General features: G+C 41.4%; 2 protein-coding genes across 5 annotated transcripts; one reads left to right on the top strand and one right to left on the bottom strand.

Annotated features, from left to right (window-relative positions):
• Positions 1–1,330: 1,330 nt before the first annotated feature.
• ZFAND5 (zinc finger AN1-type containing 5) lies at positions 1,331–14,431 on the top strand. Of its 4 annotated transcripts, none has more exons than XM_059656904.1 (6): positions 1,331–1,846; positions 5,999–6,155; positions 6,575–6,686; positions 7,317–7,420; positions 9,973–10,098; positions 10,863–14,431. In XM_059656904.1, the coding sequence occupies exons 2-6, from the start codon at positions 6,005–6,007 to the stop codon at positions 11,009–11,011; spliced, it is 642 nt and encodes a 213-aa protein (XP_059512887.1). In that variant the 5' UTR covers positions 1,331–1,846; positions 5,999–6,004; the 3' UTR covers positions 11,012–14,431. The 4 variants fall into 4 exon arrangements, with proteins under 4 accessions (XP_059512887.1, XP_059512886.1, XP_059512885.1 ...); XM_059656903.1 differs by having other exon boundaries at positions 1,332–1,846; positions 5,996–6,155; XM_059656902.1 differs by lacking the exon at positions 1,331–1,846 and adding an exon at positions 3,902–3,955 and having other exon boundaries at positions 5,996–6,155.
• Positions 14,432–69,905: 55,474 nt separating this feature from the next.
• On the bottom strand, positions 69,906–143,318 carry GDA (guanine deaminase). The gene is made up of 14 exons (XM_059656901.1): positions 142,983–143,318; positions 110,008–110,096; positions 106,686–106,857; positions 98,844–98,931; positions 96,860–96,965; positions 95,206–95,233; positions 93,929–94,036; positions 91,228–91,335; positions 89,403–89,500; positions 86,995–87,062; positions 81,170–81,316; positions 76,630–76,751; positions 75,476–75,503; positions 69,906–74,282 (listed from the first exon to the last, which is right to left on the bottom strand). The coding sequence occupies exons 1-14, from the start codon at positions 143,103–143,105 to the stop codon at positions 74,212–74,214; spliced, it is 1,356 nt and encodes a 451-aa protein (XP_059512884.1). The 5' UTR covers positions 143,106–143,318; the 3' UTR covers positions 69,906–74,211.
• Between the last annotated feature and the right edge of the window lie 861 nt (positions 143,319–144,179).

Genomic DNA, 144,179 nt, shown 5'->3' with positions numbered 1-144,179 from the left:
GACGGGCTGTCACTCCAATCTTTTTGTTGTTGCTGTTAATCCTCGCCCGAGGATATCCCATTGATTTTTTTTATAGAGTGGAGAGGAGGAGAGACTGAGAGAAACACAGAAAGGAGGAGGAGAGGCACAGAGGAACATCGATCTCACACCGACAGCATCCCGCGTGCAGTGCACCGAGATGCAACCGGTAAGTTCCCTTGACCAGAATCCAACCCGCGAGGCCGATGCTCTTATCCACAGAGCATCTCAATGGGGGCTAATAGAAGCCCTACACCTCATTCCTGTTCCTTCATTACGCTCTCGGTTACTAGACAACATCACAAGTCCTATCTGTCGTAGTCATTTGGTCGCTTGGAGGGGTCAGCTGGAAGTGGGAGTCTTTTGTTGGTGGTGGTGGTGCTTTGCACAGGTTCTAGCGCTCGGAGTTAACTCGCCCTTTCAAATTCGCTGGGCCCTGTGCCTCATCGGGGAACTGCCTGCTTCACGCCTCTCCCCTCCTGAACTTCCTCCTGCAGCGTTTCCTCCTTTCTGGTCTCTGCCCCGGGTCTAGCTTGTTTGTCCCTTCACTCCATTCCTTGGGCAGAACATTCGGTGCCTTCCCCAGTTCGCGGCGCTCTGCTGGAACAGCCCATTTCCAGGGATTTTACAGGCTGGCCCAAACAGTTTGTTCAGAACAGAGGCGCGGGCGGCGGGCTGGCACCGCGCTAGATGGCGGAGCGTTCCCTGACTCTGCACAACCACCTTGACCTTGAGCGAGCGCCGCCGGCCCAGCTCCTTGCCGGCGGCGTCGGGGCCAGGATCAGGCTGGAGCCGCTGGACTCTGGGACCCACGGGGGTGGGAGGGAACGGGGCGGGGCGGGCGGAGACTTCACGCACGGGCGAAAACACCCCAAATCTGTCTGTAAAGCAGTGCCTTTTCCTCTTCGCGAAGCGAATCCGTGTAATTCTTGGGGGTGGGGGAGGGGCCGTTGCCGTGAAGGAGGAAAGGGCTCGCGAAAAAGCGTGAGAACTCAGATGGCGAAAAGTAGGCGCGAGTGAGAAATTCGGGATGGGGGAGGCTGAGGGCGAACAATCGGGTTAAAAATAGAACCACATACTCGGTAGGACGCGCTCTTTCCAGCTCCACCCTGGGGCCGGCCGCGCCGGTGACTCGGCCCCGCGCCACAGCCGCGCCGTCAGGCTCCGCCCCGCCCCGAGGAGCGGGTGGGCGGGGCGTCGGGCGGCTACGTCATCACGCTCCCCAGCGCCGCCGTCGGGGTTTTCGCTGACGCACAGGCCCCGCCCCTCCCTCCCTCTTTCCCTCACGGCCCGGGCGCGGGGCGGAGAGGAAGCGTCAGTCGGCCGGACCGCGGACCTGTCTGCATGTAGTCGGGCTCGCTCGCCCCCGGGAGCCACGGCCTCATCGGCGGTAGCACCAGCGACGGAGAACACCATCGGCGGGTCTTCGCGGCGCCCAGTCCTCGCGGCGCCCGCCCCGCTCGCCCTCGGAATCGGCCCTACCCGCCGCCGGCGGAGGCGTGAGGAGACGACGGACGAGCGCCGCGAGCAGCGTTAGCCGCCGCAGCCTCCCGTCCTCCCACCGCCTCCCCCTCTGCCTCCCCCTCGCTTCCCTCCTCCCACTTCCCGAGCTCCGCCGCGTCCCGGCCACGCTCGGGGCTCCTGCTGGAACAAAAGAAGGCCCCCGCCGCGGCGGCAGCGCCAGCGCCACCCCCGCCCGCGGCTCCTACCCGCTCCCGGCCCGCGGCAGCGGCTCCAGGGCGCCCGGCTCGCCCGTCTCAGGCTTCGGCCCGGGCCCACTGCGCCGGCGTCGCGCGCAGGCCCGGCTCCTGCCTCCTGCTCGCGCAGGGTGAGTGTGGGGCGCAGGGGGAGGGCGCCCGGCGGCGCGTGCCGTCCGGGGTGGGCCTGGGGCCCTGGCCCTCCGGCGGGGCCTGAGCGGGTCGCGGATGGCGGCGTCCCGGGGAGGGGAGCGGAGCCCGCCGGCCAGCTCAGGAAACACAAAGACGGAGGCGTCATCCTGTCGTCGTGGCCGGAGGCTGGACTCCCTGCGCCCCCGGCTCGCTCGCACCACGCACAGTCGGGGACAATACCCGGCGTGCGGCCTCCGGGGTGGGGGCTCTGGCCTCCGGGCCTCCCCTCGCGAGAGTCCCGGCCGTCCTCGCCGGCGGCGCCCGACGTGGGCAGACATGGACCCGGAGAGACAAAGGCGGTGGCGGCGGCCGCGCCCCCCGCTCGCCGCACCCCGGGCTCCCGCTCGCCGCGCCCCCCAGCTCCGCCGCCGCCTCGGGGGAGCCGTTGGAGGCCGGGGTCGGTGGGGGCCCGCCGGGCGAGGGGCCGGCCGGTCCTGCGGAGCTGCCGTTGTGCATGACTCAGTAGTTTTTGGAGAAGGCCCCGTTGGGCTTTTCCTGAGCGAGGCCTGAGCTTGGCCGAGGGTGCGAGGCCCGTGGGACCCCAACTTGCTCGGAAACCCGCTGGAACGTGGGGGAGGGGGCCTCCCTGTCCTTGGGCTGTAGTTTTCCCAGCGTCGCTGGCATTTCTCGCCCAGGATCCCTTTTCATGAAGGAAATGGAGCACCTTCCCCTTTGTTTCGTGCATTTAGGCTGGTGACTGCTCCCTTCTCCGTGGAGTTGTGTTTTGGGGAAAGGCCCGGGTTATCTTTTTACTGATGGAATGCCTCCTAAGAATCTGGTCTAAGGACATAGAAGTGCAAAGTAATATAGGTCACAGAGCCCCTGTTCTTAAACCAGGCATTCGGGTAATCTACCAAAAAATAATAATCTGAAACTTCATTTTTAAAAAGTAGGATTTTAGAACTTCACTAGGGAAAGCACTGCAATTTTATCCTGAAAGTTTTTTCTTTAAATGGCCCTGGAAAGGGATTTGTTCGTAGTTTTCCCTTATTTTCTGTCTCTGAGGCCCGGTATTAAGCTTGGAAAGGAGCCTTTTAAAATCACACTAATGTACTGCATTTGATAAAAAGGAAACTGAGATAGGGAAAGTGAGGACTTGCCCAAGGTCACTGGCTTAGTTAGAAGTTGAATAGAGGCTAGAACTCTGGTATCAACTTCAGGTGAGTGGGCATTCTTAACATCTTGTACCGTGTCTAAATTCTATAGATTTCTTGCAGTTTTTTGGTTTTTGTTTTGTGTTTTGTTTTTTTTAATTACATTTGAGGCTGGAGAGTTTCAGTTGCGTGCCAGGTTTTGGAGTTTTGTTAGTTTTTTGAAGCTATGGATTAGAAGCCAAAACAAGAAAAATAAATTTCACTTATACGTGATAGAGCTGATGCATAATGCTCAAGTTTCTATCAACTTTAAAGGTACTAAGTAGTGGTACTGTATTTTTCTAAAACATTGCCAAGTAGGAGGAAACCATAGTACCTTATGGCACTCCCCCTACTCCCCCCCCCAAAAAAAAATACCATTAAACATAAGTATTCTTTCTGCCTTGATGCTCTCTCCACTGTGCTTGGTTTTTATAAACAACCCTGACCATTTTGGCTTCAGAGTGATTAATGATGCCTGCTTGCATCTTCTAGATTGAATTTGAGATTGTTCGCTAACCCTCCCTATATTAGAGAAAAACTATAGCAGCCTAAATGGGATCTTTTTGTTTTGTTTTCTTATTATATTAGATGTGTGAAGGCTGCATCCTTAGGTTTTGGGGTTGTGTAGGAGTTGGCAGGCTCTGGGATATAAATAGAAGCTGATTTCAGAGGCCCCTGTTGACTAGGCTTTATGTGAGATCCTCCATCCAGCTCAGCCTGTCACATTGCAGCCTTGTGACAGGCTGAAGCGCCGCCCATGTGATCTAAGCTCCTGAGAAATATTAAGGCAAGCTGTGCACATGTGATGGCATTTAAAAGCTGGCTTTCTAGGGGGAAATAGTCTACAAGATGAGAAGCCATCTAGAAGACATACCCTGTTGTCTCAGAGTTGAAGACTATAGTGAATTGAAGGTAGATGTGTTTTGTGCTTTCTGAAGGAGAGGTGGAATACTTTGCATGTCTAAGTGGATGAAATCATTGGATGAGATTCTCCCCCCCCATTTTATTTACATAAAAAAGATTTTAAGAATCAGATTGACAAATATTAATGTTTGTTGGCTCAAATTTAGGCCTATTTGCTTTTAAAGCCACTATCAGATGACACTGCAAGTTTGTATAGAAAGTGAGCTAGCATAATTCTTAAACTGGGTTCAAGGAATGGCCCAACTTGTTTTTTTAGGATAAAGCTTCATACATTTTGGGTAGAGGGCATGCAAATAAATACATAATTTATTAGTTGAAGCATTTTTTGCACATATGCTCAAAAAAAAACAAACACAACTGAAAGTGTTTATTAAACTTCATAAGGGATTTTGAAATGTTTACACTACTCTGCTCCAAAATGAGTCAGCTAAATTCCACTTACTATTTAAAGAGGCAGTGTCACCTAAATTAATACTGTTGTCTGAAGTAAATTGAGGATCTTGGTCACTCTCCATACAAGCTTGATTGGCTTGAAATATTTTTAAGGTTGAAAATGGTGTCTTTTTGCTAACAAAAGTAAAGGTTACTATTATTTAACTAGGGGTATAATTGTCAGGTTTCAGCCAGGTCAGAGAATTTTATTCCTCTTCCACCCTTTTTAAAAATAATTTTGTTAATAAAAATTGCTAATAATTAAGACATTGTTTGTAATATTTCCCTAAAGAGTTTATTCTAGAAGTGGTAGTTGGAAAAAGCCATATAAAATTCCAGAAGATGGCAAGCTATAACTTGAAGTACTTTCCTGCACTTATTTGAAATGTTCGTAACTTAATAAATCATAAGTGATCTTATTATCAACAGTAAGGTACATTTAAATGAGTGACAAGTTAGAGTAAATGATCTGTGGTGGGTTGTTTTTTTTTTTTATAAAATGTTAAGTATGCTTTGTACATTCATACATATTAATAGTGTGTGTTTTTCTCTTAACTCAGGAAAATTCACTAAATATGGCAAAATATTTGTGCTAATTTTTAATTTTTTTATATATTTGTGCTAATTTTAATAAGACTTGTGCAAAAGCAAGAGTGTGCTTTCTGTATAAAGTTTTTTCTGGTAACCTAGCATTAACTATTACTAAAGGTTGTGTGTTTATATTGCTTTACTTTCTTTGCCTTATTGAATTGAGCTTGAAAAGATTTCATTTTCTGGTATGAAGAAGACAGGCACTTGTTAAGTTTCAAGAGCTAGTCTTTGCCTGAGAAATCTATGGCTGATCATTTGAGCATTGCAGATTTCTAGGCACTGACTTTAAAAGTACTCAGACCCAGATTTCACACCTCGGATGTAGAACATAAAAAGCATAAGCAGCTGACCCCCTGAATTCTTAAGAGCTTCACTTGTTGATTCCAAGGTAACAGGAAAGGCTAGGTCATCTACCAGCTCTCATTTCAGTCGGCAGAATTGTTTAATTACTAGTTGACTACAGTCAGCCCTGTAGCAGAATTGTTGGATTAATAGTTGGGCCCACCAAGTATGTTCAGATGAGAACCACTAGTAGATCTCAAGTGTCAATAATTAAGATTGTAGGCTTTTCCCATTTGCAAGTTTCATTTGAAATATTTTTAACCAATGTGCAGGAGAGCAGAAAGGAACTTGGATATCAGTTGCCTAAATTGATTTAAGTGTAGTTGTGGTATCAGGCAGAGTAACCTTTTCCGAAATTGAAAAAGTGAAATAATAGCATTTTAATGTTTAAATGTAGACTCTTTTTGCCCTACCATTATATGTGAAGTCATTATAGGTCATTATTTATTAAGCTTTATTATAAAACAATTCCTTTCATGCCTTTTGTTTTATAAAGGCAGCAAAATATTCATACTTTTCTTGCCCTACTTTTTTTAATTTGGAATTAAATAGACAGAAATAGACTTGATGTTTAGAAAAACTAGGGGCCATCATATACTAACTTAGTGATTTTATTTTGGTTAAATGCTAGTTTCTAAAATTTTGTTTTTGTTTTCTTTATAGCAGAAAAATATGGCTCAGGAGACTAACCAGACCCCAGGGCCCATGCTGTGTAGTACAGGATGTGGCTTTTATGGGAATCCTAGGACAAATGGAATGTGTTCTGTTTGCTACAAAGAGCATCTTCAGAGGCAGCAGAATAGTGGCAGAATGAGCCCAATGGGTAAGTTGTTTCCAAGGAAAAACCCATTTGAAGAATTGGTGAACAGAAAACATAGAGCCAAGAATTGGGGCTTAAGACCAAGAATCAGTGCTGAAAGCCCAAAGAGAGAAGACCTGAGAAAAGCTTGAAATTAAAACAACAGCCCAAGTACTTGGTATAACTACATCAGGAATGAGTGACTGTCAACAAGCATCTTGACTAGCTTTTTCATTTTCCTTTTTGAGATTTTGTTTCATACTTGTATTCACTGGATGTGGCTTTTTAATATATTTTTTGGATACTCAAGTGTAGGAATCTGCAGCACAATGAAAATGCTTAAATCACTAACTTAATTAAATGCAAGTATTTGTTACTTATTAATAGTCTTGATACTGAGTATAGTATTGCTTTGTTTCTTACAAATTCTTTTTTTTAAATAGGGACAGCTAGTGGTTCCAACAGTCCTACCTCAGATTCTGCATCTGTGCAAAGAGCAGACACTAGTTTAAACAACTGTGAAGGTGCTGCTGGCAGCACATCTGAAAAATCAAGGTAAGATTGAGCATTTCAGAGTTTTTATGGTAATAGGAGGAAATGAAGATATCTGTGCTATCCATACAATTATAATTATGTGTTCATATATAAGGATATTAATATATCAAATGCCCTTGGCTTTGCATCTGTTGCACAGTCAGGGATTTCAAAATCTCTTAATGTATGATCTTGTTGTAGGTCATTGAGTAAAGATGTATATTATAACGCACTCTATACCACCACCAAGGATGCTGTGTTGAGAATGCTGTGCTTTTATTTCCTTGTAATTGAGGTTTAGAAGTTGTAGGCGTGAGGCTCTGCAGACTAGTGTAATGCCACACAAGGCATTTTGGCAAAACTGCCCCCTTTTGCCCTTAAACAGATTACAGGCACAGCTAAAAATTCTTAGTTGACTAAAATAAAACATTGTGACTTATACAGATATGCAGCCTTGAAATGAGCTATTTATCAAATTGCTTGCTTTATTCTCAACCATTTTTGCTGAGCATCCAGTATTTTAAAATTTTAGATTATTTAGCTCCATTTGAATATGTTGGAAATAATATATAATTTGAAGTTGAACTGACAACTTACCTCACGAAGAAGTACCCTTAACATCTTTAAAAATGTTTGCTTGAACTCAAATAGAAATGTGCCTGTGGCTGCCTTGCCTGTAACTCAGCAAATGACAGAAATGAGCATTTCAAGAGAGGACAAAATAACTACCCCGAAAACAGAGGTGTCAGAGCCAGGTATGCTTTTTGTTTAATACTAGTTCAGTTCTGGACTCGGTAGTGTGAGATAGGGTTGGTGGGGGGATTTGTTCCTTCCCATTGAAGGACCAAAGAGGGAGAGAGCCAAAAAATACAGGCCAAGCAAGAACCACTCTCTTTAGAGAGTATAAAATAGTCATTCTATTCTCTTCTTTATTCTCGGCCCACCCCCCACCATCCCCCACACCAGTAACATTAAGAATTTAATGAACTTAAAATAATGTATTACTGTCATATTTTAAAAGTATCTAAATCATTAGAGAAGTCATTGTTCATAAACTTGGAAAAAATTATGTAGATTTAATTTCAAAGCTGGAAAATTTTAGGTCAAAAACAGCTATTCAGTCTTGATATTGTCAATATTGTAGAAAATACTCAAGCAATAGAACATATTAAACATAAAACTTTCAAATTGAGGTGTAGGATCCCATATTTTGTGAGAGTTTAAAACGCAGTATGGAAAGGCATTTTTTGTTTTCTTTAGTGATTTTAAGTCAGTGCTTAACTTATACAGCAACCATGAGTACTCTAAATGTATTAGCCAGAAGACTGACTTGTGTGAATTACCTGTGCTAGGCCTAGAACAAGAATCTATGTATATAACATTTCACTTATTTCATTTTTTATCAATTCATTATTTCCTAGTAGTGTTGATTGAACACAATATAAAATTTATTGTATGGAAATAATGTCAGTGGATACATAATCTGTTTTGTAGGCTAGCTTTTTCTAACATCACAAGTTTATGTGAACTACGTCAATCTTAATTTATAAAGTTAAGGTGAAAATTTATAAGTTGGGCAAGTGAATCCATATTTGATATTTTTTTAAAAAAATATATTTTATTGATATTTTACAGAGAGGAAGGGAGAGAGAGAGAGTGTTAGAAACATCGATGAGAGAGAAACATCGATCAGCTGCCTCCTGCACATCTCCTTCTGGGGATGTGCCCACAACCCAGGTACATGCCCTTGACTGGAATCGAACCTGGGACCTTTCAGTCTGCAAGCCGATGCTCTATCCACTGAGCCAAACTGGTTTCGGCCATATTTGATATTTTGAAATGAGTTCCATCCTTCTGAAAAAGCAGACCAAATGTGTGTGTGTGTGTGTGTGTGTGTGTGTGTGTGTGTGTGTGTGTGTGTGTGGCTTTTAAGGCGGGGGGATGTGTTTTAAACAAATTAGTCTGGCCTTGAAACAGTACTCTTCTGGGTTAGATCTGTAGCTAGTCTCTGCATTTATTCTCTCTTCGTAGGAATTCTGTAGTTCACGGTTTCTCTGCCTTTTTCTATCTTTTTTTCTTTTTTAAACCCCTCCTTATCTTTACAGAACCACTGTTTAGTTTTCAGGTGTGGCCAAGGAAATGGCTATCACTCTTCCCCTCCCCCAAACTATTGTCATACCATCAGGAAAAATTATATTGAGGTTGTCATAGTAGATTGTTAGGAATAAGTAATAGGTGGAATATTCTGTTAATCTATTAATCTCACTGAATAAATTACTAATGCAAATGAGTTATGAATTTGGGGAGAATTTTTAGAATAAGTTGCACCAATTGGCTTGTCTCTAGAGTTTGGACTTACTGCTACTAGCATTGGTGCTGGCCTATTTAGGCAGTAATTTTAGCATCGCATACATTAATTTGCTATTGTTGGGGTTTGGATTAATATTAAAACTCAGTTTACAGTGCTTCTAATGTAGATGAATTTTATAAAAGTATAATTAGATTTGGTAAATGACTAGTGGTGGTAATATGGGCTTAACTCCAGTAATCTGCAGTTTTACCTTCATACTGACAAATTCTGTTGATTTCATGTAGACAAGTGGACTTTTAATGAAAATAAAAAATTTTTTTAGTTTTGTCTATAAAATCCTTAACAGTCTAAAGTCAAAACTGCACAAGTACTTATGTTGTCCTAAAGACAATGTTTGCTAATCTTTCAAAAAAAACTTAAAAAAGAAATCTTCCAGATCTACTGAAGAAGACACTAAAACACTTATTATAATGGCAAAATAATTATTGTGACATTTTAGGATCAGAAGATAGTGATTAATGATTTGGGCTTCACTTGTCAAAATTTACTGGTTTTACCTACACAATCTTTTTCCTGTAAGTCTAAAACCAAATGGACATTTTTATAGTCAAGTACCTCAGAAGTTGCTAACTTTATTTACTTAGTAGTAATGAATTTCAGCAGCCCTAATTAAGACGTTTATATGTAGGCAATTGCAACATGGAAAAACAGCATGTGGCCAACATCTCTTAGGTCTTTAAAAACTTTTAGAATTGGGGTTTTGTTTCTTAGTACTAGCTGCTTAGAGGAGTTTAAAAGGAATTTGAGTGGGGTGATAATTTTATAAAATTTAGCTGAACAAGTAGTATTTTGATTGGCAAGAAATTCTTATATTTGAAAGTTCTGATATAAAAGTAAAAAGTCATAGGTGTGTTTATTTTTTTCAGCTTAGCTAATTGGTTAATTAGCAGTCAGTGAACTCTTGACAAATTTCTAATTTGTACCCTTGTTTTTCAGTTGTTACTCAGCCCAGTTCATCAGTTTCTCAACCTAGTACTTCTCAAAGTGAAGAAAAAGCTCCTGAGTTACCCAAACCAAAGAAGAATAGATGTTTCATGTGCAGAAAGAAAGTTGGCCTTACAGGTATTAAACAATATAATAGACTCTATATTTTACAGCTAGGGTTCAACAAGGAGCTCCTGGTCTCTTCATAAGGGGCTGATTGGTCTTAACACATAAAATAAAATCTTCCAGATCTTCTAAAATAAGATAATAAAGCACTTGTTTTAACGGCAAAATAATTATTGGGAAATTTCAGGATCCCAACTTTCAGTAATAGAAAGCTTCTGGAATGGACTACAAAGGGGGATAATGGAAGGAAGTTTAGTTTGATTTCCATTTGTCTCCCTAATCACATGAAATCCTTTAACTTGAGGCCTTATGAATTACTTTCCTTTATTGGATTGATAAAAATACGTTCCTTTTGATTCTTTCCTTTGTTCTCCCGTGAAAAAGGAAGTGGAACTAAATAGTGCCTACTTTGAGCCAGGTACAAAATATTCTAGATACTTTTTAGTTTTCTTTAATTGGTTGTCTTGTTTTCACATGAAACTACCTAGTTAACATACAGTAGAAGGAGGATTTAAATCCAGGTCATTCTGATTCCAGAGCCTGTGTAATTTCTACCCTGTGTGATATCTATGGGAGTTTGTGGAAGAATAGTTACTTGAATTTCTCACCATGTCAAAGGTGGTTTAAAAGCTGTTTCACAATTTGAAGTGACAGACTTTGTCTTGTTGCAAAGAGCCATGAAAGAGGGTTCCTTTTCTATAGTGAGTAAGTCTTTTTTCTTTTCCTTTTAATTACTACAAGTTCCCAAGTGACTCTGCTTCCTCTTGTGTGTACAGGGTTTGACTGCCGATGTGGAAATTTGTTTTGTGGACTTCACCGTTACTCTGACAAGCACAACTGTCCGTATGATTACAAAGCAGAAGCTGCAGCAAAAATCAGAAAAGAGAATCCAGTTGTTGTGGCTGAAAAAATCCAGAGAATATAAATTACTACTTGTGAAGAGACTGAAACTTTGTTTTTATTTTAATATATCGTAGGAAAACATTAAAGAGCAGATGCATGGCCATTTTCCTTTGATGTTCTCCAGAGTTTTACTTTATACTACTTGTCTGTCTTATAATTGATATTTTAGGATGTTTGGGTGTTTGTTACAGGCAGAATTGGATAGATACAGCCCTCCAAAATGTATATGCCCTCCCTTGAATAAAATTGGATGGAAATCTGCATATCAAATTGAATTTCACAGATAACAGGGACAAAATTTAGCTCCCACGTGCCAAACAAAACATGAAATCTCTGCATGTTTGCAGCATATCTGCCTCTTGGGAATGTATCAAGGTATAATCTTTGGCTAGTGTTATGTGCCTGTATTTTTCTAAAAAAAATGGTACACCAGAAAAGGACTGGCAGTCTACTTCTACCATAGTTAAACTTCACTGTTAATTTTCACAACATGTTCTTTGGAAGCAGGAAGAAGGTGATAAAAGAGGATCAGAACTTTCCATGAAACCAGTATTTGATGCCATATATAAGCATGGCTAATTGGCCTAAAAGCTGGCAAAGACATTCTGTGAAAGGTAAACATTGCAACTGGTTATGAGTAAAACCATCAAGCAACAGGGTCTGGAGCTATCTTTGAAGCTTATTGTTGACCTGCACCAGAAGATGTCTGCATTACTTACTCATAGCTAAAAATGTGTAGCACAGAACTGCACTAGGATTAATTTGTTTACAAGAAGAAATTAAAACTCTGCATTTGGTTTTCACATACAGCAGCTCTGTTGAGTAACATGCATCTGAATTTTAAGTTGCAAAGGTATCTGAACAGTTAATTTTTCATGTGCATCTTTTGTTGAATGTTTTGGTTGAAGAAAGAATGTTTAGAGCTTTTTTAAAAGACTTCAGTTAATGTAACTGTACCCTTCTGCATGGAAAATCATAACCAACATGGCTGCAGTAGACTTCTTAGTGGTATCCAGCACCACTTGCAGAGGGCTGCTTTATCATATTAATTGTACTTGGGTATAGGACTAGTGTTCTTGGGTGTGTTGCATGGGCTGCATTATTTACAGCATTGTACAATAACAACTAGAAGAGGCAGTATACTTCATTGATGCTTGTCTGGTAATATCACTTCTGTGTTATAATGGAAGGTTTTCTGTGATATATGAAACTTGTGTTTTTTATATATAAATGAGTATAGTTAGATTAGTGTTGTGGTAATGCCTGTTTTCATCTGTAAATAGTTAAGTATGTACACGAGGCACTACTTCTGATTTATTGCAGTGTTCAGTCTTAGTTTTACTTTTGTTCTTAAAGCACTCAATTTTGCTTTCAAATCTTTGTACCTTAGTTCTGAGTTAGATTTGCAGATGTGTACAGATAGTTCATATTTATGTATTGCACATAATCATGCTACCCAGCATTGATGCTATATTGTATTATGTAAATAATAAAAGCCATGTACAGAGGGAAACTTCCACTTGTTCATTGGGTTTTTAAGCCATAGTTAGAAATCCTATAGGGGGGGTGATTAGAAAATGTTTCAAATTCAACTTTTTAGTTGTATATGTAGACTTCATGGCTGTTGTAAGTTTCTTTTTTTCATTGCCTTCTCAACATGTTCAGGTGAAAACCATGAGATGAGTTTTGTAAAATTAAAAGTATGGTACATAATAGGCAACAACTGTTTTTGAAGAAATGATTAGGCTATTTTAGGATCTTAAAAGTCTTAGCACTTAAGAAAAAGGAATGAAATTTGAACAATTATGGTCTGTTACCCTCCCCCCTTTTTTCTTTATTTTATAGATAACACTTTAGGCATGACAATTTGTACAAAAACAGGTATAGTTTTGTTTTACTTGTTTTGGGGTATGGTTCTAATGTAGAGATGGATCCATGAGTTTGCTCTTTGAAGGTGTCATAAGAGATAATAAGACAGTTACATATTCTAACTTTGCCCAGGGGGTAACTGAAGCCAAGGACAACCATGGCTTTTCAGTAATGGAGTTTGAAATAGAAATTCTTATCCTGGCTCACTGTTACTTGTCACAGTTCTTTGGGTGTAAATACTTTTGAAAATAGAAGCCTATGACAGATAAGGATAGTATCTCCTGAAATATGAAGGATACTGAAGAATCACAGTTGAGTGACAATTAAGGTTTAAAAATACGACTTCCCCCTCTCACTGCTACCTCTTGTCAACATTTACTTAAGATTTTGATATCGATGTGGTATGTGGGGGATAAAGAAGACATGGGAAGGTGATTGACTTTTGGACTTCATTGGTCTATAAAGGTCATTGAATAAATGTTTGCAAAATCATTTTTTATAAGAAACATTGAGGACAGATTTGATCTTACAGGATTTAATTTGTCAGAAGCATCAATTGGGGGAAAGGAAACCCAAGTGTGTAAGGCAGCTAGGAAGATTCAATTCTATGTAAACTTGTATTCAAATTTGAATGTTTCTTAAGCAAGCCTAAAAAGGGGATTTAACTTTGGAATGTACACTGAGATACTAAGCATTTTAAGTGTTACTGTATTTCTCAAAGATAGCTGCATAACCTTCAAAAATGCTAGGACAAACCATGACATGAATTAGCTATATGATCTTGGGCTATGCCTTTTGTCAAATCTATTCTGTAGGGGGCTTTAATCTGTAAAAATAGCCCTTGGTTTTCGGATTTGAGGTGGGCTTCCCATAGTGAATCAATTTGGAAAGAACTCAAGTAGTGTGTGGTTAAGAGGGTGATGAATCCTGGAACTAGTTTTTTCATCTGTAAATAAGGATGGTAACTGCCTGGCATATAGTAAATATTCCCTATTAAATTTGTGACGAGTTTTTTTAGAGCAGTTCTAGGTTCACAGTAAATTTGGTAGGAAAGTGAAGAGATTAACCTTCTCCCTTCCACACATGTATAGCCCCCCCCATTTAACATCTCCCACAGGAGTGGTACATTTGCTAAAACCGATGAACCTACATTGACTCATAATCACTCACAGTCCATTGTTTACAAGTTCACTGTTGTTGTACATTCTGTGGACCAGTGTATAATGAGTGATATGTACCTATTGTATTAGTATTTTCACTCCCCATAGAATCCACTGCTGCCTACACCCTACCCCAATCCCTGGCAATTATTTTTATTGTCCATATTCTGCCTTTTCCAAAATGTCATGGTTGGAATCATATAGTATGTAACCTTTTCAGATTGGGGTTTTTTTTCTTTTTTTAGTAAAATGCACAGGTTTCTTTCATGTTTTTATGGTTGGATGGCTTATTTCTCTTAGTGCTGAATAATCTATTGTCTGGTTGTGCCATAGTTTATCCTACTGATGCACATCTTGGTTGCTTTCAGATTTTGGCAATTATGAATAAAGTTGCTGTTAACATTGGTGTGTAAGTTTTGTGTGGAAGTAAGTTTTTAAATCCTTTGGGTAAACACCAAGTGATGTTAAGTGGTGTCGTTTTAATTTGTGTTTCTCCAATGACATAATATGGAGCATCTTTTCATATTCCTATTTACCACCTGTATATATTGCTTGGTGAGTTGTCAGGCAAGGTCTTTGGCCCTTTTTTTTAATTAAGTTTGTTTTCTTGATTTCTTTCTATATTTTTGGGCAATATTTGTATCAGATGTGTGTTATGCAAATATTTTCTCCAAGTCTGTGACATGTTCTCATTCTCTTGAACCATTAATTTTAATCTTAGAATAATACTTTCTAAAACTTGGAAAGAAAATTATCTGAGAATGAGTGAGATTGGTTACATTGAGTCTTATAGTGAAAAGGTAAAGATCTGCAACTTTAAAATTTTGTTTGAAGTGATTAGAATCTTTTTTTAAATTTCTTTATTTTTATTACATATGACTCCTTTTTCCCTCATTGACCTCTCCCCGGCCACTCCCACCCCAGAATCTTTTTTTATAGATGGATGTACCATATTTTCTTTATTAACTCATCAGTTGGTGGACATTTGGTTTCCACTATTTAAATTTACATTGTTGAAAGTGTTACAGATGTCCCCGTTTTTCCCCCCATTAACTCCCTCACTACTCCTGCCCCACCCCAGGCCATCACACTATTGTCTGTGTCCATGGGTTATGCATATAAGTTCTTTGGTTAATCTCTTCATGTCCCCCCTTACCTCAGATTCATCTGTTGCATGCTTCCATGTCTTGATCTATTTTGTTCGTCAGTTTATTTTGTTCATTAGACTCCACATATAAGTGAGATCACATATTTGTCTTTCTCTGACTCTTATTTTGCTTAGCATAATTTCTAGGTCCCTCTATGTTGTCTCAAAGGATAATAGAGCCTTTTTTTAAAGCTGCATAGTATTTTATGGTGTAAATGTAACAGCTTTTTTATTCACTCATCTATTGATGGGCACTGGGCTGTTTTCAGATCTTAGCTATTGTAAATTGGCACTACTATGAACATAGGGGTGCATACATTCTTTCTTTTTTAAATATAGTTTATTGATTTTTTACAGAGAGGAAGGGAGAGAGATAGAGAGTCAGAAACATCGATGAGAGAGAAACATCAATCAGCTGCCTCCTGCACACCTCCTACTGGGGATGTGCCCGCAACCAGGGGATGTGCCTGCAACCAAGGTGCATGCCCTTGACCAGAATCGAACCTGGGACCTTTCAGTCTGCAGGCTAACGCTCTAAACACTGAGCCAAACTGGTTAGGGCCATACATTCTTTCTGATTGGTGTTTCAGGCTTAGGATATATTCCTAGAAGTGGGAATATTGGGTTAAATGGCAGTTCTATTTTTAATTTTTTGAGGCAACTCCACACTTTTCCATAGTGGTTGTTCGAATCATCCTTTTCATTAAGGTTTTCTTTGCACATGTCTGTTAAATGAAGTTCATAGCAAGTATTAAAAGTGAACAAATGTCTACTAAGTAATGTAATAGCAACATGTTAATCATACTGCTGTTGTAAATATTTGAGTTGGTATTACATTCTCAGAGTTCAAAAACAGACTTCTCGGTGTACTTTGAGGAACAAAGCCTCTCTCCTGTCTCCTCTCCCAAGACATACATTTTAGGTAACTCCCATAACTTGGAAAGGTGACTTTTATCTCTTCCATGTCATGTAAATGTTTGACTTAATTTGACTCTTGTTTGTGTAATTGTTTGACTGCAATGATGTCATAGTGATTTTTGTTCATAAATATTACCTTATAATTTTGGAGAGAATGGTGGGAGTGGTTGCTGGCTGATTAGCAATAAGATTATATAACCTTAAATTACATAGAAGGGTTTCTGTGGGTGAGACAGCAGATAGTTAATGAAAAGTAACTTGAAGTTTGACAGCATTTTCTTGTATTTGTACAATCTGCTTTAAAAATATGTACATGTATAAAAATACAGAAATGCCATTTAATATTTATAATAGCTATTTCCACACACACTGGTTTTTAATTTATATAAAAAGCAATGAGCACTGTTTCTGTGTTTTCTTCTAGAGTGCATTTCTGTTCTAGTCCTGGAAGTAAAAGACACACCATTTTGTGGCATAACTGTAAGACTTCCTCTTGTATGCAGTGAAGTACTACTTTCCTTTTTACTACAGGTAGTGATGTTGCTAAATCATACTTCAGGTCAACAGCAAGATGACAGATATTTCAGGTCATTTTTAGGAATTGGTTAATATATTTTATTGTATTTAGTTGGTTTTGAATATGTTTTTTCCTTATGACTCCGATTAAAACTATCACCACAACCTCAGATTGTGTATATCTAAAATGATTGATAATGTAACCAACGCTGTTCAGAAATTAGGATCATCTATCAGTCTACTTAGAAATTAATAGAAAACCTTTCTGATACATTCCTACTTTTAGTTGAGCGTAAAAACTGTTCAGGAAAAAAAAAAAAAAAGGATTTCCTTAAGCACTTACCCTTTAGAGCTCAAGGATAAGCCAGAAAAAGTATAAAATTACCTTACATGAGTGTAAGAATAAATTTCTCTGATCCTGTGTGTATTATCCATGACAAATTAAAAGATGGTGTCTGTCCAGAGATACCATAAAAAAATCAGCCACAAACTCAGTGCCTTAACACAATAAAAATGTATTCTCTCACAGTTCTTAAGATTAGAAGTTTAAAGTCAAGCAGTTGGTAGGATTGGTTCCTTCTGGAGCTCTGAGAGGGAGAATTCATTCCATGCCTCCTAGCTTGTGGCAATTGCCATCCTTAACTTTCCTTAGCTTGTAGCTGTATCAGTCCAAGCTCTGCCTCTGACTTCACATGGCCTTCTTACAGTGTGTTGATGTGTTCCTGTATGCAGATTTCCCTCTCTCTTATAAAGACAACAGTCATTAGAATCAGAACCCATCCTAATTCAGTATGACCTCATCTTGACTACATCTACAAAGACCCTATTTCTGAATAAGATCATATTCTCATGTACAAGGGACTAGTACTTGAATGTATCTTTTGGGGAGACACAAACCCATTACATAAAATACATAATGAAGACTAGAATATGTGCCCAAGGAGTCTTGCTTTAATTATTATATGATGCAGAAAGAACAATTATGTTGAATATGATCCAGATATGTTTTTATATAAATATTAGTTGATGATACAGTTTTGCCACAGATAAAAATTATATCATTAATGTTACGTTTCCTTGATATAGCAGATTCAATAAAGAAGCAGTAACTCTCTTTGAGAAGTACCATGATGATCTAAAAATGTTTATTTCCTCATGGTTGTGAGAAATATTGGCATTTATTTTCAATGTTGTGTATGTTGAGAGATTCAGATGAAAATAATCTCTGGCTGTGTGGCAAAAGTAATGCTAAGTACTCACCACCCAGTTCCTCTTCCCTGGCGTACAAGAGGTCAATTATTCCCCAGGTTCCTTGCACTTAGCTGTGTATCAGAGTCTGGCCAATAAACTGTGGGTAGAACCACTTGTAAGTTTGGCCTTTAAAAATATTCTGTGTGACCCCCCTTCCTCCCTTTCCCTGCTAGGGTGACTTTGGGACCACATTTCCCAGTGGCATAGTTATCAGATGAAGGAGGGTTTCCTGGCTATACTGAGGTGTGATGAGAGTAATAAATGAACTTGAGACTGTGCTAATGCTTCATTCCCCAGCTTGTTTAATGCAAGTAATGGGTCATGCAAGTTGTAGCGACAGCCAACTGTATGAAAACAGCTACCTGTATTTAACACCCCTGGAATACAAAGTCTGACTGTGACATACTCATTTTCATATTTCCAGCATATTTCAAGGTGCCTGGTTCAGAATATTTGTTTTTCCTTACACCAGGAATCTATCACCTTCAAAACTCAGCCACCATATTAGTTGTAATGAAAACTCATTATTTGATATATTTTTTTAACTACTTGAAAGAGAAAAGTAAGCAATAATAACAGCAAAAAAACGAGTGTCTCCTGTGTGTCATGCTCGCTGTTAAATTGGTAAAACATGTTTACTTAAGAAGAAAAGATACTGATAATGCACTCCAGATTTTGGAAGCTAGCCAATAAAGTTAGCAAAATCTCCTGCAATATCTACCAGTTAGTTATTAGTTATTTATTCATTGAAAAGGTTATCAATGTAAAGGAAAAGATCATCTAGAAGAAACCTCATCAGTTCATAAAATATTCTTAAAAGGAGGAAAAGACTTCAGTCACCCACTGTAGCCTGACCAAGAGCAGTAGCTGTTTTGTGACTTAGCCAGACCTAGAATGTAATTTGAAGTTCAGGGCCAGACATCTTAGCAAATACCAAATCCAGTTGGGACAGCTGGGGGAGGAGGTTTGGTGGGCTGTGCAGACAGGGAAATTAACCAAAATGGCTAGAGAAGTAAGAACAATTATAACTGACAGATCCGAACAAATAAGCTAAAAATGAGTCAGACCTTCAGTGTGATGACAACTTTGACAAGAATTTTTGAAAGTGACAATGAATGGAAAGCTTGATGCATCTAGATCAACACAACTGTTAGAGCCCCCAAGGGGTTGATGCATTTAGCTAAGGATTGTTTTATATCCATGTTAACTATCAAATGCTTCAATAAATAACAAAAATAAAACATCGTTTTCCTATTCTTGAAATGAAGACACTTCTTTAGAGCTCAGTTAGTCATCCCAGTGTAAGTCAAGTTCATGCAGGTGAGAATGATTTGTGATTGCTAAGTATGACAGTAGTGTGGCAAAGGTTTTAATGATTGTGTTCCAGCTGCAAACAAATTTTGCAAATTCCTTTGGAAAAATACAAAATAACTCCTATGCTGATTACATCTCATTCTTATCCAGCTCCCCAACATCTTTTTTTCTTTTAGATTCTCATCCAAGAATATTTTTTTCATTGATTTTTAGAGAGAGTGGAAGGGAGAAAGGAGGGAGCGGGGAGAGAGAGAGAGAGGAGAGAAAGAAACATCGATGTGAAAGAGACACATAGGTTGGTGCCTCCAACAGGCACCGGGTCAACAAAGGTATGTGCCCTTGACTGGGAATGGAACCTGAGACCATTTGGTTCGTGCCAACTCTCTAACCACTGAGAAAACTGGCCATGGCCCATCTTTTTCTTTTTTTTTTTCTTTTTTAATCTAATAAACTCATTTTTTGTAATAATGTCAGTGTAATTTATTTTCCAATAGTCTATAATTCAGACTTGTCTTTTTTTCTATTAAAACAATTCGATGAATTTTAAAATTAAATTGTATGTCCCTAGCATTTAAAATGACCAGAATTGGGAATTTCAGAGGGTAACTGGGGGCAGGCATGAGAATAATGTAGATCATTGGGGTGGGACCCTCTTAAAGTTTATGCTTCATGTCTGGCCATCCTATAGAAATAAAAGAGGATTTTATTAAAAAGTAAAAGAGCAGTCAGTAGTCAATATGTATTTTCTTTAGAAATCTAAAATTCTTACTTTAGATATATATTTTTACTGATTTCAGAGAGGGAGGAAAAGATAGAAATATCAATGAAAGAGAATCAGCAATAGGTTGCCTCCTGCGCACGTACGCACGTGCACACACACACACACACACACACCACACACACACACATACACCCGCCCAGGGGATCGAACCCGCAACCCCGGCATGTGCCCTGACTGGGAAATCGAACAGTGACCTCGTGGTTCATAGGTTGACACTCAACCACTGAGCCAGGCTGGCTGGGCCTTCTTTATTTTTAGGTAAGGATTTTAGTCCTCTTTTCCCAACCCCTTGTAATTGTATGAACAGAGAGTGGAGAATTCCTATTTTCTCTCCTTCATGATGATTAGAAAATATATGGCTCTTCAGACAAGTGTTAAAGACAAAATTATTCATGATGCTTATTAAAGGGTAGACTTTTTTTCAGAACCATCAAGGTAGGTATCAAAACCATTGCTATGGACTCAACTCGAAATACAAGGAAAAGTGGGAATTTATAGCCAAGGAGGGGGGCGCTGTCAGTGGCTAGAAAAACACTAAGAGGAAACATTGCAGATAAGGAAGGATTCGGCTAAACTGACCTAACAAGACTTGGTGTGGTCAGACCTCACCTGGGGAATGGTGGGCGAGGAGGAACCGGTCAGGAATGGAAAGGATGGTCAGATAGCCAGAGTGGGAGATTTTGGCTGACCTGACTTAGCAGGATTTCTTGCTAAAGTCAGAAAATGTAGAGTTAAACAAGGAAGACCAAAAGTCCAAGTGTATTTGAGAAGAATTCTGAGGAGCCTGAGTATAGTTTGGTCAAGGAGAGAATCTGCTGCCAGACAGAAGTGACTGGGCCTTAGGAAAATGGCAGACTGTCCTGAAGCAACTCCGACCACAGAAAAGTCAGGTCACCTCTGCAATCCTCAGTTTCCCTCACCTGTAAAATGGAAGGTTTGCTTTAGATGCTATTCAGGTTCTTTCCAGCATTCACCTTTTGGGATTCCAGAAGAGGAGAAAGACTTATTCGGAGACTTTTTTTTCTCTTAAATAAGAGGATGAGTTAGAACTCGGGGGGAGATAGAGGCTCAGCTGCTTCCTTTCTCCACTCAGCTCTCCTCATTTTGCCTGGGCACTTGCTGGCTTCATATCACCACAAGACCACTGGCATCTCTGTTCAGACTTTCTTGCAGTAGCCACCCACAGAGTCGTTCCTTTCGCTTCATGCTTAAACTATGGGTCAGTTCTAATTCAACTATATGTCTACACCTTGGTTTTTGGAATGAATCAGTAAACTTTGAGGAGGGTGAGAAGGACAGGGAGTGGTAAATGCATGCGAGTGGAATCAATAGCTTCATCGACCTCGGAAGCAGTCTGTAAATTGAAAAAGCAAAAATCTTCGCAGTCCCCATTTCTCCACTGAGATTCTGTGGGAGGGCCTGGAATCATTGAGGCTAGAAAAATACACCCATCAGATGAACTGGTAAATGATTAGGGCCGAACAAAAGAATTCTGCTTCTGCATAAAGGCTGTGACTTCCTCACACTGTTTGTTTCACTGACAAATGTTTTCTCTCCTCAGACAGAGCTGAGCCCCTGTGAGAAGCCTGTCACAATTGGCTTTGTCAAGAACACCGCTTAGCTACTCACTACAATTTCTCTAAAGAGGGCTGCCTGCCTTTCCCCAGATGGACATAGGGTGCTGCGTCCACAAGGAGGTGGGATCCATTGTTCTTCCCCGGCAATGACTTCTGGGGATTTTAGCTTAATCAGTCTCCATTTCAGGACCTAGAGTTAGCATTCTCTCTCCCACTCACTTTCCCATCAGTCCCACAGCAGAACACATTCCTTGTCCAAATATCTGCAACCCTTGATCACTAATCTTCCCACCAGCTGTCAGTGAGAGGCCTGTTAAATGTTCCCATCTTGAAAGCCTTCTGATGGAGACAAATGGGAAATAAACTTGCTGTGAAGCAGCTCCTAGTACATTTATGTCTCTCGATTCCCTTTACTTTCTCTCTGCTCTGAGGCTTGGATATAGAATGGAGGCTGGGTTTCAGTGACAGATGGCTGAGGATAATCTCCCATTTTGTCATCAAGTTAACCCTCAGAGGGTCTTGAAAAAGACCTTTTTTCTTGGAAAATTAGTGGCTTCATATATCCCTGCTTTTGACCAAGTAGAACAAGCTTCTCCTGATTTTCGAAATAGAAAACATGCCGTTCCTTTTAAGCTAACCCACCTTGAAAAACACTAAATGAAAAACACTTCGTTTTGTTTTACTTATGATTCCGTGAGTGCCTTGCTCGTTGTAATTAATGATGATTTGCCTGTGTTTGAGCCCTAGCAATAAATTCTAAAACCGGGCTATTAAAAATAATCCAATTAACAAACCCAAGAAAGATGTCTTCCAGAGTAATTTGTTGATATTTTTACTGAGGAAGAAGACTAAATGAAATACAAGACTGAAATTACTTTTTAAGGTTGGTACATCGGGACTATACAGGGGACTAAAAAGACTTTAAATCTTATACTGGCTAAGAAATTACAGGTTTATATCCAGATGAAGCATTTCTTTCGTTCTTTGAACAAGTTCAGCCAAAGGAGATTATGATTTAATGAGTGAAGAGTACTTGTACTATGTGTTGGAGTAAAGCAGAGAGAACATCACTGAGACCAATAGCTGCCAGCCTTAATCAATAGATAGCAAAGAAGCCAAAGACAAATGATCAATAGGGCAAAACCCCGGCATTTATGATCATGTAAGAAGAATGAGAGTTAAGATGATGCCAAATATGAAAGGAGGCAGATTGTTAGTTCAGAGTGAAGGGAATGTTGAAAGCAGAAAAAAACATAACCTGGGCTGATATCTGGACTAAGTCACAACACACTTAGGTAAAAGCCCTCATATTTGGGTTTGATGGGTGGGTAGGGGGTGTTGTAACAGTAACAGGACACAAGACCACATAAAGGAGAATGTGCCTTTATGCGGCTTTGGATAATAGTGACTCCCATTCTCTTTCATTCGGCTTTGCATAACGGCAATGATGGAGGAAAAAAAAGAAATATATATATTAGAGGCCCGGTGCACAAAAATTTGTGCACTCAGGGGGGGGTGTCCCTCAGCCTGGCCTGTGCCCTCTCGCAGTCTGGGACCCCTAGAGGGATGACCACCTGCTGGCTTAGGCCTGCTCCCCGAGGGATTGGGCCTAAGCTGGCAATCAGACATCCCTCTGGCAGCCTGGCAGCCATCAGGGGATGTCCACTTGCCAGCGGGGAGCAGGCCTAAACTGCAGTCGGACATCCTTAGCGCTGCTGAGGAGGCAGGAGAGGCTCCCACCACCACTGCTGTACTGGCAGCCATCAGCCTGGCTTGTGGCTGAGCAGAGCTCCCCCATGTGGGAGTGCACTGACCACCAGAGGGCAGCTCCTGCATTGAGTGTCTTCCCCCTGGTGGTCAGTGTGTGTTATAGTGACCAGACAGTCCCAGTCTTTCTGCTGTTAGGGTCAATTTGCATATTACCCTTTTACTATATAGGATAGAGGCCTAGTGCACGGGTGGGGGCCGGCTGGTTTGCCCTGAAGGATGTCCTGGATCAGGGTGGGGGTCCCGTTTGGGTGCCTGGCCAGCCTGGGTGAGGGGCTGATGGCTGTTTGCAGCTGGTCACACCCCCTTCAGGGTGGGGGTCACCACTGAGGTGCCTGGCCAGTCTGGATGAGAGACTGATGGCTGTTTTCAGGCTGGCCACACCCCCTTTAGGGTGGGGGTCCCCACTGGGGTGCCTGGCCAGTCTGGGTGAGGGGCTGAGGGCCGTTTTCAGGCTGGCGGGCAACTGAAGCTCCAAGCCTCTCCTTTTTTTCTTTTATTCTGGGATTTATTTACCTTCTGTAATTGAAACTTTGTTGCCGTCACTGGAGCTGAGAGCAGCTCCTGCTCGTTCCAGCTCTGAGGCCATGGCCTGCTGAAAGCAGGTATCTGGGGTTTGTTTAGCTTCTATAATTGAAACTTTGTTGCTTTCAGAGCTCAGAGCCCGGCCACGGCAGGCGGGGAACCTTGGCTTCCTCCATTACTGGAGCAAGCAAGCCTCCTGCTCGCTTCAGCTGTGTGGCTGCCGGCCACCATCTTTGTTGGCAGTAAATTTGCATATCTCCCTGATTAGCCAATGGGAAGCATAGCAAAGGTACGGTCAGTTACCCTTTTTGTCTTTTATTAGGGTACATATATATATATATATAGAGAGAGAGAGAGAGAGAGAGAGAGAGAATGTAGGAAACCTGGATTGCATTGGAATCCTGAACAGGAGCAAGCCATTTCTGAGCCTGTTAACAATCTTTCCCAAACTGCTCTCCTATATTGAACATTTTCCTTACATGGTTCCTATAAAGAAAGGATCTTGCCCTTAGAACATGAGATTGAGGGGGAGGGGGAGTGGCATCTCTAGTCAGAAATGCAATGAAGGGCAACATCTAAACATGTAAAAATAAACTCTCCATACTCATCCATACATCCCTCAAATCTTGCAGATAACCATTCACAGAGACACTATTGTAAATAGCAGTTGGGGCCTATTTCATGGATCAATTTTGTTACAGGTGAAATGATCTTGTATGTACTATTATTGTTAAGGACCTGGCTACCATTTCCCACATTTTCTTCTCCAAAGTAAAAACAAAAACAAAAACAACAACAACAACAAAAAACCCTCTAACTGATTTATAAATTTTGGGACCCGTTCCCCGCCCCCCCCCCCCCTAAAGTGGGAATTATCTGTCCTCAGATTTGATAGTCTTTAGGTGCTGGTGAGACAGGTGAAGCAGCAGCAATGCAGCCTAACTCAGGAGCAGAGCATGCCATGTACCCGTTTCTCTTTTTTTAGGCCATGGTGCCAAGACGCCTGTAGGGCTTATTTTAACTTTGTTGTTTTGTTCATCAAATGAATGTCAAGATGCTGAGTGTATAAATGCTGAGAACTCAAAACACATCAGTAAGAAGAAAAATATCACCCCCACTTCACTACCCAGACAGAAATAACCACCAGTTTACTTGCATACTGCCTTGTGTAAGAGGTAAGAGGTAGCACTCTTATGTGGTATTTTCCCTATTCATTAAAAGTTGTTCACAAACAACATTTGAAAGAATTTCATCTTATTCTGCATTATGAAGATCATCCTGCATAGACTATGTGGATGAAAGCAGGGCTTCTGTGGAAAGTCACATCACAGTGTGATCTGATCCTAAATTCCTAACTGGGCAGGTCTATCACTTCAAAACTAATTTAGAGAAAGATAATTCTTGAAAGACAGAGGAGCTGATCCTTGAGCTACTCATGAAAAGTGTTTAATGTGATGTCTGTACCACAGTAAGGGCTCAGTCAATCCTCACTAACAAACAGGGGTCTTGGCACAGTCAAGGGGAAGTGTCAGGAGAAGATGGCCAAATATTGGGAAAAAAGAATTTTGAGGAGGAGGTCTTGCTTAGTCATCTCATGATATAGAATCCATTAACATGAAGACGGAGAAGGGGCCTCTGGATCTGACAAGGAGTTCACCAGTGACCTTGAAAATAGCAACAGTCAGTGGAGTGGCTGAGTTGGAATCAGATTCCAGTGGTCTAAGGGAAAGAATGAACGCATGAAAGAAATTTTTGCAGGAGAAATCAGGGCAGATTAAGATAAAATTCTTCAGGTTGAGACAGAGTCAAACAGATAAGGAAACAGTTACTGTGTTAACTATGTAAAGATATATGCAATGATATTAAATGTTGGTTGGAAGGGCTACAGCATGTAGTTCTACTATCATCTCAAGAATGCATAAACTCGGGACTTCCAAGGAATCAAATTGAGATTCTGGATTGTGGCTCTGCAATGAATTCACTGCCAGGCTAGGCAATTAATTAACTCTCCTGGGTCTCAATCCTTCAACAGATAATACCAAATACAAAGAGTAGTATAACACTATATCCCACAACCATTTATCATAAGAAATATATGTGTACAGTAATATATATATATATATATATATATATATATATATATATATATATATATATATATATATTAGAGCAGTGGTTGCCAACCAGTGGCCCGCAGACCAGTGATGGTCCGTGAGGTCTGAAAGGTTGGTGACCACTGGTTTAAGGAAACCTTTGGAGCAGTGGTCCATGAGGTCTGAAAGGTTGGCAACTGCTGTACCAGTGCATGAAATTCATGCACAGGTAGAGTCCTTAGGCCTGGCTGGCAATCAAGACCAATCTGTGGAGTGACTGACAGGGAGATCAGGGGGCCTCCCACTGGCACCTGCCTTGGCCGGCCTGGCACCGCCTGCTCACCGGCCCCACTCCTTGCTGCCACTGCCGAGGGGTGGTATTGATCCTCTTGTTGGCCAGCCCCACCCCCCCGCCGCCCACTCACTGGCCGGCTTTTCCCCCAGCTGCTGCCACCGCCGCTCACCTACCTCTGCAGGGTGACCAGCAGGGTGATCAGGGGGCCTCCACTGGCAGCTGCCTTGGTTGGCCTGGGGCCTGCAGGCTGGGGGCAGCTCCTGTGTTGAGCATCTGCCCCCTGGTGGTCAGTGTGCATCATAGCGACTGGTCATTCCAACAGTCATTCCACCGTTTGGTCAATTTGCATATTAGGCTTTTACTATACAGGACTAGAGGCCTGGTGCACGAAGTCATGTATGGGTGGGGTCCTGCTGGCCTGCCCTGATGGGGGCTGATCAGGCTGGGTTGGTGGGGGAGAGGACGTGGGAGGTTGGTCGGCCAGCCCCGCTCCCGATTGGGGTTTGGGGGGCCGATCAGGGGCCAGGCCAGCTCGGGGGGCCTCCCCCCAATCAGGCTGGTTTGGCCAGCCACAGTGCGTGTCATAGCGACTGGTCGTTCTGGTCATTCTGGTTGTTCTGGCGTTCCGGTCGCTTGGCTTTTATATATATGGAAGATATAAATCATATATACAATCAAGTAGATAGAAAATGCAGAAGACAGAAGTAAAGGAGTGCTAGTGTTATTAGCCAAGTGAGTGTTACAATGATTGCTATTATGTATTACTTTCTACTAATGGTATTATATATTCTTGTTTTTCAAATTTCAAATGTTGGGGCTCTGGACCTGGTTAATACCAGAATAGGAAAAATCAGTATTCTTGCCAGTGTGTCATCTCTGAAGCAAAGCAGTGATTTCAGCAATGAAGAGGTCACAGTAGAAGCAACAGAATACTAATGCCTCAATAATCAGTGAAATTATCTTGAGATAATGAATGTTTCTAGGAGCAGCAGGAGGGGGGGATGAAAGGAATTAGGTGATAAAAATGGCCCTAACTAGATTTTCTTGTAATAGAGTTATGAAGTAATCTGAATTAGTTGAGGTAGAATACAGGGTAAAAATCTTAATTCTGGTCATGTAAAATCTCTCTTCTCTGAGAGCATCTTTTATTTTGTAATTATTTTTAAAGGAGAAGGTGTGCGAGCGTTGGGCATTTTTATTTTTATTCTTTCCAACTTATTTTTTGGCCTTCAGCTACCTGCTCAAGACTGAGTAAAGTGGTAAAGTTATACCTAGTAAAAAAAGAAATCATCGAGAGAGAATGAGTGGTGAGCAGGTGAAGGAAAGGCAGTGAGTCAAGATACCTTTGCCCCTTTCAAGGTTTTAATACAAACAGTTTTATAGCTGACACTTCATAACAGTGCTTGCCTGGGTGACCATTTTACATGATTACTAGCTCTGAAGCAGATGCTATTATCATCTCCACTTCACAGATGAAAAAACTAATAAGACGCAAGGAGGTTCATTTGCCCAGGTCACATAGCTAGCAAGTGGCAATTCCAGGACAGTCCCGCTGGACCCAGTTCTACTCATGCTCTTGAGCACTCCTGCTTCCCAAGTGGCCCCTGACTGCGGGTCACTTTGCATGGCCAGCATTTGGCCCGCGGAGCGTTTTCCTAGGGAAGGTCCCAGGGCAGTTAGGCTGCCCATGACTCACCCAGCAACAGGCTGACTTTTCCACTGCTGACGTCTTGCCCGTGCTGCCTGCAGTTGTTTCCTCTCATTTATTTTCCGTAATGGAAACTAGAAGCTAAGGCTGTTAAATGCATTTAAATGGAGCTGCTCAGGGAAACAGATTTTTATGAAGGCCATACTCCTTAAAAGGAGACGAGAAGCCTTTTTCCTTCTGAAAAAATCAGAGAGGAAAGGAGGGAAGCTGAAAGAGACAGAGACAAATATTGAGACTGAGATTCTATCATCTGAACCTGAGCATCAACCATGGGTTGCCGCGTCCTGGCTGGTGTGGCTCAGTGGATTGGAGTGTCACTCCATATACCAAAAGGTTGCAGGTTCGATTCCTGGTCAGGGCACATACATTGATGTTTCTCTTTCACATTGATGTTTCTTTCTCTTTCTCTCCCTTTCCCTCCCCCTTCCCCCCCCCCACCCCCCCAAAATCAATGAACATATCCTTGGGTGAGAATTTTAAAAAACAGAACAAAAAGGCTGCTGAAATAGTAGAAACCAACTTTGGGGAATTTTATCTTCCAAAGAAGGAAGTCATTAACCAACATTTCCGCCCTCTTTTTTAGGGCATGTGAAATGTCAGAAGAATAACATAGCAATTAAGAGGAGGGGACTCTGAAGTCAGATGACCTGAGTACAATTCTGGTTCCACCACTTATTAGCTGAGTGGATCTTTGTTCAGGTTACCCAACTTCTCTGAATGTCAGTTTCCTCAGAAGCGTGCCAAATTCATAAGACTGCTGTGAACATGTAATATGATGGTGGTAGAATCTATGTAAAGCTGCACAAAATCAATACTAAAATATTAGCTGTTTATTTATATCAATACTTTACCCGGGAGGGGGAAGATTGGATTTGCTGCTGAGGTTTGCTGTAGCATTTAGCACAAACTGGGTGGCTTAAAACAATAGAAATGTATTTCCTCACAGTTCTGGAGCCAGAGCCCAAATCAAGGATTGGCAGGGCTGCACTTCCTTTCTTGCCTCTTTAGCTTCTGGTGACTGTCAGCAATTTCTGTGGCTGCATCACGGCAGTCTCTGCCTTGTCCCAAATGGCCTTCTCTGTCTCTTCTCTCTATCGTGTGACATTTGTCATTGGATCTGAGGCCCACTTAGGTAATCCAGGATTATCTCATCTCAAGATCCTTAATTACATCTGCAAAGATCCTGTTCCCAAATAAGGTCACATTCACAGGATCTGGGTATTAGAAGGTGGACATGTCATTTTAGGGGCCACCATTCAACCCACTACAGGGGTTAAGCATGCCCTTGTCACTTCTCTTTCAACTTGAACCTTATTCCGCGTGTGGCTGATACCTGGTGTCCCTATACTGTTTCCTAAATGCTGACGGTCCTGCCTTGCTTGACTCAAGAAACAGTCATGGGTGCTAACCCTGAGTCAGGCTCAGTGACATGAGGACCTACAAATAAACCATCCTGGACCACGGAGTATGCAAATCATTAATAGATCAAGGCCCTCCGAGAGGATGGAGCTTAGAAGATGGGAGTTTGCTTTGGGAGTGAGAGAGTAATTGAACCAGGTGAGGGCACAATATGGAAGTACAGGAGAGGGATGGGAAATAACATTCCAAGTAGAAGAAATAGGAGCAAGTGTAGACAGGTGGGACAGCAGGAGATATATATTTAAAGTAGCAAGTGGTTTTGGATTTAGAACAAGGATTTGTAAACTATGACCCACCTATCTTGCCATCTGTTTTTGTGTTTCTTATATTTTTAAATAGTTGGGAGAAAACCCAAAAGATGAAGAATAATTTGTCACATGTAAAAATTATATAAAATTCAAATTTCCGAGTTATAACTACAGGTTTATTGAAACACAGCTACACTCATTCAATTACAGACTGTCTGTGGCTGATTTTATATTAAACTGGCAGTACCTCGGAGACCATATGATTCAAGAGCCGCAAATATTTACTATCCGAGCCTTTACAGAAAAAGCTGGTTGATTCCTGCTTTCGAAGAAACATAAGAGGCATAAAGACAAAGAGTGGAAGAAGATGGTTTCACATACTCACTCAGCCCTTTGCAATAGCCCATGTTCTTGACTTTGCCCAGTCTTTTACCACCCATCTAAACACCTGTTTGAATCATAATGTATTAATGTATAACTCATTACTCCTTCTAGGAAACAGGTTTGGAATTTTAGGAGGCCCCAAACCACAGACTCACCCCCTTAGCAGATTGGTGGGACCAAGATATTTCTAGAGATGAGCCTTTCTTCAGCCTTCATGATGTACCACAATATTTTATTTTGTAAAAATAAAATAAAATGATGTACCTCCCCCAATAGTTTATTTTTATAAATTAGTTAACTGGATAAAAGTTAATAGTGAGCCACTTGATGCGAAATTGCTTCTTGGGGGAGGTAAAATGGCTGGAATCACCTTGCCAAACACTGAGAGTTGAGTCTCTATGCCCCGTTAGTTAATAGGGCAGCCCCGAGCACAGATCATTAAGATGGTGATTTTTCCATGAAGGGGAAACAGCTCCCTCATGGATGGGAGCCAAGATTAGAAAGCTTAGAAGCAGTGTTCTCCAACTTTAGCATAGGAGGGAAAAAATTGCCACGGGAGCCCGTTTAAAATGCAGATTCTCTTGTCCAGCTGGTGCAGGTCAGTGGTTGAGCATCGACCTATGAACCAAGAGGTCACTGGTTCAATTCTCAGTTAGGTCACATGTCCAGGCTGCAGGCTCAATCCCCAGTAGGGGGTGTGTGAAGGCAGCCAATCCATGTTTCTCTCTTATCATTGATGTTTCTCTCTCTCTCCCTTCCTCTCTAAAATAAATGGGAAAAAAATATATTTTCAAAAGAGCCACTGCAGATAAGATTAAGGATTTTGAGACTAGGAGATTAACCTGGATTATCCAGATTGCCCCATGTAATCACAAGGGTCCTTATTAGAGGAAGGCAGGAGATTCAGAGTGGAGGAGAAGGTGATGTGATGACAGAAGCAGAGACTGAAGTGATGTGCTTTAAAGTTGGAGGAAGGGACCACTGGTCAAGGAATACAGATGGCCACTAGCAACACACACAAAAGGGCAAGAAAATGAGTTCTTCCCTCAGAGGCCCCAAAAGGTACCAGCCCTGTCAACACCGGGATTTTAGCCCCATAAAAACTCATTTTGGAGTTCTAATTTCCAGAACCGTAGAATAAGTTTGGATTGTTTTAAGCCCCTAATTTCATTGTAATTTGTCACAGCAGCAATAGATTAAACAGTCTTCCAGGGGACACTTTTTCTGTCCTAACTCAACTGGACAGTATCTAGTGGGTAGAGGCCAAGGCTGCTGCTAAATGTCCTACAATGCACCGGATAGCCCCACAACAAAGAACTATCCAGCCCAAATGTCCCCGGTGCCAAGGTTGAGAAGCCCTGCTCCACAGCACTGCGACTGGCCAATCTGCATGGGATGCCAAGCACTTGTGATCCTCATTTTGCCTCTGTCCTGTATCATCGCTCAGGCTGATCTTTAGCACCTCAGAGAGGTGCACGTGGTGTTTGTCTGGCTTATTGTTAACCCATTCAAGACAATTACAGTATCATAGGACATGTTTTAACCACCGGGTATAATTCAGGCTCCTCCTTCCGGGTTTGAAGGCTCACCACAGTTGACCCCCAACCTATTTTTTTCAATATTATTGCTTATTAGTCCCCTTTCCAAACCAAACAACCTTGGGAAAAGGGAAACGTAAGTCATGTAGCTGAGTGAAATAATTATAAACTATGTCCTTAGTGAAATAATTCCAGGCTCTTGCAGCCACGGACTTTAGACTCAAATTCCACGGGAAGAATCTGCCTGTTCTAACTTAGTCACATGCTCTCCCCTAAACTAATCACTGAGACCGGGGGCAGGATTCTATTCTCACTTTATTTGGAGAGAAACACTTCAGACTTAACAAGATGCTGTTTGTGTCTGTTTCACCCTGGAATTCTCCACAGCACGGTCCTGTCTCGTGCCTTGCACACAGCACACATAAAAATATTGGTGGAATAAATGACAAAATTGAACACCAGCTGTTTGGGCTTAAATCCTGACTCTTATCTCTGCCCCTTATTTTGTAGTTATAGCACGTGATGGTCATTTTTGTGACAGATTTAACCTAAGCATTATGTAGCAAAAACTTTTTTTTTAAAGGTAAAGTTTAATTTCAGGAAAATGCTACTATGACACTAATTTTTAGAACTTCATTTTTTATGCCCTTAAGAAAATTATCTTTATTGTTGAAAGTATTACAGATGTCCCCCTCTTCCCCTCCGTTAACCCACTCCTCCCCATTCCTGCCCCCTCCCCTTCACCGCACTATCGTCTGTTTCCATAGGTTATACATATATGCATATAAGTTATTTGGTTAATCTCTTCCCACCCCTACCCCTCTAGCTTCATTTTTATAATAAAAAAAGAAAGTGTTGAGAAGAGACCAGACTATGATTCACTTTCATAAATACATAATTTATTAAATAAATCAGCAAAGAAATGAGTACAATCCATAGTTGATCACTACATATTTCTGTTCACACTAGTAAATATATTCAAAATTTTTAAATTATGACAAACTACAGCCCGCAGATTAAAACTGGTTCACCACCTATTTTATAAATAAAGTTTTATTGGAACACAATGATGCTCTTTTTAAAAAACTGTTTGGTCTGTGGCTGCTTTGGAGCTAATAATGACAGAGTTGTGGAGTCATTACAGCAATTCTGTGGCCCAAATGCTAAAATGTTTACTATCTAGCTTTTGACAGAAAAGTTTGCTGACTCCTGATTTAGATCTATAAACCTCTTTATTGGTGATGTACTCCAACATTACGAAAAAGCTCACTCTCTTTTTCCACTCTAAGAGTAAAAGATTGTGATCTGAATCCAGGACAGACGAAGGATGCACAGAGGTTACTGTGGAGTTTTTGCTGGGAGGGGAAAGAAGCTGAACCCTTTCCTGGTCATGGTTTGTTTTCTCCCCCTCATGCTGCCTTTGAAGGCAGCTTGCAGAAACAGTGTGGGACCTGGGTGGGTGCTGGAAAAGACTCAGGCAGTTGTTTAAAGCAGATTTAAGTTTCCAAAGAGAAAGGTCACAGCAGGGTCTGTGCAGTTTGCATGTGACCCCGCCCAGCAGACCAGGACAGGCACTGGGGCAGAGCTGGAAATAAAGAGTGAGCCTATCACCAGCATAACCATTGTGCTCATTTTCTAGCTCTGTTCTGTTATGGGAAATGTTAAACCATTACAAAGCTTCCTTCTCATAATAAACGTGAATTCTCTTCACTGGTTGGTGTTGACCATCCCTCTAGAGCAGGGGTGGGCGACCATTTCCTGCCAAGGGCTATTTGGATAGCTATAACCTCATTCGTTTCATATAATTCACTTCACATAAATTTAGGTTGCTATGAAGAACGCTCTCAGATTGATTGAACTTGGAGTCCCACCTGTGGTTGCCTTGGCAGGGCCAGACCAAATGATTTCATGGGCCTTATACAGCCCACAGGTGGACGTTCCCCCACCCTGGCTCTAGAACTTTCTTTTCCATGTGCTATGGGCTGAATTGTGTCTCCCTAAATTTATATGTCCTAGTCTCCAGCATGTGGTAGCTTCTTTAAAGAAAGAAAGAGTATTTAAAGATGCAATTAAGTTAAAATGAGGTCATTAGGGTGGGCCCTAATCCAAACTGTCTAATGTCCTTCTTATGAGATGACGAAATTAGGACACAGACATATACAGAGGAAAGGCCGTGTGAAGACAGGAAGAAGACCATCTACAAATAAAGGAGTCCTCAGGAGGAGCCAGCCCTGCTACCATCTTTGTTGTAGGCGGCGGGAATGGCACCAGGTGTCTGACCGGTGGGGTCAGACCAAACCTGGGTTCAGCAGCCTCGGTACAAAGACCCTTTTGATGACACTGGACCCACCCAGATAATACAAGGCAATCTTCTCTCAAGACCCTTAATTTAATCACGTCTGTGAAATTCCTTTTCCAAGTAAGGTAACATTCTATTTTACCATTTCACTTTACAGGTAATTTCACAAGTTCTAGAAATTAGAAGGCAGACATCCTCAAGGAGCTACTGTTCTACCTACCACACCTGAAAACACCATCTTGTTAGCAAGATGTGCCTCAGTCTTGACATCTATTAAAAGAGGAGAGAGACGTCCTTACTCATAAGGTTGCTATGAGAATTTATGGAGTTTGTTCATGTGAATGGTGCCTGGGACATAGTATATGCTCGGTAGTATTAGTTATTATCATAACTATATTGTTATCTATTTACCTTCTTTGCCCCACACTAGATTGCTAGTTCCTTGAAGAAAAGAACAGTATTTCTAGGTTCCAGCATAGAATCTGAAACATATTATGTGCTCAATAAATGTTTGTTAAACTGAATTGCTCCACCTAAGAGATTAATTTTTATCTGGTAAAAATGATAGAGAATTTGAAATATTATGAAAAACATCATCCTATTATGTTGTCACATTAAGTGACAAAGGCAAAATAAAATATGCATAGGCAATTACAGCTGTTTTAAATGTGCAGAACTAAAAGTATGCATAAAAATAGACTGGGAAAAATATGCTCAATAACAGTTGGTGGTCTTGGAATGATGGATAACTTTTTTCTTCCTATTTTTGCTTTCAGATATGCTCTATTAAGCATAATTATTTTTAAGATGTATAATTTATATCTGATTTACACACACACACACCTCTTGCTCATTAAGCATTAGAGGTGACACTGTACACTGAGTCAGAATTCAGGCTGAGTTACCTGGGTTAGTTCTGGTCCACCATTTACCAGCACTGGGTACACTGAGGCAAGCTGCTGTCGGGGGTGTTGTTATTGCTGTGTTCACTGTCCCCACCTGGGAGCTAAGAATGACTGTCCACCCAAAGAGCCGCAGTGGGTCCAGTGAGATACTGCTCTTGAACGCCAGCACGTCCCATGACACACAATAGGCCCTGAATAAATAGTAGCTACTCTTCCCATGGTTATTATTACAGAGAGGAAAACGCTGATTCAGACACACATGCGTTCAGTGAAGGGAAGCAGAGAAAACTGAGAATAAAACCAGCTTGCTGGATCTAGGATCTAGACGTAGTATTTCCTTTAAATCCCTCTCAGGTAAGAATATGTTAAATCTGATATGACCAGAGTGCTTTTCAAACATTCTGTTTTTAGCAACAGAACTCTCCTCCCCCACCTGAAAACACTTATGGCTGATCCCCCAGATATAAACCAGATCAAAACAGCTGCTCTGGCAAAACAGGGGTCAGGCATGTGTTCTGAGCTCCACGCCGGCCTCACAGATCTGAGGCTGCGCAGAGAATCATTTGGAAAAAGCTCTTCCAACACAGTCCCAACTGGTTCACACGCTGTAACTTTGCAAACTTCTGTTCTAGGGGACACGGTGTCACCGACACGCCGCTGTGGTCTGAGAGGGCACGGGGGGTCAAAGCGTGCATTAGCAACAGCTGGACCCAGGCTCCTGAACTACTTGGCAGGGCCTCCGGACATGCCTCAAGCCTGCTCCTTAGGAGCCGGGCCCTTGTTTCCGCCAGAACCACACAGAGGCATTGTCCTCAAACACCGGCCCTGCGCTCTTGGCTGGTCCTTGTTGGCCCATTCAGGAGCAGGTGGCAGCTGAAACGCTCCCCTTTGATTTTGTGGCTCAGGAGCAGCGGGCTAAGACCCGAGCTGGATAAACATCATATCATTTGGCACTGGCAGGATTCCTGGTAGCCCGGGTCAGGCGAGGTTTAAGGAGGATTAGGTTTAGATTAGAAAAGGGGTTGAGTTATTCCCCCCCACACCCCCACCCGTGGTCTTTCTAAAGAGCCTTAGGGTTTTGTAAGAGGAAAGTGGGCTGATGGCCTGGGCTCAGTTGCTCCAGAAATAAAAGTGGTGAGTTGGTGTTCTTTTCTGGAAGATCAGAATATGTGTTTCTCCTGAAGGCGGTTACTCGCACGAAGCCCTTGGGCTCTTGGGAATTTGCTGAAAGACCTTTTCTCTAGAAAACTGTGTGCATGTGTGCATGTGTGCACATGTACGCGCAACACACATGCCTGCACGCATAGACAGTTTTATTTATTTCCAGCGGTTCCTGGAACAACCAGGCTGGAGGAGTTAATATATTTTTTTTTATTGATTTCAGAGAGGAAGGAGAGGGAGAAAGAGAGAGAGAAACATCAATGATAAGAGAGAATCATTCATCAGCTGCCTCCTGGACGTCCCTACTGGGGATTGAGCCCCCAACCTGGGCATATGCCCCGACTGGGAACCAACTGTGATCTCCTGGGTCAGAAGTTGACACTCACCCACTGAGCCACCCAGCTAGACCAGGCTGGAGGCTTTAAAAGCCTTACAACACCTCACTAGTAGGAGGACGCACTGTTCTTCTAGGTGAGCCTTGGGGGAGCCCCACCTGGCCGTCCTCCCTAGAGTCGCCCCTCCGTGGCCACTGGCCGTGCTGAGTGGACCTTGCTGTCGCCACGCCAGGTTTCCTTGGCAGCCCAGCCCGGGAGAGGCTGGCTGGGGGCTCTGGCGCTCGTTCTTGTTTATTACAAGTCTTGCTCCACTCCCCGGAGACAGCGGGCAGACTGAAGCTATTTCACTTCCCAGTGACAAAGGTTGGAAGGGAGGGGGGAAGCACAGGGCTTACACCTTTTGAAAGCACAACTTCTCCTTAGATTCCCTGGAAGATTGTCTTTTCACCCTAGTGCCTGCCAGCTCTGGCTTTGCTTCTGGGCAGTGATGGTTGGTTCTGCCTCTGAGGAAAACATGTTCTGGCTGAACTTTTCCTCTTTGTTCTTCTCTCCCTCAGCGGGTCTATTTCCCCCACCATTTTTTAAAAGGGTGACGCTGACGTGTGTGTTGTTTTTTTTCCAATCAAATAAATGGATGTCTCCACTTATGGTTAGACCCTGGAGTGCCCAGTCTACCGTTTACTCGTTGTGTGAGTAAGGTATTATTAACCTCTCTGAGCCCCAGTTGTCTCCAGAGATTAAAACAGTAGCTGCTGCCTAGGGTGGTGGCGAGAAATCGATGTGGAACAAGTTGCTAACAACTCTCTCCTCCCGATGAACATTTGGGAAATTTACCATTAATACACACAGATTCTTATCCCCCAATAGAACACAGTTTTCCCTCTGGGAAGTCCTGCTAGCGTCTTAAACACAAACACCGGCCCTCTCCAGTTCTGTACAAGGAAGTTCCACTTGTCACCTCTAGGATAAGCAATTATTTATTTATGTATTTAAAAAATATTTTTATTGATTTTTGAGAGGAAGGGAGAAGGAGAGAGAGATAGAAACATCAATGATGAGAATCATTGATCAGCTGCCTCCTACAGGGGATCGAGCCCACCACCCGGGCAGGTGCCCTAACTGGGAATCGAACCGTGACTCCTGGTTCATAGCTTGATGCTCAACCACTGCACAACACCAGCCAGGCTAGGATAAGCAACTATTTAGATGGCATCATTTTAGGGCCTGGTTGGTTGAAGGTTCTAATACCAAATAAAACTCTAAACATGAAGGTAAGGGGACTTCATGTATCCAAAGTAGTCTATAGTGTAACAAATATATTTCAAAACATTCAGACACTGCTCTGCCTTTTAGAACCATTGTCATACATGTGGAGAAGACCACCCAGACTTCTATAAAAGTTAGCATTTATTTGAGCACTTTCCATGGGCTTGTAAATGTTCCATAAGCAATTTGCCTAGTTTCATCCTTTCATTAACCCTCCGAATAGGTACTGTTATTATCATTGCCATTTTAGAAATAGAAACAGAGGTTCAGAAAGGTAAAGTAAATGGCTCAAGGTCACGGAGCTTGTATACTAGAGCTGGTGGTAAATCTAGAGCCTCCTGTATTAGGCTGCTTTGATCTCCCCAAATATTTATGAGATTGTGTTGCTTCTCTTAACGCTCCTGAAAATAATAATTTTCTGTTCCGACATTCATCTTTGCTTCCTTTGATAAGCCTGACAGGCTCCCTGTAGCAAAAGTCTCTGCTGGTCTAACACTGTCCAGGGCAAACTCAGCTTCAGATTTATTTCAAATAGTCTTCACATTGTTTGTAAAGCTGCTAGATAATTTATTTTTTAACCTCCATGCAGAAGAAAATTATGTAAGTGCACACGTCCCTTCAGGAAGGGGGGAAGAAGTAATAGTGTCCTTTTACAACATTCAGAGTGTTTGCTACTCAACATAAGAAATAGTTCTTTTTTTATAAATTTATCTTTACTGTTGGAAGCATTACAGATGTACCCTTTTATTCCCCCATCGACCCCCTCCACCCCTGCTCCTGCTCCCCCGCCCAGGCCTTCACTGCACTATTGTCTGTGTCCATGGGTTATGCATATATGCATATAAGTTCTTTGCTCTTAAAGCCATATACAGACTCCTTGGTGCTTGTAGAGCTTATGTCATGATCACTAGCCTCTTATTTCTATTGGTCTTGAGCAAGCTTTGGATCCGAACTAAACTTCTTTATGTGATTTTTAAATATTTATTTTTATTGATTTCAAAGAGGAAGGGAGAGGGAGAGAGAGATAGAAACATTAACGATGAGAGAGAATCATTAATCGAATGCCTCCTGCACGCCCCACACTGGGGATCGAGCCCGCAACCCAGGCATGTGCTTTTGACCAGAATCAAACCCAGGACCCTTCAGTCTGCAGGCCAATGCTCTATCTACTGAGCCAAATCAATTAGGGCTTTATGTAATTTTTTTAAATTATAAAAGCAGTATATGTCCATTGTAGGAAATTCAGAAAATACAGAAGGGTATAAATAAGCCAATAAAATAGTGCCAAATTTCTCAGTGCTTGATTTGGGCCAAGATTCAACGCTCATTTGGGTTTGAATAATATCGTTGCAGTTATTTTGTGAAAAGCTACAAAGGAAACCCCTTTGATTGTAGGGCAAGTCAAGTGAGAAAAAAGGAAAATTGCCCTGCTCCTAGAGAATTATTGAAAGAGGAGGAAGTAATCCTATGATAATCCCCAGTGGTTTGTGTTGTATGGAAAACTGGATTCTTGCCTTAATCTTTTTTTTCATGCACTGACTGCATGGGAATATGTAATAGAGAAAGATCATACCTTTCAGTTGTTCTTAAATCAACTATATTGAACTGACACTGTGCAGAATGTCTCCCACGGTATATTACAAAATGAGGTAGATTAGAACCTTGATTTCTTCTCTCTGTTTTACTTGACCTCAAAGTTTGATCATAGAGGAGTTGATTTCATTCTAAATAATATCACTTCCCATGTTGTCTGTGGGCCTAGGTCAGTGATGGCGAACCTTTTGAGCTCGGCGTGTCAGCATTTTGAAAAACCTTAACTTAACTCTGGTGCCGTGTCACATATAGAAATTTTTGATATTTGCAACCATAGTAAAACAAAGACTTATATTTTTGATATTTATTTTATATATTTAAATGCCATTTAACAAAGAAAAATCAACCAAAAAAATGAGTTCGCGTGTCAGAGGTTCGCCATCACTGGCCTAGGTCCTGTGAAGGAATTCGTTTTTTTTCTTCAAACTTATAGTCCACAATTTGAGAGGCATTAATTGCTTGTGTGATTATTTATTTATGTAATATTTATTTACTTGCTTATCACTTCTCTTCATCTGTGATTCATAAATATTAATGTATTATAATTATGCTTCATCACAAGAAAAATATGATGTACAGTTATTAGTAGTTTTAAACCATTATTAGATTTGTAGTTGACCAAGAAAGCTGGAATTTAGATTAGTGGTTGTGGCTAATCTCTAACTTAGAATAAACCATTCTTTTTGTAAGTGATTGCTACCATATATTGGAAGGAATCTGGATGATATTTTGGCATGGCTAAGTGACACCAGAAGGATGTGATAGATATTTACTCTTGCTACCTAAAGATTTTCAGTATTCACTCTAAGATATTAGGAGTATCTTTAATTGAATACATGAGACTTTATTCTTAGGGTCCTCTAAATCAATCACGGATATCACACTTCCTAGAGTAACCTTCAGGAACCAAGCCAACAAACAAAAGCCTAAGAATGATAGCATTTGCCAGAATGACAAACAACAAGCAAACAAACATTATTATGATACCTAGTTAGTCTGTCTAGGTTTGTGACCTTTTCCTCTGAACTCTCTGAACATTCTGGCCTTTTTCTTCTAAGCCTCAGATCCCTGACCTATGCTAGTCGTTGTCATCATCTTTACTGTTGTTGCTTTATGGTTAATTCTCTTAAGATGGTAGAGCTCCATGTTCTGAATTATGATTTATTATCTCTTGTCTTGTGTTTATGACATTCTGCTTCTTTGCAACATGATTTATTGCTGACCTTGCTTTTAACATTTGAACACAATGTCTTTCTATTTCAAAGCTGACCTCTGACCTTTGTGTGTTATATCTTGTTAATCTTGAGTGTGGATCTGGGGAGTCACAGGTGAAAGGGGATAAAAAGGTCTCAGAAATGTGGTGGAAGCTGCTTTGATTCAATAGCAGAGCCGTGAAAGCTGATGCTCACAGCCACTCAGAATAGGAACTTGTTTGGCCTGTAAATCTGAGTCATTCCCTGACCTAGTAATACTCCACGGGGGCCTCTGAGTCTAGGAAAAGGATCTTCTCTAAATTTATAGTGAATAATGTCTGCTTTTCCAAAAGAATAAACACAGAGGGGAGGCTCTCTTGTCTACTTTTAATTATACATTTTTCTTGGCAATATGCTAATTTAATAAATAAGTACCAGTGTATATCTAACATGTTGATAATATTAGTCATGTTCACATTAGCATGTTTAAGTGCTTACAACTGTGTCATTCTAGTCATTTGGGTTTGCAAACTTGTAAAACATATGTGTCCCCATGAGAATATACTTAGATGGTCTTCTCAAAGTTTTTAATTTGACTACATTTAAATTAATATTAAATAATTAATCACATTATAAAATTATAGTTTCCCAAAAGGCTTTTGAATCCAGACCCCTAATGTCCTAAAACTTGGCACTTAATCATCTTAAGTAGACACCATAATTAAGGTAATTTTATTATTTGTTGGTGGTCCATACTTATGTTGAATAACCCACTTTCTGTGTATCATTTGTTAAAAGTAATAGACATTCCTATTGAAGCAATGTAAGACTGATATATTAAATTTATTTTTTGGTTACACGTGACAAATAATATTGTATTAATTTCATGTGTATAAGATAATGATTAGACATTTATATAACTTACAAAGCAATCACCCCAATGAGTCTAGTATGGACTGGTATTTTTCAAACTATCATTATTCTTGAGCAGTCCTCAGTAGAAGCAGGAAAAAAAGTAATCATTTTTCTTCTTTTGTTCCTTCCTTTCTGATTTACACTCTAGTCAAAAGGACATATATAAATCCTGGACATAAGCCATGTGGCTAGCAAGTCAGTATTCTATTACCAAAGCTTATCTCTTATCTTTATTTACCTGGTTGGAGATCCACCAAACCCACCAGATGAGGACCACTGAAGAACATCTTTTGGAAAAAGCGCAGGCTTTGGATTTAGATGCATCTCTTATTCAAATATGTATCTTCCATGAGACGTTGTCAAGCTAACCCCAGTTTTGACATGTACAAAAGGGAGAAAACAATAGCAAACTTGTAGAATGGTGATGAGGATTAAAGTAGATAAAAGATATAAGTAAAGTACCTTCTACCTGGCATATGCTCTATATTCTATACACCTATACTCTACACATAGACCTAAGATAATTAGCTAATCTCTGAAATTTTCTCATACTCTGATAAAAGTCTCCTTTCATCATTCCCTCAAGAAGCTTATGAAAAACAGTAAGAATAAGCCCACCTTTCAAAAGAGAATATTTCACTTTCTTGGTACCAGTTATTCCTTATTCATGTTACTTGTATAGCCAAAGAAGTATTCAATAATTGAAACATGAAGAGAAATCAAGAAACTCTGCCTTAGCTCAGGTTGGCCACAGTTCATAATGAGATTTCAAAGAAGAGTAATATTGTAAGCAGAGTGAATTAGCTGATTTAACTGCAAAAGATCCAGAAAGACAAGAAGAAGCTATATAGCTAGAGGATCTAAAAAATGTAAGATAAAATTCTGATGCTCTGATGCACTGGCAAAATGGAAGGGGCTGCTGAACCAACTACTGAGAATCAGTCTTAGAGGGAATTATGAAGAGAAAAGTCCATTCAGTAGAGTGCTTAAGAAGATAAGTTCAAAAGAGGGCGTTGAAGAAAAACACACACCCCAAACAGAATTAATCTTATCAAAGGCATTGGAAACCAGCATAATAACTAAATTTTACCATTTTAAAAGGACCTTCGTGCATGTCATCTCTATTACTCAGAGAATCCCTGAAAGAGAGGAACCTCACTCATTATCATTATTTTGTTTCATAGAGGTGGAACTGAAGCTCAGGCACAGTTACTAGTGACTTTCCCAAAGTCACACAGCTAGTAAAGGGTGAGGTAGGACTTGCACACAGATCTTTCAATTCTAAGACCATTACACTCTGCACTAAAGAAACATCAGGTGTGAGGACTAACGACTTTGATTAGCTCTATTTATGATAGAAGGCAAACTATCATCCCACAAACTATCATACATTCATCTGAATGATTTAGGGAAATACATTTAGAAGCCTAAATTATAGACATCATCTTTCAGGCTGTCCTCAGTCTCTAAATGTTCATGTCAATACACTAAATTTCTGAAAGATATGTATGTCTCAGAAGAGATTTCAGGTAAATAAACCCATATTAATGCCCACTAGGACTTGGCCCCAAACGCATATTGGGTTTCCTCCCCTGGGGACCTCAGCTAGGCTGCCTTCACCTCTGGGTGAATAAGACTTAGTATTCAGGCAGACCAAAGTTAGTAGGCTTGACTATTGCACTCAAGATCACACAGACATTTGCTGGTCATCTTGCAGGAAGTTGAAATTCACTAAAGCATAATAATGCTTACATGTAAAATATAAAGTATGCAGCTTAATAGTTTTTTACACGTGTAGCCCATGTAGCCCTTTGCATGAAGATACAGACCATTACTGGCACCTGCAGGCCATGGCCGCGCACCTATAAAAATAAACCTTCCCACTCTAAACTGTCAAGGGGTAGGAGGATGGCCTTTGTCAACAGACTTAATTGGGCAGGCATGTACACGCAATCGTTTTAAAACCTCAGGGTGTCTTTAGATATTCCAAGTGAGGCCCTAAGCTGATTATGGGGTGTGGGCCAAGCATGTACCAGATATTGCTGCTTTGGGCTGTTGCTCTGGGATGTTTCATCTGTCTGTGGCCCTCACAGCCGGTTTTCCTCTGAGAAGCTGCTTACAGCTTCTGCATGGTTTGAGCGAAGCTAATCCCACTCCCAGAGCTCCAGCGAGGGATGATGGGAACTGAACCGAAGCCAGTGAGCATGCTCACAATGATAGGCCAAGGGATAGACATGTGACTCGCTCTCAGCCAATCAAATGAGACTGAGACTTTAGGGCAGAGGCAGAACCACTCTCCCAGTTGGTGCTGAACGCTGGATGATGTGAAGAGTTAGCGAAGTCATGTTGCAGCAGAGAACAAAAGGCATCCGAGAGGGAGCCAGTATCAGGGAGAAGGAGCCAACAGACCGAGAGAAGGAAAGCTGATCTGCTGACATGGCAGAGCTCCCATATCCACCCATGGCCCGAAATAAGATCTAGCCCCGGACTTTTAAGTTATAAGATGTAATCGCTTCTCTTGGGCGAACCAGTTTGAATTGGGATGTCTGTCACTTGCAGTCAAAGTGACCTAATAAGTTTCTGATAGGGCTAACTTATTACCTATAAGAAAATGAGGGGAATTTTTTAATGCTCTTAAAAGAGAGTGGGCACAAAGGGAGGGGTGACTGAAGAAAGGGAGGCGGGTGTGTGTATTGTTACAGAAAAAGACAAAAGATTTGTTTTTTCAAAGACAAGGATGATGAATATTGTATTCGTGTTTTTGCATTCTATGTAAAAGAACTTTTACCTTTCCCCAAACTCTAGTAAAGTTAGCTACGTATAAGAATGCCTTAGTGGGGCGGGGGGAGAGGGGCAATGGGGGGATAAGGACACATATGTAATACCTTAATCAATAAAGAAACAAAAGAAGAATGCCTTGTGTGAAGGGTGTGTGTATGTGTATGTGGGGAGGAGTTCTACGGGCTGAGCTTGACATTGTATTGACATGGTACAGAATAAGGAAAACAAGAGGTGATAGAGAGATCATCCTTAAACTCAACAAATTCAGCAGAATCGGAGCTGGGAGTCAGAGCCGATCTGGACATTCACAGAATTGTTGGGGAATCCCTTGGGCTTTCCACACGTCATGGGAGGAGGGGCTGAGCTCACCTCCTCTAGGTCTGAAGGGGTGGGGTGACCCCAGTGAACTGTGACTTAGTATTCCTAAATCTATTTGTTTGACAATAACATTACTTTCTAGTAATAGTTTTCTCAACCGATTCTAACTTTGGATCTGTTCGACAGGAACCAAAAAGGCCAACAATGAAACATTTCCATGCAGAATAACAGACGATGGCAAGACCTTTTCCAAAAAATGTACTGAAATAAGAAACTTGAAAATCAACAAACTATTCCATGCTTTGCTTTGCAAGAAGTCAGTTTCTCCATCTCCTAATGTACTGCATGGAGACTAAAATGTACGCACTTTCCCGTGTTTCATGTAACTTGCCTATGCATAATGCTAGGCCCAAATTAACTCAATCACTTGCAGTCCTCTAAAGTTACTGGTTAGCCCTAAATAAGCTATTTCCTGCTTATAATACTCCCACCCCACCCCACCCGAGAGCTTCTTCTGCTCAGTTAACATTTATTAAATTATTGTTAAATTTTAACTATACCATATGTTCAGTGGGTATAGACTATTAAGTAGCCAGGGCCTACATCCCCAGAAATTCCACTGGAAAAACATACATATATATGATCAATACATTCTCAATTGGCTAATTCCAATAGCCAGAAAGCAAGGGTAAATATAAGTTAAGGAAAAGGGGAAGCCAGCTATTGCAAGATGGGTTCCCTAGGAAACAAACTCTAAGATGGAAATTAGTAGTTGACTGGGGAGGGCTCTCAGGATCAAAACCTGTGGGAGGGAAAGGAAGGACAGGGACAAAGCAGGATTGGGAAGGGAAAGAAGACGTGCTGCAATGCAGGCTAACTCAGGGCCTGAGGTGACCCCACAGGGAACGTTGGAGCCAGGATGGCCTTTCAGAGTTGTTCTGAGTTGGGAGGAAGAAACATTGTTGGATGCTGGCTACCCCAGGAAGGGATGTGACATTGGGTGGAACAGCTGTGAGGGCTGTCAGCTGACATCCTTCTGAGAAACAGCTGGAGAAATAGGTCCTAATGTCCTGAGAGGAGGATCTGTGGCACACAGCACCCACACCACCAGAAATGATGTAAGATTTTGGAATTTAATTAATCTAGTGATGCTCTAAACAAATTAACCCCCAAGGCTTTCGGGAGTTTGGAGTGACTCTCCTAACAGATCGTCCTTGAGTGGGAAGCGACTTTGTACTTAGTGACCTACTAACCAGTCTGATAAAAAACATCTTCCCAGAGGGGGAATAACCACTGTTGCCTTGCTTGGGATAATGAAGAATAATGAAGAAACTATTGACATTAGAGCAAATGGTTCGGAGTTGGTTCTGGAGCCAGGCAGAATTAGTCCTTCCCCTGGAGTGGCCTAAGTGCTTTGTATGTTATTAACTCACCTAGACCTTAGAGTGTGTGGGGAGCAGCAAATGATTGACAGTGTCTGTCATGGGAAGGCAGCTGAGAGGCTGTTCAAGTCCTACGATTTGCAACTTAAACATCTGCTGTCAATGAAGAGAGCAAGCAAGTAACCAAACTCGTGGAGATAAGCTGTGTTCAGACCTCACAACATATTTTCTTTCTTTCTTTATATATATATATATGTTTTATTGATTTTTTTTACAGAGAGGAAGGGAGAGGGATAGCGAGTTAGAAACATCAACGAGAGAGAAACATCGATCAGCTGCCTCTGCACACCCTCTACTGGGGATGTGCCTGCAACCAAGGTACATGCCCTTGACTGGAATCGAACCTGGGACCCTTCAGTCCGCAGGCTGACGCTCTATCCACTGAGCCAAACCAGCTAGGGCTCACAACATATTTTCAAATGCATCAATAATGTTTGGTTGAGCATTCTTAATAGGAAATCCTGGGGAGAACCAAGATGGCGGCATAGGTTAACGCCGGAGTTTGCTGCTTTGAACAACTACTTCAAAAGTGAAACTAAAACACGGAACGGACATCACCCAGAACCACAGAAACGCTGGCTGAGTGGAAGTCCTACAACTAGGAGGAAAGAGAAACGCACACGGACACTCAGAGGAGGCACAGTGGTGAAGTCAAATTCTGAGGTGCGGAGTGCGTGGAGCGGGCTGGCTGCGGAGGGCGCGGTTGTTGTTTTCAGTCGGGAAGGAGTCGCAGACTCTGAGCACCAGATCCGGGCGAGTCTTTAGGGACCCAGACTCGGACGGGAGAAGCAGGACTGTCTGGCTTCGGTCAGAGCGAGTGCAGCTTTCTCTCCGAGCTTTGCAGCGGGTGCTGGGACTCAGAGAGGCAGAGCCCCTGGGGACAGGACTGAGAGCCGCCATAACTGCTCTCTCCGGCCCACCCTGTTGATCCTGTGCGACCCGCCCCGCCCAAGCCCTGCACAGAGGCATTTGCAGGATAGCCTCAGGCAAAGGCTAGATTAGCACCTCCCTAGAGGACAGAAGTTCTCTCACTGCTGACACAGCTGATTCTCATAGCCACTTGGCCTGGAGGTCAAACCCTCCCTGGAATTAGCTACAACAATCAAGATTTAACTATAAGACTTCGAACAAAGACCACTAGGGGGTACACCAAGGAAGCATAACAAAATGCGGAGACAAAGAAACAGGACAAAATTGTCAATGGAAGAAATAGAGTTCAGAACCACACTTTTAAGGTCCCTCAAGAACTGTTTAGAAGCTGTCGATAAACTTAATGAGATCTACACGAAAACTAATAAGACCCTCGATCTTATATTGGGGAACCAACTAGAAATTAAGCATACACGGACTGAAATAACGAATATTATACAGACGCCCGACAGCAGACCAGAGGAGCGCAAGAATCAAGTCAATGATTTGAAATGCGAGGAAGCAAAAAACATCCAACCGGAAAAGCAAAATGAAAAAAGAATCCAAAAATGCGAGGATAGTGTAAGGAGCCTCTGGGACACCTTCAAGCATACCAACATCAGAATTATAGGGGTGCCAGAAGATGAGAGAGAGCAAGATATTGAAAACCTATTTGAAGAAATAATGACAGAAAACTTCCCCCACCTGGTGAAAGAAATGGACTTACAGGTCCAAGAAGCGCGGAGAACCCCAAACAAAAGGAATCCAAAGAGGACCACACCAAGACACATCATAATTAAAATGCCAAGAGCAAAAGACAAAGAGAGAATCTTAAAAGCAGCAAGAGAAAGAAACCGAGTTACCTACAAGGGAATACCCATACGACTGTCAGCTGATTTCTCAACAGAAACTTTGCAGGCCAGAAGGGAGTGGCAAGAAATATTCAAAGTGATGAATACCAAGAACCTACAACCAAGATTACTTTATCCAGCAAAGCTATCATTCAGAATTGAAGGTCAGATAAAGAGCTTCACAGATAAGGAAAAGCTAAAGGAGTTCATCACCACCAAACCAGGATTATATGAAATGCTGAAAGGTATCCTTTAAGAAGAGGAAGAGGAAGAAAAAGGTAAAGATACACATTATGAACAACAAATACACATCTATCAACAAGTGAATCTAAGAATCAAGTGAATTAATAATCTGATGAACAGAATGAACTGTTGATTATAATAGAATCAGGGACATAGAAAGGGAATGGACTGACTATTCTTGGGGGGGAAAGGGGTGTGGGAGATGTGGGAAGAGACTGGACAAAAATCGTGCACCTATGGATGAGGACAGTGGGTGGGGAGTGAGGGCGGAGGGTGGGGCGGGAACTGGGAAGAGGGGAGTATGGGGGGGGAAAAAAAGAGGAACAAATGTAATAATCTGAACAATAAAGATTTAATTAAAAAAAAAAAAAAATAATGTTTGGTTAACTATCTGCAGACTCTCAAGAAACATGGACATAACTGCTGCATCTACTGATCACGCAGACACGGTTGGAATGTGCCCCATTTCAGGATAATGGGAGCGGGCTCTCTGCATTATCGCTCAATTAACTAATTAATATGATGGTCCCAACCACAGTATAAAGGCCAGCACTTCACAAAGGATTGGCTTTGTGTAGCAGAAGCAAGTGAAAAAAATACAGGAGAGACCGTTGTGGTTAGGCCTGTGCTAATGTGATTCATGATCCCCTAAAGAATAAGAAACATCAGATGCTCTTAATTAGGAATTTTCTTTTTATTAGAGAAATATGTCTTGCCATATTTTGATCTAAGAACCAGTATGGAGTTTGAGGAAGCTTGGGGACAGCTCTGTGCAACCTTAATCATAGCCTGCTCAGTTGATTATAGTATGTATTCTGTTGGCTTGTCACGTGAGTAGAGGAAGCTTCAACTGCACGACATAAAAGGACTGGAGGTGCCAGAGAGTTATGTATTGTGTTATTTGTTAAAACTGAGAGATGAGACCAGTGCTTAATGCTGAAAACCTCTAATCAGCGTTGGATTGTTCAGGCTCAAAGCTGTGTTTATAATAACAGCAGATAGGAGGATGGAGGTATCTTCCATTTGCAAGTTAAGTTGAAACATTGTAATTGAAAGCCCACTAAAATTTCCTCAGATAGAATTAGAAATTAATAACTTGATGCATTTATATTTATTATTATTATTATTTTAAATATATTTTTATTGATTTCAGAGTGGAAGGGAGAGGGAGAGAGAGAGAGAGATAGAAACATCAATGATGACAGAGAATCATTAATCGGCTGCCTCCTGCAGGCTCCCTACTGAGGATCAAGACTGCAATCCAGGCATGTGCCCTGACCATGCATCAAACCATGACTTTCTGATTCATAGGTCAATACTCAACCACTGAGCCACCCTGGCTGGGCTTGATGCATTTATTTTTTAAAGGAGAAAAATTTGTTAAAATTATTCAATTAGAACTACCTTTGCCTCCAAGGAACACAGGGGAAATAGTAACACAAAGTAACTCACCTTCATTTATTATATTCTTCATACTAATTGATAAATAACATCTAAGAAAAAACACACACAAGATATAGCTACCACAAGGTAGAGTGAAAAAATACTCCTTTTTCCTGCAATATTTTATCAAAATCTGAATTCAGTGCTCAGGAGTTTTTGCATTTTATCTTAGTAAAGGGTACTAATGTATTGGTTTTAGACTAGTACCTAAAAACTCTAAGACATTTTATCTTGTTTGCCCTGCCCATAACCTGATTAGCCACTTTTCTGATTGGAGTGGGGAGGAGGGATCTTTTGCATCATTTATTTTTAGCAGGTATTTTTTAGTAGACTTTATTTTTTTAGAGTAGTTTTAGGTTCATATCAAAACTGAGACAAAAGTAGAGATTTCCCATATACCCTTTGCCCATCTGCATGCAGAGCCTTCCCCATTATCAACATCCCCCACCAGGGCGGTTCATTTGTAACCATTGATGAACCTACATTGACACATCATTATCACCTAAAGTTCATGGTTTCTGTTAGGGTTCACGCTTGGTGTTGCACATTCTATGGGTTTGCACAAATGTATGGGTTTGCATTATTATAGTACCATCCAGAGTACTTTCACTGCCCTTAAAAACCCTCTGTATTCTGCCTATTGGATATTTATTTTTAGCAAAATTAAAGTAACAGACAACCTCTGAAAATAGCCCTTAAAAATCATCGTCCTGGAAGAATTCTATCTGGCTCATAAGATTTGGATTTCTGCTTGTGTTTGCCATGTTTGTATTCTGTCTGCCGATCTATCTGCATCTCTGACTGTAGCTCACCATAGAAAGGCCAAGATATCCCCTGAAATAAGTACATTCTGAGCTCACTTGAGGTGCTGGGGTGAGGCTGATTTCTACAATGACTATAATGGGTGACAAGGAGATACATTTTCATAAATATTATTCAGACATTCAGGCAAGAACCATTTTTTTTTTTTTTTTGCCCTTCTTTGGTCTATGGCTTAATTCTTTAGTACAATCTTTACTTCCATTTCATCTGATTAAATGAAACAGAAAGTAAATTAGGAAAAGCCCAAAATACTCTGATAAGTTTGGGTCACTGAAAAGGTAAGGGTTTTTTTTCTTTTCTCAGTAGAGCAGCAGTTCTCAACCTGTGGGTCGCGACCCCTTTGAAGGTTGAACGACCCTTTCACAGGGGTCGCCTAAGACCATCGGAAAACACATATATAATTACATATTGTTTTTGTGATCAATCACTATGCTTTAATTATGTTCAATTTGTAACAATGAAATTGGGGGTCACCACAACATGAGGAACTGTATTAAAGGGTCGCGGCATTAGGAAGGTTGAGAACCACTGCATTAGAGGATTGAATTCATTTGCTTGTTCATTTGTTCATTCAGTTAACAAGTATACATCAAAAGCCCCTGTAAGAACCTGGGGGATATAACAACGATGCGGACATCATCTTTGACTTTGGGAAGAGAAGATAAAGCTCTAGCTCTGCCATCCCCTGTCCCATCTTCTTTATTTCCCCTGCTTGCCCAAAACACACACACTCAGGAATAGGCCTATGTATCTATTTACTGCCTTGGGCCCCCCCTACTTCATTTGAATAAGATCATTTTATGGCATTAAACAGCAATTGTTTAGGAATATTTTTAAATCTTTTGGGGAAATCAAATATTCCTTTGCTAGCACATCTTTATGGGTTGTAGGTTACCACACAGTCCACTGTAGTGAATTTATAAATGAAGAACCACTTTTCTTTGTATCGTCAGGGCAATAAGAGATGTGCCAGTCCTGTTAATTACTAATCACGAGTATGTGGGTAAAATACGTCACCGTTGCTAGTGTGGGAGACAATGGACAATGTCACATAGAATGTCACCTAGAATATGAATCAGGGCATCACAAGGACTTGTGTTTGAATCCAGGCTCCATCACTTAGAAGCTGTGTGATCTTGGGCAAGCTGTTTACCTTCTCTGAACGTTGGTTTCTACTCTGTAAAGTGAGCAACACTACCTACCTCAAGCACTCACGGTGAGAGTTAAGCGGGTCTGCCCCAAGTTGTCCCAGGCCTCCCCAGCCTGGGGGCATAAAACAGTTCTAGGGATAGTGGATGAGTTTGCCAGGGCTGCCATCACAAAATACCACAGGCTGAGCTCTCACAGTGCCCTCGGTGGTCCCGGACCTGTCTCTTGCTTCAACAGTGTTTGGATGAAACAGACCCAGGGACGCCCCTTCTTCCAGCCTCCGACCACTCTCCTGTGTCTCATCCAGTCACCACCTTCCGAACTACCTCCGAGACCAGCCAACACACTGGCTTGTTTTCTAACTTAACTCCTTATTGCCGCACAGCCATGATCTCCCAAATTCGTCAGAATTATTCCACCCAGGTGGAGGCTGCGGTCAACCGCCTGGACAACCTGCACCTGCAGGCCTGACACCTACCTCTCTCTGGGCTTCTATTTCCCCCGTGAAGATGTGGCTCTGGAGGGCGAGTTGGTGGAGAAGCAGGAAGGCGCTGAGCTTCTCTTAAAGTTGCAGAAAGCGCGGTGGCCGCATTCTCTCCCAGGACCTGCTGAAGCCTCCCCAAGGTGAGGGGGCAGAACTCAGGGCCATGGAAGCCGCCCTGGCCTTGGAGAGGAACTGAACCAGGCCCTTTTGGAGCCGCAGGCCCTGGTTCTACCCGCGCAGACCCTCAGCTCTGTGGCTTCCTGGAGAACCAGTTCCGGGGTGAGGAGGGGAAACTCATCAAGAGGATGGGCGACACCTGACTCACCTCCGCAGGCTGGCGGCCCCAGGCTGGGCGGGGCGGGTATCTCTTCGAAAGGCTCCCCCTCAAGCGGACTAGGCGCCTGTGGAGCCCAGAGGCCTTTGAGGGGCCCCTCTGCATCCCCCTGGGTCTGGCTTTTACCTGAGCCTCTCCCCGAAACTACCAGCCATTCTTTGAGCCTCCCTGGAGCCCTCTCCCATGCATTGGACCAAATGAAACAATGAAGCTTTTTGCAGCAAAAAACAAACAAAAACAAACAAAAAACCAAACCAAACCAAAACAAAACAAAAACACACAGGCTGAGTGTCCTAAACAACAGAAATTTATTTTCTTAGAGTTTTGGGGGCTGGATGTCCAAGATCAAGGTGCCAGCAGGGTTTTTCCTCCGAGGCTTTGCTCTTCGGCTTGCAGACATGACCTCTTGCCTCTCCATGTGGCTGTCCTGTGCATGTGCTCCCCTGGTGTCTTCTTGTAAGGCCACCAGTCATGTGGGATTAGGGCCCAGCCTAACAGCCTTATTTTAAGTTAATCACTGTTGAGAGGTCTTATCTCCAAAGTCTGAGAATACTGGGAGTTTGACCTATGAGTGCAGGGGGTACAATGCAGACCAAGAGAGAGCGCCACCCAGCTTTCACTGTCTGCATTCCTTGGCAGAGGCAGGACCACGGCTCAATATGATCCCAGAAGGTGCCCATAGGTGCTCAGGTCTTTCAAGTTCAACTCTTGCTCTGCCCAGAAAGCCACTCTGGGGTCCCTCTCCACCACTGCTCCTGCCTGCACCCAGCGTGCCCTGCCTAGCACTGAGGATGCCCAGGTGGCACGGCCCCCTTTGCAGCATGCACCCTCACACAGCCAGGCCTGTGCAGTGGGGAGGACACCACTCACCCCACTCTCTGTCACACCTGTCACTGGGCCTCCAGCCGGCTGCTTATATTTCTGTGTCTCATGCCCCTCAGAGAAACAGCTGCTTCATTATCTGTCTGCAGCCTCTTGCCCTAGAGGGTTTGCACATTATAGAACCAAAAGCCACACTCTGTTCCCTACCCTTGTCTTTCCACATCAGACACCAGGGCGCACCGCCCCTCCTACCACAGATTCAGCCAAAAACCTCATTGACTTTGACTTCTGCCAACCTCTCCATCTGCCAAATCTGACTCTCCATTCCAGTTTAGGACAGGACTCCTTTATATATAAACCCTGGACTTTCCCAACATGTTTCGTCAACGGGTGAGCAGAAGGGAACAATGCCACTAGGTCAGTGATGGCGAACCTCTGACACGCGTGTCAGAGGTGACACGCGAACTCAATTTTTGGTTGATTTTTCTTTGTTAAATGGCATTTAAATATATAAAATAAATATCAAAAATATAAGCCTTTGTTTTACTATGGTTGCAAATATCAAAAAATTTCTATATGTGACACGGCACCAGAGTTAAGTTAGGGTTTTTCAAAATGCTGACACGCCGAGCTCAAAAGGTTCGCCATCACTGCACTAGATACTGATACTATGGTCTTTGCCACTGGCATCCTGCAGTGAGTAAGGAGGTAGGTTCTGCAATCAGATTGCCTGGTCTGTGACCTACTCATCTTCTTTAAGCCTTGGATTGCCTATTTGTAAAACAGGTATAATAATAATTCTTCCTTTGTAGGATTATTGTAAGCGTTAGATCAATAATACAGTATGTAAAGAATGTATCCCCATGCCTGGGCCATTGTGGTTATTATCATTCCCTCTAACATTCTCTGTATGCTAACTCTTCTCATTATTTCTTCCAGGTGTTATCTCATTTAGTTCTCAAACAACCCATGAGGCAGTAGCCATACTGATCTCAATTTTACAGATGAGGAAACAGGTAAGTCAGCAGCCACAGATGGCACGGGTAGGTCACAAGCTATACCATCAGGGTTCAGTCCGGGTCTGCCTGACTGTACAGATTGAGCGCCACACACTGTACTCAGTAAGTGATATTTATTACTACCATAGTCACGATCAATTAGTCAACCAATTTTATATAGATGCTAAATGCACTGCAGTGGGTGGAGTGAGAAATACAAGGCTTTATAATAAGAAGTGGTGTTTCTTTCAAGGATCTATAATCTCGTTGGAAAAATTTGACTACATATGTGAAAACAGACTGAAATTAAAAAATGAAACATAACTGTGCATATAAAGATGGGAATGAAATGCACTATGAGTTCTGAAGAGGGGGAGGGAGAGCCCATGGCCAACCAGATGGTCAAGGAAGGCTTCGAGACAATGTGGGCATGGCACCTGGAAATAGGAGCTTTGTATCTGTTTGATGATCCAATAAATTAGGCAGGTGTGGAAGGATAAGTAGAACCAGGAGAAACTGAGATGAGGGGCAAGGAAAAGCATTTCAGAAGATTGAGATGAGCAAATGAACTTCTAAACCGGAGGCAATACCAATCTTATTTAGATTAATAACTCAGAGTAAATTAATAAATACATCTATTCTCAGATGCATTCAGAGCAAAACTGCTTTTGCAAAGCCCCCTAACCTCTTTAACTTCAGAGAGCACTTAGAAAACGGTAAGGTTTTACATTGGGGTAAATAAGAGGCCTCTAGAAAATAGAAGCCACTAGCCTCAGAGCTCCAGCCAACCAAGGTCTCATCAGCCATCCAAGGGCTGATGGGAATGAGTGCCTTGGTTCTAAGCCCTATTCTAAACAGCTTTAAAAAAATACTTAAGGAGAATAGAAATGTACTGATGTTCCTCAGTGTGTTTTTATGTGATTATAACCCGAAGGTGTCTAAAACAATAAGCTACACGTTACCAAAGCAAATAGAGAAACTGTACAATTAATTTTACATTAACCCAAATGATGAAACTAGTCCAAAGGTTTTTAAGTGAGCCAGGAGGAAGCAAGCCAGTCGTGATGGATAAAAACAAATTAGACTTAGTGGTTTCTTGAGTTTAAACACTCAACCAGCAAAAGTCAAACAATAATAAAGACAGTAAAAAGCATAGGTTTATGAAATAATGTCTTGCCACACAATGTCTTCCCAGAATGCTGGGAACTGGGTTTTATTTAAGAAAAGTTCTATCCACACAGTCCACCTGAAGCAGCGGGCCAGCACATGCACAGACTGGAAGACCAGCCAATGGCCACCGTGGGCATTGATTAGGTGACCACCCACAGGTTCACAGAGATAAAACATAGTCACTCACTATTATAAAACTGTGAACGACTTAAACCAATGGCACAGCCCCCATAGTCAGGGAATGCCCAGCTCTGTTCCACAGCTAAACCTACTCAGGAGTCCTCCTAGTTCTCGTTTCCTAAAACTGGGCATTCTTAGCCTTTTGGATAGATTAGCTCATTTTTTTATTTTATTTTAATGGATGATCAGTGCTCTTCCTTGCTTTCAGAGCATATCTTCTACTTCAGTTAGTATCAATACCTCCTACTCGAAATAGAGATTAAGCCAGAACCAATGTTAAGAGTTCTTACAGCTCAACATAGCATTAGTCGGAGAGTGTCTGGAAGCAATTCTCATGTGTATCCTTCCAATATTGATGTGTAGGGTAGAAAGGAAGATAAGTCAGAAAGTAGACTTTGGCTGTCGTTAGTGCCAGTGGTGTTAATTATTGATTTCATTAAACTCTAGACTCTAGGATTCAGCAAGAATTTACACAAACTAAAAGAAAAAAATATTCTAATGTTTGCCTATATCTGCATCATAACTCTAATAAATTTCTTGACAGGATGACTTTTGGTATGCTTAAGAAGGAGCTAAAAGTCAGGTGACAGCTTCTAAAGAGAAGGGAAAGAGGTGCTCTGGGGGAGGTTTTAAGATTTGTATGCAGAAAATGTGAGTTTGAATCTCAGCAGGGCCTCTCATTAGCTGTGCAACTTTGAGTATGTTACTAATTGTCTCTGAACCTCAGTTTCCTCAATTGCACACTGGAAATAGCATATATGGGTGGGATTGCTGGGTGTCTCAAAAAAGAGAATGTCTGATAAAATGTTTTGTCAATTAAAAATCATTATAAAAATACTTGTTATTAAATGCGCATTACAAATTGCTCTCAAGTCTCTGTAAGAAGGGGATAAGTAAGAACTTGCAGGAAAATTGAGAAAAACAAATGGGGGAAATTGTGAAGATACGGACAAGCCACAAACTCCTTTAAGTATGTAATAATTTAGACTCTCTGTTTACAATAGGTGCTGAATAAATATTGACAATGAGCAAAACTGAATTCTTAATGAAAATCCCCCCCCAAAGTGAGAAAAAAAAATTATATTTTAATTTAAGGACCAAGACATTTGCTCATCATTTCTATGTGAATATGTTAGCAGAGAACATGCAAACTTCCCTAAATTATTTCTATATTTTATTAAAGGAGCAAACAAAAAAAACCCAGTAGCTGCTCCCCCCCTCCCATTCCCCACAAAAAATAAAAGCTCCAATAGAATAGGGATTTTGTCTATTTTATTCACTGAAGTATCCCCCCCTGTGTCTAAACCCAATGTCTGGCACAGGGCAAGTGCTCTATCTATCTATCTATCTATCTACCCATCCATCCATCCATATGTATTGAGTAACATGAATTAATATGTATAACTAGATCACTGCTGTCAGCTGGGGGCTAGTTTCCAAAGATAATTCACTAACAAGGTCCATGCTTGCCATTCCAATGAGAAAAAAGTATTTTGTTTGTACCTGTAAGACCCTGTGCCTCAGTGATTAAGTTTTCTACATAAAAGTTTTGAATGAAGCTGGTCTCCCTCCCAGGAGGGTAAGGCTATGCAACTCACACAGACTTTTGGCCTTTAAATATATGGTCTCCCACCAGCAGAAGGAGAATTGCAAGACCAAGTGTTTCTTGTTTTAAGCTAACTTATTTTGAAAGGCTCATTTGTATGAGTAATCTCACTTGATTAGCTCAAACTCACAGTGAAATAGGCAAATGATACTACCTCCATTTTGTGCAGAATGAGACCTAGAGGAGGAAAGTGATTAAAGAGTAGTAACGGGGTGGGGATGGGGGAATAAAATGATAGTTGGGTCCTTGTCATTAGACCTACTTACCCCGCCACAATGTATGCATGCAGTCATAATAGTTTGCTCATTAGTTGTTTTTCTATGGAAATACGTTTACATATAAAAAGCAATTACTTGGACTAAGTCAAAGCACCTTCAATTGAACATAAATATTACAAAAATGTATGCAAATGGCATAATTTTTGTCTTGGCTTTCTGGGTAGTTGCCTCATCTTCACTCTCTCCCCGCCCCCACCCCCTGCCCATCCCCCCCACCCCCACCCCTCCAGTGTGCTTGAACACAGCTTTGTCACTAGTGTCTGGTTTCTTAAACCTAAGCTCTCATTAACACCTATTTTTATTCTTTGGGAAAACTGTTTTCTGACTTCTTGTTTATGATTTAAGGATTAACTTTATTTCCTATTTCCTGCACTTCTAAGCAAATTATGGTAGTAATAAATGCACGCAAATTAAAGGCTATGAACCAAAAGAAAAAAGGCTGTGGAGTCTTATTTGTGAAGGAATTTCATTTCAAAAGCATGCCCTCTGCCGGAGTAGTGATGGCATGACATCTGGAGAGGAAATTAGAAAGAACTGCAGTTCATTAACTGTGCAGTTGAATGTCCAATCTGACACCCAGGGGCTTTATTAACATGTAAAGAACAAAGAGCATAGGTCGTGCTGCCTGGTCCAATGAACTTCAATCACATAGTCAGTCCAGAAAATTCAGTTCAGGAATAAGATAAGAACACACTACTGAGTTCTCTGTGCATATTAAATTCCACCTTAGACCAAGGGATTTTGTTTCACAAATTATTTATGACAACACTTTAGAAGCAAATTTAAAAAATCACCTCTTTAAAATTTTTAAATAAAAATTTAGAAACAGGAATTGCAGTAGTGAATATACAGAAAAATTTCCTCTCTCTACCCTGCCTTCTGTAGCTGGCAAACTCCTAATTGTCTCTCAGGACCCAGCTCAAATATCATATTTTCTTTAAGCTTAGTCATATTCCCTTAAAGAGGATTAGCCATTTTCTTATCTTGGCAATTACGCAAGAAAAAGAAATAAAAGGCATCCAGGTTAGAAAGAAAGAGGTAAAACTATCACATTTTTTAGCTTTTTGTGTGTATTTTTTTCTTTATTGATTAATTACATATGAAAAAATAAATAAATAAAGTATTACATATGTGTCCTTATCACATTTTGTAGAAGACATGATCTTGCCTATATAAAAATCTTAAGAAATACATACATATAGAAAAGAAAAACAAAAAAACAAACAAAAAAGAAATACATACACACAAAAAACTATTAGAACTAATCAACAAGTTCAGCGTTACAAGATACAAGATCAATAGGCAAAATGCAGTTGTATTGTTACTTATTAGCAATTAACAACCTAAAAATAAAGAAAATGATTATATTTACAATAGCACTAAGACAATAAAATACACAGAAATAAATTTAATATGTTCATAGATTGGAAGACTTGATATTACGATGGCAATACTTTCCAAATTAACCTATAGAGTCAATACAATCTTCATCAAAATCCTAGCTGCCTTTTCTACAGAAATTGACAAACTGATCTGAAAATTAATATGGAAATTCAAGGGGCCCCAAAGAGCCAAAAAATCTTGCAAAAAAAGAACAATGTTGGAGGACTCAGACTTTGTGGTTTCAAAACCTACTACAAAACTATAATAATGAAGACAGTATGGTCCTAAAATAAGGGTAGGGAAAAAAGAACAGTGGAACAGGATTGAGAATCAGTAATAAACCCTCACATTTCTTGTTAACTAATTTTTTTTTTTTTTTTGGTGCACTTGGCCAGAATCGAACCTGGGACCCTTCAGTCCGCAGGCTGACGCTCTATCTACTGAGCCAAACCAGTCAGGGCTTGTTAACTGATTTTTGACAAGGGTGCCAAGACTATTCAATGGAGAAAGGATAGTTTCTTCAACAAATGGAACTGGGGCAATTGAATAACCCCATGCAAAAGAACAAAGTTAGACCTACCTTATACCATATACAAAGATTAACTCAAAATGGATCCTGGACTAAAATAAAAGTGCTTAAACTATAAAACTTTAAAAAGAAAACATGGAAGTAAATTTTTATGACCTTGGGTTAGGCAATGCTTCTTTGATATAACACCAAAAGTACATATGATAATAGAAAAAATAAATAGTACTTCATCAAGATTAATAATTTTTTATTTTATTTTAAAAGACACCACCATTAAAAAAGAGTGAGAAAAGACATAGAAGTATGGAACAGACTGTCGAATCTCAGAGGGAAGGCAGGGGTGGGTGGGTAAGAAAAGATCAACCAAAGAACTTGTATGCATATATGCATAACCCATGGACACCGATAATGGGGTGGTGAAGGCTGAGGTGGGGGCTGGGGTGGGCTTGAAGGGGTCAATGAGGTGAAAGGGGGACATACATAATACTTTCAACAATAAAGATTTAAAAATAAAAAAGAGTGAGAAGACAACTCAAGAATGGGAGAAAATATTTGCAAATCATAAGGGACTTGTATATAGAGTATATAAATAATCCTTACAACTCACCAATAAAAAGATATCCAACTTTAAAATGGGCAAAATATTTCAATAGAAATTTCAGAGCTTGGTTTTTTTTTTGTTTGTTTTTTTCCCCACAAATCCAGATGATGTTCTATTAAAGACATATTAAGCAAGGAGTTTAAATTTTGGAAACAAGTCTACCCACAGCCATAAAGTTGGGGTTTCTCCTGGTCACCAAAAAAATAGATTCAGGAATTCCTGAAAGTATGAAGCTTCCCCCAAGGGGATGTGCATGACTCAGTGGGCTTTGAGTTTGGTTTCATTAAGGTTAGCAGTTTTCAGCCATGAGCCTTTCCCACCCCCAGAGTTGACCTTGAAATTTTGTTGGTGACAAATTTTCCCCTAAGACTTCAAGGGTAACTGTCTTGCTAAGTGGGCTCTTGGCCAGCGTGGTCTCACCACCCTGCTTGAAGTGAATTTTGACCAGGAAGCAGAAATAATCAATCTTTCAGTGGAAAATTTCTAAAGAAAGACTAGCCATTTCATGGTTCTCTTTTTGGGAGGGAGCACTATAAAATATTCCTTGACTCAGCCAAGTCATGAAAATTCTTTTGATATCCTTAGTGTATAGGATATCCTATGAAGGATTTCTGAACATTAGGACTCTCAGTGCAAGCGCTCAGAAAATCATGTTAACATATCCATGTCTGCCCTACTTACAAGCAAGATCGCATTAAATAGATGAGTCAAATACTTTCCAACAAGCCCTGTGCAAAGATTGTATTCACCGAGTTGACTTGAAAGCAGTTGTTTGAAGTGCAGAATGTATTTTCCCAAAGAAACAGTTATTCCTAAGGTGACCAACTCATCGTGCTTAGCAGGGGACTTTCCCAGTTTCAGCACTGATAGTTCTACATCCCAGACACCCTGAGTCCTGGAAAGCCAACAGTCCTGGCAAACTGAGACAGCTGGTCACCCTACTTATATCTGATAGTTATGCTTCCAGATTAGTTGATGGAAGCCCTTGGTATAGCTGACACTTGGCCCTGATCATGGAGAAGTTCTGAATCATGGATAAGATAAGATAAAGTGCTGTGATGTATCTGAGAATTTCGGGGCTGATGAAGGAAAAGCCAGGAAGAACCACGTGCTTATTGGGCTGCAAGAGAGAATACGTCCCTCACAGCAGGAGACCTTCCAGAGGGAGCAGTATGGGGCCTTCACCCAGAAGAGGAAGAGGGCCAGGGACCTCAGGGGACAGGAGAACTGGGGAAGGCGGTATGTGTCTAGGCAATGTCATGCAGCAGCAAGGTCGGGAGACTCTGGGTCAGAGAGCTCCAAAGGGCACAGCAGTTTGGGGGCTTCTATAGCTGTGGACTTTATCTTAGGTATGGCCAGCAGTTGTTGCCTACAGTTTCATGAGGTATGCAAAGCAGGCAGGCTCTAGATTGCTAAGAAATCTGCTTATTTGGGCTATATGTAAACCAATCAGTTGTGTGAGAATCTGAATTTGTGGTGCTGGTGGGCTTCAGGCTTTACAAAAGCCTAAGGATAGGGACCAATATGCAGACCTACCTCATCATTGGCCCATTGGTGTAGCATATGCATCTGGCTTCCCAGCCGTGGGTATCCGAACATACACCTGGGAGAACGAGGATGTTGCTCTGCAGCTGGCCTTCTGCCTCGCCCTTTCCCCATCCTGGTTCCTCCTTCTTCAAACACCAGTGAGGAGTGTCTCCTGTGACCTGGAGAGAAAGATCCAACAGAAAGTGGAAGGAGAGGGAGGTGGTAAGGGAAATAGAGTTACTGGTGGATCCGGAGTGCTGAAGTAAAATAGTAAGACGGGCTGGGGCAGGAAGAGGGCAGGACATTTGAGGTGAGGTGCAGAAATGTTGTCCTAGCATGAGAGGAACTGTAATAGGGCTGTAAGTCAGACCCCACCTGCACCGTAGAGATGAGCATTGTAAACAGTTTTTATCTTTACCCAGGCCGTCTCCACATCCAACCCCCACCTTTTTAAAAAATCCTCACCTGAGGATATTTTTTCCATTGATTTTCAGACAGAGTGGAAGGGAGGGAGGAAGGGGGAGAGAGACTGAGAGAAACATCCATGTGAGAGCAACACATTGATTGATTGCCTCCTACACATGCCCTGGCCGGGGCCAGGGATTGAACCCGAAACCAAGGTACATGCCATTGACCGGGAATTGAACCCACATCCCTTCTGTCCGAGAGCAAACACTTTAACCACTGAGCAACACCGGCCAGGGCTCGCTCCCTTATTTATTTGCAGGAATACTCCACTCCGTGGTGTCAGTGGGATGTGGTTCCCCAAAGCTCACTGAGGAAACTCGGGATGAACTCCTTCTACTTCATGCCCCTTGAAGAGGTAGGGGCACGTGACACAGGATGGCCGTCAGATGCACAGGAACCAAACCTGAAGGGCACTTAGTCCTCCATCTGGACGGTGTTCCACAACGGCGACGGCGCCCGCGGTGTGCAGCATTCCATGTGCTACTAGAAGCGTCAGCAGGGCCTTGAACAGACTGTTTCTATGGTTCACGCTGGATGGGGCCTGATTTCTGAGCCTGAATCTCCAGCCTCTATGATGAGTAAACTAGTCCGGGTCAGTTTCTGTTTTTTACAACAAAGAATTCTGGTCAGTACAAATGTCACGGCCTCTTCTTGGCCCAGAAGTTGTAAATTTCTACGTCTCCAGGCCATCCCAGATCTCCCCTCAAAGTCTTAGGCAAATCAGGTCATTTTTTCCCCCTAAAGACAAATTCTTTCCAGGATTATCAATCCTCTAAATGTAATGAACAGTTTCCATCACAATAAGTAAATAGTATTGGTACCAAACTTCCTTTGATGGACAGAAACAAAAACATGAATTAGCAAATATAGAAACATTTTTATTGACCTGCAGATACAGCAATTATAGAAATGCAAAGTAGTTGACATTGTTTTCAATTATTGTCAGAGCAAGATGCCTGCAAAATCCGTTTAATTAGATAGAGTGGCATTGTTAATGACTCTTCCGATAGGTACAAATTTAGTCACACACTTTAAAAGTTGCGGAGACAAACCAATTTCATTTGCTTTATTCATTTTCTGGGTTTAGCATTAGGCCATACCCCAATTGAATAAAACCATCAGATGTGCTGTAATTTACATTTTTGCACACAGTATACTTTCTGAGCCTGCCTCATTCACATTATTATTTATTATTGTGATTGTGTCAGTCGTTTCTTAGGAGGGCATTAGTCACATTTATTACCAGCTGAATGGGTTGACTCAAAAGGCAAAAACAAATCACACTCAACCTGGATAATTAAATATCAAACTTTTAAACTGTGGCCTGTTCAGGTTGCAAAAGACACTTGGTCCTAGCTACCCTAACTGTCCCTCCTTTCCAGGGGGACACAATGTCAGAAACATTGGGAAGTGTCGCTCCACATTCTCTCTCCTGTTAAATTAGTACGTTTGGAGGATTATGTTCATATCTGATTAGCAGTGGGATATGGATAATTTGTGTGTGATCTCTAATGAACGGCTTATATGTGATCAAACTCCCCAGAAATGTGTCAGTTGCACACCACAGAGGAGCCCTGAAATTTTGGGTCAGTTAGAGGCTCAAATCATAGAGTATTCATTGCTGCCAACTAGCAGTTCAAACAATAAAAAAACATATAAAGCAAAATTCAGGAACCTCTCTGCCTGCCCCGCTTCCTCAAAGTAAGCAAATTAGTTGCTTTTTAACTCCTGTGCAACTCCCAGCCACACCACCAACGCCTGAGGGACGAGCTAGAGAAAACACGTGGTGCCCAAATGTGGAGAAAACTGTGTCCCACCGGCATCTAGCAATGGACTAAGGGGTAGAAAATGGCTCTCCCTGAACCTAGTGGAGAGGCCTGAAACCCCTCCGCTAGGCATGTTTCTCCAGCGCCCTCTACTGATAACGTTTAGCATTGAGCCAGACAGAGGAAGAATCTGTAATTAAAGGGCCAGGTTACATTTTCACAGATCAGACAACAAGCGTGAATTTGAAGTTGGCAGGCAATTAATTGATAACTGCCGTAACACTGTAAATATTTATCCATCTGTTTGAGTTACGTATTGGACTTGGAAAAACATCTCAAAGCAAAGTGGCTTAAAATAACCGCTAGGTGGTGCACTGGTTAAACATTCTCTCCATCTTGCTGGATTGCTTGCAATTTCACCTGGTGCTCCAAAAATGGCAATTTTATATCTTGTACAAAAGGCCAGTCTTATTCACTTTGAAATAATTGTATTTATCCTAGAATTTTAATTACATGGAACTCTCTTACATTTTAATTTAATTAATCATTTTCTAATGATCTATGTTGTCCCAGAATGAAAGGAGCTGCTTAAAATAAGTTCCCCATCAATGGAGGAATGCAAGCAGAGGCTGGAAAATCACGTGGCAGGGACAAGCTGGGGACCGGATGACACTTTATCTCTAAGTGCTTTTACATGTATTTTCTGATTTTCTGACATAAGCAGAGTACATTTACTTGCTTAAACATCCCCCTCTCCTCGTATGTCCTGGGATTCTGCCATCAGCGACTCCTCCCTAGTACCTTTACTGAAGGGAAGTGAGAACCGTGAGCAGAGGGCCCTAGGGTCTGGGGGATGCCAGGTTCGAGCACAGGTGCCACTATGTGTGTGGAGATTAGAGCCTCAGAGAAGACTTGGGGTTGAGGAAGTGGCCAGATGCCTGGTGAAATGATAGTTGTTTCTTTATCATTCATTCATTTAAGAACAAAACAATAGATTATAACCTGTTTCTAAAGAATTCAGCCATCATAGGGGGAAAAGGCTGGAGAGGATTTCAGTCTGGGCTCTTTGATTTGCAAGTGACAGCAACAAAGCTGGCAGTAGCTTAAGCCAATATAGGATATTGAGGTAGCCCACAGAGTGGCAGAGTGGCAGGAACTGCAGCAGCCTTGGGATCCCTAGTCGGAGCAGGGAGCCACCCTGCCCCAGAGCTCTTCTGTCTGTCTAGTCTCTGGGGAGAAGCTGTGCAGTGTTTGCTAATGAGCTATCTGCCCCATGAACAGGTAAACGGCCCATGTTGCACAGGAGGCTCACAGTTTCTGGACTCAGCCAGTGACACATCTTCTCTCTTCAGCAGTTCACACCTGTGATCACACCTCTCCTTGTCATCACCAGGATGGGCCTCTTTACTACACTCTACCTGTGCCCTTACCAAGGTATCTATTCATAATACAGACTCATGGGCCCAAGTCCAGACTTTGCATCAACACAATGGGGACCCTGATGGTCACTAGACTAGTCCATCTCATCCTTATCTTACCTTTTTCAGAGGTCAAGTTCTTTATGCTGTATGCTGTTCAGAATACACTTTTGAGATTCTTCACATGGAAAGTAAATTCCTATTCTTCTCAGCTTAGATGTCACTTCCTCTGAGAAATATTCACTGTTATCCTTTGCCCTCTGTTCTTCTCACTCACAATATGCCCAACACACCCCAGCTTTCCCCTCTGAGCCCCCTTAGGCCTCTGTACATCTGTCCTGAACTTAATGTATGGATTTGTCTGCATCGTCTCTCCACCTTCCATCTCAGACTGAGTTTCTCAAAGGATGTTGTTTTTAGCCCTCAAAGTTGGCCTGTACCTGTATCTCGTGTGCACTTAATAATCACTTGGATGAATATGGTTTAAAATTTACCAACCTCATGATTAGTTAATGAAAATTACTTAATTGACGATGATTTATGCTTTCTGCATAAAAAAGCAACTAATTTCAAGTATTCAATTTTACCAACACATGAAAAGCATGAGAGAACAGCTGTGTACGTCTCAGGGGAGCCTGACTGATTGAGATTTCTTTTAGAAACAATTATACCATGTTAAATGGTCCACAGCACCACAAATGACATTAAATGAAGCTTTTATATGCATTTAAGTTGATCTCTTTCTTATTTTACTTGGGTGGTAATTTTATACAGAACATGATTTTGTGCATGTTTCTACATAATGAGGTTTCTTCCTCCTGTAAGTTACCCTAAATAATCACCAGATGTGCAAGAGATTGCATAATTGTCCTAGACATAAAAAAAAAAAAAAAAAAATCTAGCCCTGACCGGTTTGGCTCAGTGGATAGAGCGTCGGCCTGAGGACTCAAGGGTCTCAGGTTTGATTCCGGTCAGGGGCATGTACCTTGGTTGCAGGCACATCCCCAGTGGGGAGTGTGCAGGAGGCAGCTGATCAATGTTTCTCACCCTCTATCCTTCTCTCTTCCTCTCTGTAAGAAATCAATAAAAATATATTTTTTAAAAATCTATCACTGAGTTTAAAATAACAACTACCCCAAACAACCTAAATTCCATAGCTTCTCTTTTACACCCATACTTCTTTACTCATGAATACCATACCTGTTATCATAAGTACAAGATTTCCTGGATGCATAGCATGCTATTGGATTGAGCCAGGACATGTTCGTGATGCGGAAGGGTTTATTGTAATTTATGTAAATTAATCCAGAATACATAATTTGCCAGGCCTGATTCCTCTTTCGTTGTTCTGCCAGCAGGAAAGTTTTTATGACTTGAAAGAAGTGCGTTCACTGCTTTTTCCGAGCCTCTTAATTTATCCTTTGAAATAACAAAAGCCCCTCGTGTCATTATTTGTCTATGTGCTTCAGTCAAGGTTTTCAAAGTACTTTCCAAACACAAAGACATCCCTATCTTTGTTCCCAAACTCAGGTATGGATGGAATCCATTTTTTCAGGAAGAAAACAAAACAAAACACCAAAGCTGTTTAAAGTCTTTCAAGTGCTCCGGGAAGCAAATTTAGGAAAAACAAAACAAAACACGAGAGTAAAACTCTCCCGTGGGTTATTCATTTGGGGGCTGTGGCTTCATTTGACAGCAGAGACCGCCCAAGATTAAAAGGGCAGAAATTAATTTCACAGTGAAGCTACAAGTGTCAGATTTCAAGCAAGCGTATGAGAACTTCTTGTTATGTGACTAAAGAAAAATCCTTCTAGGGCCTTTATTTCTCTTACATTAGATTTTACGGCTATCAATCTAATTTGCTGTAGGGCTGAAGATGGGGAAACCGATGTTTGCTTGATTTCCTATAGGGATGGGCAGAATTTAGGCAATCGAGGGGGAGTCCAAGTGGCCTGAGAAAAACTTCATGTCATCTGTTTGTATTTTATCACTTTTTACATTAAGGCCAAATAAATAAATAAATAAGTAAAGTGTTTTTTTTCTGAGTTACCACTGAAAAATTTCCCAACAAAGGTTTTGCTATAGAGAATGCTTTTATAGTGACCTTGTTTCTTACCCAAGATATAAGCTCAACTAATATAGAAGCATGAAAAAATATGGAAGTATGACAAATTTAATGTAATTTTACCATGATGGTGTAGGCAAGCTTGATGGTAAAAGCACATGAGTATGAATTAGTGAAAAAAAATAATTATACGTTAAAATAATGTTCTATCACGTTAAAGAACAGACAATTCTTCACTTATTCCACTTTAAAATAAGATTTTGAAAAAAACAAAATACAAAAAACCTTGCTCCTGTTGGTGACAACTACTTGTGGGTCCTGTGCCTTTAACTGAGTTGCTTCCCCAATGGAGCCTTAAAATATCCTACCACTGGCCCTGTTTTATGTCTAAACTTTATTTTATTTAAATACTAGAGGCCCAGTGCACAAAAATTTGTGCACTCAGGGGGGGAGGGGGGGTCCCTCAGCACGGCCTGTGCCCTCTCGCAGTGTGGGACCCCTTGGGAGATAACGCCCTGCTGGCTTAGGCCTGCTCCCAGGTGGCAGAGGGCAGGCCCAATCCCTAGGTGCAGCCCCTGGTCGGGCTCAGAGCAGGGCCGATTGGGGAGTTGGGGCGCCGCCCCCTGTCATGCACAGAGCAGGGCGGATCAGGAGGTTGCGATGCCACCCTCAGTCACGCTCAGGGTAGGGCCGATTGGGGGGTTGGGGTACCGCCCCCTGTCACACTCAAGGCAGGGTCGATGGGGAGATTGCAGCACCACCCCCTGTCATGCACAGAGCAGGGCCCATCAGGGGGTTGAGGAGCTCCCCCCTGTCACGCACAGAGTAGGGCCGATAGGGGAGTTGGGGCACCGCCCCCTGTCACACTCAGGGCAGGGCTGATGGGGAGGTTATGGCTCTACCCCGTCACACACAGAGCAGGGCCTATAGGGTGGGGGGGTTGTGGCCCCATCCCCTGTCACATACAGAGCTGCAGGGCGATCAGGGGGTTGGGGAGCTCCCCACTATCAGGCACAGAGCAGGGCCGATCAGGGGGTTGGGGCGCCTTCCCCTGTCACAAACAGAGCAGGGCAGATAGGGAGGTTGTGGCCCCGCCCCCTGTCACACACAGAGCCGCAGGGCGATCAGGGGGTTTGGGCGCTGCCCACTGTCACTCTGATCCCGGTGCTGGGAGGCATATTACCCTTTTACTATATAGGATAGAGGCCTGGTGCATGGGTGGGGCTGGCTGGTTTGCCCTGAAGGGTGTCCTGGATCAGGGTGGGGGTCCCCACTGGGGTGCCTGGCCAGCCTGGATGAGGGGATGATGGCTGTTTGCAGCTGGTCACACACCCTTCAGGGTGGGGGTCCCCACTGGGGTGCCTGGCCAGTCTGGGTGAGGGGCTGAGGGCTGTTTTCAGGCTGGGACTGAAGCTCCCAACTGCTCCTTTTTTTTTTTATTCTGGGCCACCTTTAGCTCTGAGGCTCCAGCTCTTAGGCCTCCGCTCCAGAGAGCAGGTATCTGGTTTGTTTTGGTTCTATAATTGAAACTCTGTATCAACTCCAGCTCTGAGATCCCAGCCAGCTGAAAGCTGGTTTCTGGGGTTTTGTTTAGCTTCTATATGTTACAATGTTTCTTAAACTGCAGGCTCAGAGGCCGGCAAGGCAGGCGGGGAACGTTGGAGTCCTCTGTCACTGAAGCAAGCAAGCCTCATGTTCAGTTTAAGCTGCCTGGCTGCCGGCCGCCATCTTGGCTGGCAGTTAATTTGCATATCACCCTGATTAGCCAATGGGAAGGGTAGCAGTCATACGCCAATTACCATGTTTCTCTTTTATTAGATAGGATTGGATTTAGTACCATGCAGTAATTTGCATGTATCTATTAATTACCTATTACAGAACTCACAGCGCCCACAGTATGTAAATGAGGCACACATTTTGCAAGATAATGCACATAAAGATTCTCTTCTGGGTATTTTAACTAAGTTGTTCTTTAGGAGGGGGAAAAAGGTGCCTAGTAAGTGCTTAGAACATTGAGGGTAAATTTATAGACCAAATCTACTACTCTCTTATGCTTCATGTTATAAATAAAAAATAATGAACATAATAGTGCCCCCAAATCAGATTTAATCCTTAAAGGATATTTTTATGTACAGAGCGATCTGTAGCATCACCTGATTAAGGTTCTAAAAACTAGACTGATAAAAATACATTTAAAATTATTTTTGTTTCTGTTCAGTGTGTATTCATTTAAAAAATAACTACTCTATGGTGAGCACTCACTTTGTCCTGGTGCTATGTTAAGTTCTGGCTATGGATTCGCTTATTTGGCCCTCATGACTCTAAGGCAAGCGTGCGTGTCATGCCCAAATCACAGGATGGAGGCACGGAGACTGAGTGCATAAGCTCAAGGACACTGGAAACTGCTTCCACGCAGGTTCAAGAAACCAAAAATAATTAAACAGAATAAAAATGACTAAACAGATAAAATATAAAAGAATAGGACAGAACAGAATAAAATAGTGCAGGAAATAGCCCAGGCCATCAGAGATAGGAGAATTGTTATTTTTGAGATTTTTGTTTTAAATATACATGTATGTGTGAACTAATTCTTTTTGTTGTTGTTGTTATTAATCCTCACCCAAGGTTATTTCTACATTGATTTTTACGTAGAAGATAGAGTAGAAGGGAGGGAGAGAAACAGAGAGAGAGAGAGAAGAGATGTGAGAGAGACACATTGATTGGTTGCCTCCTGCACACGTCCCAGCCAGGACCAGGAATCAAACTTGCAACCCAGCTACGCACCCTTGACCAGGAATCAACCCCTGGAAGCTTTGGTAGACTGACCGATGCTCTAATCACCGAGCAACACTGGCCAGGGCATGTGAACTAATTCTCGATGTTAAAGCATTCTAGCTCTGGGTTGAGGCTTAAAACACATATAAAATATTAACTATGCTGAAATCAAAAGCAGTAACATTATGATTCTAAAGGGCTGAACATTAGATCTTAATTTTTAAAAGCTATGTATAGTGATTATCATAGGTTGGAAGACATATGGTGGCCCAAGGCTAAATGTTCTATTCTGGTTTTTAAAATTCATGTTAAAAGGAGAAAAACATTGTAAGATTAAGCCCCCTTCTATCAGATTGATAGAACTCACAACAAGAAAATAATGTAAACACAAAATCGCATTTATTTTTTTCTAAAGCACAAAGGAGCTCACCCTGCACATAAACAATAAGCAAACCACACAAATTTTGAGGAAAACGTCCCCATGAATACATACATATAGATATTTATTCTTCAGAGCAGCGATCAGGAGTTTGACAACAATGTGAAGTGGTTTTCAATAAAGAACGCTTTCTGACAGGCTTTTGAGGAGGAAATGGACAGGTAATTACTGCCATATAACACCGGTACTCAGTCTCTTGACCCCCAAGGACGGTGAAAGCCACCTTGGGATTTATATATATTTAGCTTCATCATTACTCTGTTCAGCGTTTGCATTTCACTAAATCTGGACCAGAACTAACCCCTCAGTGCTTCCCCCCACACACTCGGGGCTGTGGGAGAAAAAGGGAGGAGGGCCTGGGCATGAAAACACGCTTGGGGACCAATGCCAGGGTTTCCTAAGAGTGTCTATTCATTTGTGCGCCTCTTTCCATGATTTTCCTGTAGAGGCATTAAAGTGTGTCAGGGTTCAAAGTCACACCTAAAATGGCTAGATCAATTGGAAACTGCAAATGTCTCCTGTAAGCCTTCAGGGGAAAAAATTTTCACAATGATGCACGCCATTTAAAACTTATGTCAAGACTTTGGACATGCCACATTTATTAGTCCACCTTTTCACGACTCGGAACACTCTTATTAAACATGTGCACGTTTCTGGCCTCACCAGCAGCTTTAAAACTTGGACAACAATGACACGGTGTCCAACAGGCTACAGGAGCACCTGATGCTGCATCTCTTCCATGTGGAAGATAGACCGGATCCCACGTGCCTCCCAGCTTGCCCTTCAGGCTTCCCATCTGTCTGCTTCTGAGATGAAACGATTCAAAATAGGAAGAATTTGGAAAGGAGTGGAGATTCAAAATACGTTCCTGGACCTCACACCCCTTGTTTCCTCTCTGACGTCTCGGCTCTAGCTGCCAACAGGGATATTGAAGCCACACTTCAACATCTGCAAAGCACGCAGGAGTGTTTCCCTACCGCCTTCCTTTCTTAACTGTGCAGAACTCTCACGGCAGTAAAACAGAGTCAATGGGGTTTGATGCTTATGGTATCAATTTAGAAAGACCTCCTGCTGCCATGAAGGGAGCTTGTTCCGAGATATCCTCCGAGATTCTCGAACCTTTGACAATTGAATCAGAGAAAAAGCTGGGAGAATAAATGAGAGCTGAGCCTCCTCGGCCTCAGTTCACAAAGACTAGGACAACCTCTCGCGCCCTCCTCCACGTTTCACTCTCTTTTGATATATTTTAATGATTTTTTACAGAGAGGAGGGGAGAAGGATAGAGAGTTAGAAACACTGATGAGAGAGAAACATCCATCAGCTGCCTCCTGCACACCCCCTACTGGGGATGTGCCCACAACCAAGGTACATGCCCTTGGCCGGAATCGAACCTGGGACCCTTGAGTCTGCAGGCCGATGCTCTATCCACTGAGCCAAACCAGTTAGGGCTCACTCTCTTTTGAAAATTAAATTCATCTTAGCTGATTAGCCTGCTTTTGTGTTCTAATTGCAAACATATTCTTTTAAATGTATGGCAGTCAATCCTACTGGAAATGTTTTGGCCTCTTAACGGGTACTCCATTAAAAACACCACAAAACCTGAGGCAAAAGAGTGTAGGGTGAAGTGAGGGGGCTGATTAGAAGTGTTAATTCTTTCCTGTTAGAAAGCAAAATATTTAAACACAAAACAAAAAACAGAATTGGCTGGGGGTACTGTCTCCCCCCAATTCAGCAAGTCAACCCACATTAAGCAAAGGCCACATTTCAAAGTGCAGAACATCTGGGCCCATGTATGGCTAAGGCCCGAAGTACTGCAAAGAGCATACGCACCATTCAGGAACGCGGCACTTGGAGGATGAAGCACACAAGTTCTAGGCGGTGTAGGAAGATCAAAGCACGTGTCACATTTCAAGACATTCTATATTTATTAGACAAGATATTCAGGTCTTAACATACTATCAGGGCTAAATTTAACATTTGACAAAGTGCTGGTCTATGGCCGTTCTTCCTGCTTCTGACACTACACTTATTTATACTTACTGCATATGAATCCTAAATCTAAATGAAAACTGATGTTCAACCTCAAACTGTACACCCTTGAGGAAGGGAAAAGTATAGGATCTTGCAAAGGCTGGGGACAGCTGCTGCCTGTTCGTGAACCTTGAACAGCTCGTCCAAATTCTTAAGCCCACTCACGTGGGTCAAACACCAGGTAATTGGGTTCCTGTGGCACGGATTAAGAGATAGAGCAGAAAACTCATGCCGGCACTGCAGAGAAATGGGGAGAAGTCTGGTGGGCCATCTTTGACATGGCGCAGGAATTCTGGAAATACAGCTATTGAGACTAGAAATTAGATTTACTGAGTTATTTAATATCCTAAAAAAAAAATCTGTCATTGAAAAAAATCAAACTAAATATTTGTCAACTCTAAAAGTGCTTCCACAAAGGAAAAACAACAACAATAACTGGGCAAATTACTGCTGAATAAGCATGATTATATGAGAACAAAATTATATGCAAGAGGGGGAATTTTGTCCTTAGCTCTCTATATATGGAGTTAGCTCTGTAGCATAAAGTTCTCTATTATAAGGTATTAATAAGTGCTATGAAATATTAAGAAAACCTACCCCTTTTCATTGTTAGTTTATATTATTTGAAATTAAAGGAGAAAAATATAGTATTTAAATAGCATTCACATCAATACTTGTAAAGGATTTCTCATAGTCGTAATTTGCTTTTAATTCTAGGTTATGGGACAGTACACTAATTAGTTAGGAGGCAGAAAAATACTCTTTGCTTTGCTTAATCTTCTTAGATGTCTGGTACAGATTATGTCCTATTAATATAAACATTATGTGGGATGTCTACATATTTTTCATTATACTAAAATTCCAATGTCCTAAAATTCTTAGGAATTAAAACTACAATAGGATAAAATTTGGAAAATAGAGTGCTTGCGATATGCAAGGTTTAGAGTTTTAATATTTCTTTTAATAGGATTTGCCTTCATTTAAAAGTTCTAACAGATTGATCCGAGTATGAAATTGCCAATGGCTATGGCATAGTCCAGTGATGGCGAACCTTTTGAGCTCAGCATGTCAGCATTTTGAAAAGCCCTAACTTAACTCTGGTGCCGTGTCACATATAGAAATTTTTTGATATTTGCAACCATAGTAAAACAAAGACTTATATTTTTTATATTTATGTTATATATTTGAATGCCATTTAACAAAGAAAAATCAACCAAAAAAATGAGTTCGTGTGTCACCTCTGACACGCATGTCATAGGTTCGCCATCACTGGCATAGTCCTTGGGGAGACGAGGTCATTGCAATGAAACCCTTCCTTTCAGTATTAACAGCTTGTGAGTGCCCAGCACTTGTCCCCAATTTATGAAGACTTCAGTCTACCCAACAGCGGAGTGTGGAATTTGTTTCTCTTCTAATAAAACTGAAGCAGTAACAGCATCACCCAGTCATACATTGAGGTGACTTAAAGGACACAAAAATACAACTATTTATGCCACGCAGTTATGTGAATACTATTCCTAAGAGACTTTAAATCTTTACTACCCAACTTCTGTCAAACATTTTGAAGCACAGAACTATATGAAGAAAGCACGTGGCATTCAATTTCTGACAATTCATCCCCAAAGAAGGCAAAGCACAACAATAACAAGTCTCTGAAATGCAAATCCCATTAAGTGCAAATTTCCAGAACACAAAGTCAACCTAGAAACACGTTCACATCTCAGTGAGTTCTCTTTTTAAATGAGTAAGCTCAGTATATAATTGTCGAGCAATCTGAAAATGATTTTCCAATGTTTGTAGTCTTTTTCTCCCTCAAAAATATATTCACTGGTTTATTTTCCATATCCAATTTTCACATTTACTAGCTCAAAATATCAAACCTCACAGGAATATCTTTCCTCTTCACATTTCCAAATATTAGGTAGATTTTACTTAAATCTCATAACAAGAACACCACTAGTCATAACATTCTCTTATATTTAAGCTTAAAGTAAATCTGAACAGCTCAGAAGGGATACATTTTGAATCCTCCCAACAAGAGAGTTGAGAATTAGCGCAACTTCCTTCGATTTGTCAAGTGAGCACTGTAAGTAAGTATACAAAGAGACAGTCATCCTAAGAACAAGGTACTATTTTTTGACGTTCTAACTCTGCCTGGGCATAAGGGGGCGCAGAACCACGCTATCCAGGAGAACTTGGAGACGCCAAGGGTCTTAGACTGAGCTTGAAAAGGGAACCACCTGCTTTCCGCCCACATAAACCTCCTCAATATTTCGGTCATCTCCTGAAAGAAAAAATCATGGAACCGTTTTGTGTCAATTAGTATTTTTAAAGATATATACAAAGTGTCCCCCCAAAATGTATACAACACTTGCACAACTAAGAGCTCAAATGATGTTTCTTTCTTTTCAGACTTAACCGATTGGAATATATAATTGTTCAAAATATATACACATTTTTGGGGATACCCTGTATATATATTTTTGTTGTTGAGAATATTAAAGATATCCCCCATTTTCCCCCTCTTTGCTCCCTCCACCCAGCACCTGCCCCACCCTAGGCATTCACCACACTATTGTCTGTGTCCAAGGGCTATGCATGTATGTATATAAGTTATTTGGTTAATCTCTTCCCATCCTCCTCCCCTCTGAAATAAGTATTTTAATTGCCCCTGGGAGATCTTTAAAAGCAAAACACACTTCTAAAAGAGAACATAAAAAAGACGGCCTTTGTTTCTCTCAGATTGTTTAAAATATAGACAGGGGGACATGACCAATAGAAGATGCTGCATCTAAATTGAGGACTGGGGTGTGAAATCTGCCACTAAGGCAGAAATCACATAAAGCTGAATTGACCCCTATCACCGTCCTTTCAGCTGAAGTGAGTGGTTTGCCTTTATGGCCCCAAATGTAAAAGAAGTACTTAGCTTTACACCCCAGAATACACTTAGCGTGGTGAGATGCAGGACCTGTGAGAACTGAGCTCCACAAGGAATGCAACAGGTGTCTCTCCCATCCCAGGTTCACTCAGGGCTCAGAGGACACTCAACCAAGTGGGAGGCAGAGTAGAATCTTGTACATTATTTATTTCCCTCCCTCAGAGAATACAACGGAATGTGAATATGTGAAAAAGCATGTGTGAAAAGATTCCACCACATCCTTATCGTGAGTACGACCTGGTCGGGCGGCCTCGGGATAGAGAATGAGTGTAGGGGGAAGAGGCATGATTAGCCATCCCCTGGGCCTGCCACTCCTCAGATTAGGATTTATGACTGTATGTTCTAGAGGAGCATGCCAATTTCACATTGTGTCTTTAAATATTGTGCCACAAATGGACTCCATGCTGAGAAATGTTTTTAAAAAACCAAAGCAAATGATCACACATAGGGTTTTACATGTGGTATCATAAATGCAGAGTCATACCCAAGATAGAGACAAAGAAAGATTTTATTTAGCATAGAGACATATTTCTACTTACCTAGATAGAGAAACTTCTGGATAAAAGCCTAAAATGGAAAATAAAGGTAATAATAAGAAATAATTATTTTTGTACATTTAGAAAAATTCACAGTCAGTAGTGGATTGGCAAAACCCAGAAATATAAATTCATTTTTCAATGGTAAAATCTACTTTTATTAATGAAAAAGAAGTGGTCTTTTGCTTAAAAAAAAAAATAGTGACTATTAACAAATGTTTATCTATTGCCTGAAAGTTCTTGGTATATAAAACCTTGGAAACTTTAGAACAAAAGTGCTACATAAATTAATTAATTAAGTAATGCAAATATTTTAAGAAATGTATATAAGAAAAATGATCGAATGAATAGGGCTGAGCCTTATTCCAAGAAATCCATTCTAATAAAGGAGCAAAAGAATAAATAATATAAAAATAACAACCAGCATCTTTATTCTAAACACCTCTACTATGTTATATTTACATATTTACTTTTATAAGTAGATCAATTTATAAATGGTAATTAATGTTTTTAGAAAAACTCAATATTTTATAACTAATTGTTATTAAAGTAAGAAGAACCAGTTTATTTTCTATATAGGGAAACACTTTATAATAAAAGGAACAAAGTAATAAAACTCATTTTCTTATAATTAAGAAAATCAATGTAGCATTGTGGTCAATCACCGAGACTCTGGAAGTCATGAAGTGCTGGGCTTGAATCCCAACTCTGTCTACTAATTACTAATGACTAGCCATGAATCCTTAGGTAAATCACTTAACCTCCCTAAGCCTCACTGCCCCACAGATTACATGGCAATATAAATAGCATCTGCCTCTCATAAGAGTTGTTTTGATCATTAAACAAAATTACGTATGCAAGTGCTTAATGCTATACCATCTAGCACCCAGCAAGTGTATTCAGTAAGTGCTAGCTATATTACGGCTTCTTATAGCCCAAACCATTAAAATATACAAATATATTCAAAATATAAATATTCTATTAGTACTATTATTGCTAACATTATTGTCATGAAATTATGTTAACTTTTAAAAATCTAGCTTCCCTCTTAAGAGTCTCTTGTATTCCATTAAAATGATTGTTTCTATTTTGTTTTCTACAAGGAAGCTTCTGTGATTACTTCAGATGCCTTTTGATTAACTTTTTTTTTTACTTACGTCACCAACAAAATCCCCGGAAAACAGGTCAATGGGAGAATCAGATGCTTTGGGGTTGATCAAGAGGGCATCAAATTCCTTGCCCACTTCAAAGTTTCCAATTTCTCTGTCAAGCCCCAGGGCTACAGGGTGGAATAAATTAATAAACAGTTAGTATTTTGAGCCATCAGACCATGTCAATGTCCCAGTTTGCAAGGACAAAGTCAGTCAACATGTCACTAGAAAAAGAATTAATAAAAAACAACAACATACGTTTTCCTAATTCATATTATTAATCTTGCATAAATGAAACTTCCAATGTATTAAGGAAGTACACAACAAGAAGTAAAAATTAAAATTTTTAAAAAGTACATAAAAAAAGAAAAAAAAGAATTAGTATCTTAATAGTGAGGCGTAAAAACTCTCTCATTCCAACAGGTCACAAGACTTAGACTTACAGAAATCAGAGTAAGCACAGGGCAAGCAAATCTGAGAATAAAAAGAGTTCCCTTCATCACCATGATCATAATTCTGACAGTGTCTCTCTATTTCAGCTCTCTCAGTGCACTTCATAGTCCAGCTGGTCCATGACTTTCACTCATCCCTCCAGGAAACATGGCAACTGACAACATATTTTTCCTTTTTGCCCCCTAGTCTCCCCCACAACACTCCTATCCTTGCCCTTCTGGGTCCTTTCGTTTTCTGAAATAGCTGACAAGATCTATTTTCATGGCAGTGAAATGAACCTCAAATAAATAAAAAATAATTATCCTTTTGCACATTGGCCAATGCAGGCATATCCATCATAAGTTCCTTAGTTTAAATCCTTGGAAGAGAAAAAATTCACTTCTGAAAATAAACAGATGCTCATGACTTAAAAGCCCCAACCCCTGAATGGTTTGGCTCAGTGGATAGAGGGACGGCCTGTGGACTGAAGGGTCCCAGGTTCGATTCCAGTCAAGGGTATGTACCTGGGTTGTGGGCACACCCCCAGTAGGGGGTGTGCAGGGGGCAGCTGATGGATGTTTCTCTCTCATTGATGTTTCTAACTCTCTATTCCTCTCCCTTCCTCTCTGTAAAAAATCAATAAAAATATTTAAAAAAATAAAAGCAAACCAATTTCTTTGCAACCTCAAAGATTTTCTCATTGCCAGAGAAGAATGGTTTTCTAAAATAGGGCATAGGTTGATGTGTCTATTAATTTGATCCACCTCATGGCTGGCATTCATGTTCCATGTGTATTAGACGACAAAGAGCATCTCTTTCACCAACATGATTTAGTTTCACAAGATGGGAATAGTTGACTTTCCTGGTCAGGAAAGCCTGTAATTTGAGAAAGGTATACACTGAGGTACAAAATGGAAGCATGCATAAAGGGAGGGTCAACTGGAGTGCAGCACTTTAATTTAAATTCTTACATGCATTTTTTCTATTCTTTCACTGTCAGGATACGGTCCAATGTGAAAATATTGGATGGCATGTCCCTGTTAGACAATACCTAGATTATATTTCTACTAGAGGCCCCGTGAATGAATTCGTGCATGGGTGGGGTCCCTCAGCCTGGCCTGCGATTGGGGCCGATTGGGGCTGGCTGGCTGTGGGGAGGGACCGTGGGAGGTTGGCTGTGGGAACGCACTGACCATCAGGGGCAGCTCCTGTGTTGAGCATATGCCCCCTGGCGGTCAGTGCTCATCATAGCGACCAGTACGACTGGTTGTTCAGTCTACCAGTTGACGGTCACGTAGGCTTTTATATATATATAGATGGATGTATGAATATGTATTGGCAATGTGCTAATCACTGACTTAGAAACCCTACTTATTCTTAATAGGTTATTTAAAGGGCACCTCTTTTATTCTCAGAAAAGAAAGATTTTTTTTTTAGCTAAAAATTCTTATAGGAAGACAGGGGAGCAAAAATAATTAGAAGTGTTAAAAGCAGTTAGGTGACTTCTACTAATAGTGTGTAGAAGGACTGAATGTTATAGAAAAAATCACTGGAAATTCTCTACTCCTTCACCCATTTGCCCTTGACAAAGAAACATGACAAATATGTTTTTAATAACTGTATTCAACATAAACTTGTGTGTCTAATAGGCCAGATAACCAGGTCCATTTGCCAGAGTTTGATAATATATATAAACTAACTGAACTATTTATTCGAGCCTGCAGAGTTGAGGCATGAACTAACCAAAGAAGACAGAATTGTTTTTGGTGAATTTGTAAATGGACCTGGTTAACATCATTGCAGTGAGGCCCAGCTGGGTTGGTAAACACCTTAAATGCATTTCAGGAAATACAATGTTGCTGCCTTCAGAGTGAATGTTGGCTCTGGGAAGGGGATTTATGCAACATCTTGAATATAAAGGTCGTGGCAAGCCAGGAAGATGACACACTTTAAATAGGAATCCATTAATCTCATTTCACTCTGACTCTTGTAGAGACATGAGTTAAGGAGAAGAAATTCCATAACAGTAAGCCCTGCAGCCAAGAAAATGGATTTGGAAGCTATACAGCAAGGCAGAAATGAGTTGGTAAGCACCCTAGGCTGGCTTGATCAGACAGAAAAAATCTTGATGAAGCAACTCACAGAGAGCCTAGAAGAAAAAAAAGAAGGCACAATTTAAATACAACTCATTTGCACCATGAAAATAAGATGGTTGGCCAACTGCTTGAACTCAGATGCACAAACACAGTGAGGGTGGGGGTGAGGAGCGCTACACTTGTTAAAAGAATGGTGACTTAGAACATGGAGCTTCACATGAAATCCTAAGACTTGGAAATGCAAGGAGCATGACCTCTACTTGGTTGTCTTGAAAGGTTCTTGATGATATTCATCATAGCCTCGAGCATTCAAAGAAGAGCCAGGAAGTTTCTCTTCACAGGATATTTTTGGTTTTCATCCTCCTCCATTTTTAAGACCCAGATTAGCTATATATAAATCTACACATCTATATATATAAAAGCCTAAGTGACCTCAGGACTGAACGACCTATGATGCATACTGACCACCAGGGGGCAGACACTCAACGCAGTAGCTGCTCCCTGGTGGTCAGTGCATTCCCACATCCGGAGCACCACTCAGCTGACCGACCCAACCCAGTGGTCCACCAGCCCAGTGGCAGCCACTCACTCCTTCAGTAGTCCTGCAGGTCCAATCTCTGGAGAATGGGCCAGGCACCGACAGACCAGCACCACTGGCCTCCTGGAAGTTGGCCTTGGGCACTGCGGCCACTTCCCCTCCCTAGAAGCTCCGCAAGGAAGAAACAATATAGAAGTGGCTACCAGGTGGCTTCTGACAACCAGTGCAAATGTCAGTGGGATGGATCCGGATCCCAGGCTGGCTAGGGCATCCCACCACCTGCCTGGAGGGCCAATCGCATCCTGGCCCCCCCCCATCCCCCTCAGGACCCCACCTGTGTACGAATTCGTGCACCAGGCCTCTAGTTTATCTATATTTGTCTTGATATGTATGTTGTTATCTCACACAAGCTACCTAAGGTTACATGCTATGTTCATTATCATTCATCTAGAATATACCAAAATGCTAAAGTGACTGAAAGCAATACAATTACTAATTTCTATTTTTCCCCCATAAAAATAGTTACATGTGAGAACTGGGAAAAGCTGGTGAACAATATTTGCATATCAACCCACTATATTTCAACATCTCTCTCCACTTAAAGAGACTTGGGTAATTACTGTACTTAATTACATAAAGAATTCATACTCAAAAAAAAAAAAAGAATGCATACTCTAAGCTGGGATTTACACAGGAAGGTATCACAGTGAAAGGATAAGAGCCTACACTCTGGCAGCAGATTTTGGATTCAAATCATGACACAGTATAGCTTGAGAGCTGTGTAAGCTTCCACCAGGTACCTTGTTGATTAAATAGAATTAATAACAGTGGTTGGAGGTAAATAACAACATACATAATGCATATTGCATAGTGCCTACCACATAGTAAGAGCTCTTGGCTATTATTTTTATTTTTTAAGTATATTTTTATTGATTTCAGAGAGGAAAGAAGATGGAGAAAGAAATAGAAACATCAGTGATGAGAGAATCATTGATTGTCTGCCTCCCACAAACCCCATACTGGGAATTGAGCCCACAATCCATGTCCCCAGACAGGGAATCGAACTGTGAGCTCCTGGTTCTTAGGTCAACACTCAACCACTGAGCCATGCCAGCTGGGCATATTTTTACTATTAGTATTATTATCATCATCTTCACTCGGGGCAATAGAGTGTATGACTTGACTCAGTGGAAAAACTGATTATTTTAAAGAACTTGTATGCATGTGACCAATGCAAATAAATCCATTAAAACAATTAATATGGTAACTGTGTATTAATCATCTCTTCTGCCAAAGAAAGGGAGCATCCTGAAAGAATTATGCCTCTATCACATGCTTGAACATGGACTTACTTGCTAAGTTTGGGGTAAGCTATATGAGATGCAACCGTCATGAACATTGGATGCATGTACCTTCATAGTGCATCCAAGGACACAGATTGGCATGGTGTACATTGTTAGAGGAAAAAAATGGTTATTACCTTGGCTGCCTCCGAGAGTCGCTAGTCTGAATACCTCTTTGAGGGTGAGGCTTCTCTCATTTATCTTAGTAAACGAAAGGTTATTGGAAACCATCACTGTTCTTCTGATTGCATCAAGTATGGAAGGTGAATAACCACCAGCCACATCTAGGGTAGAGAAAATAAAGCCAAAACAGTAACCTTATGAGATAAAGGGAATATTAAGTATATAAGGTTGAATTTTTCAATTTTATTTTTCAATTACAGTTTATATTCAATGTTATTTTGCATGGGTTTCAGGTGGACAGCATAGTGGTTAGACAATAATACACATTACAAAGTGCTACCCCCAATATTTCAAGTACCCACCTGGCACCACACATAGTAATTACAGTACTATTGACTTCATTCCCTATGTCGTACTTTACAGCCCAATCACTATTTTGTAACAACCAACTATTAATAGGTTAAGTGTTTTGTTTGTTTTAGTGACAGATATTGAGTCTTTAATATACTTCAAAGAAAAGATCTATAAACACAGACTAGACATAGACTAACATGTAAAGGAATTAAAAACCAGTAATTAGTATCAAATGTGCACCTGCTTTAGTTTCCTAGGGTTTCTGCAACAAGTTACCACAAATTTGGTAGCACAGAACAGCAGGAATTTATTCTCTCACAGCTTTGGGGGGCAGAAGGCTTAAATCAGTGTTCACAGGCCACTATCTCTATAAAGGCTCCCGAGAAGAATCTTCCCTTGCTTCCCTCAGTTTCTGGCGGCTCCTGGCAGCCCTTGGCTTGTGGCAGTGTAACTCCAACACCTGGCTCCAACTTCATCTGTGTCTTCCCTCTGTGTCTTCAAGTATCTCTCATTTTCTTTTATAAGACACCCATCATTGGATTTAGAAAACAATTTATTGAGAAAATTTTGAGAGCTGTCTTATTATGTTGCTGCCTTACAGGATGACTTAATCATCCTATACTCTTCTGGTTGTTATGTTAATAAAGTTCCAACTAAGGAACAATATTGAGCTGATCAAAAAAGAAACCCTGGACTACATAAACTGTGGTATTTTAGTCAAACTTTTCTTCCAGGGATTTCCATTGTGATAGCAACTTCCTGATCTCTGCCCAGCTGGGTGAGCTCAGTGGCTTCTCCTCCCTGCAACACATTAGTGCAGGTAGAATCCCCACTTTATCATATAATGAGAGGCAGTGTGATGGCGTGAAAAGAGAGATAATGAACATCACATTTTGCAGACCTGGTTTTAGACTGTGGATCTGGAACTTTTTTGTTGACCTTTGTTCAGTTACTTAGTACCTGTGAACCTCAATTTTCTCAGAAAATAGAAATAATATCATCTATTTTGACAGTTGCTGGAAAAATTCAAGTGAGTAACATAAGTGCTAGGGAATGAGGACTTAAGGGTAGAAACTGCATGGGGAAATGGTAGAGAAAAATGGATGCATTTTCTCAGAAACCTATTCCCAACCCATGCCTCTCTATGATCATGATAAAGAATGGCATTGTTATTTGTTTACCAGAGTCAGCATAAGGACACAATATTTACAAGAAGACTCTAAACAAACCATACAAGAGTAAAAATTTGAGCCAGAGGGCAATGAAAAGATAAAAGGAAATTATTTTATATGTGTGTATTAACTTCTTATGCATTCATTCGTTTATTGACAGTCACTTTACTGAGCATCTTCTATGAGAATAAGTACTCATAAATAAAACTGATGGGCTCCATATGAGCTGACAAGCTAGTGGAGGAGGAAGAAAAGAGACAAAGAAACAAACAAGTATTAACTATAAATTGTGTTCAGTTAGTGACAGAGAAGATGGAGGTGGAAATCCCATTTAGACAGACATGGTCAGAGAAGACCTCTTTAGGGTAACGGCATTTAGACTAATACAGGAATGAGAAGAACTCAGCCATGTAAACGGAGGTATAAAGGGCATTCCAGGGAGAGGAACAGAATGCACAAAGATTGTTTTGGTAGAAGGGAGTGAGATTCATAAAGGGAATTTAAAGAAAGCCCATTTAGGGAGGTGAGAGTGTTGGGAGAAGAGGCTGGGAGATGGATGGGTGTCAAAATGTGCAGAGCTTTGCCGCCTTGTAATGTGGTTTGCACATGCAAAATCTCTCTGAAGGGTGGTAAGAAGGAGGGGGTAAAATGGCCAGATTTTCCATTGAGAGTCTTTTGAAAAGAGAAGGCTGGATTAGCCCAGGATGAGTGAGATGGATTAGGAAGCTAGTGCAAAAGTTCAGGCCAGAAATGATGGTAGCTTGCATTAGGGTTTGGTGGCTGATATGGAAAAAGAGTATAGATTCAGGGGCTGTAAAGGAGTCATGAGGTAAGACATTTTACTGGCTTAGACATGGGGGAGAGGTGAGGGAGAAGAAGGTCTCAAAGACAGTGCCCAAGTTTCCACTTTGAGAAACCGAGTTCTCTGAAAAGGAGAGCCATTTAAAATAACCAGGCTTAAATGTGTTTTGGAATATAATGAACTTTGGAGGATCTATGAGGAGGGGGTCAAAGAGGAAGGAGAAACTAAGCAATTGAAAATACAGGTTTGGAATTCAAAGAGAAATCTGAGCTGGATATAAAAATCTGAGTGATTTACACACATGTAATCATGGAAAGCCATAGTTGTGAATGAAATCTCTTAGGAAGAAAGCATAAAGTCAAAAGGGGAGACAGCCTAGGACTGAGCCTTGAGTGGCCAGGGAGAGGAGAAAGGGCCTTCAGAGAAGATAAAGGGCTGGTGAGAGAGGAAGAAGGGTAATGAGAACAGTGCAGTTCCACTGAATCCAATATAGGACTGTTTGGGCAAAGGAGAGAGTGGTCAACTATGGCAAATACTGCTCAGAAACTCAGTATAATAAGGGCAGAGTGGTGTCCTTTGGAGTTGGCAGCAAGAGATCACAGGAGTAATAGTTCAAGGGAGAAAAGACAAGGATCATTACCATGGATGGTGGGGCAAAAAGCCAGCCTGGAGTGGGTGGAGGAATGGAAGAGTGCCGAGAAAATGGTAGTGGTGTGTGTGGGTCCCCACTCTTTGAAGAAGTTTTGCTTTGAAGGGGAATAGAGAGGTGGGGTAGGAGCCAGAGGGGGGTGTCTGATTAAAAGAGAGGTGGTGTGTGTGTGTGTGTGTGTGTGTGTGTGTGTGTGTGTGTGTGTTTTCATTTCATTGCTTAGAAAATACTAGGGAATATGTGTGTGCTGTTAGGAATGGTTCAGTAGTGAGGAGATAATGATGATGCAGGAGAGTTAGTGGTCAAAGGATTTAATTTATTGAGATACTGGGAGAGGGAGAGAATACAAAACACACCTCAGGGTGTTTTAGGTTTTGCCTTAAATTGAAGGAGGGACTTTATGGAGGATAGGCTGTTATGAATAAAGTGGTATAAACATTCTTGTACAACTCTTTTTGCAAACATACGTGTTCATGTCTCTAGTGTAAATTCCAAAATGGAATGACAAGGTCATATGTGGACTTATATTTAACTTTATAAGAAACTGCCAAAGAGTTCTCCAAAGTGGTTGTGCATTCACCCTCCCTCCAGCTGTGTATGAGAGTCTACATGCTTCTTATTCTTTTCTTTTTCTTTTCAGTTTTCTTCTTTCATTTTAAAAATTTCCTTTTCCATTACAACTTGTGGTCTTTTCATAGTGCCATGTCTTCTTGTACTCCAAGGATGATGGTAATGTTCTGAAATTTTCTTCTGGACCCTGAAGTAAACCATTTGCAGAAATATGCTCATCCTTTTATTCTTTTTGATGCCATTTTCTCTTGCTTTGCAATATGTTCATGAAGCTTCTGGTAGGTTTCCTCTTAATATGGAGCAAGTCGGGACCTACCTACACTTGATACAGATACAGCGAATGACCTGCTTTTGGAACTGCTCTCTGTCAATGACAGCAGTTTAAATAATCTTCTAACGTCTACAAATGAAGTGCAAATTCATACACAAAGGTCATGTTTAGGAAATAGTGGAGCATAGGGTGGCTGCCACAGCAGAGATGATGTGAAATGCATTCTCCAACTTAATAAGCAAATACATCATATTTAAGCAAACATTTGGTCAATATACCAACATTGCTCTTTCCCTTCCTTGTAAGCCAATATTTATTGACTAGTATGATTTTTTTCATTTAAGCCTCAAAATAAGCTTGTAAGATAGATATCGTTATGATTGTTATTGTTACAGAAATTAGAAATTGAAGCCTTAGAACATTAATTTGTTCAATGTTTTACAGCTAATAAGTGACAGTGAGAGCTTTACCTAATTGTATTAAGCTATTGCTACACAATCAAAAGCCAAGAACTAGAAGTTAGGTGATGAATTTAACTCATAGAGACCAAACTCCCAGGAAATTTGAAAGCAAATACCTACCTTATTTTGCATGCCCGCTAAATTTTTAATTAATTGACTATACTATGTAACAGAAACTCTTGGACATTTTTTACTTATCTATTAAAGCTTTTCTGTTAAGGTAAAACAGCCAGTTTCCTGCCTTGGCACCTGTGACTATATCCAGGAATTACACAATCTCAGTGATTCAAGGCTTAAATTAGAATTTTTTTTTTTTAAAAAATTAATTCTTTTTAATTCATATAGAATTAAGGAAAACTTCTACATTAGCATACCTATTTAAAAATATTAATAAATCTCTTTGTGTTATTGTGTGTCTTACCAAGGAATTGCTTGGTATAAAGTTAACTGAGACTTGAGCTTTTCCAGACTATCATTGTCAACAAGCAAACATGCTCTTGAATATCAGGAGGACAAGTGCATCAAGAATGGAAAATAAGTCCTTGTGCCCTCCACCCACTTAAAAAGAAATCTATGTCCCAGCTGGTTTGGCTCAGCAGATAGAGCGTTGACCTGCGATCTGAAGGGTCCCGGGTTCAATTCCAATCAAGGGCACGTGCCCTGTTGCAGGCTCAATGCCAGTAGGGGGCATGCAGGAGGACGCCAATCAATGATTCTCTCTCATCATTGATGTTTCTATCTCTCTCCCTTTCTTCCTCTCTGAAATCAATAAAAATATATTTTAAAAAATTTAGTAAAAGGTTCACAGTTGATACGCCTAGACATTTGGGTCTGACGCATGCTTTCAAAGTTAGTAACACTGCACAAATTCAGGAAAAGAATCATTTAAAAAGAGGCATCCTTAATTTATCAGCCATTGAGAACGTCCTTCAGCCCAGCAAGCATCAGACTGCCCGTGGGAATGGAATCTCATTTTGTTAAACACTGCTTACAAGGAAAGCAAGTTCTGTAACTCAGAGTTCTCGACGCTGGCATAAATTGAGTCTGTGCTTGCTATGGCAAGGCCAAATAATTTTCTTTTGAGACAGTATTTGCGATGGCATATTTATTTAAAACCAAAAACATACAAATCCAAACTATTAAAGCCTTGCCAGAAGGACAAAACAAAAGAGAAAAATATCAAGGACTTCTTTAAATGAATCTCTAAAACACTAGAGAAGGACCCATCCTTTAGAGCAAGCATGTCAAACTCAAAGGCTAACACGGGCCAAATAAATGAGGCATGCGGGCCACAGGCCGCGAGTTTGACATGCTTGCTTGACAGCCTCTGATAATAAATGCAGAGAATAGTTTTCAGAAGCTTAGTGATATCCAAACGTCTTCCTTTGCATATATCTTCTTACTGCTTCCAATCTCACTATTTTATTAGCTCAAGATATTGTTACCAGAAAAATAAAACTAATTTTTTAACATGGAAATGCAACCTGAAAATTAGTCCCATTAGAACGTTATGCACTTAAGCAACCAGTTAGCCATGGCCCCAAATGGTGCACTACTAACCTGTGCCCAGCCCTATTTTCACTTCATGTTTCAGCACTTCTAGCACATTGAGTAAGCCGCTGCTGAGCCTGCAGAGAGAGGAGACTGTCAGAACAGGACACCTATGTGGGCCCAACAAGAGAAGCACCTAACAGTAGTGATGGAGATGTCACTGAAACTTGTATTCTCCGTCACATCAGCGCTAATGCTGACACACACACATTCATCAGATCAGAACATCTGAGTCCTGGAGTAAAAGCAGACCACAAAGGAGTTTAACTCCTGGCACAGAGGTTAACCTCAGGAGGGTACAAAGAAGCAAGAGCAAAAACAGGAAGCAGGGGATCGTTTGCAAGGAAAAGTAAATGAAGAAATTAAATCTTGCAATTAGTCCAAAAGTCTTACCGGTCTTTAATATTTTTTTTAACCAACCCATCCTCTTATGTTAGGAAGTAGAAATGATAAAGCTTTGTCTTTCCTCTCCGTCTCAGATAATTTGTTACCCTGAATAAGTAGTGACTTTTAAAATCAAAGAAAGGGAGTATAACTGGAAAAGGGCATGCAGGCTGGTGAGTCCAGGCCTGCCAGTTCAGATGAGGCCACTGAGGAAGCAGAAACTAGGAGAGATGGTTCCTGTGCTGAAGTCTGGACCTCGTGGCCCTGAGCTTACTAGATATGCGCCTTTCTAAAGAAACGAAGGAAAACTAAAGCGATCCTTAGAAGTCTGAGAAGATGCAAAGGTCAAAATGGTCTGCTCAAAGACACACATGATTATAATTTTCAAAGCCCCAATGTACACGCCATAAAACTCTCAAAGTTGTTGGAGAAAGAATAACAGTGGCCATGTAAACAGAAATGTATCCATAAAGAAGTTGAACTAACATTCATTTGGATCACGTTTTAGTTTAGATGTTGTGTAACTAACAGAAAGGGTGTTACACCCTTCCCCTATCTGGCCACTAGATCATAATTATGATCACTAAGCTGTATGTATATGGGCAGAATTCCCTGTCATGCGTTACCACTCGATGTCTCAAAACTGGAAGCCTCTGGAACCTCTCAGAACACTCTAGAAATAAGTCGCTGTGTTTCTTGTGCCTTCCCATGCTGCCACTGATATAGGTTATTCATTTACAAGGTCCCTAGACTTCTAACTGCTGACACCTCCAACTCTTTGCTGAGGGCTCTCTTCAGCCAGTAGAGCCTGCTCCGCCCCGGTTTGGGGAAGGTCAGAAGCTCCAGGGAATCAATGCCTCTTCATCCCACCCAGTAATCACCCAATAATAACTGGTGGGTGCTTGGGTATAACCAGGTCCCCCACGCCTTGTGCAGAATGACTTGGAGGTCTGCTTTGGACACTGACTTCCTGGGATTTCCAGAAGGATTAGACTCCAGGAGCCCATGCTGGTAACTCGGTTAATGATGCACTCTTTGCTGACCTCCTTCCCTTCTCTGTCTTACCCCCCTAAAGGTGTTTCCTGAGATCGCCTCCCCAATAAGCTACTTGTACATGAATCCTCGTCTCATGGTCTACTTCTGCAAGAATTCAAATCAAGAGCACACAAAGTAACCCTCGAAAAGATGAAAATCTAGCAGAAGCTAAATAAATGTATTGAATGAATATATGAGTGATGCACCCCAGCCTTCCTCTAAGAGGAAGCAGCTCTGTTCTGGGTTGACTAATACCAGAAAGGAGAGCGCCTGCCTGTATCTAATCCTGGACCATGAATTCTTAACCTAGCATCCATGGGTCAGCATCTGGGATCTATGAGTTCCCTGAAATTAGGTGCAGCATGTCTGTATCTCTGGACTTTTTTTCCTGAAGATACAGGCCATAACTTTCATCCAGTTAACTTGTGAATATATAACCTTTCAAAATGTTAAAAACCAGTTATAAGTAAAGCTTTTGCATTCTGGTGAACTATAAAGGGCAAGGTCGCCCTCACATGAACTGGCATCCTATCTGATCCAGCAGGTGACATACACTGTATGTAGGGTGTGGATTTCCAGTAGCACTGCATCATTTCTACTAGTGTGAGGGTTTCTAGTAGTTTGCACAACACAAAGCAATGGGAAGTGAGCACCTCTCCCTGGAACACCTGCTGGAGTATGTGCCCTTTCGGGCCCTGCTGGAAGTTCTGAATGCTATTGGTTCTGAACTCTTTCTGTTGCATTTCCACTTTCCTCTTTTGCACAAACTCAGAAATTTTAAGAGATGTGGTGCTCTTCAAAGACATACTCTGCAAAAAATGCCCTGTTAAGTGCTTTCTTTCTCTTCAGACGCAAAGGTACGCGCCTGTCTATCTAGCTCCCACCCCAATCAAACATAACTAGAGAAGGGAGATACTGAAGGGATGACTCAGAAAACAAAGGCTGCTGTTTTGCAACCCAAATATTCGTAATTTATCAACCAATCATTGCCTACTTACGATAAGTTAGAATTGGGACAATGTGCGATCGATGCTCCTCGTTCCCTGAAAACATCCAGTTCTTCTGCGGAAAGGTAGCAGCCATGTGCCATCACTGTCTGGAGAGAAGAGTGTCCTGTGTGGAGTTTACCACTTAAAAATGCTTCAGTTAGTCCTCACTCACAACAAGACAGGATAGGCACAGAGAGAAGCTGTGACATCCGGACCTGCTCGCGTGTGCATGAAGATGTCTGTAAGCATCTTCACAAGGACATTTATGATTACCTGTCTGTATAAAATCACTCATACATGTCAAGACAATGGATTACAAAAGTTTCAGTACATGTGTAGATCTTATCATCATATTCTTTTTTTTTTTTTTTTAAAAATCTATAAAATAAGGAGGGTTGATCCAGGTCATCTACAGCATAGAACACCCATCCAGTTTGAAGATATTGTGATTCCTTCATCTCCACTTTAGAAAATAACCAAGTTACTTTCTTTTCTAAATCTAGGGGTGTCTGGTGGGACTGTGTTTGTTCCTATTCTAATCAGTGCTTTCTAGAAGTGAGCTTTCCTTTCTCAGCACATGGGAGCTGGGGGAGTGATCCGGGAAGGAGTTGTTCTTTAATTCTGCCCCAAGTTAGATATAGGAACAATGGACTTGACACATAACCGAACACACTTTCGTTATTTCATTTTTTTTTACATTTTCCTAAAGATTAAGAAATGTAATATCTTATACGCATGAATTCAGAAGGTAAAATTGATCCAAGAAAGCAGGCACTGCACATATAAGACACTTCTCTTCATTTTCAGGCTTGGTAATATTGGTGGGTTTTCCTGAATAAGGCTTTGCTCTTTCAAAATTCCTTTGTCCTCAGTACAAAACCTGTATCTGATTAGCTTTCTTCTTTAGGAGGCATGGTCGGTGGCCACATAATTATTACTAAAATATAATTTTCATAACCTCTGTGCAAAGCAAAGAAACATGCAAATTGAAGGTTAATGTATTAATCATATGGAAATATATGTTATGGAGGATGAAGATTAAGGTGCAGCATGTATAAGATTTATGCAGAATATTAGCCTTTCAAATTAGTCACAGCCACATCTCCGTTCACCAAGTCCCTAAGAATTTAGTTGCTGCCATAGCTAAGGCCACGGCCAAGGGGTGTCTTGTTCTAATGAGGTCTCTGCTCACTCACATTAATTTTAATGAACTTAAAATGGTTTAATTATGAAAACAATGCACACTCATAAAAGCAATCTCAAGGTGTTTAAAAATACAAAGAAAGTCCTTCTGTTTCTCCCTTAGGAAGAATAACCTTTAACATTCAATATGTGTCTTCCATGCAGTCTTTCTAGGTGAGCATGCACCCACACGTATACTCACAGACTTCCATCTTGTAAGCCTGTATGCCTCATTCTTTGTGAACGTTGGATAAATTATAATTATGTAAATTCTATCATTTAAACAATCCCGCATGAGAATCATTTTTTAATTATCATATGTAATTAACATTCCTAATCATATTTCTTGCAGAATGGATCCTTAGATATGGTCTTCTAACTCAATGAAATGTACAGTTACATTCTAATAAACACTGACAAAATGTCCTTGGACTAAATGACATTCCCACCCTCAGTGAAGCCTTTAGACTTATTTACCAGGATGAGAGTTCAGGCCCATTTTTAACTACGTACACACACACACATATGCACACTCTAAGCTTTAGTCTGGGAAATGCACATGTCATAGAAGTCTGAAGAGCACTACTGAGATCTCAGAATTCAGATATATATGCCCTCTTTGATACAGATTATGTCATGAGATGCAATTTACCTTATTTGTTAGAAGATTGTTTTTATCATACACATCTGTATAGTTTTTATAACTGGGGAATAACTGTTTCACAGCTTCAACTTCATCAAGATTTTCACTTATATGGCTCTACGAGAAAAAAAATAATATTTTCAATTTTTAAGGTAAAATGCCACTAGAAATTATACGTCCTACCCCAAAATGTATGGGTGGTTTCTACTTGTCTATGTGAGAGGCCACATAGAGAGACACTGAAGACTGTACATTCATTTAAAGCAATCACGTGACAAAGAAACTATGAATATGTAATTACACAAGCATGTAATATTCTAACCCATGTAATGTTTCAATAAGGTCTTTTCAAATTCCAAACTATAGTAAGAACAAACAAAAATAAAAAGTGTTCCTTAAAGAAAGTTAACAGCCTAGCTCTTTGTGGCCACCTATTTCTTCTGCTGTTGTCCTTTAAGAAAAGAGGCCATCAACAGGACAGACGGCATCTTTCACTCATAAGAAAACTGAATTTGAATAAAGAGAGCTGAATTTTAGGCCAAGTTCGGAACCTACTCATGGGTCTTAGGGTGAGTCAGTTCTTTTATTTAGGTCTCCATTTCCTCATCTCTCAAATAAAAGGGTTTGGCTGGATAAGCAATTTTCCCACTTCTTTTAGCTTTGGCCATGTTATTCTGATAAAAATTCATAGGAATCCGGATGTAAAAGGCATAAACAAGTTGCCTCTCAGAATGAAGCAGGATTGGGACTCTGGGAATCTGTCTCCATTCTGTCCCCTTTTTTGGCTTCCAGAATGAGTTCTTCTGCAGAAAACAATTTGAAAACAACTGGGCTAGACAATCCTGCAGTCACCTAGAAAGAGCCCGTGAAGACTCACATGCAAGCAAAACAAGTGAGTCCCGGCTCCCACACCAACCTCTCTCCAGGCACCACAAAACTGGAGAGCAGGTGAAGTGTTTCAGAGACAAGCACTGAAGTGGAACCACACCCACCCCTGGCCTAACACAGAAGTCATTTCAGGCCAACTGGTGGTGGATATATATTATGGGAAATAACTCATGAGCAAGCTACCACTTCCAAGAAAAGCAGTGCCATTTCCCTCTCTCCATAGCCAAATAAATCAAAGAAAAAAACAGCAATATTCTAAAAAACAGTCTCCCACCTATGGGATGAACTCTATCCTTGGCCTTGAGGAAAGCCCAGACCACTGAAGAAAAGCACGGGCACCAGAGGAAAGGACAACCAGATGATTTGTGTCATTTTGATAAATTTGAGTAAATACACCTACACACAGACATACACCCATGCAAGGAAATACCTGCTTTTGCTGTGTGTTGATGGGGTTCAGTATCTACTGCCACAAAATCTGGCATATTGGCATATTGGAAAATGCCACATTAAGGTAAAGGGGTTTGATAAGGGCAGAAGCAAGAAGGTCATTCTGGTGCTTCTCTCACCCTTCCTTCCCCGAAACAGGTCATAACACCCACCTGTGAGAGGTGCCTGCCCTACACCCGGGGGGGAAAAGAGCACCTTTATCTCTACTGACAAAGGGAGCCAAGAAGAAGCCGAACAAGAAGGGCTTGCTAAGCTTCCTAAGGTCATATCCCTGAACCTCTCCTATTCCTCCACAACCGGGCATTCTTCAACAAGCCTGTAATGTTCAAAAATACTCAGGTCTAATCATTTCTCTGGGTTTTCATTTCCCATGAAGGGTCCTGTGTCATGTAAAACGTACATTAAATACATCTGCATGCTTTCCTCCTGTTAATCTATCTTTGCATTTAGTTTCCAAACCCAAACAGGAACTCCAAGAAGGTTGAGGAAAAACATTTCCCTCCCCTACAACTGTGGAATTAAATAAAAAATTCAAATATCCCAGGCTGCACCTCAGCCTCCCCCCGCCCCCTCCCCTCCACACACACACACACACAAACAAACAAACAGAAAGAGAATGGGGAATGATGATAATGGTGAATGAGACCCATTAAGATAAATCTTTAAAAAAAACACACACACAAAACAACCACCACCCTCCACCCTACAAATGATAAAGAATCAATGTGTTGCCTTTCCCCTGACTTGCCCTTTGTTATAAGATAGCCAACTCTTACCAGGGGAAATTTTAGTGCAGTATATAATGAAGCTTGGCTGTTCCCAACTCCCAATTTTAACCCAGCTGGAAGCTTTAAAACGTGTTTTATTCCTAAATTGCACCTGCTTAATGACAAAGTAATATATACTTTTTTTGTTCCTGGTTTTAAATTAAGAAACTTGGAACAAAGGGGCTTTTAAATGCATTTTGTAAGGTGGAAATGAGGTTCTTATTCCTTTTTAAATAATAGGTGGCTCCTTCAAAAATGAAGGGCTCGAATGCTGAGGAAGCATCAAATGAAAGAGAAGCAGAAAAGAAATGCATTAAATGTATCCTACAGACAACAGGGAGCCAGTCTGCCTTAGATCTTGCTGGGTTACTTGTGATAGCCTCATCTCTGCAAGCCTGATCAGAGATGATTGAGAGGAAAAGGAACTTCCGGTTTTTTAGCTGAAAAGTTAAAGAATTGGCTTTAGGTGACGTCTGTAAGGACCTTCCCTGTCCCATAATGCTACACCTCTAGATCTCAGTAGAATTAGAGATTTCTGCCAGAATGCAGGATAATGAGAAGCCTCGCAGGTCTGGCAGAAGCACAAGCAAGAGAAAAATACCCACCTGAATGTGCAAATCGCGGGTCTTCGCGATGTTTCCAAGATCGGCCAGCATCGTCTCAGAGCAGGAAAGGGCAAAGCGTGGTGTCACTATGGGCTTCACCCTAGAATACTGGAAATAGTGAAAACAAGTGGATAAGGAAAATACTGATGCCCTGAATGTGTCGCATACCCTGAATGCATATCTTACATCTGGGTAATTTATGTCTTGATATTTGGGGACAGTCCTTTCTAGGAGTGGGTGGAAGTGCTGGGTTTCATGGAAATGGCTCATGGCTGAGGACAAAGGAGAGTATATTCTGTAGCGCCCAGTTCAATGGAAGAAGAGCTTGTCCCAAATGATAGCCACCCCTGTTCCACATCCACAGCAGGGCTCCGCCGAGGCTGCACTGGTGGCCTCATCAAGAGAAATGAGAGGCACAAGGAGAACTTTTAAAGGAGAGATCTGGGAGACGAGAAGGGAGGCAGTGGCCTATTCCCCTTTCTATGTGCTGGCCATGGCATCCCCAAGAACTGTTCCATAATAGAACTGGCTCTGATGTCACCCGAAGTGAGGGTCTGAGCAGGAAAGAACTTATAGAGGGATGGAGAGAATAAGGACCCATAAGACTCCACCTAAGTCTCCCAAGGTTAGATGGAAAGAAATTCCAAGGTTCACTGTGGTTTCCAATCAGACCTCAAAAGATGGGAAGGGAAGGGTCTGGCAATTTAAGAGATGGCACCAGGGAACCATGAGCCAGCCTGCTGGGGATGGAGGCAGAAAACAGCACTGCCTCCCTAGGCTCACCAACCCCAGGGCCTGCAAAGGGGAGTGCCTGACTGAGTGCCCGCAGGCCATGTGACAAGCCACACATACATATGTGGGCCAAGGCAGCCTGTGGCAGGGGCATCTGGGCTGACACCACCTATGTTTCAGACCAGATCTAACAGGCCACAGCCAATATCAGCATAGCTAGCAAACATCACACTTCAATTTCCAGTTGCCACCAATCTGTCCACAGCCATGCAGCCCACCCCACGTTCCCACAGATCAGCCCAGTGAAATGAGACGGTACGAAAGGGGAGGAAGAGAAAACCACCAAGAAAGCAAAAAAGGCCTGACCTCACTGAGCTGAGTTGACAGGTCCTCTGTGAAAACAACTTGCGGTTCTAGGAAAATACTTCTGCATGCATGGGATAAGCCAAACGCACACAGATCTTTCTCTGCCGAACAACTTCATAACGAAGCCTACGACTAAGACCAAAGCAATCAAAATACAAGCTGAGAACAAGTTTACTTACGTTCCTTTGGAGCATTTCTGACACGAATCTGAAATAAGGCAACAAATGGGAAGTTAGAAAATGTAGGCATTTTCAAAAAGAATTTTTAAAAAGAGGTAAACACGAAATTTCCATGTCCCATTTTCCATGCAAACACTCTAACACTGCACATGTTTCACCACACTAATTAAGGATGAACAAGTAGTAATTACTCTGCTTTCTCGTTTGCAGAGATGGAGTGCAAAGTCACAGAGAAATGCGATTTTATCATCTAACGTCAACTGGGCTGTTCATGAGTATTCCCATGACACTCAAGCCATTCTACCAGCTTAAGTTCGGGGTGGGGGACTATTGCAAAATGTGATGCTACAGGGAGGTTAGAGTCCCTAAATCCTATGCACCTGGAAACATTTAGAAGCTGTGGGGCTCTCTACTCCTAATTTCCCTAAAGTGGAAGCTTCTTGCTCACACTAAACCACCCTTAATTTCCACTGGGATTTTGGAGCAAGGTAGAAGGCAAAGGTTGTGAAACGGGTGGTGATGGGGGTGGCGATCTTACCAATTGTATCTGCAGGGATGGTGGTATTTGCATGACCCATAAAATGATTAATTCTGCCCTGGCTGGGACTATTTATTAGCTACGCTTCCTGTCTTCTGGAAGTCCTTTTTCCTTTGTTTCAAAATAAAATGTGAATTAAGGTTTACTATGACCACAAACACACATTCATAGACAAGTTGAGCTGATGGCCAATGCTAAGGCGAAGGTGCATGCTTCCTTTTCTCTGGGGCAGGTAGCAGCTCCTGAGCCTCCCTTTTCAGACGACACACTGTAGGTGAAGGAGGTCTGGGGAATCAAGAAAAGTTGGACTTCCAAAATTTGCATGGGGATATGTTTGGTCTGGGGAAGATTTAAATCTAAAGAAATTTCTTCTATGTATAGCTCTTGGGTGTTGTGTGTCATACAACACAATTTCTTGTCAAATCCTCAAGGCACCTTGAAAAAGCCATTAAAGAAAAGTAGAAAAAGTACTTATAGGATCAGTGGAATATGCCAATGTAAGATAAAGAGTTCAAACCCGTGTTGCTCAAGAGTCAACTGTAACTTAAGGAGCAGGCCACACACACACTTAAAGCAAGTCCAACATACAGGAGAAGACCAGATCTATAATAAAGGGGAGGAAGGGGGTAAATCATTTGCTTCAAAAAAAGAACCCCTCATTTTACAAAGGGGCTTATCCTAGGACTCCTGTAACAAGTTCCTGCCCAGCTGGCGTGGCTCAGTGGTTGAGCATTGACCTATGAACCAGGAGGTCACAGTTCAATTCCCAGTCAGGGCACATGCCCAGGTTGCAGGCTCGGATTCTGCAGGAGGCAGCCAATCAATGATTCTCTCTCATCACTGCTGTTTCTATTTCTCCTTTCCTCTCTGAAATCAATAAAAATATATTTTAAAAAACACACACAAGTTCCCAGAGGCTTTAAAATATAATCTGGTATACAAAAATAGTATTGAATGCGATGTTTTTTTAGGACCAGATCAATTTCCTAAAGTTGGGCAAACCCACGCTGTAACATGTGCACATCCCGCCTGGTTCAGAGAGGTTTTCTCGCTCCATCTCCAACTCCATCAGTGCAGCAGAAGGACCGCTCACAAGACAAATGTAGATGAACATACCTCTCTGTTTCCTTGATTGATTCCTCAGTGGTTTCCTTGTATTCTGGAACTGTGTCATTCATATCCATGCAGACTTTGCCCACAAATGCCCGCTGCCCAAATTTATCTGTGAGGCACACAGAAAAAGGACCTAAAGTCATGTGTCTTTCCTACACAGTACCTTCTCTGAGCCTTTTAAAACATGTTTAAATTAAAATCATTATGAAAACATAGGTGAGAATATGAAAGACTATTCATTAAGAACAATAACAACAACAAAACCCCACTAAGTTCTATAAGTAGCAAATATTCTTCCACCCATCACTTCAACCACCCCCTCCCCAACTCCCACTTCTAGGCTGGCCAGGTAATAATTGGGTGTTTTCACTTATTACTCAGTTTTTTTCTTTGCTTACATAGTTTGTCTATATTTTTACTCAAGTCATAACTATGCTTGTTCCCATTTTATTGCCTGGAAAAAGAGAGGGCAGCCTCAGACCCTCGCATAACACCAGCTAGGAAGTTGACTCTATATTGGGCAATGTTAACTTTTTTTACAATGTCTCCACCTGTCATAAGAATCTTACAGAAATCTTTCTGCCTTTCTCTTTCCCTGTAATTCATTTTAATAACTGGCCATTAGATTGCTCTTTCTTAAAACAGCACCTTGATCACATACCTCATCTGGCATCAAAACCTCCTTTGATTTTTTGATGCATATTCAAATCTCTCCACAGTCCGAATCATCCCATTCACCCAACCCCCTCTCCCATGCATCTCCCAGCCCCCGTGTAATGAATCCTGTCCTCCAGTTCAGCTACTCTGTTCCATGCTTCCAGTGTCACTATACACATTCCTGTCTCCATGCCTTTGTTCATGTTATTTCCCCTGTCTGAAAGACATTTTCTCTTTCCCCATTTTATCTTCCCTTTAAAGCCAAGTTTAAGACTCCCTTCCCTTCCATGAAGTCTTCCCAGATGTTCCAGTTCTGGGTTCTCTCTGTCTCTTCCCAAAATGGCAATAGTTAATTTCAGCATGCCTTTGACATCAATGACCTATGTCAGCAAGCAGTAGCGTCAGCATATCAGCCAACACCATTTACTAGCACCTGCTAAGTGCTGGGCACTGTGTTGGATACAAATTTCAGAATCATTGACCTAAATCAAGTTTCCTCTTCCTTACTACCTATGTGAGTGAGCATGTTTTATAGCCTCTCTGAGCATCAGTTTATCCATCTGTAACATGGGGACACAATAACTATCTCAGAAGGCTGTTTGCAACTGAGCTGACATAATCCATGTAGAGTGCTTTGCACAATCCAGGCATCTTAATAAGAGCGCTACAGCCCGGCTAGCGTGGCTTAGTAGTTGAGCATCGACCTATGAACCAGGAGGTCATGGTTCAATTCATGGTCAGGGAACATGCCTGGGTTTCAGGCTCGATCCCCAGTTTGAGTGTGGAGGAGGCATCCAATCAATGATTCTCTCTCATCATTGATGTTTCTATCTCTCTCTCCCTCTCCCTTCCTCTCTGAAATCAATAAAAAAATATTTTTTAAAAAGTGCACTACAGCTGTTCCTAAAGTTACTGATCAATGTGTGTAGTTATTAATCAATTAGTCCTATCTGGCTCTTGTGTTCCCAGCAATTTGCTCAGTGCCCTGAGTCTAACCAACAGCCAAGATATATGTCTGTTGATTATAATAAACTGTTGCCATTACTATAACTAATAAACCTGCTCCAAAATGCCCTAAGTTAATACACAAAATTCAGATCTATACACATGATTCTGGAACCAAAAACCATAAGTGAATAATCAAATTACCTAAACAATAAAAAACATCCAGGGGCCACAGTAATACAAAAGCACCTAATTACTTGTAAGGAATGCAATGTCAAATTCTAGTAATTAAAAGGCAAGACTGCACATAAGTTTAACTCCCTGCCAGACATGGTCTGGCTGGCTTTCCTGGATGTGCTCATAAGGTATGCCTTCATCTCCTCACCTGTAATTTCCGCAAGGAGCAGGGATGAGTCAGTGTAAATTGTTGTAAAGTAACAAGCTGTGGTTGTTCCATTCTTCAGTGTTCTCCTCTAAAAATACACCATAAAAACCATAAGTCACATGTGCCAAGAAAGTCACATGGCATATACAGATGAAAATAGAATTCTAGGTCCAAGTTTTAAAATGTTTTTATTTAAAGATATGACACCTCAATATGAAATACAGTTCAGATAAATGGCAAGGTACTGATATTCCAAAAGTGTGAGCTGGAGGAGAAGTTGATATTTTTGATTTCCTAGATTCATATAGTTCAATGTTGCAGAATTCATTAAATAGGATGGTAATTAATTCCTTATCTTTTAGGTTTGGCTGAGCATATGCAAACCTTATTGCATCTGGGAGTGAATAAAGGGGATTTTTCTGTCTATTACAGGGTAGAATAATTCATCCAGACTTCTCGTTCAAGCTGGCAGATTGGTCACATGCATCTCTCTCTCTTCCTTAGCGAATTTCCACTAAAATAACAGTAAAAGAGTACAAAATTTATTCATCATCAAGAGGAACATAAGAAGAGACATGAACAGACAAAACATTTCAACATCTCCTTGGAACACAAAGAATATGGAAGAGAACCTGAAAGCAACTTAGGAAGAGAGAGAGACAGAACGAGAGAGAGACATGTTGTTAACAGGAAATTGGCTCCAAGTCCGTCTACAGATGACTAAGCCCTGGCAGGACTCTTCTTCCTCTTGAAATCAGCCAATCACCCCTAACCTGCTCCTTGCAGGAGAGATTTACTCTTTGTAGAAACTGAGTAGTATTTGGAGTATGTAAGCCCCAAAGGACAAGGCAAGGCATAGTCTGAAAAGAAGAGGTTGAAGAGAAAATCTGGCTGATCTCCAGGGGCCCTTGGTCAGCTTGCTAGAAGGCCACACGTATTACCACCACTACTCCTGGCAAGACGGAAGGACTCTTCCCTAGCGAAGATGAGTGGCTCTACAAGAAAGATGTCCTCACAATGACATGTGAGGCCCACAATTGAAAAGGCTATTTACTTCTTTCATTGTTCATCTTAAGCTGAAGTTCACTAGTCAATAAGAGCTACCTCCACCCAGACTTTCTGATCGACATCTCAGGGCATCACACTTAAATGTGAATGTATGGCCCAGCTGGCATGGCTCAGTAGTTGAGCAGCAACTTATGAACCAGGGGGGTCATAGTTCAATTCCCACTCAGGGCACATGCCCGGGTTGTGAGCTTGATCCCCAGTAGGAGCTTGCAGGAGGCAGCCAATAATGATTCTCTCTCATCATGATGTTTCTATCTCTCCCTCTCCCTTTCTCTCTGAAATCAATTTAAAAAATAGAAAAATAAATAAATAAATATGAAGGTATGTTCAAAGTTCAACAGACTCTGGAGGAGAGCTGCTATGAAAAGGAGAAGGGGGAGAGAAAGTCTGGAAAAAAATAATGGAGGAAACAGAGTCAGAAAGAAGCTTGATTAAAAACAAACAAACTATGATTACGTTCTGAAAGAATTAAAGAAGATAATCGCATCTACAAGACAAGAACAGAATGCTATGAAATCAAAGAACAAGAGCTCTCCAAAATTAAACATTTTATGATTACGTTCTGAAAGAATTAAAGAAGGTAATCACATCTACAAGACAAGAACAGAATGCTATGAAAATCAAAGAACAAGAGCTCTCCAAAAGTAAACATTTTATAAGTGAAATTTGGAAGTCAATAGAAGTGTTGTAGGGTAAATTAAAAGCAAACCCCTCAGGGGAAAAAATACTTTGAACTTAAATAATAAGGAAGAGCATACCCTATATCCCAGCAGTCTGTACTCTGCATCAGCCAAATGTTGAAGAAAGCAAATGAGCCCAGTGATGTTGTTGGTTAGTCCGAAAGGTCAAGAGAATTTGAAAAGCTGGATTTTTTTTATGTCAATCTTTTCAAATTTTAAGACACTTTGCACATGAATAAATACATCTGGCTGCTAATAGAGGATGATTAGAGCCCATCAGCTAAAGACGAGGATGAGCCCTCTCTCAGAATCATAAGTCCAGGGGAAGAGCTAGTACCAGACAGAGACATTGAATTCAACTTCCAGCAACTCCGAAAGTGTTTGGATTCAGTGCACTCAGTAAATATTTACTGAATGAACACCCGAGGAAGCTGAATTACTAAGCAACAAGAGACATAAAATCAGTATCCTATATAATAAAAGGCTAATATGCAAATTGTCCCATCGACCGGAAGTTTGACCAGGGGGCATGGTCGTCTGGCCAACCTCCCACGTCCCCTCCCCCTGGCCATACATGAATTCGTGCACTGAGCCTCTAGTTCTTAGATAAATAGAATAGGACACGGTGTCCTTGAAAGAGGACAGGCTATAACAGCCGTGTGCAAACTACGGCCCGTGGGCCGGATCTGGCCTGTTTGAAATGAATAAAACTATTGAAAAAAAAGACCGTACCCTTTTATGTAATGATGTTTACTTTGAATTTATATTAGTTCACACAAACACTCCATCCATGCTTTTGTTCCGGTCCTCCGGTCCAGTTTAAGAACCCATTGTGGCCCTCGAGTCAAAAAGTTTGCACACCCCTGGGCTATAATAACAGTAGAGTGAGTGAATGACTTGCAAAATTAGACCACGTGTTCTTTAAGAATGTAACACAGGAGAACCAAGATGGCGGCATAGGTTAACGCCGGAGTTTGCTGCTTTGAACAACTACTTCAAAAGTGAAACTAAAAGACGGACCGGACATCACCCAGAACCACAGGAACGCTGGCTGAGTGGAAGTCCTACAACTAGGAGGAAAGAGAAACGCATACGGACACTCAGAGGAGGCGCAGTGCTGAAGTCAAATTCTGAGGTGCGGAGGGCGCGGAGCGGGCTGGCGGCGGAGGGCGCGGTTGTTGTTTTCAATCGGGAGGGAGTCGCAGACTCTGAGCTCCAGATACAGGCGAGTCTTTAGGGACCCTGACTCAAACGGGAGAAGCGGGACTGTCTGGCTTCGGTCAGAGCGAGTTCAGCTTTCTCTCCGAGCTTTGCAGCGGGTGCTGGGACTCAGAGAGGCAGAGCCCCTGGGGACAGGACTGAGAGCCGCCATAACTGCTCTCTCCGGCCCACCCTGTTGATCCTATTCGACCCGCCCCGCCCAAGCCCTGCACAGAGGCATTTGCCGGATAGCCTCAGGCAAAGGCTAGATTAGCACCTCCCTAGAGGACAGAAGTTCTCTCACTGCTGACACAGCTGATTCTCATAGCCACTTGGCCTGGAGGTCAAACCCTCCCTGGTATTAGCTACAACAATCAAGGTTTAACTATAAGACTGCGAACAAAGACCACTAGGGGGTGCACCAAGGAAGCATAACAAAATGTGGAGACAAAGAAACAGGACAAAATTGTCAAAGGAAGATATAGAGTTCAGAACCAAACTTTTAAGGTCTCTCAAGAACTGTTTAGAAGCCGCCGATAAACTTAATGAGATCTACAAGAAAACTAATGAGACCCTCGATGTTATATTGGGGAACCAACTAGAAATTAAGCATACACGGACTGAAATAACGAATATTATACAGACTCCCGACAGCAGACCAGAGGAGCGCAAGAATCAAGTCAATGATTTGAAATGCGAGGAAGCAAAAAACACCCAACCGGAAAAGCAAAATGAAAAAAGAATCCAAAAATGCGAGGATAGTGTAAGGAGCCTCTGGGACAGCTTCAAGCGTACCAACATCAGAATTATAGGGGTGCCAGAAGATGAGAGAGAGAGCAAGATATTGAAAACCTATTTGAAGAAATAATGATAGAAAACTTCCCCCACCTGGTGAAAGAAATGGACTTACAGGTCCAAGAAGCTCAGAGAACCCCAAACAAAAGGAATCCAAAGAGGACCACACCAAGACACATCATCATTAAAATGCCAAGAGCAAAAGATAAAGAAAGAATCTTAAAAACAGCAAGAGAAAGAAACTCAGTTACCTACAAGGGAATACCCATACGACTGTCAGCTGATTTCTCAACAGAAACTTTGCAGGCCAGAAGGGAGTGGCAAGAAATATTCAAAGTGATGAATACCAAGAACCTACAACCAAGATTACTTTATCCAGCAAAGCTATCATTCAGAATTGAAGGTCAGATAAAGAGCTTCACAGATAAGGAAAAGCTAAAGGAGTTCATCACCACCAAACCAGGATTATATGAAATGCTGAAAGGTATCCTTTAAGAAGAGGAAGAGGAAGAAAAAGGTAAAGATACAAATTATGAACAACAAATATGCATCTATCAACAAGTGAATCTAAGAATCAAGTGAATAAATAATCTGATGAACAGAATGAACTGGTGATTATAATAGAATCAGGGATATAGAAAGGGAATGGACTGACTATTCTTGGCGGGGAAAGGGGTGTGGGAGATGCGGGAAGAGACTGGACAAAAATCGTGCACCTATGGATGAGGACAGTGGGTGGGGAGTGAGGGTGGAGGGTGGGGCGGGAACTGGGAGGAGGGGAGTTATGGGGGGTAAAAAGAGGAACAAATGTAATAATCTGAACAATAAAGATTTAATTTAAAAAAAAAAGAATGTAACACAAAAGCATATGCAGAAGCTTTAACATTTTTCTAATAGGAGTTACCGAAACAAAGAGTAGATTGCAGGGAAGAATATACTCAGAGAGAAAGAGAGAGAAATAAATTTCCCAAATTAGAAGAAAGACAGTAGTTCTCATATTGAATAAACTACATATGAAGGTAATAAACTGGAAAAAAAATCTATAAGTGAAATTTCAGAACATCCTGAAGGCTAGCAAATTAGCCAGAATAGAAAGAGAATCAGATTGACATCAGCGTATTAGATGCTGATGGGAAAATCATTTCAAGTAGAATTCTCTCTACAGTGAAAGTGCATCACCATTCGAGAGTCATAAGAAAGTAAAACCATTTTTGGTAATTCAAGGATTTGGAATGTTTATCACCCATTTTATTGAAAAAGGATTCCAAGAAAATAAAAAAAAGAACGCAAAAGAAAGACAGGGGATCCAAATAGCAAAAGTAGAGTTCATTTTTAAATTAAGTGCTGATGTTAAAAAATAATAAACTGGAATTAAGTTAAAATAAAATTTAAAATAGTAAATTTAAAAGTTAAAGTTTATTTTAAATTAAGTGTACATGGTAAAAAAATAAACTGGAACAAAAACCTCAGGAGAGTATAACATGAAGAAGGGAAGGGATGTAAGATTCTTGCCTACTATAGAGGAAAATGCTAGAAGACTTGTTAACACTTAACGACTTAGTCTAATAGAGATGTAAAAAATGTCATGTCAACAGAGAAAACACAATCTTTAAAAAAATGTGCAGATAACTATAAAAATCAACTTTTTGTTGGGTCATAAAAAAACAATGAATCATTTCTCAAGAAAAATAATCATACAAATTATATTTGCTAACCAGAGTAAAGTGAAACTCAAAATTAAAACAGAAATATTAGCAAAAATTTTCTAAATTCTCAAAATTTTAATCACTTTTCTAAAACCTGGGCTTGAAGATGGAATCAAAATGGAAAATTTAAACTACTTAGCAATGAGGACAATGGAAATATTACCTATAGATGTAAAAAGAAAAAGAAAAAGAAAACAACAACTCTATGGTGCAAAACTCTGTGGTCTTGATTGCCAATTTGTTGAAGTATAGATCTAGAACTGTTTTTTGAAGGAGAAAATAAAAAACAAAAATGTCTCGATTCTATTCATGAGTGCAGCCCTAGCACCCCTATCCATTGCCCTGGGCAGTCTTCAGCCTAAGGACAGGCTCTAGTTAACAAATCTGAACTTTCTTAGCCATAACCTTGGCTCATGCAATTCTCAAAGTGTGCGGGCCTGCTCATAATCAGAAATATTGGATGTGTGAACTGCAAATACCTGTTGAGAATAACACCCATCTTGTACTCACTGGCATCAAATTCTTACTCAAATCTCTGATATATGAAATAAGTTTATGGCCATACCACCCTGAACGTGCCCAATCTCATCTGATTTAAGAAATAAAATTTATGGAGCATGGCCTGGAGGGAGTATCTAGAACTCCAAACATAAAAGATGTACATATCTGGATTTTTTTTTTTTGATACTATAGTACCTTGACAGTATATATTTTGACATCAGAGCATGTAACTATATTGTAATATTGGGCATAATTCTATTAAATTTCATATGATAAATAGATATGCTTTACCTTACAACTGTTTGTGTTTTGTTTGTTTTTTAATCATACAGACAGTGTAAAATTCAAAATTGATTTTTCTCTCTGGGTTACCTAGACATTTAAAGCCAAATGTGTGACAAACTCTAACAAATGCATGGATCCCCTTGGCATATATTTACCTCTTGGTTTTATTTTATCTTTCCTCTCCCCTTTTTTCCTTTGCCATGCCTTTGTGACTCATTTTCTTCTGTTGGATACTATGCAATTTTAAGATATCTCAAACCCTTTTTAGAGCAATGCAAGGTATAAATAAATTTTTAAAATAAAAAGCTTTGGTGTGGTTAACACAATTCATTAACACAATGCAGCTCTACACACAGCTTTAGTCCTCAGTTTTTCTGGTGTCATGCAGATGCATGCTAAATATGAAAACCCACAATAACACTGAATTTATAATTAAGTGAGGCAGGTGCATAAATGATAGCACTTGCTTTATTCTTCAAAGTTTGGGTGACACAAAACCAGGAAACTGGCAGGATAACTGGTTAGTATATAAGGCTTACAATATTGCCATCATCACATAGCCATCACTTTAGGAGAAAATGCAGTATTATTCAGACTATGTGTACTGAATGATAAGAGGCAGCGGTCAGATAATGAGGTATTTGCTGCTTTAATTCCCAACTGCAGAAGCTGTTTCTGGCTGCTAAGTGGATTGGGCATAGGGTTAGGGTGGAAAGATGGGAAACGATTTTCTTGAGAGAGTGAAAGGAAGGATATTTTTGGAGTCTTCAACATACAGTTGGCACACACTACGGCCACTGTTCAATGACTGAACTAGCCCCATAGTTCCCTCTAGTGGTGTTAACGGTGTCACAATCCCATATGCCCAGTAAAGGGACCATCCTATTTTCCCTTCTTGCAAAGCTACCAAAATAGCATGACGCCCTTCTAACTGTAGTTTAAATTTTTAATTTTTAATTGCCTTGGGTATTTTTTAAAGCAAATAGAACGCCTTCCATCTGTCAGGTACTATTCTAAGAACCTTACAAATTAACTGGCTTAATTATCATAACAATCTGGTGAAATAAGTGCTATCATTCTCATTCTCTCTCTCTCTCTCTCTCTCTCTCTCTCTCTCTCTCTCTCTCTCTCTTCTCTCTCTCTCTCTCTCTCTCTCTCTCTCTCTCTCTCTCTCTCTCTCTCTCTCTCTCTCTCTTCCCTCTCTCTTACAGATGGGGAAGATGAGTCACAGAACTTTCCAAATGTTGCTCAGGTATTCTATATGGTCCCCAGAACAGTACTGTGAATTAGTAGGAGTAAGGGACCATGCAGATGTATTAAACCCCAATTTAGTGAAGTAACACACAAAAAGTAAAAGATGGAGAGTGATGAGAGCCCATCTAATTGGGAATCTGGGAATCTGAACTCAAGTTCGCTCTTTGCTGGTGACTAGCTGTGTAGATGAGGTGGTCACAAGCTCAGTGGGCCATGAAAGAACTAAAATAAACCTCTATAGCCCATTCTAGCCTTACCTGCCTGTGTTCTATACTTAAAACATGCTCCAAGTAATGGATGTTTCTACAGGTGACCAAACATCATACGCCAGCACTCACAAGCAGGATACTTACGACAACTCTAGTATATACTTCTTCAGCAAAGTCCAAGTTCTGGAACTTGAGTTCTGTAGGAAACGTGTACTTGGCCAGCCACTGCAGAAGCGGCAGGTCTACGTTACTCCCAGCAAAGGAATACTGAGCGGCATGGATGTGTGTATCAACCAGCCCAGGCATGAAGAACTCACTGGAAATTAAGATGAGAGAAAAAGAATTTAATAGCATCTGTCGTCGTTTTCCATATGTTTACATCTTGTTTTCTCTTGGCCATGACTGAACTGTTCATCCCACATCCAGTTAGAGCTGATGCAAACAGACGACTAAATTCATCTAGTACTAGTATGTAGAGATCAAGATAGAAAAATGAAGCTCTGCTAGGAGAGAGAGAGCTCCCAACTTGGAATGACTGGTGTGAGGTTAATCACAGATGATGAAGGGAGGAAGAAGCTGAGGAGAGGGCCATGAACACAAAGGACAGGTGTCAGAGGAACTGCTGGACAGATGGAGACCTTGCTTTGGAAATATTTGGTAATGAATGTTGGAATGGTAATGTAGGGGCGGAGGGAGAAAGCTACCGTTTTTTTCCATTAGGAGAAGCCCAAGCATGCTCTGAAGGTAGCAGAGATAAAAGAAGTAAAGGAGATGATTCAGGGAGCAAAGTCTTCCGAGGCAACGGGACACCAGCGAATTATTACATCAGAAATGTGATTTTCATCCAGAAAAGCTAACAATCCTTTTTAGGACACAGGAAGCATTGTGGAAGGCTTAGTAATAGAAACATTCACATAATCAAGGTCTAGTCAAGGACTTATATTACTGATAGTAGCACGTGCTAGAGTGTGTGTGTTATGTGAGATTAGAGGTCACAGAGCCCCAAAGGAAGCTCAGAGATGCCAAGGTCATTTTCCGACGTGCAGTTCGTTAGTGGTCCTGCCAGGATTAGAACTTAGTTCCTCACCCCAGCCCTAACTTACAGCTAAATCATAGCCATCAAAAGTCAAGCTGCAAAAAGAAGACATATGTAAAACTTGAGACAATAAAAAAAAAAAGTCAAGCTGCAGGAAGCAGACAAGGTGAAAAGCTCTCCTTTCTTCTTTCCTCTTTTCACCTGACTTAATCACTATTATAATTCCCTTAGCAAATCTCGTCTTCCACCAGAAAAGAACATCAATTTCATATTTCAAACCTGTAGTGCAGGCCAGGCTGCCTCAGAACCGAAGGAAAAAGAACAAAGTGTGCCCTACATATGCTTATTGAGACATCCACCTGTCTTCTAACCAAGTGGAAAACCTTAATAAAAGCTTTAGAATTAAAACATATGACTGTCTATAAAGGCCTGAGTGACTCAATCTCTTTGAGCAACATTGTTAACCTGCTCTGGGAGCACAGGACTGTTTGAAAACCACTCTTTTCTTGCACACACAAAATACAAGGATATGAAACCAACATCCTATCTTTATTTAAACTTTTGGTATTTTGTTCATCACAGATTTTTTTTTTGGCATTAATTTTGATTTTTTTTAAATATTGCATTAAACTGATATTTATGTTGATTACTGAGTTTTTGCTCACCCCACCCCCCATAAATTCTGTGCCCCAGGTAAATGCCTCACTTGTCTCACCCTAATCTTGGCCCTGACAACCCCTCTATGGTCCGTGGCCACAATCTGAGCCACTCCTACCAAGGGACTGCGCAGAGTTGCAATTTTCATGTTTTTTTAAAAATACACCTTGTGCTGAGAGAGACCTATACTGGTAGGTACACAGAATCTATGAAACAGAAGATCAGAGACAGCATCTTCTGTGGTATTTTAATACCGACTTAAAGAAATTCAAACGCATATATCTTACGTGATTAATATGTAAATTACTTTGCATTTTATATATGGTTTTTCTTCAAAGACTTCAGTCTTCCACCAAAGTTTAATCTTTTTTTCTTACCTTACCTCTTATTGGTGTTTTGTGCTTAGAGGTTCTTTTGCATCTTCATTTCTTTGGTGAATTTAATTCCAAAAGCAGCCTCATAAGGAGGAACAAAAAAATGTGATGACCCACAAATGTGACGCCCGCTCCCCATCCTCCAACCACTTCACCATCCTCTCCCTCCCTCCCAGCCTCCAGCTCATCCACTCCTAAGCCTTCTTCTAATCTCTGATTCCCAAGGCACGCAAGCCTTGTTCCTCAACATATATTCTCACGAAAATCTAGCAACGGGAAGCAGACGGTAACAGTAGAAGTCACTGGAATTCTCTCCATGCTCACTGGATTCATCTCTATGCCCATTGCCTGCAAGCATGCAGGCCAACAGAGAGGCAGCAGAGGGAGGGAAGGAGGTAGGAGATGTGAGTATAAATGCAAATGCAACAAAATTTGATGGCCAGTTACCTCCGTCTCTCTGGACTGTGGTCAGCCCCTCTGCCGTAAAGCCTTAGGGATAACACAGTTCACAGATCTGCTGCAGGGGACACTGTGACCTAGGACAATCCTTTTGCTAACAGCCCAGGAATCAAGCTCAGAGAAAGGCAGTGGCTTGCATCACAGTTAACAGCCACAAACTGCAGCATGAGGATTCACGCCACGTGTTCTAATTCCGACCTCAGTGTTCTCATTACATTAAAGTCACTTTCCAAGTTAAATGTTTTTAGAATGAAAATGATTTTGATTGACTTGGGAACGTTCACTGACTTTGGAAATATACGTGGCCTGAAACAAGATTAAATCGTTGAGTTAAAAAAGAAAAAGTATCTCCATTTCCATGAAACAAATCAAGCAGACTACGATGAATGTGGGCAATCACAAGAAACACGTTTTGAGCAAATTATTTAAAACTACTAAAAATAGTTGGAATATGAAATTGCAGCTGAAATACATTTTTAGAGCTAGGCCTTACCTCACCATGCTGTCAGCTATTGCTCCCCAAATCTCTCTCCTATCCTCCCAACAATGATCTCTATCATGCTCTTTCTTTATTTCCTTTACAGAAGGTTCACAAGCCAGCACTGTCATGCTTCCCCATCTGTGCACTTGTTTGTGTTCTGTGTTCCCCAGGGGCTGTAAAGGGCTGTAAACACTGTGGGGACAAAGGCTTTATAGACCATTTTCACCTTCGAATCCCAGTTCTTGCCCATACTAAGCTCAACAAATATGTGCCAAAGAAGTAAATGAATGATGGCAGCCTCTAGTACTCAAAGCTCCTGTCCCTGTTCTCTATTTACCCCCCCTTCCCATCTCAACCTTAAAGAAATGAAAAAGCCTCTTTGCCCCGCAAGGCAGTTTTCTTATCATTTGAGATGAGTTAATGGCATCCACAAAAGGGGAGAAGTTGGCTATGACTTACTGTTGGCTCAGTTCTCTTATCTCACATGGCTTGAAACCCCATTCTTTGGCCAGCTTTTCTTGTTGAGATGCTTCTTCTAAAAACACTATCTTTAAAAGAAAGAAAAGAATTACAAATTAATGACATGTCATTTGTCACTACTAAATATCTAAATCAGCGGTTCTCAACCTGTGGGTCGCGACCCCTTTAGGGGTCGAACGACCCTTTCACAGGGGTCGCCTAAGACCATTGGAAAACACATATATAATTACATATTGTTTTTGTGATTAATCACTATGCTTTAATTATGTTCAATTTGTAACAATGAAAATACGCGCTGCATATCAGATATTTACATTACGATTCATAACAGTAGCAACATTACAGTTATGAAGTAGCAACGAAAATAATTTTATGGTTGGGGGTCACCACAACATGAGGAACTGCATTAAAAGGTCGCGGCATTAGGAAGGTTGAGAGCCACTGATCTAAATCTTTTTAAAAGAGACTATACTATAGCTGAGTTCATTCTAAAAGGCAGTTGATACCAAACGGGCTTGAGTTTAGAGGCAAAAAGGCTTGCCCAAAGAAGTAAATTGCATGATAGTTCTTCTTTTCTACCATTCTACAGATATAAGTATGGCTTCAAAATTCTAATTTGGAGATACAGGGTACGAAAAATGGCTAACTGGGCCCTGGCCGGTGTGGTTCAGTTGGTTGAGTGTCCCCCAATGCACCAAAGGTGGCTGGTCAGGACACACAGTCAGGCTGTGAGTTCGATCCCAGTTGTAGGCAACAGATGGATGTCTCCCCCTCACATTGATGTCTCTCTCTCTCCCTCTCTCTCTCTCTCTCTCTCCATTCCTCTCTCTCTAAAATCCATAAAAAAATTTTAAAAGTAGCTAATTGATATTTTTTTTCTTTCCCAGCCCTGAAAATGATGACAGAAAACAATTGTTTATAGAAGGTATACCTCAATTACAGATGACTGAAAGATTTTTGTGAGGCTACTATGGGAGACTAAAGTCTAGCCCTAGTAGTGTATCATTGGGAAATTTATTAATACTGAATATAACTGCTCATAATTGCCTGACAATTGAGTCTTAGCATGAACGATGTTGTTCTGATACTTGATGTCTGCTATGTTCTTCTAGTACTGTGTAGGAGACACAAACAGAGTGACCTCTCGTGTTAGACTTATGAGGTCTGAAGCCCATGGCCACAGCTGGGAAACCTCAATGGGTCGCCTAGTTTTTTCTGGTCTGGTTTCCCCATCTGCAAACAGGGGGTAACACCAGCACATACTTCACAAGGCTATTGTGAGGCCTAAATATGAACATTTGAGCAAACAAGTTAGCACATCCTTGGAACATGTTAAATTTTAGAAACATTATACCTATTGTTGATCATTTTTAAAGTACAGTGTGACTGCTTTCTCTATAAAAATGGTTTGCAAAGCAAGAAAGGACAAGGGTCAATGAAACATATATGCAGGGAATTTTTAAATGTAATATTGTTTCATTTTTTAATGTAATATTGTGAGAAAAAAACACTTCATAACACGAAATACTAAAAAAAACACACCTATAGATAAAATAAATCTAGTTAATTAGAAGCAAGGCAATATACTGCAAAAAAAATTTGTTTATAGAACTGAAAATAAACTTCCTTATTCATTGAAGATATCCTTTTTTAAAAAATTCAACTATTTTTAGAAGAGAAATGAAGATTTAATTCCTACAAATAAGAAAAAGTAATTTGATGATTCAAAAAATACACTAGAATAAATAAATATTAAAGAAGATACATAATTAATCAAAACAGCTAACAAAGAACAGATAACATCTGTGCCAGGTAAAGAGCCCCAGAGTATGCAAAAGAATGGACCATAAAAACAGAATTTGTTAATATGTCTCAGAACTGATTTAACATTAAAGCAATCAATCAATAATAAAATATTTGTAAAACACGATATTCCCACATTTAAAAATATATTTGAGATAAATGTTTTTGAGAAAAATATAAATTATCAAAATTTAGTCTGGAGAGATAGGAAAACTGAATGTACCAATAGCTTTAGAAAAATCTGAGAAAATTTTACTAAATCAGGAAACCATATGGTTCAGAACCATACTGTCTAATAGAAATATAATTTCCATCACAAATGCAGATATAACCTTAAATTTTCTAGCAGCCACACTGAATATGTGAGACAGAACAGGTAAAATCAATTTTAATAATATGTTTTATTAAACAACATAGATGGCCATGATAAAAGATTATCTTGTCAAATTGAAATCAATATAAAAGTTATACATTTTATTTGGGGGGTATTCCAGGCTTTAAATTCCCAGGTGTATTTTGCATTTAAAGTATATTTCAACTGAGTTGCTACATTTTCATGAGAAATATTTTATATATTTAGATTTTATGTAATTTACAAAAAGTAGACTCATATATCCAGGTTGTTCCAAAAACACTTAAAAGTTTTCCAAAACTGAGATGAGTATCAATTTTCAAATGGAAAATAAATTAAAATAAGAAATAAAAAAGTTAGTTCATTGGTCTTACTAACCACATTTCAAGTGCTTAATATACTGCATTGGACAGCACTCATTCAGAGAATTTCTTAGCCAAGTTCTTTCTGACTAACAAAGAACAGATAATGTCTGTGCTCGGTAAAGAGCCCCAGAGCGTGGAAAAGAATGGACCTCTATGTTTACAAAGCTAGCATAATCCTCATAACAAAACCTGACAAAGCACATGCCACACATACATAAACACATACATACAAACAGAGAGTGAAAATTACAAGCCAATGCCATCTGTTATTTAATAATATGGATGCAAAAATAATCTCAATGATATACTGGCAATAAAAAGCAAAAGTATATTAAAATAATAATTCAGCATGTCTGCAACATGTAAGCCTCAATTATTCTGACCAAGCAAGATACATTTTCTATCAAGGTATAACAGATTTTTAGTAGTTAGGCAAGAACCCAACTCCTTAAAGACTGCTAGAATAGCCCTAGCTGGTTTGGCTCGGCAGATAGAGTGTTGGCCTGCGGACTGAATGGTCCCAGGTTTGATTCCAGTCAAGGGCATATGCCTGGATTATGCGCTCGATCCCTAGTAGGGGGCATGCAGGAGGCAGCCAATCAATGATTCTCTCTCATCGTTGATGTTTCTCTCTCTCCCTCTCCCTTCCTCTCTCTAAAAAAAAAAAAAAAAAAAAAGCCCTGACTGGTTTGGCTCAGTGGATAGAGCTTCGGCCTGTGGACTGAGGGGTCCCAGGTTCGATTCTGGTCAAGGGCATGTACCATGGTTGCGGGCACATTCCCAGTAGGGGGTATGCAGAAGGCAGCTGATAGATGTTTCTCTATCATCGATGTTTCTAACTCTCTATCCCTCTCCCTTCCTCTCTGTAAAAAATCAATAAAATCCTATCTAATAAAAGAAACATGGTAATTAGCCATACGTCCGCTACCCTTCCCATTGGCTAATCAGGGTGATATGCAAATAAACTGCCAGCCAAGATGGCGGCCGGCAGCCAGGCAGCTTGAAGTTAACATGAGGCTTGCTTGCTTCAGTGACGGAGGACTCCAATGTTCCCCACCTGCCGCTGCCGGCCTCTGAGCTTGCAGTTTGAAACATTCTTACAAATATAGAAGCTAAACAAAACCCCAGAAACCTGCTTTCAGCCAGCCGTGATCTCAGAGCTGGAGTTCATACAGTGTTTCGATTATAGAATCCAAACAAACCAGATACCTGCTTTCAGCAGCAGAGGCCTCCGAGCTGGAGCCAGAGCTAAAGCTGGCACAGAATAAAAAAAAGAAAAAAGAAAAAAAGGAGCAGTTGGGAGCTTCAGTCACCCGCCAGCCTGAAAACAGCCATCAGCCCCTCACCCAGGCTGGCCAGGTAGCCCAGTGGGGACCCCCACCCTGATCCAGGACACCCTTCAGGGCAAACCAGCCAGCCCCCACCCATGCACCAGGCCTCTATCCTATATAGTAAAAGGATAATATGCCTCCCAGCACCGGGATCAGCAGAGCCGCGAGGCCTCCCAGCACCGGGATCAGTGTGACAGGGGGCAGCGCCCAAACCCCCTGATCGCCCTGTGGCTCTGTGTGTGACAGGGGAAGGCGCCCCAACCCCCTGATCAGCCCTGCTCTGTGCCTGATAGGGGGGAGCTCCCCAACCCCCTGATCGCCCTGCGGCTCTGTGTGTGACAGGGTGCAGCGCCCCAACCCCCTGATCCGCCCTGTTCTGTGTGTGACAGGGGGCAGTGCCCCAACTCCCCTATCGGCCCTACTCTGTGAGTGACGGAGGGGAGCTCCTCAACCCCCTGATCGGCCCTGCTCTGTGTGTGACAGGGGTGAAGCTCCCCAACCCCCTGATTGACCTTGCTCTGTGCATGACAGGGTACGGAGCCCCAACCCCCCTGATGGGCCCTGTTCTGTGCGTGACAGCAGGTGGCGCTGCAACCTCCCCATCGACCCTGCCTTGAGTGTGACAGGGGGTGGTGCCCCAACTCCCCAATGGGCCCTGCTCTGAGCCTGACCAGGGGCTGCACCTAGGGATTGGGCCTGACCTCTGCCACCCGGGAGCAGGCCTAAGCCAGCAGGTCGTTATTTCCCGAGGGGTCCCAGACTGCAAGAGGGCACAGGCCGGGCTGAGGGACCCCCTCCCCCCCCCCCCCGAGTGCACAAATTTTTGTGCACCGGGCCTCTAGTATATTATAAAAAAAAAAAAAAAGACTGCGGGTATAAACCCACCCATCCTCTTTACTGTTATCTTCAGTTGACACTCAAGCTAGAATTCACCTGCTCCTCACATATACACCAGGGATCTTGATCTGTATCATTATTTTTATTAAAGCTCTGTATTCCTTGTCCCTGACTGAGCTCCATCACACCCCTCTCCACTTACCAAAACCCTTCACTGCAACCTCTTGTTACTGCCCCTCCATAAGCACCAAACTCCTCTATCCGTTCAGGTGTGCGCTGAGTTTCTCCCTCCTAGTAGCTGGGGCTCTACCCCAAGGACATGGCTTCCCCTGTGCTTCTCAAATGGCAGGTGTTCAGATATCAGGCTCAGGCAATGAGTGTGATGCCTTTGGTACCCACCACAGCCATTTCCAAACCATTTTTCCTTCAGCTTCTTGTAAACAAAGAAGGTTCCTCTAAGACCTGCCCCTTTCAGCTTTCAAGAACATCTACCCCTCTTTTTGTTGTTCTCCTTTACCAGCCTTTCTCTCATTGTTCAAATCTGTTGATGCCTGCCTCACACCCTTTCTCTCCACTCCACGCCCCGCTCTTCCTTCCTTAGAATATCAACCTGGACAAGCCTTTTGAAACCATGGCCAGCTACTTCCATGAACACATCTTCAGTCATTTGTTCATGAACTGCTCTACCTCGAAAACTCCCAAATCACGATTTCTTCTTTTACCTATTTGTCATTTCAACTACTCCAATCAATCTTACATCTTAAAAAGCCCTCCCTTTACCTTCTCCCCTCCACTTTTCCTCAGTTCATCAGCAGTCTTCTTTCACCATTTTCCTTGTCCAGCTTAGATTCTACCATGTATTATTTCGTATTGCTTATGAATTTTAATTAACCTACACCTGGCACAAGTTCAACCCTAAACGAACATAACTGTCCCCTCTTCTGAGTTGCACATGGTTGATGGAATATCCAGTCATCAAGCTCAAATGTGCTACTACCAATGCCTGTGCCTGGCACCATAAGGTATTTCTTTAGCACTGTGGTCTTTACTTTCAATAAAATTTACAGGAGACCTAATTGCTTATCTGCTGAGAGATTATTAAAAATATTTTTGATGATAGATTAATATATAATTTTTATCAAATAACTCAGGAGTTCAAAGAATTGAGAGATATTGCTCCTCCCACCAGCATCTACTTGATTTATGTGAAAATAATTCTCAGCACCTTCTTCTGTAAAAATAAAAAATAAGAAAAAATTGATGGTGCTCATATTTCATTCATTCTACAAAGTAACACTCATCTATAGATATATTTATATAGTTGGAGTAAAAAACAGCCTTTTAATTTCACATATAACAAATTGCCTTTCAAAATGTGTAATATATTTTAAAACTTCCTTTTGGTCCCAGGAAGTTTTAAACATTTAAATTTACAAGCACATTGCCGAAACCGGTTTGGCTCAGTGGATAGAGCGTCGGCCTGCAGACTGAAAGGTCCCGGGTTCGATTCCGGTCAAGGGCATGTACCAGGGTTGCGGGCACATCCCCAGTGGGAGATGTGCAGGAAGCAGCTGATCGATGTTTCTCTCTCATCGATGTTTCTAACTCTCTATCTCTCTCCCTTCCTCTCTGTAAAAAATCAATAAAATATATTTAAAAAAAAAAATAAATAAATAAATAAATTTACAAGCACAAATTTTATTTTATTGGTTGGTCAATAAAAGACATTCAAGTGTAAAACTAGATTTCATTAGCACAACCTTGGGAGGGAAGTAGAATAGAATTAGTAATTCAAGAAGAAAAAGGGACTACATAGGATTTTAGATCTTTAAGGAGGAACTAGCTTATGATTCTTAGAAAATTGGTTAAAGTAGATATCAAATCACTACATTTTCATTCCATCAAACACATTAGAAAATAATGTCAGTGTCCATCAATAGATGAATAGATAAAGAAGTGGAAAGGGGAGAGAGAGAGAGAGAGAAACACCAATGTGAGAAAGACACATCTATTGGTTGCCTCCAGCATGCTCCTCGACTAGGGGCAGAGAGCAAACCCACCCTTTACTGGGAATCGAACCTATGACCCTTTGGTGCACTGTCTGATGCTCTAACCACTGAGAACTCTGGCCAGCGTTCGAGATTTATTTTAAAGAAATCTCTAAAGATGTTTTGGAAAACAATATGGCAAAACTACAACATATCATTGATGTGTTCTTTCTAGGGCGATGGGTCTTTCAACCTGGAGTTACCTGGGTTTATGCAGCCCTTCATTCACGTATTCAAGCATTCACCTTTAAGAGTGCCTATTATCACAAACCGGTTTGGCTCAGTGGATGGAGCGTCGGCCTGCGGACTGAAAGGTCCCAGGTTTGATTCCGGCCAAGGGCATGTACCTTGGTTGTGGGCACATCCCCAGTAGGAGGTGTGCGGGAGGCAGCTGATCGATGTTTCTCTCTCATCGATGTTTCTAACTCTTTATCCCTCTCCCTTCCACTCTGTAAAAAATCAATAAAAATATATATTTTAAAAAAGAGTGCCTATTATGATCATGGTCTTCCTCTTCACAGCCAGAGTCTAGGGGGGCTGGCAAGCACATGCAGCAGTCATTAAAAAAACAAATTTCATCAAATCATAAAGTCATAGATGATGCCAGCTATCAGAACCTTTCCATCTGATCCCTTTCTTTTCCAGATGAGGAAATTAAATCCCTTCTGTTAAGCAATCCTCCAAGCGTTCTCTTTCTTGAAACTGGGACTATTTAGGATGAGCAATAACGAGAATGTCAAGAATACTAAAGCCAAAAGCAGATGAGTAATGACTATCAGCTAAAGAAAAAAATCTCTGCAAGATAGAGGCTCAAACACCAGATGGCCAATCTGGGCAAGAGGCTTGTTGCTATGGAACAGAGTAAACTCCTCTTCAGGCCACTGTGAAATAGCTCGGCCACCCAACAAAACCAGGTAAGATATATTGCAACCCATTACACAAAATCCGCTCTTAGGCCCTGTAATGGGAGATAAAATCAGATAAAAATATGTGGTCTCAAGGTTTCTGAAGCTTTGGACACAGATGAAAATTGCCATTATCGCTCAATTCTCCTCCAACAGATTCATGGAAAAGAAAGATGAAGTGAGATTGCTTTAAAAAAAATTAAAAAAATGTCAGCCTAGAAAGGTAGCAAATTCATGCTACAATGTCACCAAAGGGAAGCATGAGGTACTTAGATGTTCAGGTCCAAGATTCTCAATTCACAGGTAAGGAAACGGACCCGGTGATGTGAACTGGCCAAGGCCACCAAGGAGGCCAGGAGCATCTGCTGGACTTGGCCCATCTTCTCAGAGATCCTTCCACACCTCTGTGCCTGCTTCTCTAACAGCATAAACCAACCTCTGATGCAGGCTCCTCATAAGATGCATGCAAATTGAGACTGCATAATTTGTGGCTTACGCTAGTATTTCTAAGGAGCATTATTTTAATTTATGATTGTTTGTAAATACACACAGTTTTTTTCTCAACTAATTGAGAAAGTACAGACATGCTGTTCCAGTTTAAATTCTTTGATGTATATTTCTTTAAAAAAAACACCCACAAGGATGCTATCTTACATAATCACGTACAATCATCTAGATCAGGAAATTAACATCAATGTAATTCCACCACATAACCCACAGATCCATTCAAACGTTGCCCATTGGCCCAATATTGTCCTTCTAGCTTTCTTCCCCTTTCTGGTTCCGGAATCACATCACAAGTTTCATTTTCTTGTGATGCTTCATCAATTGTCTTCATTTCAGTTACGATGGACTATTAACTCTGAGTGACTGTATAAAGTACAAATGTGGCTTGTAGCTCTTCAGTCCACAACTCATCACGTACATAATAGATGTACGTAGTGACCAGTGACCAACCACGTCACTTCTTCTGAAGTGTGTGCTCATTGGTCGCCATGCATTTGTTACTCAGCTCACACACAGCAGAGCATGTGGTTGTGCTGCCTCCTCACCTCCCAGCAATAAACTCATGTGCATTTTACAAAAATGAATAGTTGGAAGAGTGAGCTGCTTAACAAAGTACAGCAAAGAACTGGAAAGTGATGACACGAGAAGTAAAATTTGAATATAACATAAATGGAGCTATAGAAGAAATAGTTGGCCATGGAACACTGACATAGCCGCCATTCAAGAAACTAGATCTACAGCCAGAGAAACTTAGCGGAGGTGAACTCATCGGCATAAAAGATGACAGTGAATGAAGATATCTCAGAAGTGACACTAGCAAAATGAAAACACCTCCCATTAAAAGAACTCTTGGCACAATATCCTAGAGATATTTCACCACAGTGAGAGTTCAAAGGATGAAATGTTGGAAGTGGATTCAAATTTATAAAGCAGGGTGAGAATGTGCCAAGGCAAACAAAAGGTGCTCATTCTATATTATAAGTTACATGATGAAAAGAAAAAGGCAAGCACTGTTCAAACTACTTTTAAGTTTAATTAATAAAGAAATAAAACACTTTAATTCTCTGTTTCTTATGTTTTAGATTACAGTATACTAAATGAACACTAGTTTTACTATTTTTTTAATTTCTCCATGTATTTAGATCTGAAAGAGAAATTTTAATGTTTTAACAGAAGTTTCTAAAGGTGTCAGAATCATTGTAATTTTTCCCAATGATTGTTACGATTACAAGCATACCTCATTTTATTGGGCTTCATAGATGTTGCATTTTTTACATAATAAAGGCAATCCCTTCCATCGGTAAAAGCATTATAATTTCCTTCATTGGGACACTCACTTTATTGTGGTCATCTGGAACCAAACCTGTAATATCTCCAAGTATGATTGTACCTTGCAAGATTTCAATTTTCATGGTCATTTTTTAAAAATATATTTTTTATTTATTTCAGAGGACAAGGGAGAAAGATAGAAACATCAATGATGAGAGAATCATTGATTGGCTGCCTCCTACATGCCCCATATTGGGGATTGAGCCCCAAACCTGGGCATGTGCCCTGACTGAGAATCGAACCATGACCTCCTGGTTCGTAGGCCGATCAACCACTGAGTCACTCTGCCAGGCTTCACGGTCATTTCTTTCAGTCGTGCACTGCTGTGCAAAGAGAGGACTGCTTTGTCATGTCCTTTCAGGCTTAGATTGGGATAAAGAACTAGTTACTGATTTTTAGTTGTGAAGGGATGTACTGAATTGAAATGTTTTACAGGAAAGTGACTAAGATGTGGGGAAATCCTGAAATCAAAACTTCAGAGGAGATTCTGAGTAGAACTGACATTATTTTGTCTAAAGAAGAAAGAAGTCAAGATTGCCACTGTTGCAAATAATGGAAAAACCATCACCTAAATATGCCATTCTAGAGCAGGGGAAGTAGCTTCAATAATGGAATACGCAGCAATGGGATTTTCAATTTCATGAATAAAAGGAGCTTCTAACAATTGATATAAATGGAACTCAGTGACTCACAACATAGTGAGCGCCTCATGGTTGGAAGTGCCAGGCAGAGGCTGACTGACCATCTGTCGGGATGTTGTAAAATTAATTCCTATTCAGGGTGAAGAAGAGGCTCCATCCACAACTCACATTCCAATATCCATGTGGTAGCTTTAAAATATGTCCACAAATTCTTTGACATTCTTCTCTTCAAAAGGTGGACTCTAGTTCCCTCCCCCAACCTTGAGATGGGCCAAACTTAGCGATGTGCTTGGAACGAAGGGGTCACATGCTGTGACTTCTAAGGCTACTTTAGGAGAATGCTTTCCACCGGCTCTTTCACTCTTGGGTTATTATTCTGGGGGAAGCCCCCAGGCACATCATGCGGGCACTCAAGCAGCCCTGGGAGAAGTTCTTATGGGGAGAAACCAAAGATGGCCGCCAACAACTGTAAGCACCAGCTTACAGTCATGTGGATGAACTTGAATGCTGTAGGTGGATCCTTCAGCTCCAGTCAAGCCTTCAGTTGACTGCAAAGGCTGCTGTAGCAAATCACCACAAAATGAATAATTGGAAGAGTGAAAAAATGAGGCAAATCTTTATGTACTGATATGAAACCATGTCTAAAATGTATTAATTTATATATATATATATATATATATATATATATATATATATATATATGATATGGCAAAGCATTAAATAGCACATTTAGTGTACTACCATTTGTGGGGGAAATTTAATATATAAAATTATATAAGTATTTTAATATATAATATGTATATTAGCTTGTGTATTTTGTATACTGTCTCTAGGAAAATACACTATGTCTAGCAAAGAACTGGCAGTGATGATTGCCTGTTGGGAAGGGCAATGTCACATCTCAGGGACAGAAAAAGGAAAGGTACTTATGAGCCACTTCATATCATTTTGCATACTTGGAATTTCCTATCATATGCATAGATTCTTTTTAGGTATCTTTTTTCCCAAAACCCAGTTCCAGCATTTATCAGCTGTATGATATTGGCAATCGTTACTTAATCTCCCTGGGCCTCCATTTCCTCACTTATAAAATGAGATTAAAAATACTACCTTCCTCATAAAGTTGTGCTCATTAAATAACACAAGGAAAATGCTCAAAAAAATGTCTGGCATGGAATAAGCATTCAATAATGTTAGCAATTTCTGCTGCCATAATATAATGGGCAAGATACTCTGAAGGGTCCTCCAGCTACATAATAACTATATTCTGTATAAGACTTTTTAGGTAGCACATGCAGAACATAGGAAAAGTATAAAGGTTTTGTGTGTGTGTTTTAAAGGGAAAAACTAAAAAGAGGCTCTAAGCTGAGAGAGGAGACATAAATACTAAGCTCAGATGAAATGCATGTGACCCCAATAGTCCCTACAGAAGAAAATAAAAATCCTTTCTGGAGGAGCACCCCATACCCATTTCACAGATGAGTCAGGAAGAAAGACCCACAAAGGGTTCTGAGTAGCCCATCATTTTCATGTCTATTCTTTGATTTCTGCTGTATCCTTTACATAGTACATGGAGAGCCATTCTTGCCAATCTAGATTCTATAATCTTTAAAATTAATATATACAAATATTCTTTTGCCTTCCCCCCGCCCAAAAAAAGAAAGCTACTGCACTTAATTCATTTCAAGAACTCAGGGAGCCCTAGATGATTTGGCTCATTGGAAAGAGCGTCAGCCTGCGGACTCAAGGGTCCCAGGTTCGATTCCGGTCAAGGGCATGTACCTTGGTTGCGGGCACATTCCCAGTAGGGAATGTGCAGGAGGCAGCTGTTCGATGTTTCTAATTCTCTATACCTCTCCCTTCCTCTCTGTAAAAAAATCAATAAAATACATTTAAAAAAGAACTCAGGGAAAATTATGTGTTTTCATGAACACAGCATTCATTAGTCAAACCTGGGAGTCTAATCCAACTTTCTTGTCCTATTTTTATGGCAACCAGAGATTGGTGTTTAATGTCATATTTCCTAATTTTAAAGGGGAAAAAATCTTTATGCTTCATTCTGTGTGTCTTACAATTCATCTGTCTTCTCTCCATTTGGTCACTGGGACACAGCTGTGAGAAGGAGCTACTTTGATAGCAGCACATTCTCACTTGCCCACCAATTTTCCAAGAACTATTACAACATTTTATAAAAATGCTAAGTTTGGGTTGTTTTTCAACTACTTCCTGAGAGTTACCAGGAAATACAACAAGGATAAGAAATTGCTGAGCTGTTGACGCTGTCAGGCCAGCTGAGCTTGCTGGTTGGTTAAGTGACACTGACCATCCCACCTACGGGCAGGATCCAAACACCTCCATAAAACTGCAAGCATCTCCTAGGGTCATCTGTGAAGGTCACACCTGTGCATGCCAAGGGCCTGTGGCAGACGCATGCCAATCAAATCCTTGCATACAGAGGAGGGCAGGAGAAACCCCAAGATCTGACAGGAAGTTGCTTAAAATACGCTTTTTGAAATATATACCACCCCTCCCCCCAAAACAGGGACTTCTACGTTTAAAAAGACAAAAGAACCCTGGCTGGTGTGGCCCAGTCGGTTGGGCGTGGTACCGTGCACTAAAAGGTTGCTGGTTCGATTCCCAGGCAGGGCACATGCCCAGGTCTAAGCCTCAATCCCTGGCAGTGAGGGTACAAGAGACACTTGATTAATGCTTCATTCTTGCATCTATGTTTTTCTCTCTCTCCTTTTCCCTTCCTCTCTCTAAAAATCAGTAAGAAAATATTTTTAAAAGGACAAAAGAAGCATAACAACAAATTCATAAACCTTGACTGGATTCTGTTTTTTGTTTGAGCTATAAAGAAGTGATAGGGACAGTTGGGAAAATCTGAACATGGATTATGAGTCATGAAAGGATATTGGGAAATTATTGTTAATTTTCTAAAGTGTGATAATGGTATTGTGGTTATGTAGGAAAGTACCCTTAGTCTAGCAGGTGCAAGCTAAAGAAACTCATGATGTCTTCACTTAACCTCAATTGTTTCAATAAAAACAGAGAGAATTAGTAAATGTGAAAAAAATAAAAAGCATGCTTCTTGGCTTACCTTTTCTCATGTTCAGTAATGTATTTCAACTGATAACAGCCCAAGACGGTACAGATTGTTTAAATGTACACAGATGCTATCAAATTGCTAAGGATTCAGCTAAATGGGTAAGAAATAACCCTCATCTTTCAAGAGTTTATTTTTCAGCTGAGGGAATAAAATTTACGTGCATATAGGAAACTGAAGACAATGACATGTTTCTCTAATGGCCAAATTGGCACTACTGACGAAGCTGGAAAACTCCAGAGAAGGGAGGACATTTCTAGAGAAGACTAGAAAATCAGTTGTCTTGTCTTGTTTTGTTTTGTTGTTGTTTTGAGGAGGTGATGGATAAGGTATATATTGGAGTGAAAAAGGGGGAAGGGTGTTCAGGATGTGAAAAAAGAGATGGAGAAGCCCAAAGACATGGAAAAATGTAAACTGGTGTGTGGTTCTATTGCCATAATTGTCACATCATTTCCTTTCCACATCTTTTCTTCCTACTGTCCTCTCACTCTATCCACCCAATGACATGACATGTTTGAAGCATCCAATACGATCTAGATGACACTTATAGTTTTTTTATTTTTATTCTAATCCCAGTGGCCTATCTAGAATTAGTCTTGTTTTTCTTCTTCCTACAGAGAAAGAAAAAATGAATGATTGCACAGCCCCATTCCTATGGCTGAGGGGTGTAGTTTTCCTCCTTAATATGAGTCATTTATATGTTGCTTTTTTTAGCCAGATTAAAGTTTCTGGTACAGTCATCCACCCAGTAAGGATGAAGAGGGTGAGGTTTCCTCAAACCCTTGGAGAAGGCAGAGTCCAAAAATGATTCCCTAGAACCGAAATGTATTTTTTAATACAGAAAACATCTGGTTCTACCGTCTTATCTGGCTTTGTTTGTTTTAATTTCAAAAATAATCTCAAATTTATTGAAGAATTATGCCTTCCCTATTTGATCTTAATGAAATGAAAAGAGCTTCACTCTGACTAAATAACAAGACTTCCAGTGCAGTGAGATGCTAAATTATACTTCTGAGATAAGACAGTAAAATACTTTTCAAGGAGGCTGCAACTCATTTCAATTCGGGCACATACAGGATGCCAGTACTTCGGCTTCCACTCAGATATTTGCAAATGGGCAATACCAGCATGCTTACATAACTTTTACCAGTGCAAATGTTTGTACAAAAGTCCTTACCTAGGGAAATAAAACATAAGTACTGCACTTGTATTTTATCACTGTTGAAGGCACTTTAGTATCCATACGATGAATAAAAATATTAGATATTTGTTATCTCAAAAGAGTTGTCTATGGTCACTCTCTGCATGTCCTTATCTTCCTCCCATTCCAAAACCCAGCCCATCGCCACCCTCTCTCTCCACCCATGTAAGTCTTCCTAACGTCAACAATAATGGCCATTGTTTATCTCCATGGCTTCATTTGTTTCTTTAAGCCCCTCCTTTTCCATCTTCAGCAATATCCCACAGCTGTTCCTACTTCCTCTTCCTTGCTGGGTCTTTGCACAAGCCTTCCCCTCATCTTTTTCTGCCTAGTCAGCTCCCATTTAACCTTCAGACTCAGCTCAGATAGCATTTATCTCCTCAAGATAAGCCATGTCCTCTGGTTCTACACTTCCATAGCACTCTGCACTTTTCCTGTTTTAGAAATTATATACATACCGATGCTAATTTGATTATTGACTCTGAGTGAGAATAAGGCAGGACCTGCCCCTTTTTTGCTCACCATTTATCCTTAACTCATGGAAGGTTTTGGTCCTTCTCAGCTATTATCAGTTCTTAGGAACACTAAGCACACTGTTACACAGGGCAGGTGAGTCCACACTGAGCTGGAGCTTAAGGAAGTTCACAAGCCCCCACCAGGCTAGGGACCTGGAGTGGCTTCTGTGCTTTGCATTTCAAAAAAGGGTCAGGGCATCCATGGGACCACCCTGCCAATGGAGGAGGAACATGACTTCTAGGTGAAATAGCAGAGGAAAAATCTTCCCCACCCGGTGAAGACCTTAACAATGTAACTTCTTGTGTGCACCCTCACACATATTGGCCAGGACTACCTGTGCCCCAAAGGGAATAACACACAGAGCCCAGCAGTCCATTCTATCCATTCCGAAGCATTTAGTGAATGCTGATTTTGTGCTAAAGCACTAAGCACTGCGAGGGACAGGAGATGGGCCATAAGAGCTATTGTTTATGCAGACTCTACCATGTTCCAGGACTGAAAATTTTAAGTGGCAATTCACAAACAACAGCTTCAGTAAATTAGCATTTTATGAAGATGTGAACATGTAACAAATGATAATATAAACACCAAAGGGAGTAAGCAGGCCTTTATAATCTACATTATTCCAGATCTTCAACATAGTCCACAATAAAGGCATTTGAGAACTTTCTGAGGTCTCAGAATTCCAATAAAATCTACTCTTCCAGGGTTCTTAATCATTCAGTAGGACATGAAACTAACAGCAGCACCCAGTAACCAAATATGTTGCATTCAGCTCCATATTAGAAATACCCAAAGTTCTTATTTAATAATTGGTTATTTGGGAGATATTTTTAGCAAACTATACATTTTGCTGACTCCTAAAGTGAATTTTTCCCACCTGGTTACCTGTGGTGACAAAAATCCAAGCACCATTTATCTAACACATATTCATCTGAGTAACCACCATGTGCCAAGAGTCATGGATCTGAAAGTGATAAAGTTGTATCTCCTGCCTTCAAAGTTGGGTTAAAGGGAAGATTCATGAGATAAAGTAAGAGCCATAAAGAGGTGCCAAGCAGAAAGTGGGGCACAAAGGAGCCAGGACTTGGCTCTGTCTGTCAACAGAGGGGCTGGCGCGATGTCAATAATGACCTCATTGAGAAAGGGACACTTAATTGGTCTTGCAAGGTATTAATCCAGCCGATGAAAGATGAAGGAGGAACAGAGACAAAGATGCAAAGGCATAAACAACATAGAAGACTGGGCAAGCAGTCAGCAAGGCCAGGCCTGGATTTACCCCCTAGGTAAGCAATAAATAGCCATAAAAAGATTTTAAAGAATAAGTTAGTTTTAAAAACTGGTACACAGATGTTCATAGCAGCACTGTTGACAATAGGCAAAGGTGGAAATCATTCAAATGTCCATCGACTAAGGAATGGAGTTCTCACATACTGCAATATGGATACACCTTGAAAACATTATCCTACATGGAAAAGAAATAGGCACAAAAGATCACATATTGTATATGTCCATTTGCATGATTTACATTGAGAATAGGCAAACTTAGAGAGGCAGAAAGCAAATTAGTGGTTGCAGAGGGGTGGCAGTGGGGGGAAGAATAGGGAATGACTGCTTCATGGTTCATGGGTTGTCCTTTGGGTTGATAAGCATATTCTGGAATCAGATAATGGTGATGGTTACACAACTTTGTTAATGTAATAAATGACACTAAATTGCACACTTTCCAAGGGTGAGTTTTATGTTAAGTTATAAAAGTAAAACAATCAGGGGATTGGCAAGGGCGGGGGGGGGGGGGGGGGAGGGGGAAGGACACATATGTAATACCCTTTGTAATACTTTAAGCAATAAAACAATAAAAAAATAATAATAATAAAAATAAAATAAAAGTAAAACAAGAACAAAACTAACAATACAAAAAGTTATAAAGTGGAAAGTAAAAATTCTTTTCCACATCCCCAACCCTTAAGTATTACTTGTGTTCTGAATTTTAATATGGCTTTCCAGAAATGTGTCTTATATGTGCACGGAGGGGGCTGAATGGTCATAGCATACACTTTTGCTGTCAGTTTAACTTGTTTGGGAATCTCAGGATTTTGAAATCCCTACATCATGTGTAAGCCTAGAAGAACTCCCTTTAAGTCAGAATCACCTTGTAACTGCTTTCGCTTTCAAAGATTTTATTTTTAAACTCATGAATCAATAGCTTGCTAACAAGTTCGGATTTTCAGGTGGGGTTTACTGAGAAAGGTTCACTCTGCCCAAGTAGTTTTTAAAAACCAGTAACACAGAGAAGAGAAAGAGCATTGTGACTATAGCGACAGGCCCCATGTGATGCCAACCGAGCAGGATCATACCAGGAAGATGTGACAGGTATTTATTGGAAAATGGCTGCAGTTGTATTAGTGCACAGATCCCTAATTCATGGGGAAGATTAGTATTTCATATGCAGAGGCACCAACTTCAATAGTCAAAAGGCTTTGAGAAACAGATCTCAATTAGAAGTTAAACTTAAAGTTAATGTAATTAATGTGACACCGTCGACTGAACAATGTTTTCACAAAGGAAAGGGTGGGGCTTTTAAAAAGTTAGGAAACAATGTCATGCATGAAGTAAGATCTTGTGAGAGAAGATTAACATTAATTGCTCAAGTTCAGAATATGCATCAGAAGAGATGAATTAGTCCTTCTCTTTAATCTTAAGGATTGAATCCATATTAACAATTTAAGTAATGGAAGCTATTGTAAGTTGGCCATTTGACTATTTGAAAACAAAGAGCTACACGATGGTTTCAGGAGAGAGAAAATTCATTCAATGTATAGTCATCAGATATTATTTCCAGGGTTAATGTTAACACTCTGAGCCTCAGTTTTCTTGCCTATACATAAGGAGAACAGTTTCACTTCATAAAGCAATCAGGAGAATTGGGCTTTGCAAAGCACTCAGCACAGGACCTAGCACATAACAAGTGTCCAATACATGCTCATTATCATCATCAGTGTGGCTCCTGTCTCCAAGCTTATAATCCAGTGTCATAGGCAAGAAGCCAAATGCAATGCAAGAAGATGACTTATACCCAAAATTTATTTTCTTTTTATTCATGTGATAGTATCCGAATGCACAACTGCTTAACATAAGAGATGTGCTACTAATATTTTAACTAATCAAACTTTTAAAATCATAATTTAAATGTACCATGGAACACTTTTATTTTATTTTATTTTTTAAAATATATTTTATTGATTTTTCACAGAGAGGAAGGGAGAGGGATAGAGAGTTAGAAACATTGATGAGAAAGAAACATCTATCAGCTGCCTCCTACACACCTCTTACTGGGGATGTGCCCGCAACCAAGGTACATGCCCTTGGCCGGAATTGAACCTGGGACCTTTCAGTCCGCAGGCTGACGCTCTATCCACTGAGCCAAACCGGTTAGGGCACCATGGAACACTTTTAAAGGTTACCATTGTAGTTGAGTGACCAGTTGAGACTTTACCTTGTACTTTGTTCTTTTAGTGCCTTGGATGCACCAAGAAAGAATGAAACATTGTTCTTCTCCAGAGGGGAAGCCAAATATTAAGACCAGTGTGACCACAGGGGCCTGTATGAGTTGTTCTAGAACAGGCTGAGCCTAGGGGTACAGAGTTGCTACTGAGCTGGCCTTGGTGAAGGCCATATCCAGCCTGGACAGGGCAGAGTAGTAATAACAGACAGATGGCTGGGATCAGCACCCAGTTGCAGCATCATGTGGCCACAAAGGACAAGGGCAGCCATGGCCACCATAGCCTTAGAGCTTCACATATGAAGACCCCCCTTAAAAACTGAAAGCAAGTTCCACGAGGGCAGCAGCTTTGTCTTGTTCCCCAACAACAAGCTCTAGCCCCAAAACAAGAACTAGGACCTGGCATATCATAAACATTGAATCACTATCTGGAAAGCAACCAACACTTAGATCATAAAAGGCTCTGGGAATCCTGGTAGAGTAGAAAGAAAGAAAAGAGAAATCCCAAAGTGACTGATAATGGACTTTCCAATAATTGTGTGGGTATGGCTCAAACTGATTCTCTTAAAAATTTAGAAATAGAAAAAAAAAAGTGACATGATTAGCACCGAATGGGTAGATCAGTTCAGTTCTGGTATATTAATCACTGGAGCCATTTATACAAAAGATGGATATGAATGTTGTACAGGTGAATAGTCCTACTTGAAGTGCAAGAGTACATGATCTGAGGTTTTTGACAATTTGAGATCATTTACTCTTTTTTGAGGTCTGATGAAAGCTATGAACCTCATAGAAATATCCATATGCAGACAATGCAACAATTAAAGGAGGTAGCAAGGAGATTAATAGATGACTGGTTAACAGAATAAGAAGAACCCAAGGTCCCTTTTGAATCTGTCTCTATTGGTCTACATGAACAAAATAGGTCCAGAGGCGTGGATGCATGGAACAGATTACACAGACAAGCATATCTCAGAGGGAAGGACGGGGTGGGGGGAGAGATGAACCAAAGAGCTTATATGCATATATGCATAACCCATGGACACAGACAATAGTGCGGTGAAGGCCTGGGGTGGGACAGGAGCTGGGTGGAGGAAGGTAAAGGGAGGGAAAAAATGGGAGACATCTGTAATATTGTCAACAATAAAAATAAATTTAAAATCCCTTCTTGCCGAAACCGGTTTGGCTCAGTGGATAGAGCGTCGGCCTGCAGACTGAAGGGTCCCAGGTTCGATTCCGGTCAGGGGCATGTACCTGGGTTGCGGGCATATCCCCAGTGGGAGATGTGCAGGAGGCAGCTGATCGATGTTTCTCTCTCATCGATGTTTCTAACTCTCTATCTCTCTCCCTTCCTCTCTGTAAAAAATCAATAAAATATATTTTTAAAAAAATCCCTTCTTACCAACTCTTTTGTCAAGTGCATGCATATCCTTTCTTAATCAGTTTTGTAAATTCAGATATATGCACATCGATTAGATTAGTTTGAGAGCCAGCCTTTTTGCATTGTTTGAGGAAGCATGGGATTGTGGGATGGCTGTAGGTTGGGAGTATTTCTAGACTTTGAGTTGCATGAGTGCTGAGAACCCAGATGCAAAAATAGCTTTATTGACAAGAGCACATCAAAGAGTGCTGAGGGAAAAGATCAAGAAAAAGGTGACACAGCTTCTGTGCGGAAGAACCAGGAGGTGACTAACAGGACTAGCAGGAACCTGAGACTTGGCTGCACATGAAGAGGGCTTTCTTTGTCTAGGATTCAAAGGCACAGCAAGGAAGAAGGCAGAGCTGAGACAGTTAAGTGCTCAGGTGGCTGGAATGGTAACCAGAGACTTTAAATAAAATCTGGAGCGATAATGAATGCTGGAGAGGAAACATCTAGATTCCAATCCCAGCTCCCTTCCTTCCTGGCTGAATAGCACTGGGCAAGCTATTAACAATTTCTCTGGAAAGAATATGCTCCTTATAATTGTATCCACTGATGGAGTACAGCCCTTTGCCCTGTGACACTGAGCATTTGGCTTTAAGTGGTAAATCGTAATGCACTGTGAAGGGAATGTGTTGTTGTGATCTCATCATTGGCCACAGACTCCAGTTCTTTAACATGTTAAACACAGCATAGAGTAGGTATTCAAAATTTGTAGAATGAATGCCTAATGGAGTGCAAAAAGAAAAAGAAAAAAAAAGTAACTGCCGATTTCTGTGTTTTGACATAAAACAACACCTTTTAACAGTAACATAATTTTGCCCTAGCTGGTTTGGTTCAGTGGATAGAGCGTTGGCCTGCGGACTGAATGGTCCCAGGTTCGATTCTGGTCAAGGGCACTTTCCCCGGGTTCCGGGCTCGATCCCCATTAGGGGGCCATACAGGAGGCAGCTAATCAATGATTCTTTCTCATCATTGATGTTTCTATCTCTCTCTTCCCTCTCCCTTCTCTGAAATCAATAAAAAAGATATTTTATTAAAAAGTAACATAATTGCCCTAACCGGTTTGGCTCAGTGGATAGAGCGTCGGCCTGTGGACTCAGGGGTCCCAGGTTCGATTTCGGTCAAGGGCATGTACCTTGGTTGCGGGCATATACCCAGTGGGGAGTGGTGCAGGAGGCAGCTGATCGATGTTTCTCTCTCATCGATGTTTCTAGCTCTCTATCCTTCTCCCTTCCTCTCTGTAAAGAATCAATAAAATATATTTTTTTAAAAGTAACATAATTTTAAAACCAGAATAGATTTAATCAACATAATTAACAACTTCTAAACATCTGCATTTTGTGTAATAGAAATCACTTTAAGACAAGATATAATTACATGCAATGTTTTACTTTCTAAAGTATATGCAAATTTGTTTTAAAATATTCTCAACAAAATTAAGACAAATTGTACAGCAGTTTCTATAATTTTGTGGAGCATTCATTCATTTAACATTTATTGAGTACCTACACTATTTACAAGGCCCTGTGCTTGCTAAGACATAAGTAAATATTTCCTTCTTTTCTTCTTATGTCATGTGAGTAGAAACTTATAATCAACTTGGATGAAAATATATACAAATAAGGTACATGGTCAGCAAATGTATATAAGTAGTCTATAAGAAGAATGATAATAAGAGAGGCATTTATAGGAGGGAGAGGTCACTTTGGGGCAGGGAAGTAGTAAAGAGATATGGAGAGGGCACTTGAGTTGAGCTTTAAAGAATGAACTTAAGCACAAGCGAAATGAAAGACAAGCAGACTTAAAACTGGCACAACTTCTAGGAAGAGAGGAGCATTTCTCACCAATGTAAATGGATTTAAAATTACTGAGTAATCTCTGGTTAAGCTCCTCAACATCCTCAAAGCTGGATTATTAATAAAGGCACGTGCTTCTGCATTTTTACACACAACACAAAACAGTGGCACTCCAGGCTTTTGCCAAGGAGATCTACTCAGGTTCCTGCCTCTTGGTGTTCAGCAAAACTCCACTGACAGGACTACTTTTAGGAGGAGTGCAGAAGGACACATGCTTCTGCCCTGCCTGTGACATCCTAAAGTCTATCTCCAAAAAGGGAACGTTCTCTCCATTTGACCCAGTGACCCCACTTCTAGGAATATATCCCAAGAAATAAAAATACCAACCAGAAAGATATATGCACCCCTATGTTGATAGCAGTGAAATTTATAATAGCTAAGATTTGAAAACAGCCTAAGTGCCCATCAGCAGATAAGTGGATTAAAAAACTGTGGTACATCTACACAGTAGAATACTATGCTGCTGTAAAAAGAAGGATCTCTTACCATTTGCAACAGCATGAATGGACCTGGAGAGCAGTATGCTAAGCAAAATAAGCCAGTCAGAGAAAGATAAGTATCGCATGATCTCACTCGTTTGTGGAATATAATGAACAGCATAAACTGATGAACAAAAATAGATCCAAAGACAGAAGCATCGAACAGACTGTCAAACCTCAGAGGGCAGGGGAGGGTGGGTGGGGGTAGAGAGCAACCAATGAACTTGCTTGTATAGATGCATAACCAATGGACACAGACAATAGGAGGGTGAAGGCCTGGGCTGGGGCCGTGAGCAGGCTGGGAGAGGTTAATGGGGAAGCGGGGAAGGGACATATGTAATACTTCCAACAATAAAGATTTTAAAAATAATAATAGTAAAGTATATCTTCAGGTCTTTTCCGATCAGCCAAGACCTAGGTACTTGGATCACCTCCTATTGCCCCTCCCCATAGCCTCAGCCCTACAGAATAGATATATGGACCCCTACTTTTTGTCACATCTTCAGTTCAAGTCATAGGTGCTCAAAAGAGGTGACCCTACAAAACTCTACCTTGAGTAAGAAAGTTGTTAAACATAATTATAAGACACAGTGTCTATCTAGGAGAAATTCCAGTCTGAATGCAGCAATAAAAATAGATGTGTTCTTCTTGAGCAGTTGCTTTTAGTACAGATATTGTTAATTAGGTAACACATATCCTTTTATCAGCTGGCACAATAAATTTTAAAAAAAATTAAGTTGATTTGAGAGAGAGAGAAAGGGAAAAAGAGAGAGAGAGAGAGAGAGAGAGAGAGAGAGAGAGAGAAACATTAATTTGTTATTCCACCCATCCAGCATTTCATTGGTTGATTCTTGTAATATGTCCTGGCTAAGAATGGAACCTGCAACCTTTGGCTTATCAGGAAGACACTCTAATCAACTGAGCTACCTGGCCAGGGCCCACCATGCATTTTAAATATAATTCCTAGCTTTGTTTCATGTCAACAGTTGAATTTTTCTTCTCTCTGTAAATGTATAAAAGCATCACTATCTGCCTATGCTCTTTGGAACTGCCTTAAATCCTTTCTACAGAAACATGCATCATAAATATATGACTGATTGGATTGATTTTCTTGCAGGTGAGGGAAGTCCAGCTGGTCCTTATCCCTAAATCATCAGATCAATGCCTGTAAGTGAGTGAGCATGCCATAAGCCTGCAGGAGATACTGCCCCTCTCTGCAACTATCAGATCCTTCAGGAAGCAGCCGTGTGTCAGATACACCAGCACCTCGGATGCCTGTAGCCACAGCACCAGATCAATCAGGGCTGCCAAGAAATTCCAGAAATCAACAGACAACTTTACACAAATGGAAGGGCAGCAAACTCCAGCCATGCCAGCAACGTTGCTTCAAAGCCTTAAAGAAGAAGTGCAATTGTGCTTTTTAACTACCTCTCTGGAATTAGAAATGTCTGTTTTGTTCCACATCTCTCATGAATGTCTTTGTTTTATACATCACATTCCATGTACTTTCCTGACCACCTACTTTGTGTCAAAACAATAAGACTATGTTGAGGGACCCTAACACAAAAGAGCTTCAGCCCTCCTCATGACAAGAGGCACCAGGGACTGCTGGAAAGAGCAGGGGCCTTGGACATAAGACAGGCATGGGTGTGAATCTTGGCTTTGCCACTTACTCCCTGTGACTACAGCCAGGTCAGAGAACTCTCTAAGCCTCCATTTCCTCATTTGTAAAGCAGGGATGATGATGATGATATTTAGTCTAGAGTTGTCAGTGTACAAAGAATCTAGCTAAGTATCTGACACACAGTATGACAATTAACGTTAACTTCTCTCCAGTTGTCCGCCCATTTTTCAAGAACTTTAAATCAATTCAGTGAGTGAGAACATTCTATTAAGCTAAGTATAATCAAAGGCAAAAATGAAATCATTACTTCAGTGAAAGAAAAATAATAACAATGGCCAATAGTTAATGAGCAACTACTATGCGCCAAGTGCTTTACACACATCTCATCTGCCTCACAACTCCTTCACAGTGCTATTATTGTCCACATTTTATAAATAAGGATGCTGAGGTTCAGACATGAAATAAACTAGTCAGATAAAAAGACAAGTACCATATGATCTCACTAATAAGTGGAATCTAGTGAACAAAACAAACAGGCATGGATACATGGAACAGACTGACAACTGTCAGAGGGGAGCGGGAGGGGGGATTGGATGGAAAAAGGTGAAGGGATTAACTGGAAAACATATATACATAACAGATAAACGCAGACAACAGTGATAGCCAGAAGGAAAGGAGGTGGTGTTAGGTGGGGGTGAACAGTGGCAGCAGCAGCTCTGCTCCTCACAGGAGAGCATTAAAAAGAGAAAGGACTGAGAAACCAAGATGGTGGCATAGGTAAACGCTGGAAATTGCTGCCTCCCACAACAAATGCAAAAATACAACAAAAGACAAAACAGACATCATCCAGAACCACAGAAAGGCTGAAACCGGTTTGGCTCAGTGGATAGAGCGTCGGCTTGCGGACTGAAAGGTCCCAGGTTCGATTCCGGTCAAGGGCATGTACCTGGGTTGTGGGCACACCCCCAGTAGGAGATGTGCAGGAGGCAGCTGATCGATGTTTCTCTCTCATTGATGTTTGTAACTCTCTATCTCTCTCCCTTCCGCTCTATAAAAAATCAATAAAATATATTTTTTTAAAAAGAAGAACCACAGAAAGGCTGGCTGAGTGGAAATTCTACAACTAGAAGGAAAGAGAAAAGCACTGAGACTCAGAGGAGGTGAGGAAGGGCAGAGGTACGGAGGCGCACGCAGCAAGGGCTGGCAACTGAGGACTCGGCTGTCTTTTTTTTCTTAATATATTTTTATTGATTTTTTTTTACAGAGAGGAAGGGGGAGGGATAGAGAGCTAGAAACATCGATCAGCTGCCTCCTGCATGCCCCCCACTGGGGATGTGCCTGCAAGCAAGGTACATGCCCTTGACCGGAATCGAACCTGGGACCCTTGAGTCCGCAGGCCAAAGCTCTATCCACCGAGCCAAACCGGTTTGGGCCTTGGCTGTCTTTTTGAATCGGGAGGGAGTCACAAACCCCCGACTGCTCTGAACTCCACTTCCGGGTGAGTCTCTGGGGACCCAGACTCATACGGGGAGAAACTGGACTGTCTGGCAGCAGGCAGAACTCGGAACTCGAGGGCGGCTTTCTCTTAAAGGTGCTTGCAGCGATTACCGGGACACTGAGATGCGGGGCCCCTTAGGGCAGGGCTGAGGATCAGCCATAGATACTTGCTCCGCCCTGTTGATTCCCTGAGACCCCGCCCCACCCAACCTGCAGCAGAGGCTTTTGCATATGAATGCCCTGGCCCTTTGCAATCTGAAAATTACCTAACAAACTGCAGCTGGGCCAGACAGACCCAGAACTTCCAAAAGAAGGCCCAAGACCCCACAGAAGCTTGCATTGCTTCACAGCTGGGCCTCATTTGGGCACCTCCAAACCCCAAACAAGGAAGGGGAATCTGCAGATCTCCTCATAGCTCATGCTGGGTAGCCTCAGGCAGAGGCTAAATTAGCACCTCCTTAGATCCAAGAGCCAGTGTACCCAGAGGTCAGAGTGGGACCATCCAATTATAACTCCTCAGATCCATAAGGGACACACTCAGGGGGCAGACTCAGTGAGCACCAAAGCCCCACTGAAGCAAGTCTAGCCTCATAAGGGTGCCTTCAGCACAGAAATTCTCCCACTGTAGACACAGCTGATTCTCACAGCCAATTGGCCTGGAGGTCAATTCCTCCCAGTAATACTACAACAATCAAGGCTTAACTACAACAAGACTGTGCACAAAGCCCACAAAGGGGTGCACCAAGAGTGTCCACCTCAGGTAATTGGGGAGGCTGAGCCACTGGGCCCTATAGGACACCTAGCACACAAAGCCACTCTGTCAACACAGGGAAGCATAAAAAATGCGGAGACAAAGAAGCAGGTCACAAATGACAGAAATGAAGGAAAGCAAAAGACTGGATATAGAGTTCAAAACCACACTTTTAAGGTTTTTCAAGAACTTTCTAGAAACCGCCGATAAATTTAGTAAGACCCTCAAAAAGACTGGTGAGACCACTGATAAATGTAGTGAGACCCTCAAGAAATCTAGTGAGCCCCTCGAGGTTATGAAAAAGGACCAACTAGAAATTAAGCATACACTGACTGAAATAAAGGATATTATGCAGAGTTCCAACAGCAGACTAGAGGATCACAAGAATCAAGTCAAAGATTTGAAATATGAAGAAGCAAAAAACACCCAACCGGAAAAGCAAAATGAAAAAAGAATCCAAAAATATGAAGATAGTGTAAGGAGCCTCTGGGACAGCCTCAAGCATACCAACATCAGAAGTATAGGGGTGCCAGAAGGAGAGAGGAAGATATTGAAAACCTATTTGAAGAAATAATGACAGAAAACTTCCGCTACCTGGTCAAAGAAATAGACTTACAAGTCCAGGAAGTGCAGAGAACCCCAAACAAAAGGAATCCAAAGAGGACCACACCAAGACACATCATAATTAAAATGCCAAGAGCAAAAGATAAAGAGAGAATCCTAAAAGCAGCAAGAGAAAGACAGTCAGTTACCTACAAGGAAGTACCCATACGACTGTCAGCTGATTTCTCATCAGAAACTTTGCAGGCCAGAAGGGATTGGCAAGAAATATTCAAAGTGATGAATGCCAAGAACCTACAACCAAGATTACTTTATCCAGCAAAGCTATCATTCAGAATTGAAGGTCAGATAAAGAGCTTCACAGATAAGAAAAAGCTAAAGGAGTTCATCACCACCAAACCAGTATTATATAAAATGCTGAAAGGTATCCTTTAAGAAGAGGAAGAAGAAGAAGAAGGTAAAGATACAAATTATGAACAACAAATACGCATCTATCAACAAGTGAATCTAAAAATCAAGTGAATAAATAATCTGATGAACAGAATAAACTGGTGAATAGAATAGAATCAGGGGCATAGAAAGGGAGTGGACTGACTATTCTCGGGGGGGGGGGGGGGGAATGGGTGTGGGGGATGCAGGAAGAGACTGGACAAAAATTGTGCACCTATGGATGAGGGCAGAGGGTGGGGTGGGAACCAGGTGGAGGGGAGCTATGGGGAGAAAAAGAGGAACAACTGTAATAATCTGAACAATAAAGATTTAATTAAAAAAGAAAAAAAAAAGAATCTGAGGGTCAGAAGGTTGAGTAATATTTACCAGGCTATATTCTTTTCAATGTTTGAGTCATAGTTCTTCATACTATAGCTTTTGGGGGTTGGTACAGATAACCTGCAGATAGTTTTCTTTCTGCTTATATATTCACTAGAGGCCCGGTGCACAAAAATTTGTGCACTTGGGGGGATGGGGGGGGTCCCTCAGCCTGGCCTGTGCCCTCTCGCAGTCTGGGACCCCTCAGGAGATAACGACCTGCTGGCTTAGGCCTGCTCCAGGGTGGTAGAGGGCAGGCCCAATCCCTAGGTGCCTGCCCTGCAGCCCCTGGTCGGGCTCAGAGCAGGGCCGATTGGGGAGTTGGGGCGCCACGCCCTGTCATGCACAGATCAGGGTGGACTGGGAGGTTGCGATGCCACCCTCAGGCACGCTCAGGGTAGGGCCAATTGGGGGGTTGGGGCACCGCCCCCGTCACACTCAAGGCAGGGTCGATGGGGAGGTTTCGGCGCCACCCCCTGTCATGCACAGAACAGGGCCAATCAGGAGGTTGGGGCGCTGCCCCGTGTCACTCACAGAGAGGGCCCATCAGGGGGGTTGGGGCTCTGTACCCTGTCACGCACAGAGCAGGGTCGATCAGGGGGTTGGGGAGCTTCCCCCCCTGTCACACACAGAGCAGGGCCGATCAGGGGGTTGAGGAGCTCCCCCCTGTCACCCACAGAGTAGGGCCGATAGGGGAGTTGGGGCACCACCCCCTGTCACACACAGAGGAGGGCGGATCAGGGGGTTGGGGCACCTTCCCCTGTAACGAACAGAGCAGGGCGGATAGGGAGGTTGTGGCCCCGCCCCCTGTCACACACAGAGCCACAGGGCGATCAGGTGGTTTGGGCGCTGCCCCCTGTCACACTGATCCCGGTGCCGGGAGGCCTCGCGGCTCCGCTGATCCCGGTGCTGGGAGGCATATTACCCTTTTACTATATAGGATAGAGGCCTGGTGCACGGGTGGGGGCCAGCTGGTTTGCCCTGAAGGGTGTCCTGGATCAGGGTGGGGGTCCCCACTGGGGTGCCTGGCCAGCCTGGCTGTTGGGATGATGGCTGTTTTCAGGCTGGCGGGTGACTGAAGCTCCCAACCACTCCTTTTTTTCTTTTATTCTGGGCCAGCTTTAGCTCTGAGGCTTGGCTCCAGCTCTAAAGCCTCCGCTGCTGAAAGCAGGTATCTGGTTTGTTTGGGTTCTATAATGGAAACACTGTTTCAACTCCAGCTCTGAGATCCCGGCCGGCTGAAAGCAGGTTTCTGGAGTTTGTTTAGATTCTATATTTGTAACAATGTTTCAAACTGCAAGCTCAGAGGCTGGCAAGGCAGGCGGGGAACATTGGAGTCCTCTGTCACTGAAGCAAGCAAGCCTCATGTTCAGTTCAAGCTGCCTGGCTGCCAGCCGCCATCTTGGCTGGCAGGTAATTTGCATATCACCCTGATTAGCCAATGGGAAGGGTAGCGGATGTACGGCTAATTGCCATGTTTCTCTTTTATTAGATAGGATTTTCTAATGTCCTTTCTAACTTCCTGGATTGGTTGCCTATATATTTATCTTTGTGCTGAAGTCTATATATGACAAAGATATGAGTGTCCCAAGACAACATTTTTTTTTCACTCCACCTGCTCAGCTAGGAATGGGAATATAAAATAGTTTGACCCAGGAAGTAATCATAAAGTAAAATTGCTGAGTAAGAAAATGTTGAGGTATAACTGACTTTCCCACCAATAGTAAAAAAAAAAGACAGAGAGAAAGGACTTCTCTTCCCACATCTGTATCCACTGATTAGGGAGAGAAATATTTACCAGAAGCCTTGAGCCAACTTCCTTCATGTCAGAATGTCTTCCTGGCCACCCTGAGCGACCAAGAAGCTGGGAAAAGAAGTATAGGGCAAATGAGATTATGATGACCAAGACTGGCTTACCCCATGATGTATCTGTGTATTACAAGCAGATCAAAGTCAGACGCGCTAATAAGGAAGCAGGGGTTATAGCTATTGAAGGGGTAACCAATAGTTCCTGCCATGAGCACTTTAAACAAAACAATCTGCCTCCCGGAAAGTAGGAATTTACAAGATAATAACATGATATTTGGGCATGAACACGTTTCTAATGACAGCAAAGCTCTGATTTGGCAGTTTCAGAAGGGAGGGCTTAGCCCAAATTCCCTCTTCAAATTCACAGCATACTCTGGGTTCTGAGCTTGGCAAGGAAGATGGGTCTTCACTTGCCAAAGCAGAAGGAGAGGATGATTCAGAACCACTATGATGTGTGATTTTCACTGTGAGAACTGGCAAAGCAAGATGGTGATGCATTGTCAGGTGAAATACAACTCTTGGTCCTCCCAACAGCTTCAGGAAACAAAGAACATTTCCTCATTCCCTTCACCAGAGCCATTTAACCCTTTTCTGCATGTCCAAGTCCTGTGTGTTCTTAATGTCCAGCTCAAATATCTTTCCAACCCTATCATCAAATCCAGGTGACTTGACATAAATAGCTACCACTTATCTCCATCTAAATTGCTGATAATAACTGCTGGCGTTTATTGGGCATGGGCTATAATGCAAGGCATTAATCTATGTACTTTACAACTATTAACTCATTTAATCTTCTCAACGACCCTGTGAGGTAGACTATAGTAATATTTTATAGATAAGATTACTTAGAAATAAATTGTTAATAACTTGATCAAATTCACATAGGTTGTAAGTGAGCAGGTAAACAGTAAAGACCGGACTTGAACCCAGCTCTCTGTTTCTCCACAGGACTTTCTCCTGCTACCCCAGGACATTACCTCCAAATGATTCTTTTTCTTGCTCTTGCCTCCATGTGAGTGTTCATTAAAAGACCAAAAGCTTCCCTGGCAGGTGTGGCTCAGTGGCTGAGTGTCAATCTATGAACCAGGAGGTCACAGTTCAATTCCCTGTTGGGGCACATGCCCAGATTGCAGGCTTGAGCCCCAGTGTGGGGAGTGCAGGAGGCAGCCGATCAATGATTCTCTCTCATCATTGATGTTTCTATCTCTCTCTCCCTCTCCCTTCCTCTATGAAATCAATAAAAATATTTTAAAAGACCAAAAGCATCTTTCTGTATCTTTAAAGTCAACCTGACCTTGCTGCATGTGGAATCAGGCAGTTTAGTAATATGTGAGCACACAGTGTCTCACGATTAATTAAATATCTGCAAATGAATTATACAGGCTGGGTCTTTCTTTTGAAAAGCTACATGTCACTTGAGTAGAAAAACTAACCCTGAATTCAAAATGCCCCATACTAAAATATTGACTAGAGAATTAATTTTAATTAACCTAATTTTGAGTGAGCTTTAATTAACACACTAAAAGTAGTGAGTCATTGCCATTCTCTGAGCCAAAATGAATTTATATGAAATAAGGGATGAGGTCTAGAAGGGAGAGAGAGAGAGGGACAGAGGAAGTCATGTCCCCTCTCTCTGAGATGCTACCCCAGAACTGAGCTCAAAGTGGAGAACTAAGCTCCCAAGACCCGACACAACTGATTCTATCACACAACCTACTTACTGTGGTTACCCAACATGTAATCCACCCATGACCTGGGTTGGAACCTCCAGGGCCTGTTGTTGGAATGCCACTTCCTGGGGCCCCCTCCAGGCCTACAGATTCACCTTCTCAGAGGATGATGCCCAGGACCCAGCACTGTCACAAGCACCCCTCAATGGCTCTGATTCATCCCACGGTGTGAGAACAGCTCTCAGAGCTCAGTAAAAATGTAAAGACCATGATGATTCCTCAGATTTATTTCATGGAGATATAATTTTTAAGTAAATAAGATAATATCCCAGCAGCTCTAAAGGAGAGGCATTTGCACTTTGAAAATGAGGGAAATCAAGTCTTGACATATCGATGGCACATTATCCCTGTATGCAGTCAGAAATCAACTGCTTTGTACTTCGGAGCAGAGCTGTCAACAGTTACTGATTCAGTGACGGGGGCATTTTACACCACAAATTGAAGCCACTTTAATGAACTCACCTTTGCATTCAACTCCTAGTTAATGTTATCTTGTGGGGAAATGGCATTTTTCTAAATTTATTACTTCAGTGTGTCCCCTAGTTAGGATAGACTTCCTGACTCAACTACTAATTGCATGTTTGAGACTCTCTTTGTTTCTTCTTCTGTACAACACCTAGCAAAGGTAACTTTTTTTTAGATAAATTACTTCCTTTTCTTATTCCTCTCCACTGGTTAGACCCAGTCCTCAAACTCACTCTGTTGCCTGCTACCCTACCAATTAAAATCCAGGACACGGGAAATTAATTTTAAAAAAAGAACCCTAAGAGTTGAACAGCTCCTTGTGGTTAGGCACACTCCTCTGGCCTTTCCCCAGCTTAGCCGTCTCTGTTCATTGGCTTCCTGGGACTTTCCTTGAGCCTAAGAGTTCCCTGAAACTTTGGGGGTAAAGTACTCAAGGCAATATAGTGCATCAGTCTGGGGGTTTATGGGAATCTCCCCATTTGGAGCAGCTCTGGGAGTTCAATCACCTTGGAAATACCAGAGCAGGCTCCCTGAATACGCACAGAGAATATTTTTTTTTAAGCGCCATAAGAAAACAAGGTCTAGTTATCCCCAAATGTAAGAGTCATTATTTAAAACTCTCACTGACTCGGAAGAATTTTAAGTCAGGAATAGCATCTTCAAGCTGACAAGTCACAATACCTGTACTTTTGCTAAACAAACTGGTGGGGGAAAGCTTAAAAATATCCCATCCCCATCTTAGTTTTTTCCTTCTAAACAAATGGAATGCCTTTCACTTATCAAACTGGCCACGCCACTACAGTGAGCACCGATGCATATGGAACAGTAAATAGCAGACATCAAGTTCCCCTTGTTGTTTGTAGAAACCTGACTTTGGAAAAGGAAGTGTGGAAGATGCAGGGGTAGGAGACATTTTGCACCTTAAAATGGAACTGCTTGCTGTGATGCAAATGGCTCTGGGTGTGTGTTGGGGGAGTGGGGTGGATAATTTCTGCAGACTCTCCTTTTAGGATTCCAAGTTTAGTTTGAGTCATTAGTAAGCATACTGTCTGTTGAATGATCACATGAATGAAATTAGTACTTTGCTGATTCTATGCACTGAGAGGACTAAGAACACTGATCAAATTTCCCCTCCTCTGTTCTTCCTTTCATGAGACATTTACAAAGCGCCTAGCCTAAGCCAGGCACCTGATAGACAAGGTTCTAGTCTAGTAACAATCTCTTAGGATTTGCGAGGGCACAGCCTCGCTTCCCTTCCTCGACAGCCTAGACGGCTGTCGCCCAAGGGCTCCCGGCTTCTGGGACACCTGTTTGGCTTCTAGGAACACGCTCCTCCAGGGCCCGCCAGGAGTCTTCCGGCTTTGCCCGCAGCCAAGCCCTCGAGTTCGAGTTCTACTCCGGAGCTGGCACTCGCTCTGCACGGAGCGAGCTCTGGGCTCGCAGGGCACCGGGCGCCACTCCTTCCACCCGCCCGCCCGTCGGGCTGCGCCAGACCCCGCGCCCGCTTACTTTGCCGCTGTCGCTCACTCCCAGGAGGTGATCCCGCAGCACCTCCATGGGGCAGGTCCAGGTGGAGTGGACGAACGTCCCTCGGAAGATGTGCGACAGGAGCGGCATCCCGGCGGCACACATGTCAGTGGCAGAGCGCAGCGCGGGGTCCACGGGCCGAGAGGGGCGCACCAGGCGGAGGCGCAGCGAGGCTCCCGCGGCTGTGGACGGCTGCTGAACCCGCACCGGCTCCTGCTTCTCCTGCCCCTGCTTTTCTGGAGATCACCTGCCCCCTGCAGGCCGCGCCCAGGGGTGGCTCCCTATCTTTTCTATACCAATGGGATGTTCCTGCCTGGAGTTGGGTCCCTGCTCCACTCCCGTGGGTGTGGTCTTTCCCTCCTCCACTGCGTTCGTTTTTGATATATTAACTCTTTGAGTTTCCAAAATCACGGCTCACGCTGCAGTTCTTTGGATCCGTGGTGGCTGTCACCCACCCAGGGGGCAGGAGATGAAGGAAGGAGCTGGGGGAGTCGGGATTCCAGCCCCGGACCTCGAATTGGTCACTAAAGGTGCTTTTACTCTCTGTCCCCCAACCTTCTCCACCTTCCTTTAGTTGGCACACCTGGAGTTGCACCTGCCTGTTTTCTCGCTCCTTTAGGCTCCTAGGGCTGTTTGTGGCCAAACCTTGGACTCTTCGACCTGTCACACCCACACACTCTGACCTGGCACAAGTTCAGACACGGATGAAAGGTCGGTTAGAAAAGCCAACCTTACAGACAAGTTTCATTTTCAGCTTCTGCCAGCGGCAGATTTGTCCTAATGATCTGGAAGCATGTTCTAGCAGTGATGGCGAACCCTTTGAGCTTGGCGTGTCAGCATTTTGAAAAACCCTAACTTAACTCTGGTGCTGTGTCACATATAGAAATTTTTTGACATTTGCAACCATAGTAAAACAAAGACTTCTATTTTTGATATTTATTTTATGTATTTAAGTGCCATTTAACAAAGAAAAATCAACCAAAAAAAAATGAGTTCGCGTGTCACCTCTGACACGCATGTCATAGGTTCGCCATCACTGTACAGAATTGCTAGGAGAGTCCCCCGCCCCCTCCCGCCGCTGGAGGTTAATCTGGACCCCAAAGTACCTCTCTTCACTTTGAGGCCAATATGTTGATCCTTCTGCCCATCCACAGACAATTACAATTCTAAGTTTTCTCA

Source organism: Myotis daubentonii, chromosome 11 (genome assembly GCF_963259705.1).
Source record: "Myotis daubentonii chromosome 11, mMyoDau2.1, whole genome shotgun sequence".
Taxonomy (NCBI): Eukaryota; Metazoa; Chordata; class Mammalia; order Chiroptera; family Vespertilionidae; genus Myotis; species Myotis daubentonii.
This window is presented reverse-complemented; position numbering and strand designations above follow the sequence as displayed.

Coding starts and splice junctions, on each gene's coding strand:
- ZFAND5 (XM_059656904.1), top strand. CDS start 6,005: ATGGCTCAGGAGACTAACCAGACCCCAGGGCCCATGCTGTGTAGTACA. Junction 6,156..6,574: donor TGGCAGAATGAGCCCAATGG/GTAAGTTGTTTC, acceptor TTTTTTAAATAG/GGACAGCTAGTGGTTCCAAC. Junction 6,687..7,316: donor AGCACATCTGAAAAATCAAG/GTAAGATTGAGC, acceptor GAACTCAAATAG/AAATGTGCCTGTGGCTGCCT.
- GDA (XM_059656901.1), bottom strand. CDS start 143,105: ATGTGTGCCGCCGGGATGCCGCTCCTGTCGCACATCTTCCGAGGGACG. Junction 96,966..98,843: donor GCTCCTTGCGGAAATTACAG/GTGAGGAGATGA, acceptor TGTGCCTCACAG/ATAAATTTGGGCAGCGGGCA. Junction 75,504..76,629: donor CCGGGGATTTTGTTGGTGAC/GTAAGTAAAAAA, acceptor TTTCCATTTTAG/GCTTTTATCCAGAAGTTTCT.